At 42.3% G+C, this 144,179-nt stretch overlaps 2 protein-coding genes and 1 long non-coding RNA gene across 5 annotated transcripts; 2 read left to right on the forward strand and 1 right to left on the reverse strand.

Annotated features, from left to right (window-relative positions):
* Window positions 1–17,926: 17,926 nt before the first annotated feature.
* LOC140128944 (uncharacterized) lies at window positions 17,927–23,144 on the reverse strand. The gene is made up of 3 exons (XR_011855202.1): window positions 23,113–23,144; window positions 20,145–20,256; window positions 17,927–18,123 (listed from the first exon to the last, which is right to left on the reverse strand). It is a non-coding gene; the product is annotated as an uncharacterized lncRNA (long non-coding RNA).
* A 5,469-nt stretch (window positions 23,145–28,613) lies between these two features.
* On the forward strand, window positions 28,614–81,527 carry FBXW11 (F-box and WD repeat domain containing 11). 2 transcript variants are annotated; one of them, XM_072145770.1, is made up of 14 exons: window positions 28,616–28,770; window positions 40,435–40,536; window positions 43,943–44,005; window positions 52,421–52,646; window positions 53,801–53,987; window positions 54,074–54,164; window positions 54,699–54,836; window positions 65,598–65,716; window positions 66,152–66,401; window positions 68,071–68,189; window positions 68,552–68,662; window positions 71,175–71,253; window positions 75,413–75,602; window positions 78,858–81,527. In XM_072145770.1, the coding sequence occupies exons 1-13, from the start codon at window positions 28,726–28,728 to the stop codon at window positions 75,572–75,574; spliced, it is 1,692 nt and encodes a 563-aa protein (XP_072001871.1). In that variant the 5' UTR covers window positions 28,616–28,725; the 3' UTR covers window positions 75,575–75,602; window positions 78,858–81,527. The 2 variants fall into 2 exon arrangements, with proteins under 2 accessions (XP_072001872.1, XP_072001871.1); XM_072145771.1 differs by lacking the exon at window positions 40,435–40,536 and having other exon boundaries at window positions 28,614–28,770.
* Window positions 81,528–107,003: 25,476 nt separating this feature from the next.
* On the forward strand, window positions 107,004–114,928 carry NPM1 (nucleophosmin 1). 2 transcript variants are annotated; one of them, XM_072145774.1, is made up of 11 exons: window positions 107,004–107,177; window positions 108,789–108,871; window positions 109,429–109,548; window positions 109,975–110,068; window positions 110,473–110,591; window positions 110,670–110,741; window positions 111,964–111,996; window positions 112,228–112,317; window positions 113,458–113,562; window positions 114,458–114,532; window positions 114,721–114,928. In XM_072145774.1, exons 1-11 carry the CDS (start codon window positions 107,117–107,119, stop codon window positions 114,769–114,771), a joined length of 903 nt encoding a protein of 300 aa, XP_072001875.1. In that variant the 5' UTR covers window positions 107,004–107,116; the 3' UTR covers window positions 114,772–114,928. The 2 variants fall into 2 exon arrangements, with proteins under 2 accessions (XP_072001875.1, XP_072001874.1); XM_072145773.1 differs by having other exon boundaries at window positions 110,670–110,740; window positions 111,960–111,996.
* Window positions 114,929–144,179: the final 29,251 nt, after the last annotated feature.

Below are 144,179 nucleotides of genomic sequence, written 5' to 3' on the forward strand. Positions count from 1 at the left end.
TCCTATGCCAAAGTGATATATTGAGATAAATACAGGACAAAACAAACCAATATGGTCGAAAATGAAGTGGACAAAAGCCACAAAAAGAACAGAGGCATGAAAAATAGATCAAGCAAGTAATATCTTTATTAATAGAAAAATACACCACAAAACATTGACCCCTGAGGAAGCTACCACGAGGTAGCGATACGCGTGGGGCATCTATCCCCAGCACCCCGCTCTCATGGCCTGAGCATTTAGGTATACAACTTTCTTATTTGTACATGGTTCTGTGCTGATCCTTGAATTGTGTGTCCATCCATCATTGTGTTTCACCCCTCTTTTTGTTGTTATCCTGCATTTGTATGGACTTCTCTAAAGATTTGATTAGCTCACCATTGATAATATTTATTTCTGTAAATTGTTGTATACTATATTGTGGCCAGTAGGGGGAGCTGGAGTTCCGGGAACAGTGCACATTATCATGTGTTGAGCACTTTCCCGAGGATGTCATTCATTTTTGACTTCGTTCACAATTTTTAAAGGTTTTTAAGCATGTTTTGTGGTGTATTTTTCTAGTAATAAAGATATTATTTGCTTGATCTATTTTTCATGCCTCTGTTCTTTTTGTGGCTTTTGATGATATATTTTGGCATGTTTTGATCAGTGGTTACTGTTGTGCAGTGCTGGTCCACCTCTTGTATATAGAAAATGAAGTGGACCTCTCAGAACTGGCAAGAAATCAAACAGACTGTAAAGAGGTGAGCAAAGATCCGAAAAAAACAATATGCACCAGCTTTTGATAACCCTTCTATCTCATAGTCTTACAATCACATTTTCCAACTTTACATCCCTATTTTAAAGTTCTCAGCAAAACCCTACACACACCACTTTTTCCTTATCTTTAACTTATGAATTAACTTTTTAAACAGAGAACATTCTGTATCTAAATGTAACCATATTCAAGTCCACAAATATCGCTTTTCCGGATTTTCAGAATTAACTATTTTAGGGATAAATACAGTTTTGAATGATATTTTACATATTTAACAAAAAACCCCTATATAATCAACCCATTTTCAAATCTGCACCCCACAAACAGCTTTTTAGGAAGATTGTTAACCCCTTGAGATCTTCATAGTAATTAAATCAAAATTGAGGTGAAATTTGGAATCTAAAATTTAAATCAAATTTTGACGGTTATACGTTCATTTAGCCCTAAAATTTACACATTTCCAAAAGTTAAAAAGAGAAAACCCATCTTACAATATGTTCTGCAATTTCTCCTGAGTACAGAGACCCCCCTTATGTGGCTGTTACTTTTTCTATGGGCGCACAGAGAGGCGCAGAAGGGAACGAGCGCCCTGCAGTTGCCAGGATTTTAGTTTTCTCATTGGCCCCTTTTGTAGGTTATAAAATTTTTGCTTTTTCGTTATTGGAGCCATGTGATGGCATTTTTTTTTTTGCGGGATTAGATGCTTTTTCCAATGTTACCATTTTGGGGTTGGTATCCCTTATTGTCTGTCACGGGTGCTCCCGCGATCCATGTCGCGGATCGCGGGTACACCCGTGCTCCACTGCCTGCCGGTCCCCGTCTCCCTGCCCTCACTTACCTCTCCTGGCTCCTGTCTGTGCTCCGGCTCCCAGCGTGTAGGCCGCACGCCTCCTTGCCTGCAGTCGCACGCTCTCACCACTAGAGGGCGCGCAAGCGGACTTCTCAAGCCTTAAAGGGCCAGCATCCTCCTGATTGGCTCCTGCTAATCCGGCTCGCCCTTATAATCCAGCACCTCCCTTCAATCCCTGCCGGATCTTCTCCTAGGATCTCCTATGGTTTCCATACCAGGCTTCCCTAAGCCGTTCCTGTAGAAGAGAAAGCCCATTAGCGTTTCCAGACGCTTTCCTGTGTTTCTGTGTGTCTCCAGCGTTCCCATTCGCTCCTGGTGTGTCCTGTCTTCCAGCGTTTCCAGACGCCTCCGTGTTTCCCGTCTCCAGCGTTCCCATACGCTTCCTGCTGTGCCTTCCAGGGTTCCAGTCCAGCTGTGTCTGCAGTCCGTGCCAGCATTACCAGTGTTCCTCTGTGTTGCTGCTGTCATCCCAGGCTTGGACTGTTTCCTGCACTTCCCTGTACCTTGGCTGCCACCGCATGCCTCATACCATCTCCTGCGGTGGTCCAGAGGGTCCACTGGTCCACAGACTCTTCCCTCCGGACTCTTCCCATAGAGACTTTTTCCGTTGTCTGTGTGACCCGTTACAGCAAGATCCGGCCATGGACCCCGCCAAGGCCATGTATCCCGTCAAGGAGATGGACTGTTCTAATGACTCAGACCAATTGCTGGCAGAGGTCCTCACCCAGCAGTCTCAACTGATTTTTTCTTGGAGAAAGGATCTGAGCGGGGTTACCACCCTGCTCCGACAGCTGCTAAACTCCCGGCTACCGCAGACTCTACTTCCGCAGCTTCCCAGTGCTGCTCCGGCTTTCCAAGAGCCACTCCAGCCTGCCTCCATGCCTCTGCAGCTGTTTGATTGCCAGCAACCTCAAGTCCGGCTTCCATGTCGGCCTCGCTTGGCTCCGGTGTTCCAAAAGCCGGCCGAAGTGCTTCCTTAGCTTCCAAGCTCTAATCCGGTTTTCCAAGAACCACTCCAGCCGGCCACCATGCTTCCACCGCTTCCAAGTTCTCCTCCGGCCTTCCCAGAGGTCGCTCCAGTATCTCCACCGGCCTTCCCAGAGGTCGCTCCAGTGTCTCCACCGGCCTTCCCAGAGGTCGCTCCAGTGTCTCCACCGGCCTTCCCAGAGGTCGCTCCAGTATCTCCACCGGCCTTCCCAGAGGTCGCTCCAGTGTCTCCACCGGCCTTCCCAGAGGTCGCTCCAGTGTCTCCACCGGCCTTCCCAGAGGTCGCTCCAGTGTCTCCACCGGCCTTCCCAGAGGTCGCTCCAGTGTCTCCACCGGCCTTCCCAGATGTCGCTCCAGTGTCTCCACCGGCCTTCCCAGAGGTCGCTCCAGTGTCTCCACCGGCCTTCCCAGAGGTCGCTCCAGTGTCTCCACCGGCCTTCCCAGAGGTCTCTCCAGTGTCTCCACCGGTCTTCCCAGTGACCTCTCCAGATTCTCCGGCTTTCCTAGAAGCCACTCCGGCCTCTGGCTTCCAAGAGCCGCTCCAGCCCCCGCAGCTTCCTAAAGCTGTTCCAGCTTTCCAAGAGCCGCTCCTGCCTCCACAGCTTCCCAGTGCTGCTCCGGCCTCCCAAGAGCCACTTCAGCCTCTGGTTGTACTGCTTGCAGAGGAGTCTATGTAAGTTTGTCCTGTCTCTGCTTTTCTCCTTAGGTGTTCCGTCACCAAGATGAATTGGAGAAGGCGAAAAAAGAGGCTGAAGAAGAAGAGAAGAGGGGCCCTAAAGGGGGGGGTACTGTCACGGGTGCTCCCGCGATCCATGTCGCGGATCGCGGGTACACCCGTGCTCCGCTGCCTGCCGGTCCCCGACTCCCTGCCCTCACTTACCTCTCCTGGCTCCAGTCTGTGCTCCGGCTCCCGGCGTGTAGGCCGCACGCCTCCTTGCCTGCAGTCACACGCTCTCACCACTAGAGGGCACGCGCGCGCGCGCGGACTTCTCAAGCCTTAAAAGGCCAGCGTCCTCCTGATTGGCTCCTGCTAATCCGGCTCGCCCTTATAATCCAGCACCTCCCTTCAATCCCTGCCGGATCTTCTCCTAGGATCTCCTATGGTTTCCATACCAGGCTTCCCTAAGCCGTTCCTGTAGAAGAGAAAGCCCATTAGCGTTTCCAGACGCTTTCCTGTGTTTCTGTGTGTCTCCAGCGTTCCCATTCGCTCCTGGTGTGTCCTGTCTTCCAGCGTTTCCAGGCGCCTCCGTGTTTCCCGTCTCCAGCGTTCCCATACGCTTCCTGCTGTGCCTTCCAGGGTTCCAGTCCAGCTGTGTCTGCAGTCCGTGCCAGCGTTACCAGTGTTCCTCTGTGTTGCTGCTGTCATCCCAGGCTTGGACTGTTTCCTGCACTTCCCTGTACCTTGGCTGCCACCGCAGGCCTCATACCATCTCCTGCGGTGGTCCAGAGGGTCCACTGGTCCACAGACTCCTCCCTCCGGACTCTTCCCATAGAGACTTTTTCCGTTGTCTGTGTGACCCGTTACATTGTCGAAAATTTAGGAACTTTTTTTTGAGGGCAGGAGTAGAAAAGCACAAATTCTGTACTGGATTTTTTACTATTTTTTTGGGGGGTGTTCACCGTATAGTCCAATAATCATGTTATCTTTATTCTATAATACGATTACGGGGATACCATACATGAATATTTTTTGTTACCTTTTATTAAATTTGCCAAATAAAACCCAAAATGTGGGAAAAATCTATCATTTTTGCATTGCCGTCTTCCAAGTGGCATAACAGTGTTACTTTTTTTATTACGGAGATGGTTGATGGCTTGTTTTTTGCGGGACATATTGGGGCAGATTTATCAAGCAGTCTGAAAGTCAGAATATTTCCAGTTGCCCATGGCAACCAATCACAGCTCAGCTTTCATTTCACCAGTGCTCATGAATATTTTAAAGGGGAGCTGTGATTGGTTGCTATGGGCAATTGGAAATATTCTGACTTTCAGACTGCTTGATAAATCTGCCCCATTGAATTTTACAAAAGTATCATTCTGGAGTACATTTGTTTTGTTGATCACTTTTTATTGCATTTTTAGTGGGATATAATAGGTAAAAATCATAATTTTTGGAGGGTTTATAACAGTTTTTTTTAACTGCGTTTATTGTGCGGGTTAATTATTTACTGTTATTCTACGGGTTGTTACAGATGCAGTGATACTATATATGTGGGTTTTGTGTTATGATTTGACTTTGATATGACTTTTTTTGCATAAATTTGTCTCTTTATATGTTTTATGGGGCTTATGAATATTGTTATTGATTTCTTACTTTATTTTTTTATTGATTTCTTACTTTATTTTTTATTGAATAACTTTTTTTTTAAACTTTTTTTACTGTTTCCACCGTGGGACATGAACAAGCAATCATCTGTTTGCTTGGTCATGATAATACTCTGTAATACTGATGTATTGCAGGGTATTAGCAGTGTTAGCCTATGCACATGCATAGGCTGACACTGTGCCTTTAACCCCTTAACGCTGAAGCCACTTTTCACCTTCCTGACACGGCCCATTTTTTCAAATCTGCCCTGTGTCACTATAAGTGGTTATAACTTCGGAACGCTTTAACATATCCAAGTGATTTTAAAATTGTTTTCTCGTGACACATCGTACTTCAGGTTATTTGAAAAATTTTGGTGGTATGTTTTGCATTTATTTATGAGAAAATCAGATATTTGGTGAAAATTTGGAAAAATTTTTGATTTTTTAACTTCAAAATGTTCTACTTTTTCCATACATAGTCATAACCGCAAAAAAACGTAATAACTAACATTCACTAAATGTCTTCTTTATGTGGACATGGTTTTTTATATATACTCTTATTTTTGTAGGATGTTATGGGGCTTTGAACATTAGGTGCGATTTTTCACATTTTCATAAAAAACGCAAAATCCTGCTATTGAGGGACCTGCTCAGGTTTCAAATCACTTTGAGAGACCTACATAAAAGTAAACCCCATAAATTACCCCATTATAGAAACTACGCCCCTCAACGTACGTGAAACAACTTTTATGAAGTTTATTAACCCTTTAATTGTTTTACAGGGGTTAAAACAAAATCGGATGCAATTTTGAAAGTAAAATTTTTTTGGCTAAATTAATATGTTTTTCAAAAAATGTACAAATTCTCAGTGGATAAAATACCAAAACGCTCCACAAAATTTGATACCCAATCTCTTCCGTGTATAATAATACCCCATATGTGGTGGTCACCTGCTGTATGGGCACACGCCAGGGCATCGAAGGGAGCTGCGCCATTCAGAGTAGATTATGCATTGTCAATTTTTATTGGCTATACAATCTTAATTTTTTTGGCAATTTGGACATATAAGGGCTTATTTTCTGCGACATGAGATGCACTTTACAAATACTTCATTTTAGTGGGTCATTAGCTTATTGATGAGATTTTATTAACTCTTGAATGTATGGGTGAAAAGAAAATTGTCAATTTTGGTTCACTTTCTTTTCGTATTTTTTGGGGGTCGTACACCGTACACTAAAAATATTATATTATCTTCATTCTATAGGTCACTACGATTACGGTGATACCTCATTTATATAGTTTTTCATTTATTTTACAATTTTACTGGATAAAAACTAATATAGAGGAAATCTCATTTGTTTTTGCATCGCCATCTTTTCGGAGACGTAACTTTAATATTTTTTGGTTGACAGAGCTAGTTTAGGGCTTATTTTTTACGTGTTGAGTTGTTCTTTTCAGTGGTACCATTTTTGCGCACATAACTTTTTTTGATCACTTTTTAGAACATTTTTGTGTAGAGATTTTATGAAAAATGTACATTTTTGGCGTGTTTTTCGGGTTTTGTTTTTACGGTGTTCACCGAGCGGGTCCAATAATGTTTCTGAGTTATTGTACGGATTGTTACGGACGCGGCGATACCAAATATGTGGGGTTTTTGGCGATTTTGTGTTTTTTTCACTTTATTGCATGTGTATAGGGAATATTTGTGTTTAGGGGACTCTAACTTTATTTAATTAATTATTTTTATTAAAAAATTATTTTATGTAGTGTTTTTAACATTTTTATTAACTTTTACAGGTTAGCTTGAACAAGTGATCCACTGATCACTTGTTCAAGCTCTTCTTCACATTACACAGTGTGCGCATGCTCAGTGTGTTACAGCCTGTCAGAAGGCAGGACCCGGCTCCCGGCAGGAGGATCGCGCAGCCCCGGGCACCGGCAGTCCCGGGGCTGCGATCGGAGCAGCGGACCCCCCCGGTAAGCGCCGCGGGGGGGTCCGATTCTTATGAAATGCCCCTTGCACGCCGCGGTCAGCGCGACCGCGGCGTGTCAGGGGTTAACACCCGCGATCGGAGAAATCTCCGATCGCGGGTGTTAGAGGCAGGTGTCGGCTATAATATATAGCTGACACCTGCAGCTTCTGGCGCCGGCTCCATTCAGGAGCCAGTGCCAGAAGCATGACGTAATAGTACTGCATTTTGCGGGAACGCACCTCCCGCGATGCAGTACTATTACGTCAAATGTCGGGAAGGGGTTAAAGGGAAACTACCACCATGATTCTACCTATAAAGGTAGAACGGGTGGTAGGTGGATGAATGGGACGTGAGGATAGCCCTTTTTAGAGCTAATCCTCACGTCCTGGCTATCTTTTAGAAAACTTTGTAGCGTGGGTATGTAAATTTTCTTAAGCGGCTACTGGGGTATGGAGTAGCTGGACATGAGGCTAGGTAAGTGAGGCTGCTGGCGAGAGGGCCCCCCTTCGGCTTCCCCCTCTTCTTGGTCTGAAGAAACCTCTGCAGTAGGGTCCAGGATGTTGTCCTCGGGGCCCCAAGATCTCTCCTCCGGCCCGAACCCCTTCCAGTCAATGAGAAAGTAGGGTTTCCCTCTAATCAACTTCATGTGCAGGACTTCTTTGACTTCATAGATATTAGTGGAATCAGCCACAGGAGCAGGAGGAGCTATTTGCTGGGAGAAACGATTCAAGATGACCGCTGTCAGGAGGAAGACATGGGAGGAGTTTGGGATGCGCATAGTGGGAGTTTGTATGCCATGAGATTGATGCACTTTAGTACCTTGAATGGGACTGGAAAACGAGGACTGAGATTGTAGCCGGGGATCTTCTCTTCGGTAGAGAAGGCTGGAGAATGGCGAGTTTACTCCCAGATGGATCTTAAGATCTTATACCAGTTCTTCTACAGCAGGAACATCAAAAGGAACGGCAAGAGGAAGAGGTAGGCGTGGAAGTCGTCCATAGACAATGAAGAAGGTAGCAGCACCGGCGGATTCAGTCTGGTTGACCCTCTCCACCTGCCCGTTAGACTGAGGATGCACGGGAAACTGGGTACCGGCAACGGCAGGAGCTAATCTGCTGGCTTGAGACGTGACATCTGGTTTGGCACAGGAAGAGCAAGAACTCACAAAATCTTGAACGGTGGTGCCCAGCCACACAAGAGCAATGTCCCTAAGTTAGTATCCTCTTCCAAAGAGCAGGTCGGATATAAGTCTTGCCAGGAGGAAGCTGCCACAGATCCACAGGTTGCGGCAAACAGTTATTCTGGAGGAACAATATGACGAGGAGCCGGTTCTTCCTCAATGACATCAGAGACACGAGAGAGAGAGCATCGGCCTTAACATTCTTCTCTGCTAGATGAAAGTGTATCATACCATTGAAACAAAAGAAGAGGGACCAACGAACCTGTTGAGGATTGAGACGCTGGGCAATATGGAGGTATAGGAGGTTCTTGTGATCCGTGTAGATACAGACCGGATGCAGAGCTCCTTCCATCAGATAACGTCACTCTTCCAAGAAAAATTTTATGGCCAGAAGCTCCTGATCACCTATGGAGTAGTTCCTCTCTGCAGCAGAAAAAGTCTTTGAGAAGAAACCACAGGTGAGCGTTCGGCCATTGGGCACCTCGCTGGGTGAGGACGGCTCCAGCCCCTACAGAGGAAGTGTCAACGTCAAGCTGGAACTATTTCTCCATATCAGGTCGCAGGAAAACAGGAGCTGAGGCAAAAGCAGACTTCAATTTAGAAACAGCTTCTTCAGCCACTGGAGGCCAGAGCTTAAGGTCAGCGTTTTTCTTTGTTAACGCCACAATAGGCAATACAAAGGAGTAGAAATGTGGTATGAACTGCCGGTAGTAGTTATCGAAACCTAGGAATCTCTGTATAGCTGTTAGTCCAAGGCCAGTGGAGAACGGCAGGCAACTTGGTGCGATCCATCTGCAGTCCCTTGTCAGAAATTATATACCCGAGGGATGGAAGCCTCTTCTAGTGGAACTGGCACTTCTTGAGTTTTGTATATAGGAGATTGGGATTATATGCCCCCCAAAGATCGAACTCAGTGAAGACCTTAGCTCCACGGAGGAGGTCAAAGAGTTCCGTGATCTAGCGTAGTGGGTAGTGGTTCTTCACGGTAACCATAATAGCCTATGCAGGGGCAGAGAGAACCATCTTTCTTGCAAACAAAAAGAATACAGCACCGGAAGGAGACGAAGACTTGCGGATGAACCCTTTCTGCAGATTCTCTTTGATATAGGCTGACATAGCCAAGGTCTCGGGTATGGACAATGGATATACCTGACCTCGTGGCGGAGATGTGCCTAGCAGCACATCCGCTTGTTTCTCTGAGAAGACGTCAGCAAAGTCCGGTTAAGCAGTGGGAAGATTCACCAGAGAGTACCGAAATAGACATGGTGGGCACCGCCCGAAAACCGAGAGACATCGAGACTGGCACCCAGGACCCCAGCAAAGTATCTCCTCAGTCTGCCAGTCGAGCACTGGAGCGTGTTGCTGCAACCACAGAAGACCCAAAAGAATGGCATGCATAGATCAAGGAAGAGACAGAAGCTTGGTAAAGTAATGTACTGGATTGCTGAGGACCTGTCCACTGACGAAGGAGATCACCAGCAGCTTCTCTAGGCGGATCACAGGAAGGCAATACTGGGAGACCAGGGCAGCATCCACGAAATCACGGAACAAGAATCCAGAGTCGTGGTGAAACTTTGCTCTCACTTAGGGAAGCTCCTCCCAAAAGCCCTAAGTGCATGCGTTCCTGGACACTTGAGGACAGATTGGACAAGACTCAAGAAAGTGCTCTCGACTGGTACAATAGAGGCAAAGGTTCTTCTGTCTTTATCGGTAGCGCTCTTGGGGTGTCAGACAAGCACCTCCATGTGTTCCTCAGCAGCAGATTCGGAAGGCGGCAGAGGTGGACTTTGGAAGACAGGAGCCTGGCGGGGCAGACGGTGGATCATGAGTTGCACTTGTTCAAGATGCTACTCCTCAAAGCGACTCAGTAAACTGGATGTCGATCTGAGTGGCCAGAGAGATGAGATCAATCGGAGTGATGGATTCTCTGTACCACTGCAGACAATGACATATGCTGACACTTGGGACCAGTGCGAACAGGTGATGTCGTGGATTGCGGACAATGCTTCTAGCCATTTGTCCACCAGTCAGTCTTCCACGCAGTCCACCCATGTTACCCAAGTGAGCACTCCTCCAGCTCCTCCACCTCAACTTCCTTCCCTCCAGTCTGCCCCCTCCCAGGAAAATTTGACATTTGAACCAGCATACTCTGTGGAACTGTTTTCTGGACCCTTCCCAGAGCCACAAACCACTTGTCCGGTTGCTGCTGAGCTCTTTCCCGATGCCCAGGTTTTCCACCGGTCTCAGTTGGTGGGTCATGATGACGTAGTGGAAGAAGTATGTAAAGAGGTGTCGGACGATGAGGAGACACGGTTGTCAGACAGTGGTGCAGTTGATGTCAGGGCAGGAAGTCCGGGGGGGGGGGGAGCAGACTGAGGGATCAGAGGATGATGAGGTGACAGACCCAAGCTGGGTTGATAGGCTGGGTGAAGACAGTGCTTCTGAGACGGAGGCGAGTCCTATACCAGAACAGGTTGGAAGAGGCAGTGGTGGGGCCAGACGGAGAGGCAGGGCCATAGCTGGTGCATCAGCGCCAAATGTTTCACGTAGTGAAGCTCCCGTGGCGAGGGCCAGATTTTCTGAAGTCTGGAGGTTCTTTAAAGAAACAGCGGATGACCAACGGACTGTGGTGTGCAACCTGTGCTACACCAGTATCAGCAGGGGTTCCACCACTACTAGCTTAACCAACACCAGTATGCGCACGCATATGAATGCTAAACAATGGAACCAAGGCCGTTCACCTCCGGCCAGGCACACCACTGCTCCTTCCCCTGTGTCATTTGCTGCCTCTGCTAGTCAGCCCCCTGCCCAGGACCCCGGCACAAACACCTCCAGCGTGAAAACCACACCTTCGCCTCCACGATCCTCCACAGCGTCCACCAATGTCTCCATGCACAGCGTTCAGCTGTCTATACCCCAGACGATGGAGCACAAGAGGAAATACAGTTCCACCCACCCGCCCCAAACCCTCAACGTCCACATTTCCACATTACTGAGCCTGTAGATGCTGCCCTATAGGCTGGTAGAGACCAAGGCCTTTCGCAACCTCATGGCGACGGCCACCCCTCGGTATTCGGTCCCCAGTCGCCACTACTTTTCCCGATGTGCCAGCACGTGTCAGACAACATCATCCGTGTCCTGACCTACGCTGTTTCTGACAAGGTCCACCTAACCACGAACACGTGGACAAGTGCTGCCGGGCAGGGCCACTATATGTCGCTGACGGCACATTGGGTTAACTTGGTGGAGGCTGGGACCGAGTCTGACACTGGGGCCGCTCACATACTGCCGACAACGAGGATTGCGGGGCCTACCTCGGTCACGGTCTCTCAGGCCTACTATGCCTCCTCCTCCTCCCACCCCTCCTCCTCCTCCGAATTACCATCTGTGGGCATGGTCGGTAGCTCTAAGCACAGCAGCAGTGCCGTCGCTAAGCGACAGCAGGTGGTGCTCAAACTGCTGAGCCTAGGCAATAAAAGGCACACAGCCCAAGAGCTATTACAGGGCATCACGGCGCAGACCGATCTGTGGCTGGCATGGTTGTGTGTGACAACATCCGTAACCTGGTGGCGGCTCTGCAATCGGCAGACTGACACATGTGCCATGCCTAGCCCATGTGTTAAATCTCATAGTTCATTCTCCTCCTCTTTGTACACTAAAGCAGAGGCAACGGGCTATTTTTTGCCAGGGCCAACTAGCCCTAGTACTGTATGTATTACATTTTTTTGGAGGGCCACATTCGCGGTCGTCAGCATTGGAAATGTTTTGGGAGTGCCACATACAGGTACTCTATGTATTTAATTTTTCTGGAGGGCCACCTTCCCGGTCCTCTGTTTGAAAATTTTTTTGGGAGTGCCACATACAGGTACTCTTTATATTTATTTTTTTAGATTCTATCTCGCCTCACTCGGTCACTCTGTCATCGCCATGCTGTTGCCCATAATTTTGGCATAATGGTGCGATTAGGCAGTCTCAGAGGCATCCATGCATGCTGCCCCTGCTGTTTCCTGTCCATTTCCGTGGTGTTTCCATCATTTTCTGAGCTTTCCAGGTTTTTGGCCAAGCTTCCCTGTACAGAACCTTGGTCCCCTTGAAAAATGCTTGAGTCTACTATTGACTTCAATGGGGTTCGTTATTCGAAACGAGCACTCGAGCATTGGAAAAAGTTTGACTCGAGTAACGAGCACTCGAGCATTTTAGTGCTCGGTCATCTCTAGTTTTAAAGTTACTTGGGTGCTATGACTGCCTGAAAAGCAGAAAAATTTTAACTTTAAAAATGAATAATTTTCTGAAATGTTTGCCAATTTTTTTCATAACTAAACACAAAAGATATAAAAAAATTTTTATCACTTTGAAGTACAATATGTGACGAGAAAACAATCTCAAAATCCCCCGGATATGCTAAAGCATTACAAACATATAACCTCATATAATGACAAAGGGCAAATTTGAAAAATCAGGCCTGGTTCTAAGGCCCCAAAATGGCTTAGACCTGAAGGGGTAATAAAGTATAAAAAACCACAAATACACAACCCCAGCCCCCCACATATTTCGTATTGACGAGTCCATAACAATCTGTATAATAAAGCAGAATCATTAGTGGAGCTGCACAGCAAACAAATGCCGGAACCCCACACACACGCACACGCACACACACGCACACAAAAAAAAGTTCAGAAAAAGATAATTTTTAATTAGCATTCTTACAAAAAGGGTTTAAAAAGTATGCACTCTAAAATAAGACCATGAAAAAAGAACAACTCTGCAAAAAATAAGCCCTTAAGCAGATTTGTCAGCCGAAAAATAAAAAAGTTATGCATCTGAAAAGATGGTGATGCTAAAATGAACAAGATTTTCTCCAAATTTGTTTTTATTCAGTGAAGTTGGGGAAAAAATACTAAATCTATATAAATGAGTGCGCTCCGTAATTGTGGTGACCCAAAGAATAAAAATAATCAATTATGGTATGGTAAGTGGCCAAAATAACAAAACAAAAAAAATCTTACAAAAAAATTAATGATTTTAATTTTCTCTACCTACAAAGAGTTAATAAAATCTTAACAATTAGCTATAGATGCCCCAAAATTATGTACCAGAAAAGTGCATCTCATGTGGCAAACGAATAAGCCCCTATATGTCCACAAATCATAGCCTCTACAATTTGACAATGCAAATCTGTTGTGGGTGGTGCTCCTTATATTCTATTCTCATACAGCAAGTTACCACCACATATGGGGTATCAGTGTACTCAGGAAAAATTGGGTATCAAACTTTGTGGAGCCTTTTTTCATTTAATCCATTAGGAATTGATTTATTTTTCTGCCCAAAATGAATGTATAGTTCAAAAATATTACAATTTGTAGACCACACCTCCATTTTGCTTTAACCCATATAAAAAACCTACAAGGTTAACAAACCTCTTAAAAGTGCTTTTTCATACAATGAGGGGTGTAGTTACATAATTGGGTAATTTACTAGTCTAGCTATTATTTAGGCCTCTCAATGTCAATTGAAAGATGAACAGTTCCCTCTAAATACATTCTTTGGAGATTTTCCAAAAAGTGAAAAAAAAATGGAACCCAAATTCTAAGCTTTATAACTTTCTAGTCAAATATGGGGAATCTAAAAGGAAATCTACCACCAGGATAAAGAATTGTAAACCAAGCACACTAACATACTGGTGTGTGCCCCCTCTGGTAGGTTCTACTTTTCTTTTAGCTTCTAAGGACCTTGTTTTCACAATAAAAAGGTTTCACAAATTATGCAAATGAGCCCCAGGGGCTCCAGGCTCTGTTGATGCCAATGGAGCTTGAAGCCCTGGAGGCTCATCTGCATATTTTTTAAAACATCTTTTTCTTAAAAACAAAGGCATACAAAACTACAAGAGAAACAGCTTCTGCCAGAGGGGGCACACAACAGTATGTCAGTGTGCTTGGTTTACAATCCTTCAGGATGATTTACCAGGATGGTGGTAGATGTCCTTTAAAAAACCATGCCAACATAAAGCATACTTTTTGAAAATGTAAGTTCAATCAATTTGGGTGCTATGACTATCTGCTTCAAAAGTAGAGAATTTAGAACTAGAAATGAAGAATTTTTCAAAATGTTTGCCAAATTTCAGTTTATTTCATAACTAAACACAAAAGATATCAACCATTTTTTTAAATAATTTTAAGTACAATGTGTCACAAGAAAACAATCTCAAAATCCCCTGGATAACTTATAGCAGTGATGGCGAACCTTTTAGAGGCCGAGTGCCCAAAATGCAACCCAAACCCTTCTGACTTGAAGCGAAGTGCCAACACAAAAATTTAACTAGAATAACAAGGTTTTAATTGAGAAAACATAGCTCAAACGTTACAATCTTTTGTATTACAATAAAAACACTATCAACAGAGCTCAAAGGTTTGCATTTTCTGTGCTTTTGAACAATTAAAATGGAATCTGTCATAAGTTTTGATCACGTATCACACAGCCAGTGTTAGATATTGTTCCCGCAAAGATGTGTGATCACTATGAGAAATTCCATTTCTATTCCAGAATTGTGGCTGGATTTGGAGCACTCTGTTGCAGTGTTACACAGTTCCCCCACCCTTAAGTAACTGTTGGTCATTGTATTACAACAGCAACCAGCTACAGAAGTGACTCAGAGGTAAGAAAAGGGGTTGAGCGCTGATGTGAGCTCTCTCATAGCAGTGCACTACAATCCAAGTCCAGGTACAATCCAGGAATATAAATCAACAACATTTTTACTTCTAACAAGGGTAAAACCAAAACTCCATCTAACGCTGGCTGCAGTACTGTATAGTAAATACTTATGTAAAGCACCCTTTAATGAGATTTTTGCTGTTGCATGCACGCTGACAATTTGTCTATCCTGGGTTCATACTTTGTAAGCTTCAGAGCAACACATGCAGCACTCAGGTCATCCGTTAATCTGTTTCTGTTGTCAGATTTGATATACCGTATATACCGGCGTATAAGACGACTTTTGAAGACAGAAAAATCTTCTGTCTTCTCTGGGGTCGTCTTATACGCCGGTAATGACGGCGTATAAGACGATCGCGGTCGGATCGCGCTGCATGGAGAGGGCTCACGGGCTGAGCCCTCTCCATAGCCGGTAAGTCTTTGCTGCATATTGCAGCAAAGGCTTACCGGTAACACCGCGGTAACACCGCCTCAAAAAGATGCGCATGGCACATACTCACCGCGCCGTCTTCTTTCTTCTGCTAGGCGCCGCCATGTTTTTCCCCGGGTCGGCGCCTAGTATGACGTCAGCAGCGGCGCGTCATACTAGGCGCCTGCCGGGGAAGATCAATGGCGGCGCCCGGCAGAAGAAAGAAGATGGCGCGGACATCGGGGGAGCATCGGGGTGAGTATATGATTATTTTTTTTTAAATGCTGGGCTGTATACTACTGGGGGCTGTGCTGTGTACTACTGGGGGCAGTGCTGTGTACTACTGGGGGCAGTGCTGTGTACTACTGGGGGCAGTGCTGTATACTACTGGGGGCAGTGCTGTATACTACTGGGGGCAGTGCTGTATACTACTGGGGGCAGTGATGTATACTACTGGGGGCTGTGCTGTATACTACTGGGGGCTGTGCTGTATACTACTGGGGGCTGTGCTGTATACTACTGGGGGCTGTGCTGTATACTACTGGGGGCTGTGCTGTATACTACTGGGGGCTAGGCTGTATACTACTGGGGGCTAGGCTGTATACTACTGGGGGCTAGGCTGTATACTACTGGGGGCTAGGCTGTATACTACTGGGGGCAGTGCTGTATACTACTGGGGGCAGTGCTGTATACTACTGGGGGCAGTGCTGTATACTACTGGGGGCTGTGCTGTATACTACTGGGGACAGTGCTGTATACTACTGGGGGCTGTGCTGTATACTACTGTATGCGTTGGAAAAGGGGTAGTCTTATACGGCGAATATATCTTAAACTCTATATTTTAAACAGGAAAGTAGGGGGGTCGTCTTATACACCAGGTCGTCTTATACGCCGGCATATACGGTAATTCAAAGCTGAAAAGAGTTGCTTACAAGCATAAGATGATCCAAACAAAGTGAGCAAAGCAATACCATGGACTTAAAATTATCTGGCAGAAAATTCCACATTTTAAGGATTTCATTTTCTGAAGTGTTGTTGCTGCTTCCATCTGCGCTGTCATTTGTCATCCTTTCTATTTTCTTGAGTGTTTCACGCAAGTCAGAGAATTTATTTTTCCACATCGAGTTTTCTTGAAATTCCAACAGCTCCATTTCCAGGTTTCCTAAATCTAACCAGTGTAAGTAAGAGAGAGAGGATATTTGCAAATTTGTCGCTGCTTTCACTTGCACATAGAGCTTCCTGGTGTATTATACAATGAAACTGAATGACTTCATGTTTGGTTTCTTTAACAAACAACTGTATGAAACCAGAAGTTGTCCCAACCATAGAAGGTGCCCCATCACTAGTAATGGAAACCACTTTTCCTGGCATTATGCCTTGTGACGTAAAAACCTCCATCACTGCGTTGTAAATATCTACTCCTTGCGTTCTTTTAGGCAAAGACGCTAGTTTCACCAGCTCTTCTCTCATGTTGTCACCAACAGCATAACGTAAAATGATGGCTAGCCTTGCGTGATTATTAACCCCTTAAGGACGGAGGGTTTTTCGGCTCATTTCTCGCTCTCCAACTTCAAAAATCCATAACTTTTTCATTTTTCCGTGTACAGACCTGTGTGAGGGCTTATTTTGTGCGTGACAAATTTTACTTTCCCGTAATGTTATTTATTTTAACATGTGGAAATGTGGAAAAATTGAAAAAAAACGCACGTGCGTCACGTTCTTGTGGGCTCAGTTTTTACGACTGCAGTAGAGCTACGACTGCAGTAGAGCTACGGCGCAGAGCGTTAAGGGGTTAATATCCGTGCTCTCATCCAGGCACATTGAGTAGCAGGCTGTAGGTCAGTGGTGAGCTGCTGACTAACATCACTTGCCATGCGCTGGACTCGATCTTTCACAGTATTTCTAAGTGGCATCTCAGAGATACGCTGATCAATTTTATCGTTGTTTGGAAAATCATGAAAAAGGGAATTACTCCCAGACAACAAGGCTGCTTTGTCCCTGAGAGCGGCTTACTATGTTTAGCTATACACAGCGACATTTTAAAACTGGCTGCAGTCAGATAGTTTGTTTTTGAAAGATAGTTAGTAAAACTAAGATGCTGGGAGTGATGTTTCCTTAATTGCCCTTCAAGAAACGTTTTTCTTTCTGTTTACTCAAGTTCTGCAACATTTTTATGGTTGGTGTCAAAGTGCCGTCTGACACTTTCATTACACAGTACACATAATCAGGGCCAGATTAAGGGTCCCAGCGTTATGGAGCACCTCATTTAGGATGGGGCCCCCCCAGCTCAGCAGCCAATGCGGTGCCCCCTCCCATAACAATATATGTAAAAGATATCACATAGTTACACAGTTTCAAAGCTCTAGAGATATTAAAAACAAAGATATCTTTAGTTTTAGATAAATTCCTACTTTTACTAAATGATTTCCAATTTTGGTCCAGGACAAACTAAAAAATACTACCAACATATTATTACTGAATAATGATACCACAATACTGTTACCAAAAGAACTAACATAATTCCAATATTCCAAACAATAGCGCTACAATTTGCAAGTGATCCCTTGAAACTGACCCACAGGATTACCACAACATGACCAGTATTACCAATAATTTACCAACTATAAACTCCACTTACTGATGATCTTTACAGCCATATTGTTATTATACAAACACCACCGAGCAAAGGGCAATATCACTAATGACACCTCTGTACAGGGACCAAATAATAGCATTACATCATGATTATCACCACTACAAAATGACTACAATACTAAATGATAACCTACACACAGACCAGTATGTACCACCATATAGTGACCATATAGTAGTATATACCAGTCCTGCACAGAGGCTGCAGTGTCATCCAATGACTTACAGGTGACGTCCCTCATGTTGTCTCTTCCCTTCTCTCTGATCTTCCAGGAGACTTCTTCCAGCCATCACTCATCTGCGCTGGTTTATAAAACAGACATGGTTGACATCATCCTTTATTCTCCTCACACCTGACCCTCACATACACAACAACCACACTGTGCCCCCACATATATACCCCTCACACCACAACTGACCACACTGTAGCCCACATGTATCATATATACCCCTCACACCACAACTGACCACACTGTGCCCTCACATATATAATCTATACCCCTCACACCCTAACTGACCACACTGTGCCCCCACATATATCATACATACCCCTCACACCACAACTGACCACACTGTAGCGCACATGTATCATATATACCCCTCACACCACAACTGACCACACTGTACCCCCACATATATCATGTATACCCCTCACACCACAACTGACCACACTGTACCCCACATATATCATATATACCCCTCACACCACAACTGACCACACTGTGATCCCACATATATCATATATACCCCTCACACTACAACTGACCACACTGTGCCTCCAAATATATTATATATAACCCTTATACCACAACTGACCACACTGTGCCCCCACATATATCATATATACCCCTCACACCACAACTGACCACACTGTGCCCACATATATCATATATACCCCTCACACCACAACTGACCACACTGTGCCCACATATATCATATATACCCCTCACACCACAACTGACCACACTGTACCCCCACATATATCATATATACCCCTCACACCACAACTGACCACACTGTACCCCACATATATCATATATACCCCTCACACCACAACTGACCACACTGTGCCCCCACATATATCATATATACCCCTCACACCACAACTGACCACACTGTGCCCCTACATATATCATATATACCCCTCACACTACAACTGACCACACTGTGCTCCCACATATATCATATATACCCCTCACACCACAACTGACCACACTGTGCTCCCACATATATCATATATATCCCTCACACCATAACTGACCACACTGTGCCCCCACATATATCATATATACCCCTCACACTACAACTGACCACAATGTACCGCCACATATATCATATACACCCCTCACACCACAACTGTCCACACTGTGCCCCCACATATATCATATCTACCCCTCACACCACAACTGACCATACTGTACCCCCACATATGTCATATATACCCCTCATACCACAACTGACCACACTGTACCCCCACATATATCATATATACCCCTCATACCACAACTGACCACACTGTGCCCCCACATATATCATATATACCCCCCACACCACAACTGACCACACTGTACCCCACATATATCATATATACCCCTCACACCACAACTGACCACACTGTGCCCTCACATATATCATATATACCCCTCACACCACAACTGACCACACTGTACACCCACATATATCATACATACCCCTCACACCACTACTGACCACACTGTGCCCCCACATATATCATATATACCCCTCACACCACAACTGACCACACTGTGCCCCAACATATATCATATATACCCCTCACACCACAACTGACCACACTGTCCCTCCTATATATATATATATATATATATATATATATATACTCATACCACAACTGTTCACACTGTACCCCAATATATATCATATATACTCCTAACACCACAACTGTTCACACTGTACTCCCCACATATATTCTGCTCACCCACATATATCATATATACCCCTCACACCACAACTGTTCACACTGTACCCACACATATACCCCCCACACTGTACCCCTGACCAGTGTTACTACACACACAGTGATGTCACAGGACAGAGGGTTAATACACACACACAGATGTCACAGAACAGGGGGTATTACAGTGAAGTCACAGCACCAACATTATCAATAAGATAAAACCATAACAATAACTGATGACAATAACCCCACACCCCAATGCTGCCTCACTATAGACACTATGAATATAACAGTACATGTACAGTACAGGCTGAGAGCTGTCTCACCCTAGAAGGTTAGTCAGTGAGTACAATACTGATCTGACACAGGCAGAAGTGCGCTCTAGTACCTCACAGGTGACATGTCTTCTCCTTCAGGGCCAGAATCGGCGTAACTTATGGCTGAAGAATCTTCCACCAGATGTCTCCAGCTCCCGACAGCACATGCCCCACACTGTGCACCTAAAAATACCACAGTTACTCACAGTACAATGCCACCTGGATAACAGAAATATGCCCCCCCCCAAATATAGCCCATAATAAAACCTGTGTTCCCTGCATATATTACTATACTACAGACCTGGAGTAATACTGCACCCCTAATTATATGTCACCTCCCAATTACACAATAAATGGTTCCCCCATGACTTAATTTATACATTGATCCCTTTAATGAATTAATTTCCCTATTTATGGCCCTTTTTAATATACTGGGGTGCCACATGAATTTTAGAGGCCCCTCAAGTAATTATTTAATATACTGCGCCCCCCCCCTCCCCCCATTTAGTTTTTTAATATACTGCCTCCCCCACCCTTTGAACTATTTTACATACTGGGCCTCACCCCCAATACATTTCATACACTGGGCTCCTCTGTAAATTATTTTATATTCTGCTCCCTCCATTAATTATGTAATATACTGGGCCCCCAAATGAATTTTGTACACTTCACTCTTTGGGTCAGTAAGATCAGAGGGATACTAAATTTATGCAGGTTTTATTGAGTTAAATTAAAACCTCATCACGAAAAAAGGGTGTTTTGTCATCTTCTGACGCTAATAACTTTTTCATCCATATGTACTTGAGTATAAGCCAAGCTTTTCGTCTTATACTCGGGTCAAGAAAAAAAAAAAGAAAGTCAAAACTCACCTTTCCGACCTGAGCAGGTCTTCTTTTGTTCCGTCGGCAGCTTATACAGACCTGCCGCTGCTGATGGAAAGGTGGCGTCGGAACGGTGAGTTTTGACTTTCTTTTTTTAAGTGCTGGCTATATATGGGGTCAGGTGCAGGCTATATACAGGGGCAGGAGCTTGGCTATATACAGGGGCAGGAGCAAGCTTTATACCAGGGCAGGAGCTGGCTATATACAGGGGCAGGAGCTTGGCTATATCGGGGGCAGGTGCAAGCTTTATACCAGGGCAGGAGCTGGCTATATACAGGGGCAGGAGCTGGCTATATCAGGGGCAGGAGCTGGCTATATCAGGGGCAGGAGCTGGCTATATCAGGGGCAGGTGAAAGCTATATACCAGGACAGGAGCTGGCTATATACGGGGGCAGGAGCTGGCTATATCAGGGGCAGGTGCAAGCTATATACCAGGGCAGGAGCTGGCTGTATACGGGGGCAGGGGCAGACTATATCAGGAGCAGGTGCTGTGTATATATGGGGCAGGAGAAGAGCTATATCAGGGGCAGGTGCAAGCTTTATAGCACAGCAGGAGCTGGCTATATAGGGGGGCAGGCTACATCAGGGGCAGGACCTGGGTGTATATGGGGACTGGCTGGCTATATAGGGGCTGGAGGGAGGCTATATACAGGTGCAGGAGGAGAGCTATATCAGGGGCAGGTGTTGGCTATATAAGGGTTGGCTTATACTTGAGTATATAAGGTACTGAGATGTGTGAGGAGTCATTTTTTTGCCGGGATGAGCTGAAGTTTTCTTTGCTACCATTTTGAGGACTGCGAGACCTTTCTATCAGTTTTTGTTACATTATTTAGGTTATGTAAAATGGTGTAAAAGTCACATCTCGGACATTTGGGCGCTATTTTCAGCAATGTGGTTCAACATCAGCAATAACCGTTTTTATATTTTGAAAGACCAGACATTTTGAGACACGGCGATACCTAACGTGTTTGTGATTTTTACTGTTAAATAAATTTAATATCAGTTCTAGGGAAAGGGGGTTGATTTATTTTTTTACACTTTTTTTTTTTACTATTTTTTAGACCCGTTTCTACCATATACTGCAATACTACTGCTATACAACTGTATTGCAGTATATGCCACTGGCACATTGTAACGAATCTGCAGAAACCATGCAGCCTTGGGTCTGACAAAGACCCAAGGCTGTCATGGCAACCGATCGCTGCCCCGATGACGTCGTACGGTGACGTTGTAAGATGATTGCACCAACGTGCCACCATCCTTTAAATGTTGGCGGCGGCATCAGACCGGTTAATACCCGCGGTTGGTGCTAGCACCAATCACGGTTATTAGCAGTGGGTCTTTGCTGCAATATGCAGAAAACCATACCTCTGTTTGAAGAGGGCTCAGCCCGTGAGCCCTCTTCATAGAGCCCCCGTACCGCTACGCCGTACACGTATGCTGAAGAGGGTGAAGGAGTTAATAGTTAATATTCTAAACCCCCACACACAATTAATTATTTAATATGCTGTCCCTCCCAGAATTATTTATTTAATATGCGGCTGCCCCTCAAATAAATAGTTAATATGCTGCTGCCCCCCCAAATAAATAGTTAATATTCTGCTGCCCCCCCAAATAAATAGTTAATATGCTGCTGCCCCCCCAAATAAATAGTTAATATGCTGCTGCCCCCCCAAATAAATAGTTAATATGCGGCTGCCCCTCAAATAAATAGTTAATATGCTGCTGCCCCCCCCCCAAATAAATAGTTAATATGCTGCTGCCCCCCCAAGTAAATAGTTAATATGCTGCTGCCCCCCCAAATAAATAGTTAATATGCTGCTGCCCCCCCAAATAAATAGTTAATATGCTGCTGCCCCCCCAAATAAATAATTAATATGCTGCTGCCCCTTTAATTCATTAATTAATATGCTGCTGCCCCCTTAATTCATTAATTAATATGCTGCTGCCCCCTTAATTCATTAATTAATATGCTGATGCCCCCCCCCAATTGATTTGTTAATATGCTGATGCCCCCCTTAATTAGTTGATATGCTGCTGCCCGCCCCACAATTAACTATTTAATATTCAGCCCTACCCCAATTAATTATTTTATATATTTAGGGCCCCCACCATCTTTTACTGCTGTTCTATTAAAAAAATAAAACCTTATACTCACCTCAGGTCCCGCGTCTTCTTTCTTCTTGCCGTGTCTGGGCAGAAAAGGGTGCGCGGCTGCGTGATGACGTCATCACGCGGCCGCGCATCCTAGTGCATGGAGCGATGTGCGCCGGGGTTGTCTTCCGGCCACATCGCTCCAGTTATAGTGCTCGAGCGGCCGGAAACGGCCGCATCGAGCACTATACAGTGACGGGCAGGAGCTTCCGGTCCGGACGGACGGAGGCTCCTGCCCGACTGCCGATATGCCCGCCGGGGGCCCCAGCAGGAGCTTAATCATTGGCGCTATTGGAGTGCCAGACCGGGGGCCCCTAAGTAATAAATCTGGATCCGGGGGCCCGGCGCTGGCGCTCCAAGAGCGCCAATGAGGATCCGGCTCTGCACATAATGCTTTGCCATCTCGTTCAATCATTCCATATGACTCTGTCCAGGTCTCTTGGAATGATCTGCCACTATCCATTTTGCCTTTTTTGTTGCACTCATTTTTGATGTCTAGAAAAACATTAAAAAAATATTTGAAGCAAAACAATACAAATCTAAGTAGCTAACACTATGGTGTTATACTTATAGATGGCAAGGAAGATCCAATGGACCACATTTAACAAAAATAGTGCAGTGTCTTGAGTAATGTACAGGGTGCGCCAGATTCATGATTTGTAGTGCACGGTCTTCATGAATCTGGTGCACTCTGCACTGCCCGGGAAGTGTGCACAAAATTAATGGTGCACTTTGTTCATGCTGCAGAATTGTGACACAACTGTGGTGCAAGCCAGACAGAAATGTGTCGAACAGTCCGACTAAGCAGTAACAGCCCCTTTAGGTGCACATTTTTCTGTCCTGTCAGCACAGAGCAGCCGCGACACAACACTGGTGCAGACACTTTATAAATACATGTACAAGCAGTTTGCATGTTACTTCTACTGCAAAGTCAGACACAAAACTGGTGCAAACATTTTAATAAATGTGGGCCATTGTGTATAATACAGTGGGTGCACAGATGACCGCTGCCACAACACTTTAAAAAAAAAAATGCAACAGGGGGTCTTATGCGATCACAGATGCTTTTACACCAAAACGCATGTTATCAGTATTAAGCTCCGTGAGGAAGATTAGAAGTGGTTGAGATCTGAACTTGCAATTGCAATTGGTTCTGCTCAGACATTTCTGATAAATCTCCCCCAAGTGTTTTTTTACACGTAACTCCACAACATACTGGTAGGATGATTAGATTGTGAGCCCCATTGGGACCAATTTGACAAGTTTTGTGCAGCGCTGCGTAATCTGTGTGCGCCATATAAATAAAGAATTATTATTATTATATTACACATGTAGCTTGTTCCAAATCGCATCCGTTTCAGGCAAAATGCAAATGTGAACAGGCCAAGCTCAACGCAAGTCAACCACATTATGTAAACTAACACCTACATGTGGAGACTGCTAGTTTAGTGGTTTAAATGATCTCCCCAGAAATATTACTTACATATGTGTAACTTTGTGGGGAACTTTGTAGTTAACACTGACAGTACACTGCTGCTGTCACCTGCTCGTGTAAAGTTGTGCACTGTTCAGGGGAAAGAATGGGGGCAGGGGGGCAGAGCTCATAGTAAACCTGCATCTGATCGGCTGAAGCTGTGCTGTCAGCCAACCAGCAATTATACATCGTGCCAACTAAACTAATATATATAAAATATTTATTAATATGCCCTGTCACTAATAGGGGTCCGCTGACCCCCATCCTATGTTGTGGGAGCAGCTTTAAAATTGCCTTCTCCCAACCGCATGTATCTACCATGCATGGGTTCTATGGGAGCGGCAATTCAGTCAGGGCTCCCTGTCAGTCAGCGAGAATTACTGCGCATGCACGGTTTCTATGGGATCGACTGAAACTTTCAGCGCTTCCCAAGTTACCGCGCATGAGCGAAAACTCAGCGGTTCTGTCTATGGAGTGGCGCGCAGTTCTGCCACTTGCATAGACAAATTTCCACGGGCAGTGGGCAGAGGCTTACTGGCGACGGTACGGGTGCCAACAGAAATGGCTTTGCGTGCCGTCTGTGGCACGAGTGCCATAGGTTCGCCATCGCTGACTTATAGCATTCCATAACTATAACCACACAGGGCAGATTTGAAAAATGGGGCTTTGCCCTCGAGGCCAAAATAGGTCCAGAAGGGATTAAAAAGCGTTACGTATATAAAGCCAAATACAGCACTGAAAACATGACTGAAAAAAGCATACTTTTGTGTGAAAGGGGCTTTTGCAGAATTTCTAAATTACCATATTTTTCGGACTATAAAGCGCACTGGATTATAAGGAGCACCATCAATAAATGCCTGCTAAAATGTCTAGGTTCATATATAAGGCGCACTGGACTATAAGGCGCACCTGATTATAAGGATGAATGACCAGCAGGTAACAGACCTGTGCACAGTTCAAGGCAGCTGTTGTCTGTAAACACGCCTTTTATATAAGGTGCACTGGACTATAAGGCGCACCTTTGATTTCTGAGAAAAAAAAATTTCTGAGGATTTTTGGTGCGCCTTATAGTCCGAAATCCGAAATTATGGTTACACTTTAAGTTTCTTCTGAACTTCCCATAACTCTACAACTCCCCTGTTTTTGAAAGCTAAGAGCTTTTTCTTCAATAAATTATACAACTAAGGAGTCCCCCACAGCTTATTATCTGGGAACGTTATCTTTTTACCCAGGAGTATAATATTTTGCCACTTTGTTGTTGATCCAGGAAGTCATATTGGGGTAGGAATTTTTTGTATTTGTGTCCATGTATGTAATTTTCAATTGGCATCAGCGCAAATGACTCACAGGATGCCAACATAGCTCCTCTCCTCTCCTGCCCTGCCCCCTTCTCTAAGTAATCTCGCAGCCCCGGGAGAAGAGGAGGAAGGACTGCAGGTGAAGAATGAAAAGGTAAGCCAGAAGAGGGACCATAATATGGGGGGATGGAGAACAGCAGGTCACAATAGGATGGAGGACAGGAGGCCACAATATGAGGGAGGATGGAGGCAGGAGACCACAATATGACAGGATGGAGGACATGATGCCACCATATGAGGGAGAATGGAGGACAGGAGGCCACAATATAAGGGAGGGTGGAGGACAGGAGGCCCCAATATGAGAGAGGATGGAGGACAGGGTGCCACCATATCAGGCAGGATGGAGGACAGGATGCCACCATATGAGGGAGAATGGAGGAAAGGTGGCCACAATATGACGGAGAATGGAGGACAGGATGCCACCATGAGGGAGGATGGAAGACAGGAGGCCACCATATGAGGGAGAATGGGGCACACAAGGCCACAATATGAGGTAGAATGGAGGACAGGAGGCCACAATATGAGGGAGAATGGAGGACAGGAGGCCACCGTGAGGGAGGATGGAGGACATGATGCCACCATATGAGGGATAATGGAAAACAGGAGGCCACAATATGAGGGAGAATGGAGGACAGGAGGCCACAATATGGTGGAGGATGGAGGACAGAAGGCCACCATATGAGGGAGGATGGAGGACAGGATGCCACCATATGAGGGAGAATGGAGGACAGGAGGCCACAATATAAGGGAGGGTGGAGGACAGGAGGCCACAATATGAGAGAGGATGGAGGACAGAAGGCCACCATATGAGGGAGGATGGAGGACAGGATGCCACCATATGAGGGAGGATGGAGGACAGGATGCCACCATATGAGGGAGAATTGAGGACAGGAGGCCACAATATAAGGGAGGGTGGAGGACAGGAGGCCACAATATGAGAGAGGATGGAGGACAGAAGGCCACCATATGAGGGAGGATGGAGGACAGGATGCAACCATATGAGGGAGGATGGAGGACAGGAGGACACAATATGAGGGAGAATGGAGGACAGGAGGCCACAATATGAGGGAGAATGGAGGACAGGAGGCCACAATATGAGGGAGAATGGAGGACAGGAGGCCGCCTTATGAGGGAGGATGGAGGACAGGAGGCCACAATATGAGGGAGAATGGAGGACAGGAGGCCACAATGAGGGAGGATGGAGGACAGGAGGCCACAATATGAGGGAGAATGGAGGACAGGAGGCCACCGTGAGGGAGGATAGAGGACATGATGCCACCATATGAGGGAGAATGGAGGACAGGAGGCCACAATATGAGGGAGAATGGAGGACAGGAGGCCACAATATGACAGAGGATGGAGGACAGGATGCCACCATATGAGGGAGGATGGAGGACAGGAGGCCACAATATGAGGGAGAATGGAGGACAGGAGCCCACAATATGAGGGAGAATGGAGGACAGGATGCCACTGATAGATCAAATCCTGTAATTTCTACTTTTCTTATTTTCCTAAAATGTACTGTAATAGAAACAATGAACTGAAGATGGCGCCGAGACAGAAAAGTTTTAAAGCTAAGGAATGTCAATAAGACTTCAATGTGGGACAGCAGGGAAGTTCTTCAATAAAGAGACTACATGAGCTGGGAATTCTCTGCCCCCTTCTCCTTCTTTCTAATTTCTATATAGTTTTGTGAGACCAAATAACGTTCACGCAGCGCAGATTTGCCACAGGCAATGATAGCATGAGTTAGATTTAAATCAGCAATTTGTCTGAATTATTCCTTATGATGTGCACGCATGCTGATTGATTACAAACACGCAGCTAACGCATACTAAAAGAGGATATCCTAAATCCTACCCCAACACCACCATATGAGGGAGGATGGAGGACAGGAGGCCGCAATATGAGGGAGAATGGAGGACAGGAGACCACAATATGAGGGAGGATGGAGGACAGGAGGCCACAATATGAGGGAGGATGGAGGACAGGACGCCACAATATGAGGGAGAATGGAGGACAGGAGGCCACAATATGAGGGAGAATGAAGGACAGGAGGCCACAATATGAGGGAGGATGGAGGACAGGAGGCCACAATATGAGGGAGAATGGAGGACAGGACGCCACAATATGAGGGAGAATGGAGGACAGGAGGCCACAATATGAGGGAGAATGGAGGACAAGACGCCACAATATGATGGAGGATGGAGGACAGAAGGCCACAATACGAGGGAGGATGGAGGACAGGAGGCCACAATATGAGGGAGGATGTTGTACAGGTGCAACAGATATTGATATTATACTATGCTTGTGAGTGAGGCGATGGGCTGGACAGTGGGCGTTATCTAGGCAAAAAATGGGAGGGACTTTTTCTCTAGTCCAAAAGTTGGTTGAAAAGTTGTCTTCACCCTTATCTCCTGCGATCGTATAATGATACTGTGATTAGCTCTAGTGTCCTGGGTTATTAACAAGTCCCTCTGCTATTACTATACATTCCTCTGCTTTACGGCTCTATGATTCTCTTATGTGTGTAGTTCCTGCTCCACAGTCATCTACCACACTTTCCCTCAGCAGTGATATAACCAGTTCAGCGGGGACATAAGCTTCCCGTATCCATTGCACTCTGCCACAACCCCCTAGCAACCAGACCCGCTCCGTCCCGCTTTGCTATTTACGATCACGTGACGCTCACGTCATTACGTCTGTGCGTCGTGCTTCCGCCTGCTTTTGCTGCGTTTCTCGGGGTGGGGGGAAGGGGAGACTATCAGCTTCGGTGTTTGAGATCATGGAGCCTGACTCAGTGATAGAGGATAAAACCATTGAGTTGATGGTAAGTAGAGGCCGCGATGCCGCCGCACACACACCGGGGTACCGGGCCCGCTCTGTGCCGCTGTGTACTACCATCCCAGCGGTTCGCCCTGTGCTCCGGCTCCTCTCCCTCCTAGGAAGCAGACAGTTTCCGCCTCTCTCCCTGTCTAATGACCGTCATGTCTCCGGCGCCTGGTGCGGTGCCCCGGAGCAGCCTGTGGGGGTGAGGACGGGCTGGCTCCATCCTCCAGGCCCAGGCTGAGGAGCCATACTCCTAGAGGAGGGGCCGCTCTCCTCTGCCGAGACTGCCGCATAGCATCCACAATGGATGGCGGCTAGTGACGACACTTGCGTTTGTAGCCGGCGATTTGCTATGTTTTCTTCCGTGGATGCAGAAGCCGCCATAGTGTGTTTAGAGTCCGATTCGTTTTCCTGCTTTTAGGAACCAGCTACGTTTTATCCATAACAATAAAAACACGACTGATATTTCTAGTGTTGATAGGAAACGCATCAGCCTGAGGAGGGGGGGGGGGGGGGTAGTTACCCTGAAGATGCTTCCTGCCCCCATTCACAGTGTAAGGAATTGTTTTACTATAATGAAAATATTCCTGTATGCTGCCAATGGTGTAAATACGTAAAATCTGAGCGCCCGCCTGTGCCATCAATGGCCGCCAGTGCTTTAGCCACTCCTTGTCTGTGTAGGTCACTGGCCTTGGCGGTGACCTGTATACAATCATCTGTACCCACGTAAAAATGTTATTTGTGTCCATTTCCCTTTTACTAACCTGCCCATCAGGGTCATAAAATCCTCTGCATAATACAGTATTATTCAGACGTAAACCTGAAAGCGGCCGCAGAGATGATGGGTGGTTAAACACCCTGGCAGTGCCCACGGCTCGCCCACATTACTATACATCACATTGGATTTGATTTATACAAATACATTTCCACCGAAAACTGGTTTTAATTATTACTTCAGGATTAGTACGAGGGGAATTAATCCTTGAGGTGCAAATAATCTTCTGTGGATAGTTTGCATCAATTCCAACTCTTGTATCCCTAACCATACGTGGTCTGTAAATTGAGGTGCGGTAACGTTTTCTAATGTCCGCAGCAGTGATCAGGGTTTTCATTCGGTCAATTACCGAATAATTATTGAAACATTTTTAGAATTCTATAGTTAAAATGAGTATGTGAATTAAGAAAGTGCATGTAACTTGGTATAGATACTGTCCTAGGTCAGTAACCACTAGGTAGTCATGTGCAGGCACACTGCGAAGATTATTGTACGTGTTGTATAAGGTAAGCTGCACCTTGTGGTCCGGCGCACATTTAATGATACAAATTTTTCTCTAAATCAAAGTGTGAAGGTCTGTGACGTCATTCACTGAGCTATACGTCAGTGAATATGGTCCAGTTTTACAAAACTGCCAAAAAAAAAAAAATGAGACTGGCAAATTGTCACTCGCTTGTCCTGAACCCTTGAAAGGTCACATGACCTAGGAATATATGTGCAAATCCAGCGCCCTGATGACAGCTGTGTCACCATTGTAACCGCCATGTGAAAGAGCTCTTAGAAATAAATGTGTACGTGCTATCTCTTGAATTAACAGATAGTACTCAAATTTTAGTTTGAGGGCTTATTCATAGGTTGCTATAATCTGTCTAAGATGTGTACTATTAGAGCTGGCAGACCTCATCTTAAAGCTGGAGCCCTTCTCTATGTGCATTGGCAGTGACCAAGAAGGGGGCAGGCTTTGTGAATGCAATGATGGAAGCTAGTAGTGACAACTCTTCTGAGCCCGGGCCAGATGCTGTTATGCCTTGTCCAACCATGATGTGCCCATCTACACATATGACGGCTGTCAGTCCCCGGTGTCAAAAGATTTTTCCCTAAAGGGTTTTCCAGGAATAACTACTTATGGCCTTTATGCAGGATATAGGCTGACGACTATTAATAAATGGCGGTGGGTGGCCTGCGTTAGCATCTTGCACTAATCCAGGTGTTCAGCATTCAGGGCGAGTTCACACGTTCCGCTAGCGTTGTGTTCCTAACGTGATGCTAGATCACATATGTGTTTCCAGGGAACCGCATGTCATCGGGTTATCAATTGCATGCGTTTCCCGGGAAATGCATATGCGATCGCCCCAATGCGCTAGTGGCACGTTATGAACGCGACGCAAGCGCATGTTTTCAAAGCCAAAAATGTGTAGATAATGGCAGAGAACATTTTATCTCTTTCTTCATTCCACTCCTGGTTTGGGAACTTAAAACTGCATATGAAAAACTTACGGAGTGCGCAGAGGTTTTGTGTAGCCTTCAGAAGCTGTAAATGTAATTGCAATCCTATCCACTACACTGCGATGCTGCTGAGTTTGTACAGCAAATACACGGCATGTGCCGGGATTGTGAATGGGCTCTAGAACTGTCATGTGGGATTGAATGTTAGAAGGGTAATAGCACTTGAGGGTGTTGTCCAACTCTAGAAGAACTGTGAATAGAAGATGAAACTGTACATGTACTGTCCTTTTCACTCTACCATTAACACAAAGCTAACATTTTGTTAGTTCCCTGCTGGGCTTTGTCTTCCAGCTGTCAGCAGTGATCTGACCTTTTGGCATGTGACTCTGATATTGGCTTGTGGCAGTGATACCAGTGGTTTTGAAGCCATTATTTGACCACAGTGTTCATGTACCAAATCCCCTTTATGATGTAGACTTATGCCATTATGTTATGCTTAAAGGGGTATTCCAGGAATGGGAATAATTCATATATAAGTGAGTCCTTAAAATATAAGCTAATTTGTAATTCATTATTTAAAATGTTGCTCCCTTTAGCAGAAAAATGCTGGTGACATACCCTGTAATGGAGAATTAAAATGTTACTGGCCCTTTAATCAGTCCGGTAATTTCCTCCGCGTGGAGCAGACACTGGACAGAAGATGCCGCTGGTCACATGTCCACATCACATGTCCTCCATCTGCCTGGGCAGGTCATGTGATCATAACTACATTTGGCTGTAGTCTGTTGGTTGCAGTGCATGCAGTATGGCCGGAAATGTGCAGTGATGGCAGTTACACATCATTACTATGGTAACTGAGCAAGAAAGTCTGTTACATCATCACTGGAGCAGAGGAAATGAGGGAGGAGAAATTACTGAGAACTAAAGGATCATGGGACTTGTATTTTCCAGTGGCGGACATTTTGGCCACCTTCTTTCTAGACACATAAATTGTTGTGAATTATAAAATCAAACCATTTAAACCCCATTCTGTGACAAATGACATTGAGTTTTGTTCTATTCATTTATATATAATGGGTTTTTGTATCAGATGTTCATATTCTGGGAATACCTCTTTAAAGGAAATCTAGCTTGATAAACCATGGACATTTTAGGCCTCATGCACACAATCGTTGTTTCCTCAGGTGTTACGGCTGAGGTTTGTGTGGCTAGCTCACGGCTCCATGTATTTCTATGGGCTCATACACAGCTGCGGATACCTCGGCACATTGTCCTAGTTATCCTGAGGAAAAGAAACTCCGAGAAGGTCCTATTCTTTGGTTTGCAACTCTGCACTCTCATAGAGGTCTATGGGGTTGTGAAAAATATGGCTAACATGATTCTGTCGAATTTGCAGCAAAAAACTGTAAACTGTTGTGTGCCACATTTATCAAGGTTTTAGACCTTTTGTCACTCTTCTGACTGAGGGGCGTAGCGTCTTGTGACCAAGAGAAATTCACCTGTGCACCAAAAAATTCTGTTACACGGTGTAGACCAACTGAAACCAACAGTCTTATACTACACCAAAATTTATCATCGTGTTGATAAATGTGGAGGAGCAAAAGAGTAGTGTTTTCTAGTTGGAAATTAGTGGAATTTGAGACATGGGTGTTAAAGCTGTTTGCAGAATGAGCATGAGGCCTACTGATAAAGGGGCCGTGACTGTGCTAATCTTTGTTATCCATAGCCTTGTTCCTTCTTTTAAAAAAATTAAAACATTTATGCAAATGAGCCTTGAGGGCTCAGAGGGCATTAACCAAGTGATGCAGATTCACAAAACTTTGCTTCTTTGAAGTAAGAGTTTTTAAAAGTCATGTTGGTGCATTGGAGACGTCAGAAACATTGTCATACTTCAGCAGCCATATATGAAAATGTCACAAACCCCACTACAATTATAGCCCTCCCCCTGCTCTCCCGACCTTCTCTGATCGTTATAACAGCCTATGAAGCTACAGCATTGAGGGACTCTGAAAATGCAACCAGAGCCCTTCAGGCTTATTATAATTTAAAATTTTTAAATTGATTTTAGAAGAAATGAGGCCTTAAATAACAAATAGAAGATTCTCACAGTCATGGTGCCTGGATCTGTGGGTAAGTGTCCCTGGTTTATCATAATGGATTTTGATTGTAGTTTTCCTTTAGGTATTTATTTGGTGTTTATTTTAGTTTTTTAATATATGTTTCAGTGCCAACTATGTAACTGTGTGGGCATTTTTTTGTACATCCACATAGGCCAGAAATATTGCAGTTTAGCCACAGAAAATCTGCTTCAGTTGTCCCATACCGGACATGAATCGGGAATTATTAAGAAATCCCATCTGCATTCAACTAAATCGTCCTCTTTACGTCGCTGCCGACTATATACTTTGTAGAGCAAAATCTGCTTACAAACTAGTTGATTACAATTTTACTTCAAAATATGTTGCTATGATGTAGGAGTTTGTATTGTCATGTGACATATATGCAGCTTTAAACCTTCTCTGTCCCTCTTCATTGTAGAGTTGCAGGCAATTTTGGAAATCGACCATCAAATTCAAGCTTTATAAACCAGAGCACTTACTCATAGATCCAGATCTGCGACACTGGTAATCTTATTTGTTATTCATGGCCACCTACCTTCTATGCTGCAAATCCACAGACTGGCTGTAACACGGTACACCTACAAATACTCACCTCCACTGCTCTTCGTCGCTGTTCAAAACAAATTTATAATTGGCCAACCGGAGCACATCTCCAGCTTGAGAGAGGGAGGGTGTGCATAATTAGCAGCCCAGAGCGCCGGACAACTCGCACTTTGTAAGTTTTGGTTGTAAGTGGTTGATTTCCGTTGAAAGTTGATTTTTAGAAGGAAGGTGACCAGGAATAACAAATAGAAGAAAAAAGAGTTTTTCCGTTTCAGCTCACCCCATAGGGGGAATGATGGTGCGTTGATGCGTGGACACCTGGGCTGGGGCACCACTAATCACGGAGAAAAAAACTGCAAAGTTTGTTCAGCTCCCAACAGCATGCCCAAAAGATTTTATATTTAAAAATTCACTTTATTAGAAAAAAATAGTAATATAAAAACATCAATAGACCACAGTCCATAGTACAAAAAAAAAAAAAAAAACTGACGCGTTTCAAACCCTTAGGTTCTTAGTCGTAGCCTGGCCTGCAGGACATAGGGCAGAATATTTAAGCATGAGCAAGATAGTCACGTGATGCAGCAAAACAGTCTTCCGGCATGGTAAGTAATAAGTATTATATTAAAGGAATTACAAATAACAGGCACAGTGCATGGATCTATGAGTAAGTGTCCATGGATTACCTTGCTTGATTTTGCTTTTAGATTTCCTTTAAAGCCAATTTTTCTTTAGATGCTGAAAAAATTAAAGCAAATCCATAATGTGAACGTACTACAAAGATGTCCTTATTACAAGTAACTTCAGAAGGCCATAATGGACTTTTTTTTTGTATAAATCTGGCACATAACATGGGCATCACATGGCAGATATCTATGGTAAAATCGTTTTGTCAGGTCATCTTTAAGTTGTTCCCTAGTAATAGTGTTACTAATTCACACCCTTCATCTGTGGGAATTCAGACTTGCTTACAGATCACAGTGAATTATTAATGCTTTATTTATTTTTAATTGTATCAAGCACAGACCAATTAGATAACTGCCTTCAAAATTCTTCTTGGTTACTTAATTATGAATAGAGGAAAAAAAAAATTAACCTTTTAATGACTTTCTATCTAAACTGTAGAAAATGCCAGCAAATGTGATGCGCTCTGCCGGTCCCTTCAGTTGTTACGAGGCAAGCAATCGCTGCAGCCAGTCAATGGCTATGTGCTATGCTATTGTCACCAGCCGCAAGAGCCCTGGTACCAATAATAATCTGCTGTAGGCATGTCTAGCCATTTCTAAACTACAGTATGTTTCCTCTGAGCTTCTGTAATGTGTATGTGTGTGTGTATAATAATTCAAGCTGCACAATGAGAAGACTCCAATAGCAAATTGAAAAAAAAATTGCAAGTGCCTGCTATTCACGGCCAATCAAGAGGTCCTCCAAAAATAATAACCAAGAGATAACAGCACTCCAAAAAAAAAGGAAAAAGTGGATAGAAATAACGCCGTTCAAAGTCTGCATGTAAACAAGCGACCCAGACAAGCTCGGAACGCAAAATAAATCCTCCAATTTTTTTTTGGAGTGCACTTATCATTTCTTGGTTTACATATAGCATGCTTGAAAAAGATGGATTGTTCACTAAAATGTTGCATCATGGAATAAAGAAAACTAATAAATTAAAAACTATGCACCCCTGTTTATAGTTTATAGAACCCCATAGCAATTGACAGACATTGCTACCACACAGACCGTCCTCTTATGTAGTAACTGGTACACTGGTAGATACACACTGGTTCTTTATGATGCTGCTTGGAATCGCAGCACAAGGGCAGCATGTAACCGCACCCTTGTGTCAGAACATTTAGCAGTACCTTCATGTTACAAGCAAAGCCAATGGGAACACAACAGGCATTTGCTGTTCACAGACGGGATGAACCCCTTTCATACTTACATGGGGTTTGCTGCATACTGCAACAAACTCTTAACACTCGTGGTCGGCTCCTTGATTGTCGCTGGTAAAGACGCTGGTGGCATTTAAAAGAAGGCGGGACATAGGCACTGATGGTTGAGATTGCCGCTCCCCGAAGCTGCATGGTTTCTAAGGATTTGTTAAATGGGGCCAGTGGCTCAGTGTACTGAATCCTGTGTAGCATTGCAGTATATGGTAGGAATGATCAGACCATCTAGGGGTAAAGTACCCCAGAAAATGTCAAAAATTCAAATCTCCCCCTTTCCCTAGAACTGATATAAAACTAGATAAACAGTAAAAAAAACAATCAAAATATAAAAATGGTTATTGCCGGCGGCCAAATATTCGAAACACAACTTTTACACCATTTTACATAACATAAAATAACCGTGATTGTACTGTACCATATAAGAAAGTAGATGTACCATTTGGAGCACACGGTGAAAGTTGTTAAAACTGAGCCCCCAAGAAAGTGACGCTAATGTGTTTTTTTCACCGATTTCACCACATTTAGAATTTTTATTCAGCTTCCCTGTACATGGCATGGAATAATAAATAACATCACTGAGAAGTAAAATTTGTTACTCAGAAAATGGTCCCTCGCATAACTCTGCTCTGGAAAAATTTAAAAGTTTTTGAAGGTGAGGAGCTAAAAAAGGCTGCGTCCTTAAGGGGTCCTTAATGTAACATGTCTGAGATATCTTCTATTGTGGTTGTTAAGTGCGTATGTGTTGTGGCTAAGCATGTCTGTGCGATGAAAGGGGCTTTCCTCTAATGCAGTGCTCCTACAGTCTAATGAAAGATGCAAATGCCCATTAGATCCCCCTGGAGCCAACTAGTGTGTTTGAAGGCAGTTTGCAAAACTGCTGTTGGATAAGAAAATACAAACAAAAGTTTTCCACATATTAACTTTATACTATTGTATTTATATCACTAATACCCTCAAATATTTGGTATCACTGTGTCTGTAATGATCTGTACAATAAAACTTAAAGGGGTATTCCCATCTGGGCATTTACATTTAATTAAATTCATTTACCTTATGTAAACATTTCTTCAATTGGATGTTAATAAAAAAAATGTTCCTGTGTGAAGATAATTTCTCATAAATGTAGTCATGTTGTCCCTTAGAAACGAGATGTAAAACAGTATATTGTTTGTGCAGTCAGAACCCTTAGGTCAGTGGTACCTATAGTACGTGGTACTCAATGCCATCTTTGTGCACACCCATCACGGTGTTTGCCAAACGGGTTAAATGACTCAAAGCCACCTCTTGCTCACCCAGGATGTGCTGCGTTTATCGCTGTTGTAAAGTAACACTTCCTGGATTACTGGAGTAGGAGCAAGAGGTGTGGACAGGGCTGGATTTTCATTGGAGTGATTCTTCCTTTTCAAGGGGATTCTGGAAGGAAGGTTCAATGATAATCCAAATTACTGGGGAAACCCTAAGAGCATACACTTGGTGGAGGCTTTAGGTGGTTGCCATACATTTGCATCTGTTCTTCTGTAGGCTATTATGGCCTCCTCTGAATGTATACTACTCTCAAAGCAGGAAGCGGTTTGTAAAAAAGGTGTATACTGAGGAGGTAAATAGGATGCCTCTACCTGCCAGTATAAGGCTCCATTCTCACTGACATGATAAACAACAATAAACAGGAGCCGTGAGCCACAAGCTCTATGGAGGGAGGAGGGGTGAGTGCTCCTAAATCACCCCCCTTTCATAGGGAGCATTGCGATACACTGGAAATCTGGGAAGGCATGGCCATGCATCTCGGACAAGATGCAGAGTGTGCTTACCAAACAGTGTCCGTGCATAATGCACATCTACAACAGCTGTGAGCTAGCTGCCCTTATTTCTTTTTGGCTAGCTCATGGCCCCTATATATGGATGTGTGAATGAAACCTTAGTCCATGGATACATTCATTGTACATTTGTTTTAGTATTTTTATGCTGATCGTTGATGACTATAAAACTACACAATTGTAAGTAAAAAACCCCCCAAAACAGTTTTATGGTCTTCTGTATCCCTCCTGGACACACAAAGTTAAATCAAAGTTCCCATATATCACAAATTGGTAGGAATGAAAACGTAATTTCTACGTTGAAATTGGATTTGCTGGAATATTACTTTGCCTGACTGGTTTAGTAAGGTTCTGGCTGTTCAAGAAATGACTGCATCGTAACTCACTGTTTTACATGTTTGGCTGAAACTGGCTTAAGATCATTAGTAAGGAACAGAGTGGTGATGTAAGAGTGGTTGGGGTTTGAACAGGCAATGTTTTGGTATCACATTTCCATAACTGATTTTTTAAAAATTTTTTAGAACCTGTATAACCCATTTTAAGGGGGGTTCTTATTTTGTAGTTAGTTTCGGAGTTTTTCAAAATTCTTTGGGAAAAAAAGCCAGGAAAAGCATTTTCTACAGCGAAAAATGACAGTGACTTCCACAAAAATTATGACTATGTAAATACTGTAAACAGTCTCATATTTGCCTGTAGACTCTAACTTTTATTCAAATATCAGTTCTGCAGCCTCATTGCCCAATTGTAGCATAGAATCGCTCATTACGGATGTAAAAACTGTTATAAAAGCCTTTGCAAAAAAGACCTGAGACAAATTATGTGTATGCCACGTTCATAGGACGCACAAGTTGTCAAAAGCTGGAAAGGAGGTATGATTTTTTTTTATAGTATCCCAATAACAAAGGTTAGAAAGTCGGTCCATTATACATACTGCGTTTACCATTACAGGCAGTTCTTAAGTTGAATTTGTATGTAAGTCGGAACTGTATATTTTATAATAGTAGATCCAGACAAAAATTTTTTTGCCCCAGTGACAATTGGAGTTTAAACATTTTTTGCTGTAAAGGGACCAATGATTATCAATAAAGCTTCATTACAGACACCTTACAGCTGATTATTGCAATCTGGGACTATAGTAAAGCATTCAGAAAGCTTCACCAGAGGTCAGAGAGGTCTGTCTGTAACTATGGGTTGTCTGTAAGTCGGGTGTCTTTAAGTAGGGGACTGCCTGTAAAAGTTTTCTTTTTATTCTGATTAAGGCTGCATTTACACGAACGTGTGTCCGCCCGGAGCACTGGAGAGGAGGTGGAGACCTTTCCCCCCCCATTTCATAGAGATGCACAGTATACAGACGTCCTATCTCTTCCCTGTGTACAGAGTGGTCAGTGCCACGTGTGTGCACTGTATCTCTTCATGAGCCCATTGCGGTCTATGGGGAACGTAAGTACGGCCGCAAGCTTGCGGCCTTACATGCATTTGTGTAAATACAGCCTTAGGCCTGCGGCACACATGGCATATTGAACAGTTAAAAAGCTGTGTGCATTTTAAAAACATCAGTTTTTGACAGTTTTCCAATTATCTTAATGAGGAATTGGAAAACGGTCAGAAAGCGGATGCGTTTTCAGAAAGGCATCTATCAAACGGGTGCATGTTCAGAAAAAGGACTGCTTAAAAACGGTCCAAAAACGGGTTCAAAACGCCACGTGTGCCGCCGGCCTTAGAATTTTTGGCTTGCTGACCGGAACATTGATGTGTGTAAATAGCCTCATGCCACCTTTCAGTGTTATCCGATTGTCCAGATTTAGAAAAACATGGCTGCCTTCTTCCCAAAACGGCACCAGCTCTTTAACAAATATAACACAAAATACAGAGCGGAATATTGCCATGTGAAAATGGCAAAAATGTTAGTATATTGTTAGGTTTTACTTTGCAGGTTTTTGCACACAGTATTTAAATGGAACCTGTCACATTTTTCACAAATACAATTAGTGGCAGGTTTCTATAGCGCCCTTGTAATGTTCTAACACCCTTCTTTTAGCTAAAAACAGTGCCCCCCCCCCCCCAGATCCCTACAAAATCAGAGTTTTATAATCTTGTTTGGAATCTATTCATCTTTGGAGCGAGTTAAGGGCCGAGTCCTAATGTCATGTGACCAGGGTATCATCATTACAGTTTCTTAAGCTACTTAAAATTACCAAACTGTACCCCATGTACATATCTGACCACATTCAAAACAATCGCAGCAGCCTCCATGGACTTCTGCGCTCCATGCAGGCTGCTGTGATTTCATGTGATACAATATTCTGTGATTTCATGTGATATGTGCTTGTTGTACAGTTTTCTAATGCTAAAACTCTAAAGGACCTGTGAGCATGTCATCCTGGTCACATGAAATTGCAGCTGCACAGAGATACGATGGAGGATGGGAGCTGCTGTATTCAGCCTGAGGCCTTGCCCACCTCAACTCGCTGTAGACATGCTTAGATACCAGGTAAAACTATAAAGTTGAATAGATGGGAATCTCGGGGGAATAATTATCAGCTAGGGCTCTATAGGAACCTGCCACTAGCTGTATTAGTGAAAAATGTGATGACAGGTTCCCTTTAAAGTCAGATCCAATTGTGGAACATAGTGTGAGAGAGAGGGTCATAAAGAATTATCTTTAAAAAAAAAATTTTTTTTATAAAATACATGCTGCTCTCCTCCACTGCGCCTCCTCTGTAGATGGGGTGCAGCGGTGACTTCACAGCACAAACACTGCTGTTGACTGGAGACATCGCACTTGGGCAGAGTAGAGAGGTAAGTTTTTTAGGTTTTTAAAACTGTGTGCAAAAACCTGATCTTGTAAATGCAGTTTTATTCTATCTATATGGATATGAAGAATGATATTTGTGTCATAGGCCTCTACAAGCATGCATTGCTCGTCCATTCTTGCATACATTTAATATACTCATAAGTTGCCTGCCTGAAAATTTTTGTGGCATCTAACGGCTTCTTTTCTCCTTCCTTTTTGTCACCCTGCAGTGTTCTGTGCCAAGGTCTTTGTGGCTAGGCTGCTCCAACCTGGTAGAGAGCATGTGCGCACTGAGATGCCTGCAGAGCATGCCCAGTGTCAGATGTCTCCAGGTGCCTTTCTTCTTTCTTGTACTGTTATCTGTATGCTTTGTCTTGTGCACTACTACCCATCACTTTGTTTCAGTTTTGGTGGCCTGAACTATAATTTTGCATGATTTTTATTTGATATGTAACTTGGTGTGTTAATGTGACATGTGTAGAGCATGTTCGTCTTTTTAGTTACTTGTGGCATGTTTTGAAGAATTGCTTTTGCATGAGAATAGTTTGAACACTAATTCTAAGACTTCCCAATGGTTTATTTATTCTCTATTCTAGTCTCCTGAGATCTGATGCTTAATATCTTCCTAATAGTTTCTCTGTAGCTTGTGCTACTAATGATAAATCCTAATCCTAACTACTTACAGTGGCCCAATGGGGTTGTCTAATAGACTGCCTTTTGCTTTTGCTTTGTAATTGTTTAGGAGTAGTTGATCGTGCGTTTAGACATTTTGGCATCTGATATGGAATTGTGTGTGTATGCGTTTATCAGGAATTTCAACTCGGTTCCATTGAGGTTTACAGGACTGAGCAGCAGTACTGAACACAACCTGTAGATATGTGTAGTGCTGTTCTGGTTAGCAGGCAGGTTTTTATACCTGTATACTTGAAACTATGTAAATGTTCCCTATGCAAATAGGGTTATTCAAATTACTTAAAAAAAAAAACTTGTAAAAAAAAATCATCTGACTTAATGTAGTAGCAGTAATTTTTGGGGTGTCTTGCAGCAAAAAGCTGTACTTGAAATCTTGTGTCTTGTTCTTTATGTTCTTATGCCAACTAAATGATTTAGGAAGGGAAAATGTTCCCGCTCTCAAGTTCCTCTGAAAGCCATGCAGCAGCTTACTTTCTTATGGCCAAGGCTACACAGTTACATCTGCAGCCCACAAGATAACATACAATACTCTGCATTAGTAGTAAACTTGCAGTATTGCCCTGAATCAACCCTGCGTCTTACGTGAAAATGCTAAATAAAGAGGTTGACATCATTAGGTGGTACATCTAATTAAGGTGTACGGGGGAGGGACTATGCCGAGATTTGTGTCCTCGCCACAGAAAATCGCATTAAACTTGCATGTAACTTAGTTGGGGGCCTCTTGATTCCTTGAGGGAGATAAAGATCGGGAATGTGGACTGTAACCGTTTGATTTCTCTCACAACAAGAATCCGTGGTCATTGTGAATAATGGTAACCCAATTACCTAGGTGCCAGCGCAAACTTCGCAGTTTTGCTTTTATATTTCTTTCTGCTCTGTGTTGGCTATAAAAATCCTATTTTTCATGGACATTATGAAAAGAAATTAAAGGACACCTGTCATCAGGTCTCTGTTACTATTTCTGTCACTACTACCTGTTGGAGCAGCTCACAAGGATCCCACCCCATACATTCATTATTATAAAATCATAATTTCTTTATTATGTAAATGAGGATTGTCACATGGTCAGAGGCAGTGATGACACCCCTGTTACCCCTCCCCTCTCCTCCCCCTGCTCATGTTTGTGAGTAATGTATAGTAAAGCATTGCTAGTGTGTGTTGCATCTGCTGACATGCTGCATCCTCCTAATACACAGAGACACAGACATCAGCTACACAAGTACCTGACATGTTCTGCTATAACATGGCTGCCTGGAGCTGTTGTATCTTTCACATACACACACAGGCTGCAGGGGGCTCCAGCACCAGGAAGCACATCATTACACAGCCTCACACCATTATACAGGCTGTCAGTCATGCATTGGAGGCTGTGCCTCCCACTCATGAATAAGCTGGACAGCTTTTGAATATGCTAATGACTCATTGGACATCTCCCAGGTCATTTGCATACAGCTTTAGGACCTCATTGCTTAGGTTTACAGGCATGTAGAGGGACATTGAAGGGATAGAGGCAATGCTCTCTAATGGCAGTGTATGAAAATAGATTTAGTTTAGGGGGGTAATTTTGCCTGACGTGTTCTCTTTAATATTTTAAGTTCTTGTTTAACATCAAGCACTTATGATGAACTGTCGGCTAAGCTAGCGTTACATTTTGCTACATTATGTCTTGTGCATGCTCCTGGGGTTGAAGTACCATCTGGTAATACCCCACCTCCCTGTCACACTCGCCAGTGGCATCTTGGGGTAAACCGGGGAATAACCTTCAAAATTTGTTGATGATTTGTTAGGTGAGAGGACTCATCCACGTGCGGCTACTGTATTATATTTTCTTACATGTGTGGTAGGGAACTGCCTAGATCACATTCTGATTTATATGGTGCTTCACAATAGATGGGTAATGTGGTCATTGTATGCTGGTGAAATGTTTTCTGTGTATGGCTGCCACAGAAACGGATCACAACCTAAGGGGGTCATTAGTCAAACTATATAAGGTTGGAAAACGGTCGCAGGCTAATCAAATCCAACCTATAAGATTCAACAAATGTTTTTCCCCATAACGCGTGATATTCTTGCTCTCCAGAAAGTCATCCAGGCCTCTCTTAAACATGTACATAGAGTCTGCCATAACAACCTCCTGCGGCCCACCGTCTCACTGCTCTTACAGTAAAGAACCTTTGTCTTTGTTGATGGTAAAATCGTAGAGGATGCCCCCTTGTCCTGGTCACAGGCCTAGGTATAAAAAGATATTTGGAGAGATCCTTGTACTGTCCGTTCACTGATTTGTACATTGTAATGAGGTTTTCCCTTAGCTGTCTTTTTTTTTTTTATTATTATTATTATTCTAAACTGAATGATGAAAAATTTAGTAATGTCATTCTACCCCCCCACCCCCACACAAATTACTTATAATCTTGGTTGCTCTCCTCTGCACCTGTTTCAGTTCTACTATGTCCTTTATATACTGTGTTCTTATTACCCAAGTCTTTTTGAGCTCGGTGTGACAAAGTAATTGACTGTTTTGAACATAATTGCACTTTTTGTTTCCATGGCCCAAGAGCATAAACTTACATTTATCTACATTAAACCTCGTCAATGATTTCCATGACCATACCTTCAGCTTGCACAAATCCCTCTAAAATATCATTCTTTCTGCCTCTGTATTAATTTACAGAGCTTAGTGTATATATATCACATTACTTTTGGTTGTAGCTATTAGCATTATGCTTTTGCTGAAAGATATGATGGTACATTGGGGAGATTTATTAAGCTGTCTGCTCCAGAAGAAAATACTGTCTAAAATGCCTTGTGCCACATTTAATACTGGTCTAGTGTGTGACTCATTGATAAATCTTCCCCATAGTTCTCTTCCCTCCTATTGTTAATTTATGGTTCATTTTTTAGCAATGGCTTCCTGCTAGAAGTGTTAGGTTGTATGTGAAAAATGTGTAGTAAAATTGAATTCATTCTGTTTATTTTGCATGCAGTTTTCCATGTTGTTTGCATATTGTAATGTGAAATTTGAACATATGTATTTTTCTTCTACAGACAACTTCTGTTATGGATGATCAGAATGAAGATGAATCTCCTAAGAAGAACACCTTATGGCAGGTAAGGACAGGATTTGTTTTCTATTGTATTTTTTGGGGTATTAATTTTCCATGTTTACATAGAATTGACGAGACTAAGACAGGTGTCAGAAAGCGATATATACTATTTGGCTATGACATTAGTAGGTCTATGATGAACCCTAGTTGAATTGACATTATGGCCGTGAACTAGCTGTACAAACAGTGGAAGTATAGCCTTCGTTGGGGTACAGTGCATGCACTGTGATTCACCATACCGGTAACAATGTACCAACAAACAGGATTTGATTCTTTTCCTGCCCCTCTTTGTGTCAGCTGCTTCCTACAGACATTGGCCAACGTCAGATGGGCCACAATCAATGGCACATACCTCCTTAATTTCAGCCTGCAATGCATACACAGCAGTGTGCATGGTGTCTTAGACTGACATGGGGCCTTTCATACTGCAAGTGCTAACATTGTGAGCTATTCAGTTTTTGTATTTTACAAATGTTTAACTGTTCTAATAATTCTGTGTGGGGTGGTAGGTTGTTTGCATCATACATTTTATTACTCTTCTTATTTATTTATTCATCCCAGCTTGAAACCTAGTTTGCATTGCAGAAAATTTGAGGTTAATGGAGTACTTGTTCGCTTCTTTGAGCAAACTTCGTTCTGTCAATATTTGTGTTTGTGGCCCAGTCCCCTGAACCATTATGTTGGTGGAATAGAAACACTAATGAATGTACAGCAGGGGTGCACAACCTTTTTCGGGCCGAGTGTCATGTTGTCATACCGTTACCCTTCAGGGGTCTGCGCTATTATCCTAAACCCTAGATGTGCTAAACACAAACAACCACTGCAGCATACTGCATTTCTGCAATAAGTAACAGACCCCAGAGCAGACCAGACTACAATACAGCACACAAAGAAGACGATAATAATGAAGATGAAAATTCCTGAATCCATTCAACATGCAATAATTGTGAATACCGTATTTTTCGGACTATAAGGCGCTCAAAAAATCCTTTGATTTTCTCAGAAATCAAAGTTGCGCCTTATAGTCCAGTGAGTCTTATATATGAACCGTACTTATGGACAACAGCTGCCTTGAACTGTGCACAGGTCTGCCACCTGCTGGTCATTCATCCTTATAATCAGGTGCGCCTTATAATCCGGTGCACCTTATATATGAACCTAGACGTTTTAGCAGGCACTTATTGATGGGGCGCCTTATAGTCCGAAACATACGGAAACTGGCTGCACACAGGGGCTCCCATAGACCCCAGGTCTGTGCCCTGCCTGCAGCCAGCCAGTTATTGAGCACAGGGCCAATTCTAGCCTTTTTGCTGAATCGGTGAGAACTGAAATGCCACTATACTGCCCCTACAAAGAATATAACTACTATAATACTGTCCCTACAAAGAATATAACTACTATAATACTGCCCCCTATGTACAGGAATATAACTACTATAATACTGACCCCTATGTACAGGAATATAACTACTATAATACTGCCCCCTATGTACAGGAATATAACTACTATAATACTGACCCCTATGTACAGGAATATAACTACTTTAATACTGTCCCCTATGTACGGGAATATAACTGCTGTAATACTGTCCCCTATGTACGAGATTATAACTACTATAATACTGCCCCCATCTCTCCTCACTCTGGTAGCCCTGCTCTGTCTGCTACTCCCTTCTTACACAATACACCAAAAAAACTTAAACTAATAAGACCACACAATATACTAGTAGAAGACCATACATTTTATTTATTACAAAATTAATATAGCAACAAAGCAATGGGAACACATATTAAAAACCGTGAATGTGCTACCAATACAAAAGTTATATTACCACCAAAGAGCATACTGAATGATATGGAACAGAGTAACCTAGGCCAAAATGCAGTCAGCAGGTAAAAACATTAAAAACATGCAAAAACTCTTATCAGTGACATAGAGCATAGTTGCCATACCAGATGAGTAGGCACGCAATGTGCAACCCTGACACGTGTTTCGCTAGTAGCTTTCTCAAGGGGAGTGTCTGGTGTTGGGAAATATATATGTAGGCCCACCAATAACGGGAAAGACAAAATTAGAAGTAAATTAAATACAAATGTGCTCATACCAGGATCTAGGATGTCACGCCATGTGCCCAAGGATAGAGGTGGAATAATGAATAAATTGCAAGATCTCGGGCTGTCAGACATGGGCCCTAGATAAAGTGATAGTACGAGCGTGTCCTTGAGTAGAAGCCGCACATGCGCAGAGAGTAATGAGATTGCGGCCATCGCAGGGACCTGGCAAGGCCGCGGCCCATAGAAGAGACGGAAGCCTTTGCGAGGTGGCAGATTGCAAGGATTGCAATAAAGGTAGATCGGGTGGTAGGTGGACCTATAGGACGTGAGGATAAGCCCTTTTAAGGGCTAATCCTCACGCCCCTGCAATCTTTAGCAAACTTTTATTCAATATTTATGTAAATTTCCGTACGCGGCTACTGGGGCGTGGAGTAGGCGGAGCTGAGGCCACATGTCAGCACGGGAAGAAGACAAGTATATGCTCAAGGATTTTATCTTGTGGCCTACATATAAAACCTATATACACAGGACCATAGTGAATGATAAGGTGCAAAAAAGCATATGAACAGTGAAATGTAATAATACTTGTATATACTGAGATATAAAGAAACGACATGATAGGCAGCATAACTTCTGATAGTGACAAGTGCTGGACATTTATGATACCAATGAAATACCAGTTCATGTAATAAAAACATGGCATTAAGTAAAGTGGCACAGTGCATACAGTACATCTTAAATACATATATTCACAAAATGTATCATGTATAAATAAATGAATAAATAACGTACACAAAGCAAGACCCCCCCTCCCTCAGGTCTAGTCCTCCATCCTCCTCCCACTGATGTCCTTGAATTGGCCGACTGAAACCGAAGCTTCCAGTAACTCATGCAGTGGGACTTTGCAGATTGATGCACATGTGATGTTTAATTTTTGCTGCAAAACGTGGCAAATATACAATGAAATTGCCGCCTTGCTGCTGCACTGGGACCTGCAGGCAGCGCTCCGGGGGCCATAACCTAAGGATTTGTGTCCTGCATGCAGCCTCCAGGCCGCAGGTTGTCCACCCATGACGTATAGTAACCCTGCATCACTCCCATGTGTGAGCTCACATCAACTGTACCAAAGTAGCACCACTGCCTTAAGCATAGGTTGAAGCTGCCACTCAGTGTACTGGCATCCATTTCAGTGGTTGTGTATCAGGTAGAGGGAAAATGGATTGTCATAAGTCTTATTAGCAGCACTCAAGGGTGATTTAACTGTCCAGCCCAAAGGATAATAGGTGAAGGGGTATGTTCTTATATTTGCAAAAAAACCTCTATTGATTTCTTTGTTATGTACTTGCATGTATGGGATTTGGGTCCCCAAGTATGACTGTTCTAAATGGGTTGTATGCATCTCCACCAGCTAAGGTTTGCCTATAGTGCTGTCAGTCAGAGGGTATTGCAGAATATAAATGGTTTGATGAGGGATTCTACTGTATATGAGACTTTTGGGTGGGGGATAGCCTGCGGTCCTTAAATTACTTCTGTGATTCACCAACTCTTCTTTTGAGGAACTCCATTATAGTCATCTTAGGGGTTTCTGCTAGCTTGGCAACCCAAACTTTATTATTTTTAAGTAGAAGATTTTGGAATATGTGTTGCTTTTCAGTGGTTGCAGATTAAATATCCACACTATATGCATGTCTCACTAACCCTTACAAATTAACTATATGTTGTGCATGGAGGAGGGCATGGCACTGGAACCTGAGTTATCCCCAATGGAAGTATTTGGCCTCCTCTATGACTAAGTTACTGATTAGTTCTTCCCTTGCTACCTGAAAGGTGCTCATTCACTGGTATGGTCATAAGCAGACTTCCAAATTGGCTGTTCCAATGACAAATTCTGTTTTGGTAACTGTGTTCAGAAAGGGACCTGCCCAACAGTAGAAGCGTTTTGTTTTGAGGTCTGGTGATATTATACACAACTTGACAAGAGTTATTCCACTATGGAAACCCTTGATACCAATGTTTAATAATTTCAAATCTCAACTTGGGCTCATACAGAATATCTTAAAGGAAACCTACCACCACGGATCTACCTATTAAGGTTGATCGGGTGGTTGGTGCCTCTATTGTACATGAGGGCTAATCCTCATATCCCCGCAATCTTTTTATAACTTTTATTTCCCTAATATGCTAATTTTCTAAAGAGGCTACTTGGGTGTGTAGTAGCCGGAGCTGAGGCTACACGACACGTCTACTCCATGCTCCAGTAAACTCTTTGATCCTCTTACCAGATATCTTCGGTGCGTAGCTATGAGGATTGTACTGGGAAGCGGGGAAAAACATTCCAAATGCGCTGAAATTGGAGGGGAAAAAACTTACCGTATTTGTGCCATTTTCTTGTGGGCTCAGTTTTTACAGATTTCGCTGTGCACTCCAAATAATACGTCTCCTGTATTATTTGACTAGGTTTTATAAACTTTTTTTATACTTTGGTGTACGGAGCAGTGTAATGTGTCCCTTTTCTTTGCGGGATGTCGTGTTTTCATTGCTACCATTTTGAGGACTGTACAACCTTTTTGAATCACATTTTATTACATTTTTTGTTATGCAAAATGACGAAAAAGTGGCGTTATGGACATTTGGGCACTATATTCCATTACAAGGTTCACCTCCTTGAAAAATCAGTTCAATAATTATATTTTGATGGACCATGCGTTTTGGGATGTTGCGATACCAAATGATTTTTTTCATTTTTATAGCAGTTCTAAAGGAAAGTGGGAGATTTGAACTTTTTACTATTTTTATTTATTGTTTAATAAAGTGCAGCAAGGATTTACAGTAAATATTCTTTGGTTTTTACCTATGGATTTTCAGTAGATATGTAGGCACCAGCAGAAAGGTAAGGGAATAAATCTGCAGAATTTACTATTTTTCTGTGGATTTTCACATCTGAATTTTCACTCTGCAGTGCATAGGTTGAAATCTGTGGGATATCGGGTGAACTGAAATGCTTTTTGGCATAATGATATGATGGCTGCGGTGGGGTTTTTTATCTTATGGTTTGGTATCTTTATATCTGAACAATCCTAAAAAGTCTCTGTAGCTCCTCTACAGTGTTAAAAAGAGGTAGCTTTCCTATAAAACTGGGATTTTTTGTCAATGTTGTTTAACCCCTTCACGCTCCGTGGCGGATATATCCGCCACGGAGCGCAGTGACTTAGCGCTCAGTGGCGGATATATCCGCCACGGCGCCTATGCCGGCTCGGGATCAGAGCCGAACCGGCATCGGGAAACACGGGGTGCCGGCTGTAACTAATAGCCGGCACCCCAGTGTAACACCCGCAGTCGGAGTGGGCTCCGATCGCGGGTGTGTAACCCGTTAAATGCCGCGGTCAGCACGACCGCGGCATCTAACATGCCTCTGGGGGTCTTTCCCCCACGATCAGCCCCCCTGAACCGTTTTCGGGGGACGCCGATCGTTGCTTTGGAAGTGCTGGGGTCCGATCTGGTCCCCAGCACTGCCTGCAGGCACTGCCAGTAAGATGGCGTCTGTGACGTCATCTTACTGGCATAGTGCCAGCCTATGCAAGTGCATAGGCTAACACTGATAATACCCTGCAATACATGATTATTGCAGAGTATTATCATGAACAAGCAATCAGATGATTGTAAAAAAAAGTAAAAAAAAAAATGTTGTTCAATAAAAAATAAAGTAATAAATCAATAAAAATGCCCATAAGCCCCATAACATATAAAGAGACATATAACCCCAAAAAAGTCTAAATCATAACAAAAACCCCACATATATAGTATCACCGCGTCCGTAACAACCCGTAGAATACAAGTAAATCATTATTGAACCCGTACAATGAACGCCGTTAAAAAAAACTATTGAAAACCCACCAAAAATTAACATTTTTACCTATTCAATCTTACAAAAAATGCCATCAAAAGTGATCAAAAAAACATATGTACTCGATAATGATACTGCTGCAAAGTACAGCATGTCCCGCAAAAAACAAGCCATCAACCAGCTCCCAAGTCAAAAAAGTAACAATGTTATGCCACTTGGAAGACGGCAATGCAAAAATGATACATTTTACTAACTTTGTCAAATAAAACCGTAATGTGGGAAAAAATCTAAGAAAATATATTCAAGTCTGGTATCCCCGTAATCGTATCGTCCCATATAATAAAGATAACATGATTATTAGGCTAAACGGTGAACACGAAAAAAAAAAAAAGTCAAAAATCCAGTACACAATTGATGCTTTTCTACTCATACCCTCAAAAACGAGTTCCTAAATTTTCAACAATAGGTGATACCAACCCCAAAATGGTAACACTGGAAAAAGCATCTCCTCCCGCAAAAAAAAAAATGCCGTCACATGGCCCCAATAAGGAAAAAGCGAAAATTTATAGCCTACAAAAGGGACCAAAGAGGAAACAAAAATCCTGGCAGCTGCAGGTCCCTCCTTCCATTCTGCGCCTCGCTGTGTACCCATAAAACAATTAACGTCCACATGTGGGGGGTCTCTGCACTCGGGAGAAATTGTAGAACAAATTGTATGGTGGGTTTTCTATTTTTATCTTTTGGAAATGTGTAAATTTTAGGGCTAAATGAGCATATAACCGGAACAATTTGACCAATCTAAATTTCACCTCCATTTTGATTCAATTACTATGAAGATCTCAAGGGGTTAACAATCTTCCTAAAAGCTGTTTCTGATAGTTTGAGGGGTGCAGATTTGAAAATGGGTTTATTATATACAGGGGTTTTGATACTAAATATGTAACATTTCATTCAAAACTGTATTTATCCGCAAAAGAGTAAATTCTGAAAATACGGAAAATCGATATTCGATTTGTAAGCCGAGCGACATCAAAATATATTATCCAGACATTTCAAAAATTATGAAAATTTAAAGTAGACACATGGGAAATGTTATTCAGCAACTTATTTAGGTGGGAAATCTATCTACCTGAAAATGTAATGATTTTGAATTTCAAAAAATTCATCATTTTTTCTTTTTTTGGAAAATAAACGCAAAACTTATCAGCCAACATTTACCACTAAAATGAAGTACAACATGTGGGGAAAAAACATTCTCAGAATCACTTTGATAAGTAACAGTGTTCAAAAGTTATAACCATATAAAGAGACGCAGGTCAGAATCCAAAAAATGGGGCTGAGCCTTAAGCTGTAAAATGGCTGCGTCCTTAAGGGGTTAAAGCTGCAAGGAGAGGAATCGCAGGCACCCACTACTACGGTAAAACTGGCAATAAGTGCAGGCATGCTGCCATATTGGATGGGATCAGAGGTCGCACTAACATATTTCTAGAAGGGTAATATTACTCCTCTTGTTATTTTTGAGGAGTATTTTTAGCCGGGAAGGAGTATGAAATTTTCAGTAATACAAGTATATAACTCATGGTGGTATAGAATGTTGATAGATGCTATTCATATAATCATGTGTCAGTATCTTCTGTGTTTAAATAGAAAATTGAGGCCGTTATAGTGATGTTACATCGTGCATTGCCCAGACTGGAGCCAACGTGTGGGAGGTCTCGGTGGGAGGTCTCGGCGGGCCGCAGTGTGGTGGTGGGAGGTCTCGGCGGCCCGCCGAGACCTCCCACCACCACACTGCGGCCCGCCGAGACCTCCCACCACCACACTGCGGCCCGCCGAGACCTCCCACCACCACACTGCGGCCCGCCGAGACCTCCCACCACCACACTGCGGCCCGCCGGGACCTCCCACCACCACACTGCGGCCCGCCGGCACCTCCCACCACCACACTGCGGGCCCGCGGAGACCTCCCACCTGTCCCCATGTGGACAGGGACCAATTTGACATACTTTGTGCTGGGCTATATAAATAATAATAATAATTATTATTAGCTCCGATGATGTTCTGGCGCTGTTCGAACCTTCTCACTTTTCCTGCAGTTCCAGGCAGCTCAGGATGTATTGCTTTAAAATAGCGATGAGTGTGGTGCATAACTGGACCATCCAAGTGTCACAATCTCCACACATAAGCCGGCTCGCTCAGCAAAACCATAACATAACCTAGATCCATACACAAAAGTATGAAAAACTTACGGACTTCTGGGATTTATTTAACACCTATCCTACATAAGCACCAGTTGAAAGCCACATCCATTCGTCCTATGGCCTGTTTGTTGCTTGGTGCTGTTCAAGGGAATAAGGCCATGCTGTGTGCACCCTCTAACAGCTGTTGGGTGGAGGGGACAAATGTTTGATCCAACCAGGTATATAATGGTTATAGTAAATGGCAATATTTTATATTTAACATCATTTACATCCTAATCATTAACATCACTTATTTATAGAATTTTTTTTTCTGCCTACAGATAACTAATGGGACTTCATCGGTGATTGTATCCAGAAAGCGCACTTCTGATGGAAATTATGAGAAAGAGAAGGACGTGTGTATAAAATATTTTGATCAGTGGTCTGAATCAGATCAGGTTGAATTTGTTGAACATCTTATTTCACGAATGTGTCACTACCAGCATGGACATATTAACTCTTACTTGAAGCCTATGTTACAACGAGACTTCATTACGGCATTACCAGGTACTTGGAAAAATATCAAACAAAAGCTTCATAATGTCAGTATTTGAAAGGGCCTCCCAGGATCGTAGTAATGTTTTTTCGCTCTAACTGCTCTTTTGAAAGATGGTGTGTGGCGTGCAGTAAATTACAGATAAGACTCCTGCAATCTAGTGACTGATTTTGGTTTTCTATATGTTATGTTGAACTGCAGTATGTAAACTCGTACATGAAAGGATGTAAAATCACATGCTTCTATCACGTGTTTTTATTAGTTTTTAGGTGTTCTGAATAAAGGTATACAATTTATATTTCATATTCTTGTTTGGGCCTAGCTCATACACGCCAGTCTATTTCAATACGCTATGGTGTGTGCCCACTAGTGCATTGTTGGAAATAGCCCGCACAGTTTATGCTACAAAAGGTGGGTTTATCGCTGAACTATTAAACATGGGAAAACATAGAATTTTAAAGGAAATCTACCATTAATATCAAGCATTATAAACCAGGGACACCAGGGAAGGGATTTATGACTTCCATCTGTAGTGTGTTTAAGATTGATTATAGAATGTTAGGGGCCATCCTGCAAAGGTAACTGAAAATTTTACAAAATCCTATATGAGGTATATTTTGTTTTGAATGTAAAGTGTGTAGCATGCTGTATTTTGCTTTAAAGGAAACATAACATCAAAATGAAGCCTGATAAGCCAGGGACACTTGCTCATAGATCCAGGCACCGTGACTGTGGGAACCATCTTACATTTGTTTCCAAGATTTTGGCCCTATATTTTGTTTATGTGCAATACTTTATGATTAGATCAGTGAGTCTTGGTACTTAATAATCATTTTACAGAGCTGGAACTAGCCAAGAATGTCACATAAAGCCTAGAAGTTTTAAAGGTTTCATTTTGGGGTTCATTGACATGGCCGTCTGCGGGGACGTACATGCTGCTGCAAATTAGATAGAGCATGCTCTATCTTTCTGTGAGTGTCCAGCCGTGCGCCCCTTTTTTCTATGGCGGGAGGAGGGGCCACCTCCTCTCCAGCACAAGACGGGCGGGCATAACGCTTGTGAATGCACCCTTTAGTAGTTTTACAAGCTTGTAGCTTTTCTTGTGTGTAAAATGTAATGTAATCACAATGATGATTTTTTTTTTTTTTTTTTTTGTATATTGTAGAACAGGGCTTGGAACATATTGCAGAAAATATACTGTCCTATTTGGATGCGCGATCCCTGTGTGCAGCAGAACTTGTATGTAAAGAATGGCAAAGAGTGATTTCAGAAGGCATGCTGTGGAAAAAACTTATCGAGAGGATGGTCCGTACCGATCCATTGTGGAAAGGTTTATCGGAAAGAAGAGGATGGTGCGTGTTGACTCCTAAATCCTTAGATATGGGGATTTTTATATTACTTTGGTATTTGTTGTAACTCTTTTCTGATTCTTTTACAGGGATCAATATCTATTTAAAAACAGACCTACAGATGGCCCACCGAATTCCTTTTACCGATCACTTTATCCCAAAATTATTGAAGATATTGAGGTACCTTATGTTTGTACTGTGTGTGTGTGTATGTGTACGTGTGTGTATATGTGTATGAGAAAGAAAGGTCATACTTTCAAAAATGATAGTATACAATCGTGAGCATTTCCTGATGTTTTTGTGTTGTTTTTCCTTTTAAAAGGTTTTTTTCTTTCAATTTTTTTTTACTTTGTTATTCTTTATGGCAGCTACTAAACAAAAAAAAAAACGAAATACATTATATTTAAAGGGGAACCTGTCATCAGCAGGTAACAATAACGGGCCCATAAACCTCATCCCATGCACTATGCCTTTTTTAACATGTGTAGTGCAGACACCCCAGCTTAAATCCGCCACCTTCCACCAGTCAATGAATCAGCTGGGTGCATGAAATAGTAACAAGATCTGCAGTTCCCCACACAGTGCTCACTATCTAAAATACCGTGCAGTAAAAGGCACCATTGATGTTTGAGATGTGCCATTCAGTTAAGAGATCAGTTGTCTTTACCAACCTCGGAGTCTACTACAGTTTATCTATTATTTTTCTCACTTTAGACAATAGAAGCAAACTGGAGGTGTGGAAGGCATAATTTGCAAAGAATTCAGTGCCGTTCAGAAAACAGTAAGGGAGTTTATTGTCTTCAGTATGATGATGAGAAGATAATCAGTGGTCTGCGGGATAACTCCATCAAGGTAAGAGATTTGCTTTTTGGTTACATGAGGCAGTTTTCTGTATACTATCTGCAGTCATGACCCCTGCTTGTAGCCCTAAGTGCTTATAAGGCCTATACATATAAGATGTAAATCTCTAGAAATATAAGAAATTTATATTTTATATATCATATAGGATTTTTACAGGCACCAGGGGGTGGTTGGATTGAAATAGCATTCCAACTACAATAAATGGGTTTGTAATTATTATTATTTATTATATTTATTATTATTTATTTATTTTTAATTTAGGACACTTCAGATCTAAAAAAAAAATCAGATTATAAAATCTGTTTGTTTTGTGTACATGAATAGTTTGCAAAAATGTAAAAAAAAAAATTGTTTTCCTCTTCGTCCCCCATGAAGGCCCCACCTGGAGGATGCCCCTCAACCTCTGCAGGGACAGATAGATAAATCATCGGGGCCAGGTGGCATACACCCCCGGGTTCTGCATGAACTAGATGGACCGTTATTTTTAATATTTGAAGATTCATTGAGGACTGGTTATGTTCCACAGGACTGGCGCATAGCAAATGTGGTACCAATATACAAAAAAGGATCAAATAGCGATCCTGGAAACTACAGACCTGTGAGTCTAACTTCTGTGGTGGGGAAAATATTTGAGGGATTTGTTAGAGATGCTATCCTGGAGTATCTCACTGTGCACAACCTTATAACCCAGCGTCGGCATGGGTTTATGAGAGATCGGTCCTGTCAGACTAATCTGATTGATTTCTACGAGGAGGTAAGTTCAAGACTGGATCTGGGGGACGCTGTGGATGTTGTATATCTGGACTTTTCAAAGGCATTTGACACTGTGCCACATAAAAGGTTGGTATATAAAATGAGACTGCTGGGAATAGGAGAAAATCTGTGTATTTGGGTAAGTAATTGGCTTAGTGATAGAAAACAGAGGGTCGTCATTAATGGCACATTCTCAGATTGGGTTGACGTTACCAGTGGAGTGCCACAGGGGTCAGTATTGGGGCCACTTCTTTTTAATATTTTTCAATATTTGCAGATGATACTAAGCTGTGTAAAGTAATAAATACTGAGGTCTATAGTTTAGCATTACAGAGGGATTTGTGGAAGCTTGAGGAGTGGGCAGATAAATGGTTGATGAGGTTTAATGTTGATAAATGTAAAGTTATGCACTTGGGCCATGGAAACAAAAAGTATAATTATGTTGTAAACGGTCAATTACTTAGTAAAACTGGAGCTGAAAAGGACTTGGGGGTATTGGTGGATGGTAAACTTAATTTTAGTGACTAGAGCCAGGCGGCTGCTGCTAAAGCAAATAAAATTATGGGATGTATCAAGAGAGGAATAGATTCTCATGATAAAGACATAGTTTTGCCCTTATACAAATCGCTGGTCAGACCACATATGGAATATTGTGTACAGTTTTGGGCACCAGTGTATAAAAAGGATATAGCAGAGCTGGAATGGGTGCAGAGGAGAGCAACCAGGATTATTAGGGGAATGGGGGGATTAGAATACACTAACAGATTACAAAATTTGGGATTATTCATTTTAGAAAAAAGACGACTGAGGGGAGACCTCATTACAATGTAAAAATACCTGAACGGACAGTACAAGGATCTCTCCAAAGATCTTTTTATACCTAGGCCTGTGACCAGGACAAGGGGGCATCCTCTGCGCCTAGAGGAGAGGCGATTTTACCATCACCATAGACAAAGGTTCTTTACTGTAAGAGCAGTGAGACTATGGAACTCTCTGCCGCAGGAGGTTGTTATGGTGGACTCTATTTACATGTTCAAGAGAGGCCTGGATACCTTTCTGGAGAGCAAAAATATCACAGATTATGGGGATAAAACATTTAAGAATTAAATAAAGGTTGGACTTGATGGACTTGCATCTTTTTCCAGCCTTATATACTATGATACTATGACAGGAAGAAGATGGGTTAAAAGGACCCCTCCCGCATCCTCCCGCCAGTGTTATCCTTGTCCCTACTAGGTCAGGTCAAGAAGGGTTCCATCTCTCTCCTCCAGGTAGGGGGGGCCAAGTACAGAATATTCACGGGTCATGCCGTCCTCCTGGGTGAAATCCCCGGTGGGCTGGGCTCTCAGCCGGCCACGGTCCTCATTGTGGCCTCATTAATGTCCTTTTTTTGCCTCTGCGCGGCAATTCGCATGACCGAACGCTCCGGCGACTTACACTACATTTCCCGGCTCGCACTAGTACTTACCATGACAACTCCGTCAGTGACCGGAAAAGCTGCTCTGGGACCGTGGAGCATCATTTGGAGAGGAGACGCCAGCGGTGCGCTTTGCTACTAGGGGGATCGGCTCCCCATAAAAGTATTTAAGCGTGCTAGTCACTCTGATCTGAGGTCTCTGTATACAGTCATGGCCATAAGTTTTGAGAATGACACAAATATTATATTTTCACATGATCTGTTGCCCTCTGGTTTTTATGTGTGCTTGTCAGATGTTTTTATCACATACAGAAATACAAGTGCAATCATATTATGAGTAACAAAAGCTTTTATTGACAGTAAGAGTATGTTGAGAAAATTGTTGACGTACCGTGTTAGCCAGGAAAAAAAAAAAAACTGATGTAAATACTTTTGTGTAAAAACTACAAAAGTGCTTAAGGAATGATACCTTTATTAGCTAACCAGAAAAATTATATATGGTTCAAGCACACAGGCCCCTTCTTCAGGCATGGATACAAATGAAGAACTGAGAGAAAAACACAATATTTGAGGGATGTTACAACAAGATAATTAGTACATATGGTGAGACTCAATGAAGATAAGCTGGGGCAATAAAACTAGAGGTTATGTTAAACAGAGGGTGATGGGCAGGGGGGGGGCTAGGATGGCAGGGGCCTGGAGTTAGTCTCTTGTGGGGATTGAAGTGAGCCATTTAGTTATCACCTTTTACTTCATGGCAAGGTGCTCCATCATGATGGAAAAGGCATTGTTGATCACCAAACTGCTCTTTGACGGTTGGGAGAAGTTCCTCTTGGAGGACGTTCTGGTACCATTCTTTATTCATGGATGTGTTTTTAGGCAAGACTGTGAGAGAGCCAATTCCCTTGGCTGAGAAGCAACCCCACACATGAATGGTAGCAGGATGCTTTACAGTTGGGATGAGACAAGGCTGGTGGTATTGCTCACCTTGTCTTCTCCAAACAAGCTGTTTTCCAGATGTTCTAATTGGAAAGGGGATTCATCAGAGAAAATGACTTTACCCCAGTCCTCAGCAGTCCACTACCTTTTGCAGAATATCAGTCTGTCCCTGATGTTTTTTCTGGAGAGAAGTGGCTTCTTTGCTGCCCTCCTCGACACCAGACCTTGCTCCAAGAGTCTCCACCTCACAGTGCATGCAGATGCACTCACACCTACCTGCTGCCATTCCTGAGCAAGCTCTGCATTGATGGTAGCCCGATCCTGAAGCTGAAACACTTTTAACCCCTTCCTGCCGCAGCCTTTTTTTTTTTTTTTTTCGTTTTTCACTCCCCACATTCAAAAATCTGTAAAAATCTTATTTAATTTTTCCATCTACAGAGCTGTGTGACGGCTTATTTTCTGCATAACAAATTACACTTCAAAATGGTGGTATTTTAATATTCCATGCTGTGTACTGGGAAGTGGGAAAAAAATTCCCGCCAAAATGAAATTGGTGAAAAAACTAATTTGTGCCGTATTCTTGTGGGCTTGGTTTTTATGGATTTCACTGGGCACCCCAAATGACATGTGTACTTTATTCTTTGGGTCGGTATGATTACGGGGAACCAAATTTGTATAGGTTTTACAATGTTTTCATAAATTTAAAAAAAATTTAAAACCTCCTGTACAAAATTTTTTTAAGGGATTTTGCCATCTTCTGGCGCTAATAATGTTTTCATACTTTGGTGTATGGAGCTGTGGGTGGTGCCGTTTTTTGCGGATTTTGATGACGTTTACAATGTTATCATTTTTAGGACTGTACGACCTCTTGATCACTTTTTATAGAATTTTTTATTTTTTTTTAAAATGGCAAAAAAGTACCATTTTCGACTTTGGGTGCGATTTTCCATTACAAGGTTAAACGCAGTGAAAAACGTTATCCTATTTTGATAGATCGGGCATTTTCAGACGTGGCGATACCTAATGTGTTTATGATTTTTACTGTTTATTTATATTTATATCAGTTCTAGGGAAAGGGGGTGATTTGGATTTTTAGGTTTTTTTATTTAAATTTTTTTTTTTTTAACTTTTTATTTTTACTATTTTTCAGACTCCCTAGGGTACTTTAACCCTAGGGTGTCTGTACGATCCTATCATGTATATGGGGATTTTACTACTCATACATTACAATGTGCTGATAGCACATTGTAATGCATGGGTTAACCCGAAGTAGCTTCGGGTCTTCGTGAGACTCAAAGCTACCATGGCGACGGATCGCCGCTCCCCGATGACGTTACAGGGAGTGACGATCCTCAGAAAGGTGCCGCCATCTTTTTGAAGCTGCCGGCACCTTTGCCGGCAGCGATCAGCAATAAAACACACTGCAATATGCAGCAAAGACTTGCCGGCTATGGAGAAGGCTCGGCCCGCAAGCCCTCTCCGTGTACCGGGACCCAAACCGGGAAGGGGTTAAGAGACGGTCCTGGCGCTTGCTGGTCCTTCTTGGGTGCCCTGGAGCCTTTTTGGCAACAATGGAACCTCTCTCCTTGAATTCCTTGATGATGCGATAGATTGTTGACTGAGGTGAAATCTTTCTAGCTGTGATACTCTGCCCTGTTAGGCCAGTTTTGTGCAGTGCAATGATAACTGGAAGACTGTGTTTCTTTAGAGATAACCATGGTCCAGTGTCCATTGGTGTGATTCTTACTTAATCATGACAGATTGATCTCCAGCCCTGTCCTCAACAACACCCACACCTGTGTTAATGGAGCAATCACTGAAACGATGTTAGCTGCTCCTTTTAAGGCAGGCCTGCAATGAAGTTCAAATGTGTTTTGGGGGAAAAAATTCGTTTTCTAGGCAAATATTGACTTTGCAATTAATTGCTGTAAAGCTGATCACTCTTAATAACATTCTGGAGTATATGCAAATTGCCATTATAAGACCTGATGCAGTACTTTGTAAAAATTAACATTTGTATTATTTTCAAACTTCGGCCATGACTGTATATACTATATATGGCATCTCTCCACTCCAAGCTGATCCAGGCAAATTATGGCTGATTGAGGCAGATCTGGTCCACCTCTTTTAAGTGGGTGTCGTTGGGTAGTTCAATGCACTATTTCTTGTTGTAAACACCAGGTTTAGCATCCTATTTGCATTCCTAGGACAAGGTCCAGGGGTCTAAGGGGAAATGCAAAGAGGATAAAGGGGAAAGCAAACATGAAAAACCTGAAAAGGCTGAGAAAACAAAACTAGTAAATGTATTGTATTTTCACTCAATGTCCAACTCTTATAAGAAGCAATATGTAAGGCCTGCATTTATAACTTTGAGGGAAGAGATATCATCTTTTATTCATGAACTGATAGTTTTTCGTAGAAGAGAAAGTAGTTTCTTCCATTACAGCGGCTACCTCCTAAGGTCCTTCCCTGTAAGAAACCGAGATTTGACTTGGAATAATCTGTCTCAGAAGAGGAGGATAATGACTCTGAGACCCCATGTTAAGTTATGGATGGGGAGCACTGCAGATTCCAGGCCTCTCTTCCAGTCAGAAGACCTGGACAATTTGCTTAAAGCCATAAGACAAACCTTAGATAATGAGGACATTATACCACCAAAATCCAGGGAAGATGAATTGTTTGGGGGATAAAGCGTTAAGGTATATTTCCAATACCCTGGAAGAGCTGATTTGAGAAGAATGGAAGGATCTGGAGAAAACAATCCTAGTCCCCAATACTGCTAAACTTGGGAAACAATGGCTAGGAATAATATTCAACCCCTGGGTCTTGGGTATCATAAATTATGGCTACAAAATGGAATTTACCTGTCTTCCCCCTACAAAATAGAAGGCACCTTCTTCTTCTCTCTCCCCTGCTTCACATCTTCTAATTTGGCAAAATGTATCTTCACTATTGAGCTTGAGGGACTGGAATGATCACCCCGGACCGCAAGAAAAGTTGGGTATCTTTTTGGTATCTCCTCCCTTTTCTTGGTAAAGAAACCAAATGGGTCAAACAGTCTCATAATCAACCTAAAACTAGTTTATCACCTACAGACTTATTTTGAATGGAATCGGTAACATCCACTATAAACTGATTCACTAAGATTCCTTCATGTGCACCATAGACTTAAAGGATGTGTACTATCCCGTCTCTATCCATTTATCCTCCCAAATTTTCCTAAGATTCTCTGTCCTGTTTACATGGGGGGGTGGGGGGGTCTCACACTACACTTTCAGTTCTGTGCTCTCCCCTTCGGTATCTCCTCAGATTCAAGAACCTTTTACCAAGGTATTGGTGGAGTTGGTGACTTTTCTCAGGTCCACATCAGAACCCAGATATCACTGTCAGAAGGAAGTCCTCTATCACGGTTATAGACGCCATGAAGACTCTAGGGCTGCTAACAGTGCTTGTATTGTTTCAGTGGCCTGGAGCAAAATCCATTCTCGAGTCGTCCAAGGGAGGGTTCTAAGTTTTTAAGGAACAAAAAACAAGATGAGAAGATTATTTTTCCTACAGCAGTAAAAAAGGATCTTCAATGATAGCTGAAAGTAGTACACCTAAGGAGGGGAGTATTCTGGAAACACCATCCATGCATCATAATCCAGACAGATGCAAGCAAGTCTAGATGGTGAGCAGTCTTCCCTAAGCACCTCGACCAGTGTTTGTGGTCAGAAAGCGTATCCAGGAAAACTTTCTAACCGGGACCTCAGGGCAGTTTGGGAGGCACTACATCCCAACACCATCCATCTAGCTCATCACAACCTTTTAATCTTATCTGACAACACTACAACAATGTCTTAACTAAAAAGAGAGGGGGTCGCGAGATCTCCTTATCTATCGTCTCTGGCTCAGAAAATATTCTTTTGGGCTTATAGGAAAATGTCCTATAAGTATAAGCTTCCCACTGAAGTTTACTTTCCCGACTTAAGTTGGGATACTTTCCATTACCTAACATCACTGTGGGGTCACTTTTCGGAAAAAAGAGAACATCCGGACGCCTTCTCTAATTCCTGGAATATCCCGCTTGCAAACGCTCCCCTTTCCTCTCCCCCCCCCCCCCTCCCTATTCCCCTTGTCGCAAGAGCTCTAAAAAAAAAAATATCCGGACAAGACAAAAGTAATACTGATTTGCCCCAACTGACCAAAAAAGAGCTGGTATCCGCTACTGGAAGCAATGTCCCTTCAGGTTCTGATATTCCTGCCAGTATCAAAAAACCTTTTGTTTTGGGGCCCAATCCAGATCCAGAAAGACTGCAGCTGTCAGTATGGATCCTGAGTCCAAATTCTTAAGATCTCAGGGACTTTCCTCCAGTGTCATTAAAACACTGAAAGCAAGTAGAAAGCCGGTTACGTTCAGAATATATCATGATATATGTAAGCCGTTTACTGCTTTCTTTCAGGAAAACCTGCATCTGAGGCTAACCCAAAAATTTTGCATGTCCTTTAATTTCTGCAGGCAGGACTAGAGTTGGGACTGTCCACCAGTACTTTGAAAAGTACTTCAACCAGCCCCTTATTTATCACAGGTGGGTCAACTGGTTCATTTCTGTGGCCTCCAAAATTAAGCCTCAGGTTCTCAAGAAGGTCTCCTTGTGGGATCTTACGCTGGTGCTTAAAGCTCTGGTCAAAGAACCATTTGAACCAATTCAAAAATCCAACATCAAAGCTTAAAAACTACCACTCTGATAGCTTGTAGCCTGTCCAATCTTCTAGCTATCTCAATAAAAGAACTATTTATGTGTATTTTTGATGACCGAGTTATCCTAATTTTGTTCCTAAGGTGGTCTCCAGCTTCCACTGGGATAAGGATAACATTTTGCTATCATTTTGCGAGAACCCACCCTCCGACAAAGAACGGGAATGGCACTTGCTGGATGTTATGCCTAAAATATCTACAAGCGACTGAAACTTGGCGTATCAATCATGACCACCTTATTCAATTTCAGGGAACGAACGAGGGGAGGAAGGTGTCTAAGCCACTATTGCTAGTGTCCCAAACAGCCCCTTACATGGCTGTATAAATGGGGGAAAAAAAAATATATATACACTCACCGGCCACTTTATTAGGTACACCTGTCCAACTGCTCATTAACACTTAATATCTAATCAGCCAATCAAATGGCGGCAACTCAGTGCATTTAGGCATGTAGACATGGTCAAGACAATCTCCTGCAGTTCAAACCAAGCATCAGTATGGGGAAGAAGGGTTATTTGAGTGCCTTTGTACGTGGCATGGTTGGTGCCTGAAGGACTGGTCTGAGTATTTCAGAAACTGCTGATCTACTGGGATTTTCACGCACAACCATCTCTAGGGTTTACAGAGAATGGTCCGAAAAAGAAAAAACATCCAGTGAGCGGCAGTTCTGTGGGCGGAAATGCCTTGTTGATGCCAGAGGTCAGAGGAGAATGGGAAGACTGGTTCGAGCTGATAGAAAGGCAACAGTGACTCAAATCGCCACCCGTTACAACCAAGGTAGGCAGAAGAGCATCTCTGAACGCACAGTACATCGAACTTTGAGGCAGATGGGCTACAGCAGCAGAAGACCACACCGGGTGCCACTCCTTTCAGCTAAGAACAGGAAACTGAGGCTACAATTTGCACAAGCTCATCGAAATTGGACAGTAGAAGATTGGAAAAACGTTGCCTGGTCTGATGAGTCTCGATTTCTGCTGCGACATTCGGATGGTAGGGTTAGAATTTGGCGTCAACAACATGAAAGCATGGATCCATCCTGCCTTGTATCAACGGTTCAGGCTGGTGGTGGTGGTGTCATGTTGTGGGGAATATTTTCTTGGCACTCTTTGAGCCCCTTGGTACCAATTGAGCATCGTTGCAACGCCACAGCCTACCTGAGTATTGTTGCTGACCATGTCCATCCCTTTATGACCACAATGTACCCAACATCTGATGGCTACTTTCAGCAGGATAATGTGCCATGTCATAAAGCTGGAATCATCTCAGACTGGTTTCTTGAACATGACAATTAGTTCACTGTACTCAAATGGCCTCCACAGTCACTAGATCTCAATCCAATAGAGCATCTTTGGGATGTGGTGGAATGGGAGATTCGCATCATGGATGTGCAGCCGACAAATCTGCAGCAATTGTGTGATGCCATCATGTCAATATGGACCAAAATCTCTGAGGAATGCTTCCAGCACTTTGTTGAATCTATGCCACGAAGAATTGAGGCAGTTCTGAAGGCAAAAGGGGGGTCCTACCCGTTACTAGCATGCTGTACCTAATAAAGTGGCCGGTGAGTGTATATCACTCTAAGCCCCACCCCGCATGTGCAGTGCAACAGGGGATACTGTCCCGTCAGTCACTTCTCGCAACATAAGAGGAACTGTCGCTGTTGGATATACCGAGTCCAATGTGCCGCATCGGACTCCCATCCAGGTAAGAATAAATGTTTTTTGTTAATTTTGCATCCACACAATTTTTAAACAGATAAATTTAGGACCCTAAATCACAGGTCCATACGGACGTCTAAGTGGTTTAGGGTCCCAAATTGACCTGACGGATTCTTTAAGTTACAGGTATGGGGCCTCTTGCAGGTAATCATGGCAACTAATTTGTGGCACTGATTAGGTGCTGCAGTCCCTTGCTGCAGTTAATGGTAGTTGTCTGCTATGTAGTACAGCATCATCTGTCCTGTATAAGGGTGCAGTCACACGTTGTCTTGAATTGTTTAAATGCAAGGCACCAGGTGCTGGTAACCAATCGCATGCATTTCCATGCATGCAAGCGCTGCATGTGACCGTAGCCTAAACGGTCAGAGCCAGAATTCTTGCTGGTTGGTAGGAGGTCAAATAATTATTTCATGCCATAAAATGTTAATTATTTAAAACCAGTACAATGTGATTTTCTGTATTCTTTTTTTCTTACAGTTTATGTGATACCATGATGAAATTGCACATTTCTCCATTCTTTGTAGACGGGAAAACTTAATTTAGGGCACATGAAAGTTGTAAAAAAACACAAAACCCTACTAGAAAATTGAGCAACTGCGTTTTGACAATTCCACCACAAATGGAATATTTTTCCAGCTTTCCAGTAGAATATTAATTGGTGCCACAGGAAGTACCATATGCCCCACAGATGACTGGCCCTACACAGCAATATTTTTTGTCTGTGTGTGTACACAAGGATTAAATCCCATTTTCTCAAACACACACTTGTCTAGCTGCTTATTATTACTAAAAGGAACTACACAAATTAGTTCTGGGGCCCAAGACCATTTGCGCACACACAATTTTTTTTTTATTTTTTTAAATGTGCAAGCTTGTGCAAGCCGGGCAGCTAAACCATAAAAGATAGGACATATCCTAACTTAGGACAGATTTATGGCACAGCAGTTTTGGCTTCCTATGGGAAGGGTGTGGAGCACACACTCCCCTTCGCTTGCCTTGAGCTGCCCCAGGGGACCACACGGCTATGTGCAAGGGTTCTTAGACGGTACAAAATTGTTTTATATGGATTGAAAAAGTCAAGAGAGGTGACCAATCATGTAATTTACTGTTTAAAATGTATGACTTTTCTTAACATCCAAAGGTAAACCATAATAATTTTAACAATTGAACTAAATTAATTTCTACAGATTTGGGATAAAACAAGCTTGGAATGTTTAAAAATCTTAACAGGACATACTGGCTCAGTGCTTTGCTTACAGTACGATGAACGAGTCATAGTTACTGGATCTTCAGACTCCACTGTCAGGTATGTTCTCATTTCGTCTGAAATTTGTATTTCCTGAAATTTTGAATATTGTCCTGGATTCGCTCCTGAGTTGCTGAAATGTATTTCGTAATCTACAGTAAAGACGAATGGCTGCAAAATTTTACAGCTTTACCTATAGCAACATTACAATTCTATTCATTATAGTGGCATCTTGTAGTTGGAGAAGAGTTTTGCAGATTGAGGCATTAAGGGGGTTTGTGAGCCATGGATACTCCACCAACCATCTCTTAGTAATAAGCCATAAATATGTCATCAGTATTACATAGCCTAAAAAAACACTGATGCTTTATCCTAAAGCCTTCAAATATCAGATTTGCATAGAAGATGGTCAGAGCTCGAGTGAGGAAACGTGTACTTAATAACGCTGATGAGATTTCCTTCTGATTTACAAGATATTTTGTTTTTATATTGTAGAGTTTGGGATGTTAATAGTGGAGAAGTGCTAAACACACTAATTCATCACAATGAAGCAGTCCTTCATCTTCGATTTTGCAATGGTTTAATGGTTACCTGCTCAAAGGACCGATCTATTGCTGTCTGGGATATGGCATCGCCCACAGATATCACTCTGAGGCGTGTTCTGGTTGGTCACCGTGCAGCGGTAAACGTTGTTGACTTTGATGACAAATATATTGTCTCTGCATCTGGAGATAGGACCATTAAGGTGAGTTAAAATTGGTGGGTTTGAAAGTTTTGGAAACTTTTGCATATCTTTTGTTGTGGCTCATTTCTTGGTAAGCTGTACACCACGAGAGTTGAGCAAATCGCCCATTATTTTGTCATGCCATAGATCCAGTAAGAATTAGCATATTCTCAGAAATGGTCTAAAATCATTAATTGTACATATTAGTTGACTCTCTTTAATTCATACTTATAGAAAGGAATCTGTGAGAACTGCCTATACACAAAAGGCATTCCGAGGAGCTTGACTATTGCACCAAAAAAAATTATATCCTGTAGAACAGTGGTGGTGATCCTATGGCATTGGTGCCAGAGGCGGCACTTGGAGACATCTCTGCGGGCACACAGGCTGACACAACAACATAAGGAAGTGATGGCAAACCTTTTAGACACTGAGTGCCCAAACTACAACTAAAACACACATATTTTTCATAAAGTGCCGATGTGACAATTTAAGCAGTAACTTCTTACTCCCTGCTCTGTCACATGTTTAAATTGTATAGGCACCTGAGCACACCAATACAGTAGAATGGAGAAGAAGTTTCTGATTATCATTGTAGCTTTCTTCCAGGGTCCTTGCTTTCCTGGAATTGCAAGAGGCCTTGAGTCCTGTTTGGCGAACTCTGCGCTGGGTTGATGGCGCAGGTGCCCATGTAGAGGGCTCTGAGTGCAACCTCTGGCACCCGGGCCATAGGTTCGCCACCACTGACATAAGGCATCCTCCCGTAGTACTGAGTAGCCCAGTATATGCAGCGTTCAACGCTACAGGCGGTCCCCTACTTAAGAACACTAAACTTACAGACGGACCTCTGGATGTTGGTAATTTACAGTACTTTAGCCCGAGGCTACAATAAACAGCTATAACAGTTATAAAAGGTGTCTGTAATTAAGCTTTATTGTTAATCCTAGTTTTTATGACAACCCAACATTTTTGAAATCCAATTTGTCACAGAGACTAAAAAAAAAATAGTCGAGAGTTAAAATGATAAAATATACAGTTCTGGCTTAGAAATTAAACTTAAAGGAAACCTACCACTTGTAGTGGCAGGTTTCCGATGGAAATACCGGGCACCAGCTCAGGGTGAGCTGGTGCCGGAGCTTATTTTAGCCGGCACAGGCAGGTACGCGCTCGGCGCTTACCATGCGCGCGGCTCTCATTCACTTCCTATGTAGCCGCGTGCACGGTAAGCGCCGAGCGCGTACCTGCCTGCGCCGGCTATAACGTTTAAAAAGTGTTTTATACCGCGGTTTAAAACACTAACTAAAATAAGCTCCGGCACCAGCTCACCCTGAGCTGGTGCCCGGTATTTCCATCGGAAACCTGCCACTACAAGTGGTAGGTTTCCTTTAAGAACAGCCTGTTTTTTGACGCAATAGTTCCTGGGCTGCAGTAAGAGTAAGTGTGGACAGGGCTGTATTATCATTGAAGCTCCTTATCATGAGATGCAGAAAAAAAAAATTACAATAATGCACAGTTGAAATACCTGTTAACAGTCTTTTTATTATTTCGGATGCCATCATTATTTCCAGCCATCACTTTATGTACACTATGCTTTAGTGCTGCTCTTAGCTGGTCCTGGTTTGAAGCAATGTGTTTTAAAATATTAATGGGTTTTTGGGGAATTTTAACTCCTATTTTTCTTCTGTTTTAGGTTTGGAGCACTAGTACTTGTGAGTTTGTTCGCACTCTAAATGGGCACAAACGTGGAATTGCTTGTTTACAGTATCGGGACCGTTTAGTCGTAAGTGGATCTTCTGATAATACCATCAGGTAAGCCTACTATTAAGTCTAATAGTATGTATTTGACACTTTCTGTGGGTATGTCAAATAATCCCTGATATAGGCTGTCCTACCTTTAGAGGATCTGGGCCCTGTTTCCCTTTCTCGTTACACCGGTGAATAGAGAGCAAGTCAACCAATTGTGGCAATCTTTTTTTTCAGTTCTGTGGGAGTTTTTTGAGCTCCCATAGAATTGAATGGAAAGCATACAGCACGTTCCGATATAGTATGAATAGGTTAGGTTCTGTGTTGGGAAATGTTTAAATATTGCAGGTTTGGCTGGGGTTGAGAAAGTAAAAAAAAAAATTAAAACATATATTAAATGCTGGTTTTTCTTTTGTCCCTTGTAATAGGTTATGGGATATAGAATGTGGAGCATGTTTACGGGTCTTAGAAGGCCATGAAGAGCTTGTCCGTTGTATAAGATTTGATAACAAGAGGATTGTCAGTGGAGCATATGATGGGTAAATTATAACAATTTATAGATGTTTTGTATGTATACAATGACCAAAGGTACTTGCAGTCCCTCCACCTCTCTCAAATTTAGCTTTTTATCAGATTACATGGAAAAGCACCGCACGGTCCATGATTCACAGACTGACCACACTCCTCTGTTACTGTCCTTATAGCGAAAACCAGTTCTAAAGATCACCGATCGTTTTTTGTGAAGATTATGAAAACTGCTTATTAATGTCACATACACATGCTGCATTTGAATTGAGAAAGGTAGTGCTAGTTCCCAGTCACAAGTGTTTTTATGTTGAAGCGCATCTGCGATTTAGAGAAAATTCTATCTGTTGCGCTTAAAGAAAACCTACCATCTTAAGTAGATCTGATGGTAGATTCCCCCTGCCTGCCAATGCCCTAATCTGTAATTTAATTATCCTAGAACCTAAACTAGTTACAGTAACGGTGACAGTGTGCTGGAGCACGGATGTATGCAACACCTGCCATCGCAATAGTCACGATCCCTTCTGCAGGCAACATGATCACAGAGTCTATAGTGCTTTCACCCCCAGTTCTGGGATGGTGATAGTATCCATGGCAAACTCAGGGTCCAATGAAGGTCTTCAGCTGTTGAGAATATAATCCTGTTTCCAACTGGGTCTGTCACTTTGCATGTCAGCCTATGCATCTGCTTAGGTTACCTACTCCTAATACACTGCCATATTTCAGTATAGCTGTGTATTAGTTTGAACAAGTGATTAGATGATTGCTTTTTAAGTCCCCGAGTGGGACTTTATATATCCGTTTTTTTTTTATTATTATTTGTTTACATTTTTTAAACTTTTACAAATAAAAGAATAAAATAAAAAAAAATAAGTTAAACATATAATAAAAGTGAAAATTGCCGAACAGTCTGCACATATGGTATCGTGTCTGTAAAAATCCGTACAATAAAATAAAATCATTATTGGACCCATACAGAAATTTTGGATTTTTGAGCATCCAACCAAACCAAAAAAAAGTTATTACGATAAAAACTCATTCAGCAAAAAACAACCCCTTATAGATTAATCAACCAAAAAAATAATCTAAATTTTACGCGACTTAGTGATTTTTTTTTCTCTAAATGCCTTTTTATTAAGCAAAATTATCCAAAATATTCATTACAAAAAAGCCATATAAAAGGGATAGCACCATAATTGTACTGACCCATAGAACATAAATAACATGATAAAAGTAAATCTGTAATAGAATATTAATAATAATATATTAATAATATTCTGTAATAGAATAGAATATCTTATTTTTCATTACTGCCAAAATAGTTAATGCAATCAATGAGGTATAACCACCACAAAATAGTTTTACTATACTCCCTTGAGGGTCACTTTTTAGGGTTTTCTCTTGTTCTTCTATATTATAGGCTCAGCAAATGCCATATGGCGCCTGAAATATGTTTCTGCAAAATTTGCCCTCCAAATGCGTGATGGCGCTCCTTCCCTCCTGCGCTCTGTTATGGGCCAGTAAAGTTGTTTACATCCTTATGTGGGATATTACCAGACTCGAGTGAAACTTAAAAAAGAAATCTGTGATTTGTTTTTGCATGATGAACATGTACGTTTTAGGGCTAAAACATTTTGTTAAAATTTTAACATTTTCATCCATTTTGTTTTATTTTGTCCAAGTTGCTTAACAAGGGCTGTTTTTCAATAGTTTGAGAGGTGCAATTTGAAAATGTGGTACTGTGAGGAGTTTCTAATAGATTGTTAACATAAAGCAGATATATGGTTAATGTTGGTTAGCAACCAGTTTGGGAGGTTGAACTAACTGTATGATCAGCATAACATTTTAGAAATCAGAAAATCGCAAAATTTTCCAAATTAATTTAATTTAATTTTAAAAATTTAAAAAAAAAATTTTCATAAATGCAATTCGTTTCAACCAAAATATATCACTAAGGTGAAGTACAGAATGTCACGAAAAAAAAAGTTTAAGCGTTCTAAAGTTATAATCTCCTAAAGTAACACATGGTAAAAAAAAAAAAGAGCTTGGTCCTTAGGGAGTTAACAATTTAGGTTCCAGGATTATTAAATTACAGATTAGCGTAATTACAGATTGTAGGTTTCCTTAAAGGTTTTCCCATGAACAAAAGTTGGGCCCTATCCACAGGATGGGGTCTAACTTGCTGTTCAGTGGGGAGTCTCAGTGCTGAAACCCCCACAGATCACAAAAAAGGAGTGGTCCGATGGGGTTCCACGTACCTCTGACAGAACGACGAGGGGTACGACAGAGTAATGGAGCAGTCGGCGGTGCATGACCGTTCTGCTCCATTAATCTCTATTGAGGTTAATGGAGCAGAAAATTGTTCACGGCCTTCTGATCCATGAGTCTGGCGGAGCGATGAGGGGTCAGACTGAGGTATGTGTGACCCCTCCTTTTCGTGATCTGTGGGGGTCACAGCGAATCCGCTCCTTCCCATAACTCCCTTCTTAGTTTCTGAATTTAATTTAATTTCTGATTTCATTCTAGAAAAATAAAGGTTTGGGATCTGCAAGCTGCCCTGGATCCACGAGCACCTGCCAGCACCTTATGTTTGCGAACTTTAGTGGTATGTATAACTTTCTTTAAACTATTTAGCGGTTTATTCTTTGAAACATGACATGCGGCAGGAGCAAAAACTTCAAAATGGTGCTCTAAACATATCGGGTGTCACTGGTTCCTCTGATGTATTTCCCTAGTAACAATAGGGGAAATTGACTAATCAAACTCAATTTACACTGCTTTAAATGCATAGTCTACACTTGTATGTGAACTTGTACCTTAGAAACTTCATTGGACAGCACCAAATGGGCTTTGCTAAAAATACAGCATAGATATGGATCTAAACGGGCTAAGGTTACTGTTTTGTGTCCTTAACCCCTTAAGGACGCAGGGTTTTTCGGCCGATTTCTCGCTCTCCAACTTCAAAAATCCATAACTTTTTCATTTTTACGTGTACAGACCTGTGTGAGGGCTTATTTTGTGCGTAACAAATTTTACTTTCCCGTGATGTTATTTATTTTAACATGCCGTGTACTGCGTAGCTGAAAAAAAATTCCAAATGTGGAAAAATTGAAAAAAAACGTCACGTGCGTCACGTTCTTGTGGGCTCACTTTTTACGACTTTCACTCTTCGCTCCAAATAACACCTCTACTTTATTCTTTGGTTCTGTGCGATCGCGGTGATACCAAATTTATACAGGTTTTATTGTGTTTTAATACATTTCCAAAAATTAAACGAATGTGTACAAAAAAGAAAAAAAAATTTTCCCATCTTCTGACGCTAATAACTTTTTCATACTTTGGCGCACGGACATGTGTGAGGTGTCATTTTTTGCGAAATGAGGCGACGTTTTCATTGCTTTCATTTTGAGGTCTGTGCGATATTTTGATCATTTTTTATTTCATTTTTTATGTTATGTAAAAAGGTGTAAAAGTCGCATTTCGGACATTTGGGCGCCATTTCCCGCCTCGGAGGTCACCGCCGGCCGTAACCGTTTTTATATTTTGATAGATCGGGCATTTTGGGACGCGGCGATACCTAATATGTTTGTGATTTTTACTGTTTATTATGTTTTATATCCGTTCTAGGGAAAGGGGGGTGATTTGAACTTTTAATATTTTATTAATTTTTTTTATTTTTTAAACTTTTTTTTTCTTTTTTTTTTCCACTATCTTTTAGACCATCTAGGGTACATTAACCCTAAATGGTCAGATCGCTGCTACCATATACTGCAATACTTCTGTATTGCAATATATGGCATTTTTGCAGGTCATTCATTACAATGAGCCACTGGCTCATTGTAACGAATCTGCAGCTGCCAGATAGCCTTGTGTCAAAAGAAGACACGAGGCTACCATGGCAACCGATCGCCGCCCCCCGATGACGTTCGGGGGCGTGGCGACCGAAAAAAAGATGGCGGCGCCCGCGCGCCGCCGTCTTTTAAATGCCGCCGGCGACTTTGCCGGCGGCAACGGGGGGGTTAATAGCCGCAGTTATTAGCGGTGGGGGTTTTATGCATTTTGCAAAAACCCCCATCTTTGTATGAGGAGGACTCAGCCCGTGAGCCCTCTTCATACATCCCTTATACCTCTGCGCCGTAGAGCTACGGCGCAGAGCGTTAAGGGGTTAAGACTCTCTTGGCAAATCTTCCTTATGTGGGTAAATAATGAGTAACCATATCCCAAACCATTATATGGTTAGTGTTTCAAAAGCATCTAGTGCCTAGCAGTTTCACCCAAAAGCCCTAAATGCTGGGTGAACATTCCTGGTGACATCTAGTTAGCCTGGTTTATGGATATATAGTTTTTTTACCATTGTGTAAGGCAGAGCACATACATACGTGTCTATATGCAGCTCAGTGCAGTGAAAAAGCCCCTAATTTTACCACAATAAACCTGGGAAAACGTATTGTCTTGAGTATGAGCGTAGGGTGGGAAATGCAGCTGCTACTCTCCTAATAAAATGTCCAGTAGTCTCTCCTCATCAATAACAATGTGATAGAGTATGGCAAGAGTGGACAGGGAAAAAGTGCTAATAGTGTCACACCTTTAGAAATAGATTTGGAGTTAGGGTGAATATAAGGCTCACCGTGTGGGGTTGTGCTAAGATAGGCACAACACTACGGAGTATTAGAAGTCGAGTAACAGATGGTCTGGTGCTGCCTCCCGGTGGAAAATCTCCTGTGTGGTGTGGCTGCACTACTCAGGATTTTTAGGAAGTGGTATTATATTTGTGATCCAGTCAAGTGGCGCACTCGGAGTGGAATTAACAAATAGATTTATTACAGGTCTAAACACAACGCGACCTGTAATAAATCTATTTAATTCCACTCTGAGTGCGCCACTTGATTGGACCACAAATATAATGCCTCTTCATCAATAACAATGCCCCCCCCCCCCCTTAGTGTAATGCTCGCAGCAGAGTCCCCCCCCCCTTCCCCCCCATAGTGTAATGTCCGCAGCAGAATGTAATGTCACTATTTGATATGGGTGTGATATGTGCACCGTTGTATTGGAAGCAATAACGGAACCTTGCGCAGTGCATAAGAACAATATAACATGGGTGTAAATAATGGAGGGTGGTGTGAAATAAAAACTTTATTCAGGAATGTGTGCTTTTTCGTGTTACATATAACTTTTTGCACAAGTTCTGGGTTGCAGTGTTCATATGTAGCCACTGGTAGCGAAGAGAAGGTGATGTCCATTGTTTGGCTCAATTCACATAAAAAATGATTACTCAGTATATCACAGATAGCAAGTGTGCTTTTGATTGTTCTGTGTAGCAGAGGGTTAATGACATGAACATTAGTTTACAGGTATCTCCAGTTCTCTGGCACTTAGAAAAAAAGACGTGATTCTAGATGCCATGGATCCGATGCTATTAGCCCTCTGAAGACCAGAGGTTTCACATGCCTCCTTGGCCATAGAGGTGCCACCCTGTGAGGACACAGGATACGTCCTTGGCAGCGAAAGTGTTTTAGTGTCCTTATACATTTTAATGTTTAATGGTATATTTAGCAGGCTGTGACTATGGTAAAATTTTGAGCTTAAAAGCAGATTTTTGGTTATAGTATATACTCGAGTATAAGCTAATTAGCAAAAAATGTGCTGAAAACCCCTAACTCTTATACTCGAGTTTATGGGGGAAAAAAACACAGGTCTTCTATACCTTCTTCAGCTCAGTCTTCGGGTTCCTGCGCGTTTGTACGCTGCCATCGACACACACTATGATGTTGGCAAATGACTGATGTCATGGTATAAGCGATGGCATGTGGGGAGTCTGAGCCGAAGACAGAACTACTGTGGAGGGCACCAGTTTTTTGGGGGTTTTTTTTAGGCTGGGCAGGGGGATGCTAGCCATGTACTGGGGGCAGGCACTAGCTATCCATAGGATAGGGCCTAACTTGCTGTTTGGGGGTTACCAATCAGCAAGTTACCAACTTGTTTCATGGAAAAACCCATTTAATGCAGTTTTGAAACTAAGGCAAGTGTTTGCTTTCTGAAAATGATTTGTTGAGGTTTAGCATAATTCTTTTAATTTTTTTATTTGATACATGTCAAAATTGTAATTGCCCTGACCAATAACAAAAAACTATTCCAGGAACGCCTAGCAGGGAGACGGTTAGAGTGTATTGGAAGGAGCTGTTTCATTTGCTGTAGCTCCTTCAGTGGGGGGTGTAAATGATGTATATGTATGTCATATTGGAGTTACCAGAAATATGTTATGTATTTTTTTTATACCTGTCACCCCATTTATCGTTACTAGGAGCCATTTACTCGTTACTTTAGTAAGCAGCTCCTAGTGCTTGTTCAAACGCCGGAGGTTTCCGGTAACGCTATCAAACACTGCGGCGGGGTATATTGTAATCATTGGACAGGTTGCAAAGCTGTCCAATGTATTCATCAGGGGGCGGTCCGAGGTGCTGCCTCTACCCCGGACTGCCGCGCGCTAGGCGGCAGTCACCGCCCCTAGCCACGCCTCAACCCCGCTCCCTCATGAATACGTCGGACAGCTTTGTGAGCTTTCCGACAATTACACTATACCCTGCAGCAGTGTTAGATAGCGTTACCGGAGGTGTCCGGTAACGCTATCACTCTTAACACTGCGGCATTTGTTCAAGCACTAGGAGCTGCTTACTTTAGTAAGCAGCTCCTAGTGCCGATAAATGGGGTGGCAGGTCCTCTTTAAAACAAACCATTTCTAACCAAATCTTAAATCGTTTTAGGAACACTCAGGACGTGTATTCCGTCTTCAGTTTGATGAATTCCAAATCATTAGCAGCTCCCACGATGATACCATTTTGATCTGGGATTTTCTAAATGTTCCATCAAATGCTCCTAATGAAACCCGCTCTCCATCTAGGACATATACCTACATCTCCAGATAGCATCATGCACTTTTTGTTTCCTTACCAGGTAAGTTTGGATTTCATTCATCGTATTGTGGTCAGAAATTAAGAGACTAGACCTGATGTTGTTTCATTACTTGGAGTGTCAAGTATGTGGATAACATGACCATGTTCCCATTTGCAATGTTTGCCTCAGAACAAATGGCAATCATTGTCCCATGCAGGAATGATCACTCAATAGACACCGGTACTTCCCAAATAGACCATATTGACTTTGGGGGTTTGTTGGGTTTTTATTATTTTGATGGGAAGAATTGATCTGCTAAGCTCTTTCTCTACTTTGGTTTGATCAAAGCCTTACAACCATCCTCTTTATCCTTAGGTGGTGCAAATGTAGTAAAACAGATGGTTTTTTTAAATGTAGTTAACAAATTTGTGTATTTTATCTTTTAATTTCTGTAATTCTATTGGCCAAGATAATAAACTTGGCATATTTATGAAATTTATTACTAACTTTGTCTTTTAAAGTTTAGTTTTTGCAATGACACATCTGTCACTGCTCTTAAAGGGGGACTCTACCAGATTTTACCCCCTTAAAGGGGTATTCCCACAATCAAAGACAAGTTTCTTAAATGCACTCAGGATAACAAAATAACACATTCTCAAATTCATTGTTAACAAATAAACAGCATTTCACAGATATAAGTCCACAATTTCAGATTCCTCTAGACACAACACTGTAACTTCTGACTTGGGGTTTCTGTGTGATGGCAGTGGAGCTTAGATTCTCTTTCTGCTCCCTGGACTCCAGGAGGTGCGAACAGACACGGATTTCCTACCGGCAGCAGCTTGAGGAGTGTGGCACAGCAGATCTAGTGTGTTGTGGAGAGATGTAGGTTGTGGAGAGATGTAGGAGTGTTATTGTGTGCAATAGGCATCTCATGGATCTCATCATCTCTGTTCTCAATGCAATTGAAGGGCCTGTATACAAACTGACAGTGACTGACAGTACAAATTATGTTTTGGTCATATAAACTTTGCAGCCACTCCCATGGTTCACCTTAATAGCAATTTTCATTTGTCTACATTCAGGCCACTGAAATTTTAAGAAAGGACACTTCACTTACAGGGCTATATGTTGAGTTTATATGGCTTATTCCCTTTAAATAAGAATACAGACATGGCATAAAATTGTAAAACTCTATTACCATGTGCTCAAAACCAAAACATATAAATACATATTTTTAAGCAGGTCCCCTCAGCTACGTGGAGTCGGTAAGCCAAAACTCCGACATACATGGGACATGTTTAAGTGATAGAAAGCCTTATTACTCTAAATCTATCACCATCGATACAATAGGTACAACATAAGATATTTATTAAAACACAATCAGACTCTGACCGCAGTGACTTAGCGTTCAGTGTCCGATATATCAGACGCAAAGCTGATGCTGGTTCGGCACAGATCTAACTAATAATGATAACTAATATGGCCATAATTAATACCCGACACCCCAGTGTAACGCCCGCGGTCAGAGGTGGGCTCCGATCACGGGTGTTTAACCCTTTAAATGCCGCCGTCGCGACCGCTGCATTTAACATGCCTTTGGGGGCGTCTTTCCCCCACGATTGCCCGCCCCTGCACCGTTCCTAAATTTTTAACAATAGGTAATACCAACCCCAAAACGGTAGCACTGGATAAAGCATCTTATCCTGCAAAAATAATGCTGTCACATGGCCTCAGTAATGAAAAAGCGAAGATTTTATAGCCCATGAGGAAACTAAAATCCTGGCAACGGCCACATGTGGGGGGGGTCTCTGTACTCGGAAGAAATTGCATAACAAACTGTGTAAGGAGGTTTTTCTCTTTTTATCTTTTGGTAATGTGTAAATTTTAGGGTTAAATGAACTTGTAACTGACACAATTTGACCTTTCTAAATTTTACCTTCATTTTGATGCAATTACTATGAAGATCTCAAGGGGTTAACAATCTTCCTAAAGTGCAGTGAGGGGTGCAGATTTGAAAATGGTTTGATTATATAGGGGTTTTAATGTTAAATATGTAAACTTTCATTCAAAACAGCATTCATCCCAAAAATAGTCAATTCTGAAAATAATCTATCGATATTAGATTTGTAACCTCAAAATAAATTATCCAGACATTTCAAAAATTATGAAAATGTAAAGTAAATATATGGGAAATGTTATTCAGCAACTTATTTAGGTGGTAAATCTATCTGCCTGAAAATGCAATGATTTCGAATTTCAAAAAATTCTTTTTTTTTTTTTTTTTTTTTTTTTTTTTGTAAAAAGCGCAAAACTCATCAGCCAGTTGAGAGAAGAATAATTTTGATAAGTAACAGTGTTCTAGAGTTATAACCATACAGAGCAACGCATGTCAAAATCCAAAAATTGGGGCTGAGCCTAAATCTATAAACTGCGTCCTTAAGGAGTTACTTGTAATTATGCAAAACACTGTGGTGGTGATGGGAGGGGAGGGGGGGGTTTCAAAGAAAATGTACAGAATAATTGTTAATGGAGTCTAATTATAAGATTAAAGAACATCCTCTCTACACTGACTTAATTGGGTGGCAATTCAGTAACCACACGGGCAACATCTCCAACATGTAGAGGAAGCGTTTAGCAACATAATGCTGTGGTCTAGCAGTGCAAGATAACACGAAGGCTTGGCTTCTATACCTATAGTACTTTTTCATGTGTGTGTTTTCTGTATTTCTGAATTTGAGATGTTAGAAAACCATTTTCAACTCCTATTCTATGTGTAGTGTATAGAATCCATCAGAGCAGCTAACCTCTACAACATGAAGCAGTTTACATAGAGAACATATACTGGACAGTCCTGCCTTAATCCAGTTTTCCCGATCACTGTAGCAATTCTCAGATGAGTGCTGACATTCCTTCCCTTCTGATCTGTAGAGGAGGAACTACTGAGCATGAGCAAAAAGTGCATCCACTTTCCTCTTACATAAAATCCTACATCCTTAGATCAGCAATAGGACATTCCATAATTTCAGCATATTCCGAATAAAAAAAATATTCAGCACATAATGCAGTGAACTAATTGTAACCATTTATTATATATATTATATTATATTTTTGGAGTTTTATTCCAACTCCACCAAAATGGTCTCTGACTCCACAGCCCTGGGTCTCCTGCAGTATATTTCAATTATAAATAAAATTTAAATGTTTTATCAATTCTAAAAGCTCTGCATCTGGAGGAAGTAACTGAACGTTTTGCATGTGATTTGAATACAAATTGTTTTTAGTAATTCTCATTTGTTGCATTTTGTTCTCTAGGGATTAGCTATACTGAACTACTGTACTGGATATGTGGATACTGCGAGAAGCTCATGTACTAGTAATTATTGGAAATTATTACTGGTGCCACTTACAAGTAAAGTTTAAATTATAATGTCTCTCGTTGTTCTTACTATGAAGTTACAAGCCACTTCAGGAGATGCACATCGAAGTTCTGTTTCATTATTTGCATCTAGAATCCAAAGCTGAAAATGTACATTTTATATAAGAACTGAACATTTGCTGAGTGGAATAAGTACAAAAAGATGCAACCTCATTTGTTTTGCACTTAGTGACTCTGAAGGAGAATGTTTCCCAATAATTTTTTGGGTGCCAAACATATCCAAATGTTCTTTGTGCTTAATTTTTTTTTTTCAACCTTGAACACCGCAGATACTTTGTTTAGCATGTATGTAGTAGGAAATGTAACTGTAAATGCCAATCGTTGCTCTTTTGGAATACTTTTTCATTTATGTACACCAATTCTTGTGTTTTAATGATGATGGCTACATATTTTTGTAGCATCTCTTATTATTTTTTCCTTACATTTTTTTTTCATGAGATTGCCACAACCAAGCTTAAAAGGTTAGTCGTGCAACGCCGTAAGAAAAGAAGCTGCGCACTGTATTGAAACCTAGAGCACTAGCATTACACGTATTGTATTCTGAAAGATGAACCTGTTACGTAAACTGGAAAATAGTAGACAACTTTTTTTTTTTTTTTTACATTTCTGGACTGTTACTTTACCATGTTTTCTCTCCACCATTGTGATGCTGGATATTCAGTTCCCCATATTGGATATTTCTAATTCATTGCTCCGATAAATGCATTCATATCACAAGCAGCTCTTACTGCTTGTCCCTCCTTTTTTCTATGGTACAAAAGGGATATATTGTTGAAGCAAGTTCATCATAAAGGTGACTACACAAAATTGATTAGATAATCATTCCAAGTAAAATTTCTTAATTTCCAGTCCTTTTTAACCATTTGTAGTATATAATAATTCATTGATATAGTTGGTTGACAGGTGCACTTTAAAGAAAATATTTGCAGTCAGTATTCAGATTTAATAAAAACACCGTTTGACAGGGAGCTCCCCACCATTTTTAAATTGTAAAATGTATGTTCCTGTTTTGTGCCAAAGTAATTCTTGTGATTTTCTTTTCCTTTTCAAAGTTGCATTACGTTGTAATTTTTAAATGCATTTGGGCTTCAGATTAGTTCTGGTCACTTTGGACACAATGACTTTCACCTATACCTTGGTTTTTTTTTTCCTGGTTATTCTGTTTATATTTGATTAAAATGTAAAAAAATAAGTTTACGTGCAAATGTGAATAGAATATGAATATGCCATTAATGTGTAAATCTCCAACTTATTAAACAATGTGACTTCTGCAGTCTTCAATCACACTAGAGATGTACTGTAGTTGTCCTGAAGAACTCTGTACAGTATGATTCCCGTGGGTCTCACAGTGTATATAAGCACAAATATTTAAGATGCTTTTGTTCGGTGTTTGAAGGTTCAGTCAGTACTCATGTTAGCCTCACATTAAAGTCTACAATACTGTCTGCTCTTTGGAATAGTGGGCTCTCAACTGTTAAGTGAAAATTATTTCAGGTCTTATATTTTACATTGAATGCATCGGAAATGTCTAGTGAATTGTAGAAGTCATTATAGGAAATCTTAAGTATTTTCAGATGAAACGGTCCTCTGCTGTGGAGCCATACCCAAAAACTGGTGAAAAGGAATAGATTCTGTTACCAAAAAATCTGCAAAACTGGAGCTATGGTAAGTCACGGCTATCTCTGCTGTATGGATCTGCCCTCACCAGCCTTTTGTTTTTGAGCAGCCAGGTATCCGCTATTAGTCTACGGATTCAACAGACCAAAAGAAAACTAGTGTGAAGCACTGGGAACAAAAAAACACAGCTCTATTTTTTTGAGATACATCTGTCACTAACGATATTGTATTTGGGGGAAAGTCTCTGATAGTGGAAGGTGGACAAAATTTTTGGGTGAAAACATAATTGTATTTCTCTCGTACTGGCTGAGAACCAAATTGCTTATTTTATCAAAACCTTTCCAAAATATTGAAGCAACCTATTTGCTCAAAATTTAGCTATTTATAGTTAACTGCTTTTTGTGTGTTTTCCCGCTTTGCCATTTTAATAAAAATCTAATTGTTAATTAACATTTGAAACAGGTAGTAACAGCCTTGCTTACAGTGATGGCGATGTTGTCCTGTCAATCCTATATTTGTGTAAAATTCTTAGTAGTGAGCACTTTCTTCTATTTACCCAGAATTATTGCTCCATTTAAAAAGTGTATAAAGCTTGTACGAAACATACATGTGTCCCCTAAAATATGTTGTTTAAAAATATATATTTTGTAATTCTATCTAGTGTAACTTGCAGGTGAAATTTTGTCCCCATAGAAAACTCTAAAACACACTAACTTTCTGGCTGCGCTCTTGACATTATTTTGCTAACAATTACTGGACATATGTACATGAATACTATTTAATTAGAAGCACTGGGAAACTTTTTAGTTCTGTGTTATCCTTTATTTTGAGCATATGTGTATGAATAGCTTATTGAAACTGTAAATATATTGTTTATCAAAAGCTTTGTACTGTGGAATGTGCTTAATAAAAAAAACTGCTGACTAGTAGTATTCAGTTATAAATGTGCAGTACAATAGAAACGAATGAGGACCTGACATTGTCATTGTTACATTTCTTAGAAGGGGAGTAGGGCAGTTGGACAGTATCTGACTGCATAAAGTGTGTTTAGTAGTCTGTTACCATGAAAACAGTCTCAACAAAAAATGAATCCTTTTAAGTGAAGCTAATTGCAAAGTTGCTAAACTTTTTTTTTTTCAATGCATTGAAGCAATGTAAATTTGACCATGGACCGGTGTGAATCTGCAGGAAGTTAACAATGAAGCTTCGTATTGCATGACGGTAAGCAGAGATCTGTGAAGAATTGATACAGAAAGTAAATTGGAAAAATGTATAACTTTTCATCACACAAACAGTAGTGTACAACCCCTTACAAGAAAATAAACCATCAAAATAGAGCAGTATTAACCCGGGACACTTGGTCATATACCTGTCTGTGACTGAGATGATCTTATATTTGTTGTTTACGGCCTCTAGCCTTCTAAAATAAACTTTTCAACTTTTTATTCTAGTGAGTCTGTGGGGCTCTAGTGGGTTTCCAGAGCCTCTCATCTTCACTCAATGTTAAAATGAACAGAACAGGCTTCCCCAGGGTGAGAGATGTTCTGCTCATTATAACAGCCTGTGATGCTGCAGCACTGAGGGGCTCTGGAAACACCCACCTAAGCCCTTCAGGCTCATTAGTAAGATTTTAAAAGTTTTTATTTTAGAAGGAAGGAAGTTATGAATAACAAATATAAGATCACCACAGTTACACAGTACCTGTGTACGTATAAGCAAGGACAGTTTTACATGAGGCGGTGCCGATCCACGGACTGATCACTATGCTGGGGACTGAACTCCATGCATTAAATTTGTTTCCCTGATATATGCATAAGCTTACACTGTACTGTTGGCGCTGCTGAATATTGGGTAAACAAGAACTCGGTGCATCATGTTCGTATGATGGCATGGAGTTTCAGCATGTGGCTCAGCACATCTCACGTCCGTGATCGGGAGCGGATCACAATTTAATGTAAAACCAGCCTAGGTGTAATACAGGCATGTGGAGGCCACACACAATACTGAGCCTCATTTTGTCTTGTTTTCGATTATCTTACATCAAATCAAAGTTGGATCAGCCTGTAGTTTTTTCACTTTAATTTTGTGGGCGACTCCAAATCCAGGCCTCCATTTGGTTATTGAATTTGATTTTCATTGATTTTTTTTTTAATTATTTTTTTTTTGAGCATTGTATATCAACATTTAGCAAAAAAGTGGTTATCCTAATTAGAATACAGCAATACAGAATACAGTAGCACAGAGAGATTATGAATACATTTTTTGCAGGTTACTTCTCATTAGGAAGGGAACAGGCCTTTGCTTTGAATGACTTTCGCATAACTGTGGCCACAGGACCTCACTAGTCTCTCACACTGCTCTGGAGTGATTGTGGTCCACTCTTCTAGTCTCCCACAATTCTGTGACTGTTGTGGGTATCATAGCTTTGTCACCAGGGATTTTCCAGAGATTTTCTATGGGGTTGATCCGGACTCTGCACTGGTCATTTCATTGTTAAAAATGTTTTTAGTTTCAAGGAACTGCTTTGACTGTTTTGATGTATGACAAAGGGCATTGTCATGAATGAAAATTGCTGGATGATTTAAGTGAAGAACACAAGGAAGGAACCACATGTTGAAGAAGGTTCTGATACACACTTTCATTTATTTTGCCACATAAATGTAGGAGGTCCATCTCCTGCTGCAGCAAACATTTTTTCCATGATATATCCTACACCACATTTCACAGACTTCTTTAAACACTTTGAGTAGAGTCTTTACCCATTTTGTCATTTTAAAATATTTCCCATCAGATCCAAATAAATTAAATTGGCTTTCGTCAAAAATTAACTGTGGCCCACTTCTCCTTTGTTCGCACAACAGTCTAGCCTTTTGACTCTTTCTGCTAATGAGAGGTTTGGTCGTTGTAGGGTGTGGTTTTGGTCCAAAAGCAATTAAATGTCAAGACAATGTATGATGAATCAGATCCTTACCCTGTTACCCTACTCCTTGTCTTAGAAATATAAGGCCTATATAGACATTGCTACAGTCCCTTCGTTCCCCCCTCCACCTCCTCCTTCAACACCATACATTAATAGATCATTTTGATATTGCAAGAAGTTGTGACATGGGTGAAGAATTCATTGGGTACTTACTGTGTTGAAATTGTGCTACAGGCAGCTACCTTTGCAAGAATTGCTCATTTATGGAAAGAGTTATCACTTCTAATCAGAGATTGGGGCCATTGATTTTAAAAGAAATGGAGTTGCAAGAAATTCAGTATGAAATTCATGGTTTGGAGATTAATGATTTGGTTACAGGAGATGATATAACGTAAAATACCAGGATCAGGAATTGTACCCAACATTGTTGTACATGGAAATTGAATTCCATCAAGGATTTCTTGTTACTCTGAGTTTGGCTGATTATGCTGATGTTTGTAGTGACATGTCTACAGTTATTTTAAAAAATTCAAGTTTTTGTTCATCAAGAAATAAGACAATGTATGTCTTTAGGAGCAAATATTAATACAAGACACTGTCTTATTTTTGGGTATGTTATAGAAATACAGCGGCTATGTTGAAGGCAGCCGGGAAACAGCAGAGCTGCAATATTAGAGCTCCACCATTTCTACCAAGGAAAAAATGGAGGGGAGTATGGAGAAAAAAATGTTTATTGTATCTAAATAAAAATAGATTAACAAGCATACAAAAAAATCTAGGTTAAGATAAGGAATGCAAATAACCTTGAATGAATGTGCAATGTCCCTGATTCTGAGTGAGTACTGTATTGTACAGGTGAGGGCATAGTACCGTAATTTTCGGCTGATTAGGCGCACCGGACTATAAGGCGCATTAAGAATAAAGAGCAGCAAAGATGTCTTGGTCCATACATAAGGAGCACCGGATTATAAGGCGCAGGTGGCTACTTGGGTTAGAAGGGGGGCGTGGTTTGGATCCCGAGAGGTCGCACAGAGAGCCAGCTGCGCCACCAGCACTGGTAAACAGACCCTCCACGGCAGCACCCAGAGTGCATACCTGCGACGGGGGGCTTGATGACATTGCCCGCACACACGAGGACGGGGGAGAACGTAGGCCACTGATCGGCACCATCCTCCGCAAGCAGCAGCAAGGACTAAGGGAGCAGAGGTGAGTGGTCGGACAGGGAGATAGGCTGTGATTTGTGCTATGGCTATTCCCATTTCATATATTAGGCGCATCGGACTATAAGGCGCACTTTTGATTTCTAAGAAAATCATAGGCTTCTTTGTGCGCCTTATAGTCTAAAAAATACTTTAACCAATGGACTTGTGTTGTACCCACTACTGAGATGTTCTGACCTTTTCTAAACTGATTATCTGTAAATATATTAGCAGTTTATTATTAAATAATAAACTGCTAATATGTTAAGGTTATTTGCATTCCTCATCTTGCCCTAGTTGAGAATTGTTATATGCATGTTAGTCTGATTTTATATAGCTGCAATAAATGTTTTAATCTACAACTCCCCTCCCCCCCCCCCCCATGCCCCCTTCCCCCTTTTTCTTTAGTGAAAATTTTAACTATATATAGGTGGTGTATACCTTGGCAGTGTTAATTTTTAACCATTTAGAATACTCCACCCTAGCTAAGAAGCTACAAGAGGCACCTAAAATATTATTGTGCTTGTTCCAGCAGACCTGGACAAAGTATTGAACTGCCCCAACATCTCACTCCATCTCCAGTCGTGGTTACCTTCCCAGGATGGCATCATTATGCCACAGTTTCAGTCCTTTAATCCATGGCAGATAGACAATTCCTAGAAGGACGCAAAGAAGAAAAAAAACAGAAATCTACTTAGAACAAAACTAAAGGTCCCTACAGCAATACATTTCCTGTAGAAGTTGACTGTTGAACAGGTTTTTTTTTTTCCTTAGTGGACTCTTTGGACAATATCTTCTAATTCTGATTGTTTACAGCTGGGAAAAGCAAGTATTTAGTCAACCAAGAATTGTGCAAGCTCTCCCACTTAAAAAGATGATACCTGTAATTGACATCATTGGAAGACCTCAACTAGACAAAAAGTGAAAACAAAGCTAGAAAATCACATTGATTTTAAGATCATTTATTTGCAAAATATGGTGGAAAATTAGTATTTGGTCAGTGACAAACAAGCAAGATTTCTGTCTTGCACAGACCTGTTACTACTTCTTTAAGAGGCTCCACTCTCCTCCACTCATTGACTTTAATAATGGCACCTGTTTGAACTTGTTGACAGATTTCTTTTATAAACCTCAAACAGTCATACTTCAAGCTCCACTATGGTGAAGACCAAAGAGCTGTCTAAGGACACCAGAAATAAAATTGTAGACCTGCACCAGGCTGGGAAGAGTGCTCTCCCCGCCTCCTCCAATGTCACAGCTGACATCATCGCCCTTCACCCGCCCCTTGATCCCGAAGGCTAAGTATTTGTTAACTGGCAGAAGGGAAGATGTCTACCTCCTGGTAAATAGTGGCTTACATGATCATTTCGCGATCACAAGCTATTTTTCATGTCAAATATATATGATGTGATTATTTATCCCCATCATTGTGATACAAGGTTTAAATATGGTTTTTTTGGCTTGGTTGGTAATCGGTGAACCAAATTACAGTTCTTGATCATAAAAGAAAGTGTGTGAGATACATTTCATGTTAACATAGAGGTAAAGTAAAAAGAGGCTTTCCTGAACGAGTAGAGATAATATAGAATAGAATAGCAATAAACAGATACTTAACCCCTTAGCGCTCTGCGCCATAGCTGTACTGCGGTGAGTCCCGCGAATAGCGCTCAGCGCAGTACAGCTACTGCGCAGAGACGATGCCGGTTCAGCGCTATATAGCAGCCGAACCGGCATCGTTAGCCGCGGGATTTCAACGGTAATCTACCGTTGACATCCCCGGCTAACACCCGCGGTCGGAGTGGGCTCCGATCGCGGGTGTTTAACCCGTTAAATGCCGCGGTCAACGCGACCGCGGCATTTAACATGCCTTCTGGGGGTCTTTACCCCACGATCGGCCCCCCCGCATCATTTTCGGGGGGGCGATCGCTGTTTTGGCACCTCTGGGGTCCGATCGGGACCCCAGAGAAGCCTGGAGGGTTTACCTTTAAGATTGGCATAGGCTGGCACTGATAATACCCTGCAATACATTAGTATTTCAGAGTATTATCAAGAACAAGCAATCAGATGATTGCTTGTTCATATCCCATGGTGGATCATGTAAAAAAATGTAAAAAAAAATGTTTTTCAATAAAAAATTGCTTTATAAATCACTAAAAATGCCCATAAGCCCCAAAACATATAAAGAGACATATAACACTCAAAGTCTAAATCATAACACAAACCCCACATATATAGTATCACAGCGTCCGTAACAATGCATAGAATAAAACTAAATAACTATTGAACCCATATGATGAACGCCGTAAAAAAAACGTTAAAAACCCGCCAAAAATTATGATTTTTACCTATTATATCCCACTAAAAATGCAATAAAAAGTGATCAACAAAACATATGTACTCCAGAATGATATTGTTGCAAAGAACAACATGTCCCGCAAAAAACAAGCCATCGACCAGCTCTGTAGCCAAAAACGTAACAATGTTATGCCACTTGGAAGACAGCGATGCAAAAATGATAGATTTTTCCCCACATTAGGGTTTTATTTGGCAAATTTAGCAATTTGCTAAAAACATAAGAAAAAATATTAATGTCTGGTATCCCCGTAATCGTATCGACCCATAGAATAAAGATAACAGGATTATTAGGCTATACGGTGAACACGAAAAAAAAAAAAAGTAAAAAATCCAGTACAAAATTGATGCTTTTCTACTCATGACCTCAAAAAAAGTTCCAAAATTTTCAACAATAGGTGATACCAACCCCAAAATGGTAACACTGGAAAAAGCATCTCGTCCCGCAAAAAAAATGCCGTCACATGGCCCAAATAACGGAAAAGCGAAAATTTTATAGCCTTCAAAAGGGGCCCATGAGGAAACTAAAATCCTGGCAGCTGCAGGGTGCTCCTTCCCTTCTGCGCCTCGCTGTGCCCCCATAACACAAGTAATGTCCACATGTGGGGGGTCGCTGCACTCAGGAGAAATTGTAGAACAAATTTTATGGTGAGTTTTCTCTTTTTATCTTTTGGAAATGTGTAAATTTTAGGGCTAAATGAACGTATAACCGACAAAATTTGACCATTCTAAATTTCACCGCCATTATGATTCAATTACTATGAAGATCTCAAGGGGTTAACAATCTTTGTAAATGCTGTTTCTGATAGTTTGAGGGGTGCAGATTTGAAAATGGGTTGGTTATATAGGGGGTTTTGTAGCTAAATATGTAAAATTTGATTTCAAACAGTATTTATCCTCAAAATAGTCAATTCCGAAAATACGGAAAATCGCTATTCGATTTGTAGGCCGCGTGACGTCAAAATAAATTATCCAAACATTTCAAAAATTATAAAAATGTAAAGTAGACAAATGGGAAATGTTATTCTGCAAGTTATTTAGGTGGTAAATCGATCTGCCTGAAAACGCGGTGATTTTGAATTTCGAAAATGGCAAATTTTTCTAAAAATTCATCATTTTTTTCTTTTTTTTGTAAATAAACGCAAAACTTATCAGCCAAAATTTACCACTAAAATGAAGTACAACATGTGGGGAAAAAACAATCTCAGAATCGCTTTGATAAGTAACAGTGTTCAAAAGTTATTACCACAGGAAGAGACACTGGTCAAATTTCAAAAAAAAGTTGCGAGCCTTAACCTGCAAACAGGCTGCGTCCTTAAGGGGTTAAATACTGTCATTACTTGGATGGTTTTAGAAAAACCCGAATGGAGGCAGGAGTGTTGGCGCTTAGAAAATCCTTGATAGGTAAGTATAAATGGCTCAAAAAGAGTACTTTTTTATTTTACAAAATAAAAGATATTTCTTTTAAAAGATAGTTAAAACAATAAAATACTACGCGTTTCTGCTCTGTACACTCCAACACTCCTGCCTCCATTCAGGTTTTTCTACAATGATCCTCTTCAGCCTCAGAGCCTGGTCCGAGTGCTGCTGATCTACAGGAGACCACCGGCTGCTGGTATTACACTTTACATATGCATTATGCCTATGTAAATAGGTGAGTGACCAATTTACCCATCCATCCTTCCCCTTGTGCATTACTGTCTTCACAAGGTTGCGCTTTCTCTTTTTCTTCTCTCCTCTATTGGATATTTTCTGGCGAGTTCTATATAGAAATCCCAGTCTCAAGCAATTACTTGGATGGAAAATCTCAGATGTAAGAGGTTCTCCACAAAGTGCAGGCTAGGTTGAAGGCCTTCTAAAAGACTCAAGCAAACACATTGACCTCTCATACCTGAAAATCAAAATTAAAGGGGTTGGTCAGAGAAAACGGGCATAGTTGAGGGTTTCATTCGGACATTTGGGGGCACCGTGTCTAGTACAAAAATGCATCTCGGCTCCCTCTGCAAAATGGTTCTATCCCAATTACCACCCCTCGGGAGTCTGGGGACTGACTCAATACCATAAAAACGGATTTTTGTTAGATCACCATTATGGATCAAATTAACATGGTGGGCCAGCAGAGTATCTCTCTTGTGGGTAATATCAGCCAAATGGGCACCTACCCTCCTCCTCCTTAGTTCCCAGATAGTCTTAACGACCCCCTCCGTCCTGCAGTTAATAAACTGTTTAATCTTGTATGTATTCCCTGTCACTGATAAAGTGAAGGATTTGCATCTTTTTAAATGGGGACAGGCAACGCAACCACTGCATTCAAAACTACCTGCAAGTACAGATTTTTCTAACCAGGTAGGATTTTGCTCCTGGACAAATGGCTGTGGACCAGTCTGTCCTTTATTGAGCGACCCTACCTGTATGTTACTTTGGGTCTAGTGCTTATCACATCTTCTAAATCAGGGTCCATCATCAGGATATCCCTGTGTTTTTCCAAAATGTTTCCTTTCTATACTGGATGTGTGTGTATGTTGTGTATATGCTGTGTGTGTATATACTGTGTATGTTATGTAATGTGTATATACTGTATGTGTGTATATGATGTGCATATACTTATGTGTGTATAAATTTATGTGTAGACACGTTTGTAAAAATGATTGCACTCGTGTAAATGTGTGTGTATAAATATGTATTGGGAAGAGAAGGGGGCCCTGTTATGGAGCCCTGCTATGGTCTGCTATGGCGCCCAGTCTCTGCTGGTTACGCCCCTGACTCCACTTATGTTCACAAGCCAAAATGAGCAAACAAGCTACCTTCTGTGAACTTAGTTCAAAGTTTAGTTACATTGGGGCTGATTTATCAAGTCTGAATATTTCTAGTTGCCCATGGCAACCAATCACAGCTCAGCTTTCATTTTACCAGTGCTCATGAATATTTTAAAGGGAAGCTGTGATTGGTTGCCGTGGGCAACTACAAATCTTCTGACTTTCAGCTTGATAAATCTGCCCTAGTATGTTGTTGCAATTATATTGCCAAACCTACCTACATGCACCTTCCCAATTCCACTCAGCCTCTTCTTCCCCATCCCTCCTTTCCCCAGAACTTCCTAATCCCTCTACCCCCATTACCATCTACCCACCCTCTATACCACCACCTTCCATCCCAAAAAAACAGTTTATACATGATTATTGATACTGTCATTGTAATGGACTCAATGATGCATGTCGTAGGCATCCTGTAAATCATTACTGAGTAAGAAGTGTCTCGAGTGCTCAAAATGGCTTCATGTAAATATGATTGTAATTTTTAGTACTTTGTTAAAAATTTCTTGAAAACCAATAATTACTAATTAAACAAAAAATAATCACATAAAAGTTCTCTTTACTACACTATCTTGCAATAATGACCTAGTGGATAACAATATCAGCAGGTATGCCCCAATGCATAATCTAATTGATATAAAATATCATATTAATGATTTCATAACTTGCAAAAACCACCAAAATCGCCTCTGGTGACAAATACAAACAGTCAGCAAGTGGAGTAGCATATATGGAATAGATGCCATACCCTGTGATATGAGCAGTTACCTCTAAGGACATATGTTAATCACATAAGGTGTTATCTAGGAAGTGTATGGCATTGAGGAGCGGCATACAAGTATAATAAGGGCTCCTTTCATCCACACATATACTGCAATAAAGAATGCTTTACGGTGAGTGGACCACATGTCAGGGCGCTCGGCTGGCATTGTAAGCTTCCAAGGTCGGGCTCATCACCTCTGTATTCAAAGCCTTACTGGGATGTGAAGGGTACAGGAAAATGGCACCATCGTACGGATGCGCAGTGTACGCTGAGAACACAATTCCAGAAGTGTGTGACAGGGAAAGTGCAAGAACACTGCCCTATCGCCACAAGGACCTGAGTTTGCAACCGGGACTAGCACAGAGCAAAGGGCAAGGAGAGAGGAGGCCCCTATGAGGATGGGAAGAGTTAATACTGCAATACAGTCACAATTAACCCATTATGTGCCGCAATAAAATAAAGTGGAGGATGGCTATGTATCAACTGTATCGATGATAAGGTTAGCCGGGTTGAGCCCCCAAATAAATAAAGACAGTAATGAGTAGACCAAAGGAACAGATAAAAGTGGCTATACAAAAATAATAGCCATGAAAGGGCTCAGGGGTAGGTTATACAAGCCATGATAGGAGAAAATATGGCACAGAGGGGAGATAAGGGTAAGGAGACAAAACTCACACAGCCAAGGTTATAGCCTAAGTTGGATTGTTAGTATACCATACCACAGAATAGGAGCACACGCCACAGACCCCGACACGTGTTTTGCCACTAGGCTTTATCAAGGGGAGTCTTGAGTGTACAGTTAGACATAACACTTATATACTATACATATATTAGAAAGAAAGGGTAAAAGTAAACAGTAAGTCAAAGAGGCCAGTGGAATGGCTTACATATGGCTCAATGGAGTGACAAAGGTGTCAGGGGGTAAAGCCATTTCACAAGAAACAGCCATGCATGAACACATTGCCTTTAACCTCTGGTTGTTCTTACTCTTCTTCTGTTTGTGACAGATCTTGAACAATCAGATCTCAGGACGAATCCTCTCAATTGCACCCCAGACGAGATCACTGCATTGAAAACACTTGAAACTGATTTGAATATTACCATCAATCTGTATGATAAAGGCGGGAATATTGTAGTTTTTTGTAGTCTACACAGTTGATACTATGTGCAAAAAGTTATTGATGGATAAGAGCAGTTACACTACCCTTTTAAATGACCCGACAGAATCCTATCACAATGTCCCATTCATGTCCCACTGCACTCCCACATTGCATCCATGTCACTCTGTACCTCACATTACATTCATGTCACCCTGCACCCCACTTACATCCATGTCACACTGCACCCCATATTCTCCCCCCTGCACCACCACATAATATCCATTTCACACTGCACCACAAATTCTACCCCCTGCACCCCCACATTCTCCCCCTTTGATCGCCACACCCCCTTGTCTGCACCCCACATTCTCATTTCATCCAGACATTTTCCCCCCTTGCTAAGGCTGCTTTTTCTTCACTTCCCTACCTTGTTCCAGCGGCACATGCAACAGACTGGTCACTAAAATTACGGTAAGTTTACAATCCGCCAATCCCGCTAAGTCTTTTTCCACTAAAGTTTTACAAAGTAGTTGACTATTTATAACATAATTGTACTTTATCTACATTACAGCTTATCAGCCATTTTTCCACCCATTGCTCAAGTTTACACAAATCTCTGTAATGTTATTCTAATTGGTTTTAATTACTTTACAGAGCTTAATATCCTCTGCAAATAATGAAACTCTACTATGTGAACCCTCTATGATGTCAATAATAAAAATATTAAAAAGAACGGGGCCCAATACTGACCCCTGGGGCACTCCATGGATAACTTCAACCCAATCTCAGAACGTGCCAATAATGACGACTGTGAGGGGGTACATTCAAGGTTCTTAATACAGTAGCCAGATGATCAAAATGCGTCTCAGTTTCATTATTTGTATTCCAAATATACAAGGAAAGTATGGGAGATGGCTTCAACTCAGCCTCTTTTTATAGCTGCTTCTCATCCTCACCTCAGGATCAGGCCGCGGTCTCAGATCCAAGCTCCTTCCAAGACACAATACTCAGGACAACAACTCCTGATCATGAGCTTTACATCTTACTCTCAACCCAGCGTCTGGGTGGGTAGAGGAATTCACAATGAGCAGCCATGCTCTAACAAACTCCCCCAAAGGGTAAACAATGTCCTGTCCTCCTCCAGACACCACAGAGGATCTACAATGTCTACAAATGTATTTATCTAGCTGGGCCAAATGCAAGGCTCCAGGATACTGTATCCTTTTTTTAAAAGTGTTTATTTATTGTTTTTTTTTTTTTTTTGGAACATCTATAAGAACAATAACAGTCCAACATAAATACAGAAACACAATATCAAACATACATTGCGGCAACAATATTTTGACAAGAATGGCGTGTCTTGGCCTTTTAAACATAATTAGACACAAGTATTGCTGCTAGATATGATACAATATAAATGTAATGCAACCGCGTCCCATGCTACCTACACACTCATACAACACACATACTACAACAACAACACCATACATTCACTTCCTCCCCCACCCCCCTCAACACAACAAGTGGGATTAAAAGTATTAGAAATAAGAGTCAATACCCTTACACAGCAGTAAGCGGGGTGTTACACCACCTTGCCCAAATCAGATCAAATTTTTGTGGACAACCTCTGTGTTGATATACTGTACGGTAGTGGGGTACAAACTTATTTATTAGCAGGATCCACCGCTTCAAGGCGGGGGTGTCCTGATCTTTCCATGACATTACAACTACCTTACGTGCATAATAAAGGGCAAATCTACAGAAGATCTTATCATAATGTCCATAAACTAACTCATTAATTATACCCAGGAGGCAAACCTTGGGTGACAGGACTCGGGGCATGTCAAAGTTTGAATGCAGAAATTCCATAACTGCGGCCCAGAACGGCTGGACCCTGCTGCAGGACCACACACAGTGGAGAAAGGACCCACTTGCAGCCTGACATCGGAAGCATGTGTCCTCCTCTATAACGCCTATACGATGTAGTTTTTCAGGGGTATAGTATATGCGATGAAGGAACTTTGTTTGGACCAGAGAGTCCCTAGCGCTTACAATGTTTTCAAAGAAGGATGATTCAACCTCTTCCCATTCCTCATCTAAAAGGTCTGGGATATCCTCCCTCCAGCGCAGAAGGGCCTTATCGAAGGGTCTTCTGCGCGTGGATTGAAGAAGAGTGTAAGATTGGGTGAGTGGTCTAGACAGCTCCGGGGCACTCAGTAGTTTTTCTAGAGAAGTAAACTCTGCAGACAAGTTAAGGGAGCCGAACTGTGTTTGGAATGCATGACGCAGCTGAAGGTAGTGAAAAGAAGCTATGGCCGGTAGGTTAAATTGCTCACTCAACTCGGTATAGGAAAGAAATTCAGAGGTTGTAGACAGGAGCTGACCAAGGAATTTGAGTCCTACACAGCCCCACATGGTCCAGCCAGGGAGGGAGACAAAGTGGACCAACCACGGGTTTCGCCAAAGAGGAGTTCTAGGGGACCGAGGAGCAGGGGTAGCAGTCTGAACCAACCCCTGAGCCCGTTGCCAATTCACTGCAACTGCTCTCAACGGAGTTAGAACAGATGTAGATGATTTGCACCTGTATAATAAGCTAGTGAGGGCTTCGTACGATCCCAGGAGAGCCCCAGCCAGCGCTGTGGCCGCGTTTGATCTATCTATATCAATCCACCATCTAGCGTACACTAATTGAGAGGCTAAGTAGTAAAGGTACATGTCTGGGGCTGCCATACCCCCCCTCTCTTTCGGGGCCTGCAACAGTTCCAAACTAAAACGAGGGGAACCCCCCTGCCAGTAGAACGCACGCAACATGCTTTCAATGCGTCTAAATAACCTCCTTGGGAGCAGAACCGGGCATACATGAAAAAGATATAAGAATTTGGGGAGGTATATCATTTTAAAAAGATTGATACGACCCAGCAAGGAGAGTGGTAGAGAAGACCAACTACGCAGGCGGGATTCTGTATCTGCCATTAAAGGCTCAAGGTTAAGTTCTGGGTAGGCACGAACATTCCTAGAGACCCACACACCCAAGTACTTAAAACGAGAGACGACCTGCAGGGAAACTGGGAGAGACATGGATGAGACATTTATTTCTGATAGTGGGAACAACACAGACTTGCTCCAGTTGACCCTAAGACCCGAAAATGAGCCAAATCTATCAATTAGGGATAAAAGGGATAGTAGGGAGGGTCCTACATCTTGCAAATAAACAATAGCATCATCTGCGTACAATGACACCTTTTCCACTATTGAACCACGGACGATGCCACATATGTCAGCAGACTCACGTATTGCCAAGGCGAGGGGCTCTATAGCAAGGGCAAACAGGAGAGGAGACAATGGACATCCCTGCCTTGTGCCTCTCCCCATAGAGAATGCCCCAGAGACGTCCAAGTTTGTTCTGATCCTGGCTTTGGGCTCATGGTATAATAACTTCACAAATGCAAGAAATCTAGGGCCGACCCCAATTTTTGATAGCAGGAGCCATAAGTAAGGCCACTCTACCGAATCGAATGCCTTACAGGTGTCTAATGATAACACAAAGCCAGGATCAGAAACTTCCCCAGCAGCCGCTATGTTCAAAAACAACCTCTGAATATTAATGTCCGTGCTCTTTCCAGGCATAAAACCCGTTTGGTCTGGGTGTATCAGGGAGGTGATCACTTTATTTAGCCGTGTAGCCAATATTTTTGCAAGGATTTTAATGTCCGAATTTAGGAGAGAGATGGGACGATAGGAATCAGGGAGTAGAGAATCCTTTCCTGGCTTAAGCAGGACCACAATTAGGGCCTCCCGCATAGAGTCCGGAAGAGAGCCCCTCTCTAGAGCTGTGGAGAAGAGGGTGACCAAATGGGGGATCAAGACGTCACTGTTATCTTTATACCATTCCCCCCCCAACCCATCCAACCCGGGAGTCTTACCCAGAGGGAGAGAATTAATCGCCAGCTCCACCTCCTCGGCCGAGATCGGAGCGTCCAGTTCAGAGGACTGCGAGGGGGACAAATTCCATAGGGGAAGGTTTTCCAAAAAGAGCTCCATATCCCCGGCAGAGGAAGGGGACCTGGAGGAATACAGGGAAGAGTAAAATTCCTTAAATACAGCATTAACTTCCTTAGGAAGAGATACCAGAATATTGTCAGTATTAATGATGGACGGAACTGATGCACACGGTCGCTCAGCTCGGGATAAATAGGCCAGCAGCTTCCCATTCTTGTCCCCGAATTCAAATACTGAAGCCTCCGTAGCAATCATACGTTTCCTAGTCTGTTCCTTGACCAAACCCAGGTGCTCCCTTTGAGCGTGTGCCCATTTGCGTTTGTTTTCCTGACTAGGGTTTTCCAAAAATTCCCTCTCCGTCTCCCCCAAAACCCTTGTTAGATCTGTCTCCCTCTGCCTGTGAACTCTCCTCTGTCCAGCCACCCCCGAGATGAAGGCCCCCCGGACACTGGATTTGTACGAGTCCCATGCGGCCAGCGGGTCAGGGTGATCAGAATTAGTATTCCAGTATTCTAGGTGCGTGGCTTGCACCACCTCTTTGACTACCGGGGAGGTCAGCCAGGCCGGATGTAATCGCCATATACGAGAATCTGTTGGAGGGCCGATTAATAGGGTTAAAAGCAGAGCAGAATGGTCAGAGGCACTACGAGGGCAGTAGGAAATCATATCAACTGCTGGGAGTAGGTCAGGTGAAACAAAAGCTAGGTCAATGCGTGAAAAACTCTTGTGAACTAAAGAATAAAAGGAGTACACCCGTTCCATGGGGAATTTCTTCCGCCAGACATCCACCAAACTAAGAGCAGTGCCCCAATCATTCAAGTGTGCCGAGGCAGGATCCATACCACTAGTACGGTCTATAGATGGGTCCGGCACAGCATTAAAGTCTCCCACACACACCAAAGGACCGGGAGGCATACCAGCCAATTTATTGGAAATAAGGGTTAACAGTGACGGGTCCATTGGCGGGGGGACATATATAGAAGCAATGTTGAAGGCGGTACCCCACAAAACACAATGCAGTATGACAAATCTTCCAAAGTGGTCACATGCTACTTGAGATACCTCTATAGGGAGGGCCTTAGTGACTAGTATGGAGACTCCCCTAGCATATACTGAGTAAGAGGAGTGGTATCCCCTTGCTATCCAAGCCCGCTTCAACGCTAGTACCTTCTGCCCAGTCAAGTGAGTCTCTTGAATACAAATTATATGCGGTGACTGTTTTTTAATAGAGTCTAGTATTAGGGCCCGCTTAAATTTAGAATTAAGACCCCGCACATTCCAGCTTAATATCTTTAGCGGAGCCATATTATCGGAAGGGGTAAGGAAAAAGAAAGGATATTGATACCCATATACCAACAGAGCTTGAGGGGGGAGGAGTCACGGTCAGCCATCCATTCACTCTCACAAGCCACACACTAGCCATACTAGGTGCCAACAGCACAACGTAGACACAAAACTAAAATAACCTATTCCCAAACTAAGTAACCCCCTGTCTAACCCACAACAGTGGAGACCTATACCCTAGAACAATTAACTAACACAGGACAGTGGTCCCTAGCTAAGACAGAACAACCTTAGTCTGTCCCAGGACCCTGATCAATTAAACAATGTAGTTATACATATAGCTTTTAAGACAGCATTTGGAGCAGTACATAAGTAACGGAGTGGAGCAGTAGAAAAAGGTGTGGAAAGAGAAAGGTAGGTAAGGGAAAGGGTGAGGAAGATGGGGAGGGCCAGGGCAGAATAGGGACAGTGGCATAGGGAAGGCGAGAGGGAGAAGGGGAAGAGAGAAAAAAAAAAAAAAAAAAAAAAAAAGGGGGGGGGGGGGAAGGAGAAGACCTTTGGAGTACAAGATGAATACAAGACTAATGCGAATTAAGCGGGCATTAACATCTGTTGAGGCATGTGATGACAATTTGATTTAGTCCGGAGGACGAGGAGCCGCAGCAGCTCTGGGAGCCGCGTCCGCCCAGTGCAGGGCCTCAGCAGGAGAAGTGAAGAATCTAGAAACCTGACCATCAACGACTCTCAGCCTGGCTGGATACAACATTGAATATTTATATCCTTTTTCACGAAGACGTTGGCGGACCACTGTGAAATGGGTGCGTTGCTTCCGTACAGCGGCTGAAAAGTCCGGATAAAAGGAGACTCTATTGCCACTGTGCAAGATTTCACCTTTGATGCGGACCGCCCGCAGGATGGCATCTCTGTCTCTGAAATGTAAGAGGCGAGCAAGAAAGGGACGGGGCGAGCCCCCCGGAGGACCAGGCCGAGCCGGAACTCGGTGGGCCCTTTCAATAGTGAAAAATGGGGAGAAAGTGTCGGCCGGCAGGAGGTCCCGAAGCCACCTCTCCATAAAAGAAACAGGATCAGCACCTTCCACTTTCTCAGGCAGTCCCACAACTCTGATATTATTGCGCCTTAGGCGATTCTCAAAGTCGTCCGCTCTTTCTATGGATGCTTTCATTTGTTGCTGCAAATCGCGTATTTGGGCCGGCATGGGTCCCTGCACATCCTCCACCTCTGAGATCCTACGCTCAGTCTCCGTTATTCTTTCCTTGGCCTTGTGAACATCATGGCGGAGCAGGACAAAGTCTTGCCGAAGTTCATCCACTTTTGAAACCATCAGGGATTGGCAGGAGTTTATGGCAGCCAGGACCTCAGCGAATTTCAAATCCAACACCGCAGAGGGGTCCAGAGGATCATCAGGGTTAGCAGGAGAGCCCGGTTGCGGGGGGCTCTGAGAGCCCTCAAACATAGAAGGACAAGAGTCCAGAGATCTTGTAGGTGACTGGGGTTGCGCCCTCGAGAACCTCTCCAGCTTTTGAGCGGCATGTGTTTGTATCTGGGCCAGCACCGCTTGCGATGTGGTAGTTGGTTGAGAGTCCAATGGCCCCAGTGAATGAAAGGGAGGGTCCCCAGGGACAGATTCATCATCAGATGGCGGATTCGAAGGACCATGCGCCAGTTTCTGTTTAGCAGTCCTACGTCTATTACCCATAGTAAGAGGGTAATCCACAGCAGAGGTAATAGCACGACAGAGACAGTAGACAGGTCAAACGATTAGGCAGATATATTCAGTGAGATAGATTAGGAGATGGCCCACTTTTTAGAGCAGGTGCGCTTTACCAGGCTTGATGTATGTACAGGCCTGAGGACCCAGAGGTCACCTGATGCAGTCCTCCAACAGAGAGAATGAACTATACAAAAATATTGGCCCACGTTAACAGAACCCACAGCTGGGTGTGATAGTGAGCAATAATGCCAGCCAGACAGGGGTCACAAACACTATTACCGGGCCAATCTTGCAGAGAAGGTCAGGCGACACAGCTGGCATGCACTTGCCCATTCATTGGCGTCCAGGGTCTGGAGGACATCCACAACTCCACAGGCCAGAGAGAATGGTAGGGAGCAGGCACTGATAATGCTGCCGAATTGTCCCAGGGTCCGCTGGAAAAGCCCGCGATGTAGCAGCGGAGACCCGGAAGTGGCCGCGGCCCTCACTTCCGGTCGGCGGCAGCCCCACCTGACAGGAGGCCGAAGGCTCCACCGAAAGCCGCCGGCCCCGTAGAGCACCACACTCGGCAGGCGGGGTGGAAGGTACCGTGCAGCAGGCGGGGTGGAAGGTACCGTGCAGCAGGCGGGTTAGCAGGAGCCGGGTAGCCGGAGGGCACAAGGTGCAGTGTCCGCGTGGTAGCTGGCAGAGTCCACCGCCGCTCTCCGCTCCCCAAAATCTGGCCAGATGGGGTCCGGGGACTCCACAAGGAGAGGGGGATAGCAGGGGGGCAGCAATGCAGCAGGATGGCTGCCTTTTAATCAGGATGGTGATCAGGGTCCCGGGAGCTCACCGCCGTGCGTCCTCTCAGCCCGACATCCGGCCACGCCCCCCCAGGATACTGTATCCTGCATATAACATTATATATATATATAACATATATTGTATTGCATGCATATAACATTTCAAGAGTCCAAAGAGCTCACAGTAATAAAATAGGTTGTGTCCTGTCACAACGGCCATCAGTTATTTTTTTCACTAAGCCAATTGCTTAACCAAATATACAGATTTTACCCCAGTCCCAGCAGTCTCATTTTATGTTCAAACCTTTTATACAACAATATATCTGATGCATTGGAAATACAGATACACAACATCCACAGCGTCCCCAGGTCTAATCTAGAACTTACATAGAAGTTCATCAGATTAGTCTGACATGATTGATCCCACAACTGAATTTAAACTTACAGGTCTGTAGTTTCCAGTATCACTTTTTGATCTTTCTTGTATGTTGGCACCACATTTAACAGAACTTGTCCTTAATGAATCTTTAAAGGGAACCTATCACCATGATTCTATCTATAAAGGTAGAACGGGTGGTAGGTGCATGTATCGGACGCGAGGATAGCCGTTTTTAGAGCTAATCCTCACGTCCTTCTTTTAGAAAACTTTATTGTGTATGTAAATTTTGTAAGCGGCTACTGGGGCGTGGAGTAGCTGGACAAGAGGCTACACCTCATGGCTACTCCACGCCCCAGTAGCCTCTTTACTCCTCCCACCCTGAGATCTTCGGCACACAGCTCCTTGTAGCTATGTGCAGAACTTCGGCTTCTTGGACAAGGGCGCGCAGCTCCTCGTGAAAGATCTCATGGTAGGAGGAGTAAAAAGGCTACTGGGGCATGGAGTAGCCGCAACGTGTAGCCTCATGTCCGGCTACTCCACACCCCAGTAGCCACTTTTTAAAAATTTACATATTAGGGCAATTCGTTTTTCTAAAAGATAGCGGGGATGTGAGGATTAGCTCTTAAAAGGGCCATGGTTTGGACATCTGCCCCATAAGACTAGAGGTCAATCCTGGATTGTATAAGAAAGTGGAAATGAATGAGTTTTTAGCCTGCAAAGGGTAGTGAGAGACACAATACTTCCATATTGTTCTGGTGTGAAGCATTGGAACCAATAATTGGCAGGGGAGGGGGAGTAGGAGTCGTGGCCCATAGAAAGGCGTTAGGGTGGATTGGGGCACTACACAACTTTTCTATTGCCATCCACTTTGTGTATGAATATTGAATGGGACACGTCGGGATTCTCTGCAGGTGGGTCACCCAGTAATACTTCAATAAGTTTGGCATTGCTATCCTATATCCTGAGGCAATGTCAGGAGCTGTCTAGACAAATTATGAAGTTTGTGCATCCAAATAAACTGCAGTAAAGAACCCTGAAATGCTCACGATGTTCGCCGAGGGATTAGGACTGGGAGGGTTTCAAAATAATAAAGAAGCTTTGGTAAAATTGACATCTTAATCACTGTAATCCTACCAAAACAGGAAATCGGGAGTTTGTTTCATCTATGTCAGAGACATGATGAGTGCAAGGAAGTTCTAAGATATGTCAGGGCCCTTGCCTGCCACTTATGATTGTAATTGGAAAGGAATAAGGCAATGGTACCTGGTAATGCTTCAGTTTTATTCAGATTGATCTTGTAACCAGAGAGACTGCCATAATAGTTCAACAATCCATGCAAATCAGGTAGGGTGGTATGGGGTTGAGTTAAAGTTCGTAGGACTTCATCCGCAAATAGGGAGAGTTTAAAATCCTTGTCCCTTACCTGCACCCCCTGCATGTCTGCAGACAGCTTAATAGCCGCCGCTGAGGTTCAATGCACAAACAGTAATGAGGAGCTTCAGGGACCTTGGAACCCAAATATCTCATCTCCAAAGTGCAGAATAAGGATGACCACCCTCAAACGCCTCAAAGGGCTTTTCTGGTTCACCATAAAGCATATGGTGTTATCGCTTCCCTGTCTGCCAGGAACAAAACCCACCTGAGCTTTATTGATCAGCTGAAGGAGCCATTGCTTCAATTTGTTAGCCAGTATTTTAGTGAAAAGTTTGTAATCTGCAATCGACAATGCAATGGGTCTGTAATCTGATCAAGCGAGTCCTTTTTTGGCTCGGGAATAAGGGTTATCATGGAGTTGGACATATTGTGTGGAATAGGCTTCCCTTCTTAAAAGGTATTGTATAACGCAGTCAAGCGGGGTCTGGTATATTGAGTTTGGTCAGGCCGTCTGGTCCTGGGGCCTTCAATGGAGGAAGTTCTTTCAAAGTGTCCCAAACCTCCTCTGTACTAATAGGGGCTTTAACCCCTTCCCGCCGCAGCCCTTTTTCGTTTTTGCGTTTTCATTTTTCACTCCCCACATTCAAAAATCTGTAACTTTTTTATTTTTCCATGTACAGAGCTGTGTGATGGTTTATTTTCTGCGTAACAAATTACACTTCAAAATGGTGGTATTTAATATTCCATGCCGTGTACTGGGAAGCGGGAAAAAAAAATGCATTTGTGCCGTATTCTTGTGGGCTCAGTTTTTACGGATTTCACTGTACGCCCCAAATGACATGTCTACTTTATTCTTTGGGTCGGTATGATTACGGGGATACCAAATTTATATAGGTTTTATAATATTTTAATACATTTAAAAAAATTAAAACCTCCTGTACAAAAAATTTGGGGGGGATTTTGCCATCTTCTGGCGCTAATAACTTTTTTATACTTTGGTGTATGGAGCTATGTATTGACGATCTCTTCTTTTTATGGTCAGGCCCCATCGAGGAAGCTGTACACTTCCAAGAACATCTCAATAACAACTCATATGGTATCTCATTTACCCTAGAAAAAACGCTTCCAACATTGTTTTCTTGGATCTCGAAATCTATCAAACAAATGATCAATTCAGTACGAAAACGCACTTCAAAACAGTAAATTCTAATCATTATTTAAACTACTCCAGTGCCCATCATAAAAAGTGGATCAAGAACATTCCCTTCTCTCAATACAAGAGGATAAGGAAAAATTGTACGAATATAACTGACTATAACAAACAAGCGAAAAAATATTAAGAGACAGGTTCCATGAAAAGGGCTACCCAAGCATTACAAATGAGGTTAATTTTATTACTTGGTACAACTGTAAATACAATATTATTAGAGAGACATTACAAAAACACTGGTCAATCCTCAAGAAGGATATCCATCTAAAAGATTACCTTCCTAACCGTCCCAAAATCACTTATAGGAGAGGAGCCACAATTAAAAACATTCTGGCACCCAGCACCCTCAGACAGCATAAGAAGAATAAAACCAACAGGCCCAGCGGTGTCACTAAGTGTAATAAACCAAGATGCCTCTGCTGCAACACCATAAAAAAAGGTAAAACATTCAAGTCCAACAATACAGGAGAAACATTTCAAATTAAAAATAAAATGTCCTGTAAAACCAATTACCTTATTTATCTAATTGAATGTCAAATATGTCATCTACAATATGTAGGACGAACAGTTCAAGCACTCCAGTGTCGACTAAATAAACATAGAGAAAACATCAAGAAAAAATTCCTGTTACATGGGGTCTCCAAGCATTGTACACTCTGCCATCCTAATAATAAATGCCCCATTTCAATCACACCAATTGACCATATACCTAATACAGTCTCAAATAGATTTCCAACCTTGTGCCGACATGAAGTGTATTGGATCTATAAGCTAGATACTCTGGCACCACAGGGTCTAAACGAGATCCAAGAAACCATCTTAAAAAAAAGAAAAAAAAAAAAAAAGAGTCATTTTTCCGGTTCCATATACTATACACTTCAACACCTTAAACCATCAGGGATTCCTCACCATAGCTTGTTTTTCAACCCTCGATAATCCTCAATAAGTTTCTCAAATGTACCTGAAACAAATTTGTCCCCTCTCGGCTCCCGTACTCTGAGATTGTACATAGCACTATATTATTCCCAGGTCAATTCCCCTTTTTTTCACCACTAGATGTCCTCGTAGTACACAATCATCTCCAAGCTGAGACCTCAGAGACACCGTAGTTGTAGTTCTATGAACAGCGCCATTAGTGTAGTTTCCATCAGCTCCAGTATAAAAACATAAGAACATCTCCCTCATCAAGATTTTACATTGTTTTTATTATATAATTCACGAATATGCTTTGTAAATGCCTAAATTACTTATCTATTGGATTTGTCATAATATATCAATTCTTCTTGCCTTATAAAGTTTTTATGTTTCAAAAAAAACACAGGGAAAACAAGGCTTTTAGATCTCTATATATACTAAGACTGTATATACAATCACATGAATCTGATGAAGCGCTCAGCACGAGCGAAATGCGTCATTCCTTTTATTGTTTTAATTCTTTTATATTTTATTGCCATAATTGGCTTAAATAAAAGAAACTTTTTGAGCAAGCCAGCGCCGATTCCTTTTCAAACGTTCCAAATAGGAGAGCAACGCACCCTTCCTGGATGCTATCCATTTATTCTCCTGCTTGGGATCATTGTCATACTAAAAGACCCAGCCAGGTTAGCACTTAAAAGCTCACGATACATGGTCCCATCATTCTTTCATGTACATGGATCAGTCTTCCTGGTCCCTTGGCAGAGAAACCACCCCACAAAGCATGATGTGACCACCCCCATGCTTCATAGTAAGTATGGTTTTCTTTGAGAGCAACTCAGCATTTCTACAACAGTTCTACTTTGGTTTAATCTGACCATATAGAATTCTCCCAATACTGGAATTCTGAAACATCCAAATGCTCTCTAGCAATTTCCAGACGGGCCCAGATATGTACTGGCTTCAGCAGGGAGACACGTCTGGCTCTGCAGTATCTGAGTCCCTGGCGGCGTAGAGTGTAAATGATGGTAGCCTTTGTTATGTTGCTCCCAGCTTTCTGCAGGTTGTTCGCTGTCGCTGGCAGTCTCATTTCAGCGACTGTCTCTGGAAGTCTCATTTCAGTGACAGTCTGTCGCTCGCAGTCTCTCTCAGCAACTGTCTGTCGCTGGCAGTCTATCTCAGCGACTGTCTGTCGCTGGCAGTCTCTCTCAATGACTTTCTGTCACTGGCAGTCTCTTTCATCGACTGTCTGTCACTGGCAGTCTCATTCCTTCGACTATCTGTCGCTGGTAGCCTCATTCCATCGACTGTTTATCTCTGGCACTCTCATTCCAGCTACTGTCTGTCTCTGGCACTCTCATTCCAGTAATATTTTGTCTCTGACACTCTCATTCCAGTGACTTTCTCTGTCCCTAGCTGTGACTTTGTCTATGGGGAGATTTCAGCGACTGTTTGTCGCTGGCAGTTTCATTCCAGCTACTGTCTGTCTATGGCACTCTCATTCCAGTAATTTTTAGTCTCTGACACTCTCATTCCAGTGACTGTCTCTGTCCCTAGCTGTGACTCTTTCTATGGGGAGATTTCAGCGACTGTTTGTCGCTGGCAGTCTCATTTCAGCGACTGTTTGTCGCTGGCAGTCTCATTTCAGCGACTGTCTGTCGCTGGCAGTCTCATTTCAGCGACTGTCACTCACAGTCTCTCTCAGCGACTGTCTGTCGCTGGCAGTCTCTCTCAGCGACTGTCTGTCGCTGGCAGTCTCTCTCAGCGACTGTCTGTCGCTGGCAGTCTCTCTCAGCGACTGTCTGTCGCTGGCAGTCTCTCTCAGCGACTGTCTGTCGCTGGCAGTCTCTCTCAGCGACTGTCTGTCGCTGGCAGTCTCTCTCGGCGACTGTCTGTCGCTGGCAGTCTCTCTCGGCGACTGTCTGTCGCTGGCAGTCTCTCTCGGCGACTGTCTGTCGCTGGCAGTCTCTCTCGGCGACTGTCTGTCGCTGGCAGTCTCTCTCGGCGACTGTCTGTCGCTGGCAGTCTCTCTCAATGACTTTCTGTCGCTGGCAGTCTCTTTCAACGACTGTCTGTCGCTGGCAGTCTCATTTCATCGACTATCTGTCGCTGGTAGTCTCATTCCAGCTACTGTTTATCTGTGGCACTCTCATTCCAGCTACTGTCTGTCTATGGCACTCTCATTCCAGTAATTTTTAGTCTCTGACACTCTCATTCCAGTGACTGTCTCTGTCCCTAGCTGTGACTTTGTCTATGGGGAGATTTCAGCGACTGTTTGTCGCTGGCAGTCTCATTCCAGTGACTGTCTCTGTCCCTAGCTGTGACTTTGTCTATGGGGAGATTTATCAGAAGTGTCTGAGAGCAGTACTGTTTTAGTTCCCATGACAACCAATTAGAGTTCAAGTTTCATTTTCCCCAGCTGTTTTTAAAATTACTGCTGATCTCTGATTGGTTTCCAGGGCAACTGGAACAGTTGTACCTCAGACATTTCTGATAAATCTTCCCCTATCTCTATATACCTATCCATCTTGCCTCACATGTAAGCATCTTATACGCATTGCCTATAGTAACTAATCACAGCTCAGAGCTCATATTAATGACCTGTGGTAGAACAGCAGCCAATCACGGCTCAGCTTCCAACTGCCACAGCAGCAGCAATGGCTCCTGTAGATGGCGGTTAATAAGTGGATTTTGAAAAATTGTAACAATTACTTGTAAATGCGACGGCGCAGATTCCTTTAGCGGACACACACACATGAATCTGACATGTTCTGCTGTAACATGGCTGCAGCCTGGAGCTGCTGTATCTCTCCTAAACACACACACACATGCACACACAGGCTGCAGGGGGCGTGGTCGCCAGCACCAGGAAGCACATCATTATACAGCCTCACTCCATTATACAGGCTGTCAGTCATGCACTGGGGGTGTGGCTGTGCCTCCCACTCATGAATAGAGTGGACAGCTTGAATATGCTAATGCTTCATTGGACATTTCACAGGTCATTTGCATACAGCTTTAGGACCTCATTGCTTAGGTTTACAGGCATGTAGAGGGACAATAAAGGGATATAGGCAATGCTCTCTAATGGCAGTTTATGAAAGTATATTTAGTTTAGGGGGGTTATTTTGCATGACTGGTTCTCTTTAAGGTGATGGCACACTTGGTGTTTTGAACACGTTTTTGGGCCGTTTTTAAGCAATCCGTCAAAAAAACGCACTTATTTTGACCCATTTTAAATAACATAATTGGTCAAACCTGTCAAAAACGTATGCGTTTGTAAATGTCTGTAACATTAACTTGTTACCGTGAAACCCTATTTACTTTTATCAGCTGAAACTGTGATACACAGTGTAACCTTTTTGACCATTTTGTATGTAAAATGAGGCTCTTTTTTCACAGTGTTCGTCTTTCAGCCTTCAGAATAAATATATATTTCACTCCGTCGTTTGTTCTTTTTGTCCACGAGCAATCATGGCAGAAATGTAAAAAAAAAAATTACCACGTAATGTGTGGAGTAATGAACAACCAATCACGCGCCAGCTTACTGAACGCACTTGAAGCTCCTCCCCACTACTGTTCCCGTTATCGCGAGAAGCAGGACGTGAATATAAAGCTCCGCTGTCCGCGAGCCTGCCCTCAGTAGACCGTCCATTGTAGTTATCTGGCGTGCGGTGCTTGCGCAGCGGTTGAAGGATGGAGGACAGCATGGATATGGATAGCATGGCCCCCCTGCGCCCACAGAACTTCCTCTTCGGTATGTAGCGTCAAACCGATATTAGCTTTAGTTTTTTTTCTATTTGCTGTAGGACGTTCATGGTGGCTTATTGGGGTGTGCGGGCGCTCATTGTCTGCGCCGCGGCGGAGATTACTGGGGTGCGGTATGATATATTGTGGAGCAGCGGTTCTGTGCGGCATCCTTCAGCAGCGGGCGAGTCCGTTGTCTCCGCTCACGTGATCAGGCGCCATGCTGCTCCCACGTGTTAGTAGCACCGCGTCGGTTCCGTAGTGAGGCCTGGGGGAAACTGCTCGGGGGTTTCTCATTGTCCTCATAATGTAGGGAGGCGGCTGTCCTGTGCACATGTCCGTCTCCAGCCCCCGTATGGTCCGGCAGTGGAGGCCGGAAATGCGCCTTTGTTTGTGGTGCCCGCACAGGTAACACTGCAGGTGACCGCCCACCACATGGCAGACAAATTGGATTGAGAAATGAATTGTAGAAGACCCCCACAGCCACAGATAATAAGAATCCCTTCCCTACTCCCCCCCATCCTTCCTCCATCTACACAGGGCCCTGTACCATGTGCACTGGTCGCACATTCATCCACCTGAGATGCCCAGGAGCCATGTGTGCTTATACTATTTCCTGCTACCCAATCTTCTATACCAATGTGAGCTGTGCCATCATCCATGGCAGCACCCCTCGTTTTCTGCCGGCTTTAACTTAAAGGAAACCTACCACTTGTAGTGGCAGGTTTCCGATGGCAATACCGGGCACCAGCTCAGGGTGAGCTGGTGCCGGAGCTTATTTTAGTTAGTGTTTTAAACTTTATAGCCGGCGCAGGCAGGTACGCGCTCGGCGCTTACCGTGCACGCGGCTCTCATTCACTTCCTATGTAGCCGCGTGCACGGTAAATTAAATTTTTTAATTTATGCTTTTGTTTCAAGTAAGTGCCTGCGCCGGCTATAAAGTTTAAAAAGTGTTTTAAACCGCGATACCGCGGTTTAAAACACTAACTAAAATAAGCTCCGGCACCAGCTCACCCTGAGCTGGTGCCCGGTATTTCCATCGGAAACCTGCCACTACAAGTGGTAGGTTTCCTTTAAGGCAGATTTAAAATTACTCTATATTGGAGTAAGAAGTGAATGGACTCTACTAATGGCAGAATGGGATATATCTGTTCTGAGGTTTTCTTGATTATGGCTAAAGCTGTGAACAAACATCATTTAGCCAATGTTTGGATATGTGTGAAAACTGATACTAATGGGCAGTGTTATGAGATGAAACAGTGAGCAGTGAAGCAATGCCAAAGCTTATTTGTGTAATAAAGGAAAATATTGCTCTAAAGCATAGTATATGGGGGTGCTATATAAATGTTAGTGCTAAAATTGGATAGCGCAAAGGGAGCACACTGAAGAGTAACAAGCTGCTTCCTCTATGTGCAGCATCTTTGTTTCTTCTAAAGTGCAGCTACATTATGAAATTTGAGAATTGATATTGGGGGCATTAATTTACTGGAATATGTCAAGTGTGATTTTTGTCAGAAGCTGCTTTAACTAACATTTGTCTACTAGGAAAAGCTATCTCTTCTGTAGTGCTACTTGATGGTCTGTTATCTTGAAATTTTTTAATTTATGCTTTTGTTTCAAGGGTGTGAACTGAAGTCAGACAAAAAGGAGTATACATTCAAAGTAGATGATGATGAAAGTGAACACCAGTTGTCTTTGAGAACAGTAAGTAAATGCAGTCTCAGGGTTATAGAAGATGGGCTCTGTAGGTTTTTCTTAAATTGAGTTTATATGCAAGTTGGAGCTATATATTTGATAATTGTAACTCCAGCCAAATTTTTTTATCCGACAATTGGATTTCAAAAATGTTGAATTGCCATAAGAACCAGTATTAATAAAGCTTAAAGGCTATCTACCACCAGGATGAAGGTTTGTAAACCAGGCACACTTACATACTTGTGTGTACCCACTCTGGACGGATTTGCAGTTCAATAGGACTGCAGAGAAGCCTGAAGCTTGGTATCTGGTAACAGATGGGAGGAGGACGACGACACAGGATGAATTAGTAAATAGTTGAAGTTTCATGCAGTTAGCAAGTGTATTCTGCTTGCGTTGAAGAATGGCATAAAAATGGCTTGCCTGTTATGTATCCCATTCACCCAAGTATGTTTCTTGTCATGGGATATGACTTTATATCTTTTGTATGTTTAGAAAGTTATGTCTTATGGGATCATTATTGGTTTGCCTCATCTAAGCCATAAATGTTCCATTTTGTTTTCCAGGTCAGTTTAGGTGGTGGTGCTAAAGATGAACTACACATAGTTGAAGCTGAAGGAATGAACTATGAAGGAAAACAGTTAAAGATTGTTCTTGCTTCCCTAAGTCCATCTGTACAGCCAACGGTAAGCAATGGATATATAAAAAAACATCAGAAGGTTTAGCTTGTCTGTGTTGCAGAGTACCTTTGGGTTTACTGCATTGAATTTTTGTGCTGCTAGCCTGCAGTCAGTTACAGTAGGATTCCTGTCTATGGGATTGATGCAAATCCAAGACACACAATGCAGGATCGTAGTGCAGAAATCTGCCTTCAAAATGCTTGCAGTAGAATTGAAATAACTGCTTGGGTCACAGTTCTTGGAGCCGGTCAGGCCATTAGCCTGATTAGAGTTGTAGATTACATACTTGATCACAACACTGTTAAGGCTCTTCACTGCTCTGGTGGGGGTGGTGTAGAGCTCATAATATAACGGGGGGTTCAGATGGTTGGTCTGGCTGTGCATTCTAGGGGATAATGATTAAAATCTAAATCTTTTATATATCTACATTAGGTTTCACTTGGTGGATTTGAAATTACACCACCAGTGACTTTGCGACTGAAGTCTGGTTCTGGTCCTGTATATGTTAGTGGGCAGCATCTTGTTGGTAAGTAGATTGTAAGGGTCTTAAAATAAATATCAATTGGATCATCTGGAATAGCGTGGGTTGGCGCTGATGTTTTTTTGTAGATGGGTAATCCTTGCCTTTTTACTTGACTGCATTATTTTTCTGTGGTAACCTTTTTATCAGTCCCATTCATTCACTAGCGCAGACTTTACTAAATCAGCCTCTGTTTATGGAATAAGCATGTAGCATGTTTTTGTAGGGTTTCCAGAGCTTACCAGGCTTCACCTGAGCAGTGGCTGGCACTGTTAACAAACTGTAAAATGCTTTTATAATGGAAGCCACTTTGGTCATTGCTAAGTTATGAATCTTTGAGACCTAATAATTTTTATGAAAGTGTTTTTTATTGCCTACGGACAGTCTATTAATCCCAGTGTTGTTTGTAGCCTTAGAGGACTTGGGCTCATCAGATGAGGAGGAGGAAGATAGCGAAGAGGAGGAAGAGAACACAGAACCTGCAAAGAATACAAAAAGACCTGCCACTTCTACCTCTAAAGTTCCACAGGTATGGTGGCTTCCATTTTTTGTGTATACATTAGTGGATTTTTATGCAAAGTCTAACCACAATTTTTCTTATGGCTAGAAAAAAGTAAAGTTGGAAGAGGATGACGACGATGATGATGACGACGATGAAGATGACGAAGACGATGATGAGTAAGTTTCTTATTGGCTTAAATGTTTAAGGGGTAGTCCAGCCTCAGTAAGCTTTATACTACGTCTCTGGTCCAGAGTAGTGCCTCCATCAGTTGGTAAAAAGAGGCTGTGATGCCTTGTTGAGTTATTTGTCTGCTACATGTAGACACAGGCTTAAAGAGGACCTGGCGGGTAATTAGAAGACTTAAGCTACTCATACTAAAGTAAGCAGCTCCCTAGCCCTCCTCCAGTTATCGCACTGTTAAATCTCGTGCTTTATTGAAAAATACTGATAAGCAAGAAACAATCCACTACATAGCGGTCCAATCGTTGGACCTAGCTTACAGTGGTCTGGCGTATTCATGAGGGTGTCGTCTGAGGCGCCCCCCCTCCTCAGCTTCTCCCCTGGACTGCCATTCCCCACACCATATGCTGGTGGTGACTGCCAGGCTTGATGCTGCAGTGACTGCACCTGTTATTAATATGCTGGACTGCTGTAAGCTAACAGTTTCCTAGCTTATCAGTATGTTCAGATAAAGCTAGAGATTTAACAATGTTATAACTGGCGAAGGACTAGGGAGCTGCTTACTCTAATATGAGCAGCCATAACCTTACAGGTCCTCTTGAGTTAAAGCATGGTGTATTTTATAGTTGGTATACTGGCAGTGATGAGAGGTATCACAGTGAAAAAGTTAGAAAAATACATCAGGCCATAAAGTCCAACTTGTATATTGCAATGATCCATAATTCAAAAACCCTGTAAGGTTGATGTCTATTAGCCCAAAGCAGGGCAGAATAACTCTGTATAAACTATGAATAAAGTGTTATTCCTATACAATGTGGTATTGCTTTCCAGAACGACACCCAGGCCCTTACATGTTCAAATCTGGCATTAAAACCTCTTGTGGCAGAGTTCCATAGTCTTGCTGCTCTTACAGTAAAGAACCTTTGTCTATGATTGTAAAACCACCTATCCTCTAGGCATAGCGCATGCCCTCTTGTCCTGGCCACAGGCCTAGGTATAAAAAGATCCATTTACTGTCTGTTTAGGTATTTGTACTTGTAATGCGGTCTTACCTCAGTTGTATCTTTCTAAACTATACTATCCAAAATTTTGTAATTTATCATTGTATTTTAGTCCCCCCATTCCCCTAATATGGGGTTCCTCTGCAGCCCCTTTCAAAATGTGCTCTATATTTCCATCTGATTTAAGAATTTCCATTTTTTTTTTCTTTCCAAGGGATGATGATGATGAAGAAGAAACTCCAGTTAAAAAGGTAACGTAACAAAGCATTTGTTGGGTTATTTAATTTTCTTTGCTCTAAACTTGACTAATCTCTAGCAAACAAACTAGTCTGTTATAGATTTACGCTACAGGCAGAAAAGGCATTTCTGTCCCCAATTCTGTTTTGCTGAGACTGAAAGTTACACATATGGTGATGAATATTAGTTATGGATATCTAAACTTATTGTGTGATTTTATTAGTAATTTGAATTTTTTTTTTCAGCCTGTACCAGTAGCAAAAGTGAAATCGGCTCAAAAGTCTAGCCACAATGGAAAGGCCTCAGCACCGTCCACTCCTGCCAAACCCCCAAAAGTGAGTAATAGTTGACTTTATATTAAGATTAGTCACTTGCTGTACAGTATACCAGTCAGTGCTGTTTCTGTATTCACTGATCACCATCATCATGTTTAGAGGGAACCTGTCACTGCTGTTGGAAAATTAGCATTACAGTTTTCCATAGAGCCTTATGGCCTAGGGGGACCTTTTTTAACCAACTTGATTGATGATAAGTGGAGAAAAAAAACTGATTCTGCCTGGTAAGCAGGCAGAGAATCTGGCCAGTGGGACTGAGTGTATACTCTTGCTTGAGTCTAGCAGCCCTCCTCAGCACATCATCGGTTCCTCCTCATTCTACTCCCCCTTTCCGATATGTCACTTGGGCTTAAGCTGCATGTTGCTGTGATGGTTTGAGCAGTCCTCATTGCGCATGCGGAAGAGGAAAAGCTGGACGTGCAGTCTGCAGAGGATGCGGACAGCTCAGATGCTCACTGCGCATGTGCGAGATTTCAGCAGTGGCTGCTAGTCTCGTTTGAGTATACACCCAGTCCAACTCGCTGATTTCTCTCCCTGGTTATCAGGCAGAGAATCAAGGTTCATTTTCTCCACTTCTGACCATCAATGAAGTTGGTTAAGATACGGTTGCCCTTGGGTCGTAAGGCTCCGTGGGAACCTGTCTAATTCTAATTTTTTTTTTCAAACAGCAGTGACAGGTTCCCTTAAGGTCGTGTGTTGTAAGGCTTTGTTGTGATGCCTTTGATGAAGCAGTCTGTCAATGAAGAATGATCCAAGCTCCTGTGATTAGAGTTTATACATGACTCCTAGGATGCCAGCTGAACAGTGCAAGCTTTGTGGAATACAAGTTTATTTGGTGCAGCTTTTTGATTCTAAATGCAATTTCTCACAAGTGCTAGGGATAAAAATCCAATGTCAGAGGGAAACTTCCTAATAAATACACACCTATTCTGACACTGAATAATGGATCATACAATTTTTTTTTCTTGTGGAGACTGTAGCTTCTAGTCAATCAAGTGTCTGCAAAGTTTCCATCCACTAAACCTGTGCATCTTTTCCTACTGTTTTCAAACTGACAGTTTGAATATTTGTGTTTTTATAAGCCATTATACTTTATAGCTAAAAGTAATTTAGTGTAATGTTTTTTTATTTGTCTTATAGACACCTGAGCAGAAAGGGAAAGAAGGCAAGCAATCTCCAAAGACACCCAAAACGCCTCTTAATCTTGAACAGATTAAAGAGAAATTACAACTTTCACTGGAGAAGGTATGAGGGAGGGTTTTTGTACTAAATTTCTATATTTGTTGAAAACCAAATGAAGCCACACCTGTAAAGAAACTATAAACCATGCATGCCTGAGCCCTGGGAAAGACTTCTTGTAGGGCCATGACTTCAGTCTTGACTGTAGCTTTTTTAATTAAAATCTGTTCTGCTGCAGAAAAAAAGTCCACCTAATTGTTAGTGTTTTATGAAAGATTTTTTTTTAAAGATGGTGATTTAAAACAAAAAAAACTTGCACTTACTGTGTAGGTCCCTCACGCCTAAAATAACATTTAGATACCCATAACTATTTTTGCCAAATGAAAGTTTTCTTTTCATAGATTTCTGTTCTGTTCCTGTTTGGGTAAAATGTGGATTAGTGAAACTTGGGTATGTGAAATACTGAGTAGAAAGTAAACTTAGAATTGTTGTCCTCCAATAGTTTCACTTCAGATGAGTGGCAACCTGCCTCAAACCATTTTAGAGGTTACAGGCTTGGCTTCTAATGTATGGAGTAAGCTGAGATTCCAAACACAGCTTCATCCATTAATTGAGATGGTAGAGTTTGGTGGCTCCACACCACTGTTTCTGTGCCTCCATGACTGTCAAAGAATGATCTACATAAGTCAGGATACAGAGACGTATAGACACACCATAATGGAAATATACTGCATTAGTTGTAAAAAAATCCTTAATTCAAAAAGTCTTCTCTAGAATGCAAATAAAGATTATAAAGATGTTCCAAAACGATTATTATGAGTGAATTTACTGGGAATGTAAATGTATTATCAGTTTCCACTAGATCAAAAAGCACTTTAATAGTGCAGATTTTTGCAAACAATTTCTGAAAAGCACTCTGTATGCTTGGCCTGATAAGCTTGATGTACAACTTATTTTTCAGGGTGTAGTTCTTCCTAAAATTGAGGCAAAGTTTATCAACTTCGTGAAGAATTCCTTCAGAACTGACAATAAGAAGGTAAGATTTTGAAGGCTTAAGTTTTTTCAGAAAACATAATTAAGATTAAGCTTCATTCCATACCACTGTTGGAGGCCTTCTGTCCATCCTAACCAAGAATTCATGGGTGGGGTGATCTTTGCCTTACAAGATTGTTTTAATAGATAATTTTATATTGCACATGTTTAAAACCTTTTCTCTCATTACAGATGATTGATGACCTCTGGAATTGGAGAAAGAATCTTAAAGATGTCAAATAACTTTATACTGCATTTCCCCCCCAATTTTATATTTTTCCTTTTAGTCTGATTTTTTTTTTTGGGTCAGGAATGTTTTGTACACCTCAATGTTCTGTCTGATATGCCAGACTAGCCTAATGTAAATGTTAAATAAAACTATTTTACTTGATGATGACAATTTGCTTATGACAATTTTTTGCAATTTAATTTCAATTCAACACCATTAAAACAATTGTATTTGTCCATGTTGTAGTAAAGTGTGCAAATATAGTATAAAGTGTAGTATAAAATGGTTATTTTTCTTTTTATAATTTGGTAAAAATGCTAATGCAATGTGGGGAGTAACAATTTCCCTAGGATCCCCATAAAATCAGATATAATCTTGCCTGGTATCTATACATCTTTGGATTCAGTTGAGGGGGTGACGGTGAATGTCATATGACCAGGGTGACATCATCAAAGGTCCTTTACCTACTAAACATTATCAAACTATACCCCATGTACATATCTGACCACATAAAACAATCACAGCAGCCTGGTGGATGGGGAGGAGCTGCTGGAATCAGCCTGAGGCCACGCCTACCTCTACCCGCTGTAGGCATGCTTACATACCAGGTAAAATTAAAAAGTTGAAAATGTGAGAATCTAAAGGAGACAATTTCTAGCTAAAAGGTCATTTAGATTCCCATAGAGCCCTAGTAACTGTCACTACCTGTATTTGTGAAAAATGTGACTGGTTCCCTTTAAGGGGAAAAATGATAAAGCCTTGAATGAGTAAAAAGGTTGTCCGATCATACAAATGCTTATCTTTGAGTAAGTTAAAACTTGTGCATTAACTGCCTTAAGTCTTGAGAAAAAACTTGGCACTCCTGTGATACTTGATTTGCATATTTTATCATAGTGAATCGGCAATCCAAAATTAATGCAATGTTTCGGTCTTATAACATCAGACCTTCAGGCACGGATTGCTGGGCTTGCGGTGGTGTGAATACAGTTCTATGACCGTGGCGCTTGGGGAGCTGTGGGGCGTGGAAGACCCCGCTGTAGGCTGGCTGCGCTCGATTTGCATATTTTATATTGAATCGGCAATCTAAAATTAATGCAACGTTTCGGTCTTATAACATCAGACCTTAAGGCACTGCACAGAAAATGAAATATATAAACAAAATAAATACATACATCTCGGGAATAAGCAAAATACTAGGTATAATTAACAAAAATGACAAAAGGATCAGAAGTATGAGCCAAATGCGATGGTTGCCTGATGGGTATCGTGGATGCTGCAGTGGACATAAACATCCAGGGGTGAAGACACGGCCACTAATGAGGTCTAGATAGATGATAGTGATAACTATATTAGGAGATGAAAAAGGGGATCAAAGTGTACAGGCACAATGAAACGGAATATAAATGAAGCATAGAGGGGAACCAAATGTACAGGCAAGATGAGATGGAGCAATAAGGAAGTATTGAGAGGATATTGTTTGTGTCAAGCAGGTGTATAAAAAGGTAACAGTGGTGTGATATCTAGGAATGTGGTGTCCAGTAATGTAACTATGTCACAGGGTGAAACTGTCTTACCGGATTGCTGGGCTTCCAGTGGTGTGAATACGGTTCTATGAACATTGTGGCGCTTGGGGAGCTGTGGAACCTGGGAGACCCCGCTGTAGGCTGGTTGCGCTGGTGTTATGTCGCGGGTATATAAGCTGTGGGATCAGAACTGGAAGTGACATTCCCGGCTATGCGTTCCAGCGTGGAACGTGGAAGTGCATAGAAGCCGGTAAGTGATCTGGACTATAAGTGGAATAGCGGAGTGTCTTCTAATGTGCTAGCTGCCTCGGCACAAACAAATAGCCAGCCAGATGTTGTGTACTGTGTTATGTGGTGTTATGTATCATGTGGTGATGGGAATGTGAGAAAAAAAGACGTATGCGGAGTGTGTAGGGATGACATCAGTAATGTGTCCTGTGTGTATAGGGAGGAGCTTGTAATATGTATGGGGAGGAGCTCTGTATGATATAGAGGTGTAGTGCCGCTGAGTGATAATGGTGTGTGAAGTCATGGCAATGGTGCCTAGGAGAAGAACAAAAAGGGGACAGTACAGGACAGAGATAAATTATACCCTAAGTGATGCTGGTGTCAGACTATTGAATCTGTAAATAGAACAAGACATGTTAATGAGAATAGTGCTGAAACATGGATGTACAATTTACTGTCACATGAGTCCCTGTAGCTCATATTCCCTGTTCAGTCCATTGGGGGACATAGCATCAAGTCTATGTATCCACAATGCTTTGCGGAGACTGAGTTGTTTAACTCTGTCCCCTCTGCGTCTTGGAGCTGGTACATGTTCCACTACTTGGAACCTCAGCTGTGAGATCCTGTGATTAGCCTGTTCAAAATGATGGGATAAAGGTAGCAGCAGTTTCTTGCAGCGAATATCGGACTTGTGCTTCGAGATGCGGTCCCTTATATATGTGGGCGAGACCGTCCAACATGTGAGGTTGCAAGGGCATTTTATTACATAGTTGTGTTGCAGCCTACTTGTGCACCCATACCACCAACATTAAGTGACGTGTACTACTTCCACAATTAACTGCCTTAAGGACATGCGCACTAGACCGCCAGGACGCGGCCGGTGCCTTACACTCACCATTAGACGCACGCTTCTATGGTAGGTTTGTCTACTCTATTTTCCTAACGTCATTGGTCATCATCCAGGTGGCATTTATCCATCGCATTTTGCCATTGGTCCAGGGTAGCTTAAATATGACACCCCCAACACATAGCACTCCCCTTGATAAAGCCTACCGGCGAAATACGTGTCGGGTTCTGTGGCGTGTACTCTCATCCGGTGGTATGGTATACTAACAACCCAGTTTTGGCTATAGATTTGGCTGTGTGAGTTCTCTCTTTACTTCTGTCTCCTCGCTGTGCCATATCTCCTTTGAGCATGGATTGTGAGCCCTTTTATTGCTATTACAGTCACTTTTATCCCTTCTTCTGGTCTACATATTACTGTCCTCATTGTATGAATTTTTTACTGTTACCAATAAAGATTGACTTAGATTTATAAATTTGACATTATTTGGCTATTTATTGTTCAAGCATTTGGTGTTATATATTGTACTGGTGGTGTATTGGCCCTCACCACTGGCTTCCTTTCTTTTTGTGTGCACATGCATAGAAAAAGTTTTTTTTAAAGACATTACAGATTTTTAAAGATTTTGCCCTTTGGAGAATTTTATTCTCTTTATGTAACTGAAGATATTGACAGACATTTCAAACTACAAGTCAAATGCACTGTGAACATGGCCGAAGTGTGGCTGCACAGAAATTTGTTTAGCCATTGGAAACAGACCTGTGTGTTGGTGCAATCTGTGAAATATAGTGCAACAATTCTTGCATTGTATGTTTGTATAATGCAAGGACACATCTACTTCCCTGTTCAACTAGTGCTCATGTCCGTTTCATGGGCCTAACATGTATGGGTGCAGTTGGCCAAAATTTGATCCAGAAGACAAATGACTCATTCACATCTGTGCCCTGTCGAGTTCTCAAAATATTTATTCACCTTATATAGAATGAAAAATGGTTTGTCCAGAGGTTGAAAAACATGGCTTTCTTCCAAAAATTGTGCTCACACCAGACCATGGTTTGTGCCAGTATTGCAGCTCAGCTGTGTAGAGATGAATAGGACATAGTTGCAGTACCACACATTACCAATGGCCGGCAGGAGCTGTTTATTGAAGAAATTGGCCATGTTTTTCAACCTACAGATAACCACCTTTAACCCTTTAAGGACACAGCCATTTTGTAGGTTAAGGCTCAGCCCGATTTTTTTTTTTTTTTTTCCCACATGTTGTACTTCATTTTATTGGTAAATTTTGGCTGATAAGTTTTGCGTTTATGTACAAAAAAAAAAAAAAAACTGCTGAATAACATTTCCGATTTGTCTACTTTACATTTTCATAATTTTTTAAATTTTTGAATTTTCATTATTGACTATTTTGAGAATAAATAGTTTTGAATGAAATTTTACATATTTAGCATCAAAACCCCCTATATAACCAACCCCTTTTCAAATCTGCACCCCTCAAGCTATCAGAAACAGCTTTTACGAAGATTGTTAACTTCTTGCGATCTTCAAGAAGCATGTTAGATAACCATTGTCGCTCTGACTGCGGCATTTAACGGGTTAAGCACCCGCGATTAGAGCTCACTCCGATCACTGGTGTTACTCTGGGGTGCCGGCTATCAGTTTACAGCCGGCACCCCCGTGTTTCCCAATGCCGGTTCGGCTCAGATCTTGACCTGAACCGGCATCAGCTCTGCGTCGATTTATCGGACGCTGAGCACTAAGTCACTGTGCTCAGCGTCCAATATATCGGACGCAGAGCGGGAAGGGGTTAAGTGGGTTATTCCTTTGTATAGCACACTGCATGAGCGAGGAGTGGGAGAGGTCTGGAAACAGCGTGATCGTTGCACCATCAAAATCTAAGTCTCCCTTGGCTCTGGCTTTCTGCATTATCTGCTCTTTAGTTTTAAAGTGGTGAATTCTGCAGATTACGTCTCTGGGCCGCGCTGGGTCTGAGATCCTGGCGCGCAAAGACCAATGGGCCTGGTCCATTTCTATTGGTGTTTCTACTGGGTGACCCAGTAGGGTATTAACCCCTTAAGGACGCAGGGTTTTTCCGCTCATTTCTCGCTCTCCAACTTCAAATATCCATAACTTTTTCATTTTTACGTGTACAGACCTGTGTGAGGGCTTATTTTGTGCGTAACAAATTTTACTTTCCCGTAATGTTATTTATTTTAACATGCCGTGTACTGCGAAGCTGGAAAAAAATTCCAAATGTGGAAAAATTGAAAAAAAAACGCACGTGCGTCACGTTCTTGTGGGCTCAGTTTTTTCGACTTTGACTGTGCACTCAAAATAACACCTCAGCTTTATTCTTTGGTTCGGTGCGATCGCGGTGATACCAAATTTATATAGGTTTTATTGTGTTTTAATACATTTTCAAAAATTAAACGAATGTGTACAAAAAAGAAAAAAAAATTTTGCCATCTTCTGACGCTAATAACTTTTTCATACTTTGGTGCACGGAGATGTGTGAGGTGTCATTTTTTTTTCGAAATGAGGCGACGTTTTTATTACTACCATTTTGAGGTCTGTGCGACATTTTGATCATTTTTTATTTCATTTTTATGTGATGTAAAAAGGTGTAAAATTTGCATTTTGGGCGCCATTTCCCGTCTCGGAGGTCACCACCGCCCGTAACCATTTTTATATTTTGATATATCGGGCATTTTGGGACGCGGCGATACCTAATATGTTTGTGATTTTTACTGTTTATTATGTTTTATATCAGTTCTAGGGAAAGGGGGGTGATTTGAATTTTTAATATTTTATTAATTGTTTTTATTTTTTTTTACTTTTTTTTTTTCCCACTATTTCTTAGACCATCTAGGGTACATTAACCCTAGATGGTCAGATCGCTCCTACCATATACTGCAATACTTCTGTATTGCAATATATGGCATTTTTGCCACTGGCTCATTGTAACGAATCTGCTGAAGCCATGTAGCCTCGTGTCAAAAGAAGACCCGAGGCTACCATGGCAACCGATCGCCGCCCCCCGATGACGTTCGGGGCACGGCGATCGTAAAAAAGATGGCGGCGCCCACGCACCGCCGTCTTTTAATCGCCGCCGCTGGCAATGACGGGGTTAATAGCTGCGATCGGTGCAAGCACCGACCGCGGTTATTAGCGGTGGGGGTTTTCTGCAAAATGCAAAAACCCCCACCTTTGTATGAAGAGGACTCAGCCCGTGAGCCCTCTTCATACACTCTTTATACCTCTGCGCCGTAGAGCTACGGCGCAGAGCGCTAAGGGGTTAAAGATGCCAGTTAATGTGGGTAATAACTCTGGCGTCTGCGTGGCTTCAGGCAGGCCCCCAACACGTACAAAATTTTGCCTATTTCTATTTTCTAGGTCGTCAATCTGCATTGTCAATTGCTATCGCTCAGTCGCCCTCTCCTGGACAGTCTGTAAAGTAGAGGACATTTCAGATTTAAAGGCTTCAAGCTCGTCCAATCTATCTTTTAGTGTGGAGTTCTCTGACTGTACTTGCTGTAGATCTTGACGCCAAGCACCCATGAGATCTGTAGCTAGAGTGTCCATATCTGTTTTGGAGGGGAGAAGAGCCAAGAGTGCTTGGAGTTCAGGATAGGCTCGGAGGGTGTTGGCAGCTTCCCCAGGGTGTGGGAGGTCTGATCGGGGGTTAGGACCCTCACTGTGGGCTGTTTAGCATAGCAGAGTGGCCATGTTTAGCAGGCTGTGTTACCTTCTGCCCCTTGTCCTTTGGGGGAAGCCATCTCTGACTGTGCACCTTTGTGCTTATGTGGAGGTGCCATATTACCACTGTCTGCCGATGGGGTCTGAGCGCTGCCACTGGATCCTGCTGGAGCTGGGTCTGTAGTGGCTTGGTAGAGTACCAGCAGTACAGCCGCAGACGAGGTCCGTTGTTCGGGATGCTCATCTCGTGCGCGGCGCCTCCTGTTTTCTTTGTTCACCTCTCTGCTTCGGGAAGGTGTCTGGTGCGGCGTGCCCTGCAAGAGGGGGGCGCCTGCGATCCAAGACGGCGGGAAGTGCTGCCTGTGGATGGAGATCGTGCTTGCAGCGGGGAGAAAGTTTGAGATCGGGGTCACCGTGTTCAGGGTGAGTGCCTTCTTGTCTGTGGACCTCTTCTGACCCGATTTCCCCATTAAATATGATGCTGAGCTTCCCTTTCTGGTTGGCCCAGTGTGGAGCTCACATTAGGTGCGTGCAGCTTCTTGCATGGCAGGACACGCCCCCTCGTAATAACTTTTTAACACTTTAACTTATCAAACTGATTTTGAGATTGTTTCCTTGTTACACATAGTAGTTTGGGGGGTAAAAATCCAACAATTTAGGAAAAATTTTTTAAAAAATTATATTTTCTTAGTTTCAAATGTTTTTTTTTTAAACTAAAAGTCATACCACAAATCTTTTTTTGTAGAAAAATTTTGCCATTTGCCTTCGTTCTATTTCCAGAATTTTTTTTGTAGGTTTGCTTATCTTTTTACGAATAATAGAAGGTTTATAGTTTTAGTAGCAAGTTCTCAAAGTGCGAGCACTAATACATTTTCCGTACACCGCATGCACTACTCCTACTATCACAACGCATTTATAAATGAGGTTGGGTTGAAGGGAAAACGGACAATGGGGGGCATTACGCAAGAAAAAAATAGATGGTGCTTGGTATAACGCAAGGAAAAATGGACGATGATGGGGTGTAATAGTGATTGACTAACAGTACCTAGAGGACAGATGACACATATCTCTCCAAAACCACCAATTGCAGAATGGTTGTATTGGAGAGCGATCTGTCATGACATGATCCATCATGACTTATACCACTGTCAATGGCCAGTCTGTATTGACTGGTCAATGCCAGCTTTCGACATCACAGAACCAATCAAATTGGTTCTGTGATGTCAGCGGACGGGCGTCGCCTTGCTTTCCCCACCCGCCCCATACATTTGTCACCCTGTTGCGAGACAGGTGACGTCACAGGAAGTGCTAGCATTCGCTATATCGGACGCTGAGAGCTAAGTCACTCCGCTCAGCATCGGATATATATCTGATATATCGGAAGCAGAGCAGGAAAGGGTTAAAGGGGGTTCTTGTTTTGTATAAATTAATTTATTACATTATTTTTCTTTTTTTTTTTTTCAGGTTACTGATGCTTCCTCTAACTTCTCCAAGAAGCATTGAGTTTGCCTGAAAACCTGTCATCATCTTAAAAGAAAGAGGTATGTTCAAATTGTTTTCAGAAATTGGTAGCAGATGAGAAACACCAGCCTTCAAAGTGTAAAGAGTATCATACAGACCGAATTTTTTGCAGCCATTAATAAGTCAAAAAAATCAGAGCCTACAATCTCAACTCTTCTGGTATTACTCACTAAATCAAAGAAAAAAACTGAAACACTATTGGATGAGGGAGAAGTGGATTCTGATATGGAATACCTTCAGGAAAATATGTCGGCTCAACTCTTGCCTTCAATTGATGCAGTCAATGACATTTTGAAAATGGTACATGCTACTATTTGGAAGATCCTGTGGAATCAGTTCAAGGTTGCATGTTCCAAACGCTTGGATCAAAAAGCATAATTATTTTTCTGTTTCATGAAAACGTGGCAGGGCTCATCAGCGAGGAGTGGAAAGATTACAGCAGAAGAGCAGCTTTTACTAAAAACTTCAAACGTAAATATCTGTTAGCAGATAAAGACCCAGAAAAGTTGACGTTCCTTTAGCTGGGATTTCCAGGAAAGCATCCTTACCTTTTGAGGATGTGGGTTCATTTGGCAGATGCCTCAGTAGATGGTTACGTTTTCAGCCAGAGCAGCAGCTCTCTTGAACATGGCAAGGAGATGCACCTGGATAAGAACGTGGTCAAGATACACAAGTTCACAAAGGCTACTGGGGAGTGGAGTAGCAGGAGCTATGGCTACACGGCGCTGCTACTCCACGTCCCAGTAGCCTCTTAGATTCTCCTACCAGATATCTTCGGCACGCAGCTATGAGGAGCTGCACGCCCTCGTCCGCGAAGCCTGCCATCTGTGCATGCGCAGAACAGCAGGCCCGCAGCTTTGCGGTCACTGCTCCAAAGCCGCAGCTACTGCGCATGCGCAGACGGCAGGCTTCACGGACGAGGGCGTGCCGCTCCTCATAGCTGCGCGCCAAAGATATCTGGTAGGAGGATCAGAGAGGCTACTGGGGCGTGGAGTAGCTGCGCCGTGTAGGCTCAGCTCCGGCTACACCATGCCCCAGTAGCCTCTTAAGAAAATCTGCATATAAGGGAAATAAAAGTTATAAAAAGAGTGTGGGGACATGGGGATTAGCCCTTAAAAGGGCTATCCTCACATCCAATAGATGCACCTACCACCCAATCTACCTTTATAGGTAGCTCCATGGTGGTAGGTTTCCTTTGACCTAACTGCCACCAGAAGAACAGAAGTCTAGAAAAGGAAGGAATACGGGTTACCCCGCCATAAGAAGGCCAGTGGTTTTACACACCAATATTTCTAACAAGGAAACCGAATAGGTCATTCAGGTCCATCAGAAATATGGGTTATTCATATGGGAGAATGGGTTATTCAGGTCCATCAAGTTCCCCCATATGTGCTTTGTGCACCACCAAGGAATATAAAGAAAAACAATGGCAGTAAAGTCACAGGGTTTCTTTACATGAACTGAGTCCTCATTCTGCCTTACCTTGATGACTTCCTGATCTCCTGATTTAATTCTGCTAGAATTAAACTTGGCGATGGAAGCTTTATTTACCCTTGGGATGGATTATTTACAAAAACAAATTGGACTTAGTCTCGTGCCAACAGAAAGGTTTTTTTGAAGCAGCAAAAATCCTTTTTGACCAAAAAAAAAGCTGTTCTAGTGTGAAGAATCAGGGAAATCATGAAAGTTATAGGGTTTATGACTTTGTCCCTGCCAGTGGTTCAATGGCCCTAGGCCCATTTCCGACCCCTTCAGTCTTTTCTACTTTCTGTCTGGGACAAAACTCTTCTCTTTAAGGACAAACGTACTGATACCAAAAGAAGTATTGAACACTTGAATTGGTAGTTCCTGAAGAAAAATCTGAAAGAAGGGGTAGCCTAGTGTCCAACCCTTCAACTAATAATCACTACTGATGCCAGAAGCAGAGGTAGGGGTGCTCTTTTGGAATACAGGGTTGTACAGGGGTTGGGAGTTAACAACTATAAAAGAAGCTCTTTTTCTCCTACATCATTATAGGTTATCAGGTGAAGATCCTCACAGACAATGCCAAGCGGGGCCTAATTCTTTTTTTTATAAATTTTTATTACAATCTTTTTTCATACAAAATTATGAAAAAAGTTTTATCCTGGTAAATTAACCGAAGTTTGGGTGGGTATAACAAAGAGTACGGTATATCATGTTGTGCCATTCTCTTTTTCAAGCTTAAAAGACTTTTCCTCCTTTGCACTGTACCATTAGAAAAATCAGGATATGCTGAAATTTTTGAGTTATTGTATTTAATCTCCTCCCTCTTACGGAGTTCGCGGAGGATTAAATCCCTGTCCCGTGAGGATAGCATTTTCATCAAAATAGTACGGGGCTGGGAGCCTGGGACTGGTTTACAACCGAGGAGTCGATGGGCTCTCTCAATCACCAGTCCTTGTGGAAAGAGATCTTTACCCAGAGTTTCTATCAACCAAGTGTGAACAAACTGGACAGTGTTCTTCTGTTCAACACCTTCCAGGAAACCTACCAGTCTGATATCAGCACGTCTGGATCTATCCTCCAAATCTAAAATTTTCTCCTGTAGTTTTTTATTTTCCATCTCTATTTTCACTATGGCTTTCTTATTTAGGTCCGCCACTTTTTCTATTCTAGAGATTCTATCATACTGCTCTCGTATACGGCCTTGTATCTGACTGAAGTCTTCCCTAATGAGCCGGATACTATTCCTAATTGTAGTTATCTGATCCTGTATGCCTTCAATCGTTAAATTGGTCTTTTTGACCGCTGCCAAAATGTCCTCCCATATTGCTGGGTTGGGTTCTCTCTCTTCTTCATTTTCATTCTGCGAGAGAGAGGGCCTAGCACCTATTTCACCCTCCTTACCGGTCTTGCTATTTTTATTGAGAGGAGATTTTAAGTACTTACCTAACTTAGAGGAGTTTTGTCCTTGTCCCTGGGGGAGCCAGGCCCCAAGGATTTTCTCTTAGGCGGCATCTTTGTACTCTCCCTCTTACACTCGCTATTCAATAAGATGAAATTCTATCTAACACGATTGACATAAATTAATCCAGCACAGGGGGGTATAGCATTAATACACAGTCCCAGCATATAGTGTCCCGAAAGAAGGTAAATGCAGATTTTCAGGTTAGTCCAGAACAGTAACATTAGTACACCCCCTTTCGTACGTAATAGGGCATGGCGTGGTTCCATAAATCAGCAAAGATTGAAATGCCTGGAATGGATTTGAAAAGAATCCAAGAACACAAAACATTAGACAGAAACATACAGGAAAGAACACTTAGGGGAGGGGATCCTATAGGGTGTCACCACACGGGTCAGGAAGGGGGATAAAAGATTCAGATATTCTCATCCACTGTAGCAGGGCTGTTCATACCTCTTAAGGAGAGACAAGGAAGCCCATCAGGTGGTCTGGGCTTCAAAGAGAACCTTAAAATCCTGAGAGTCCCTGAAGCTCATCCATGGAGACCACAAACGCAGGAACCTCTCATGAACCTCCGGAGTTATAATAGTCAGTTCCTCCATGCGAAAGAGGTGCGTGGTACATCAGAAGAATAGTTTTATTTAAGTTGTCCCGGGCCTCATGGCCAGGAATAAATGAGGGAAATGGGTCTATAGCTGGCCGGCAGCGATGGGTCCTTACCCTGTTTGGGTAGCACGCTAATGTGGGCCTAATTAAATCAGGGAAGCCTATTTCCTGGAAGCCTTTTATGGTCAGAATTTTTTTTTTGGTTTAACAGATTTTCAAGGCGGCAACATGGATGAACCCCCTTACATTCTATCAGCTTCACAAAGTTGATGTAGGTCCTGATCCAACACTATCTTTTGGAAATTACTCTTTGAAAAACTTATTCAATTGGATTTCACACAGACCTTCCCAATTGCATGGAGTTCCCACTCAACTATATTCCAAACTATTAAAAAAAAACACCACAAAATGTAAAAAAAACACCACTTTTTTTTAAACCTTCAAATTAAGTTCACGTTGTTTCCTGTCCCTGAAGAGGTGGGGAAGCCCTCCTGTCTGTTCCATGGAGGAAGTCTACATGAAATCCATTATTCGGTATAATTTATTATTAATTTAATTATAATTTTATTTTCCCAAAAAATAAGCATTAGAACAATTTACAATTTTTAAGAGATATTGTTAAATAAGGTATATAATATGTTGGAAATTTTTATGAACCACTTTTTTCTATCTTACGTAACCTCCGTTAGACGCGTCAACTATTTTAATGTGCACATGTTTTTTGACTATATCTATATACTGTGAACTCACTATTGGCATATAAGTTTTGTGGACCTGACATAGAGCCAAGTCCTTTCCCAAAATGTGTTGCCCTATGCTTTGAAATTTTATTTAAAAAATTCAATTCATACGGTTTGCATCTTGAAATGATCCTGAATTGAACTCGAGCATCATGGCAGTTGCTTGAAATATTTGGAAGACATCTCAGATTATTCTCCTTGGTTTCCAATTCTTCGGATCATGATTTCTCTCAGTGGCCCTTTGAATAATTTAATTTTGTGCATTTCTGGCCAACTCTTGTGTCCCGTGCTCATGTTTTCTTTCCTTCGACTGCCTTTGCTCTTGTGGTTTGGCTTTTTTTTTTCTTTGCACACTGGCGGCACATGGTCCTGTACTGGAGAGTTGCAATATAATTATGTTCTAAAATAAAGTTTTGGTGTAAGGTCAGTTCAAGGAGTATTAACAGTGCAGGCTATCTGATTCTTCAGCAACAACTTAAGTTGGTGAATATCTTGCACTGTTGATATGGGATCAAGTTCTTTTGCTGAGATGATGTTTCTTGTATAGGTCACTGGTGGTAAATAATAGTCTATTGGCATGTAAAATTGTCTATTGACTCCTTTATATTTTGTGAAATTTTTGCCACTTAGAGTAAGTTTAGCCTATGCCAAAGGGTGGCAAACAACTGGCCTGCAAATGATACAAAGGGTGGCATTTTGGTACTAGCTCACTGCATTCAGTTAGTTGTAGAAATAACAGTGTTTTTCCTAGGGAATGTATCTTGGTGTTTCTGTATGTTCCTCCTCCCTCCTCCCTTGGGATGTTATATGAGTTAGTTAAATTTGCTGAGAGTAGGGATTGTAGTAATTTTTTTTGTTATGGGAGACTTAAATATGTTATTCAATTTAAAATTTTATTGTCTGAATCTCTCAAGTGAATTAAATTTAGGGGGTAAAGAGTGTCTTAAACTTTGCAACTTTTGAAAGGATGTCGGGTTAAATGATGTCTGGAGGGCCAAGTATGGTACAAAAAAGGTATATTCTTGTCATAGTAAAACACATGATACATTGGGGCACATTTACTTACCCGGTCCCTGTGCGATCGCCGAGGTGCGTTAGCCGACGAGGATGCCGCGATTCAACAAGATTGCGCGCCCGAGATCCTGCATGTGTTGCTTCCCCACTCTGGTCCGCCGGAGTTCACCTTCTTCTTCCCAGTGTATGTGAGTGCATGTCTTGCAACACAATTTCAATTTTAAATTCCGCACTTAGTCCGAATCAGTCGGGTTGTCCGACTGCCACACTAGTGGTGCATGAAAGTCGGCGCAATTACTCCAAAATTCGATCATGTGCATCAAAAAACCCCTGTTAAATGCAGCGCAAAACAGAAATAGTCGGGAAACCCGACGGACATGCGGTCCGCGGACCATTAGTAAATGTGCCCCATTGTCTCGGGTTTATCATGTTCTGGCTAGTCAAGCCATGCTAGGTTTTGTTACAATGATGCGGTATGAACTGATTGTTATTTCAGATCATGCCTCAGTATTAGTTGAGTCTGTTGAAGGTGAAAATAAGAATAGATAAAATGAATCAAAAGAGAAATATAACGATTTCCTGGTTAAGAAAGCCCAACGTAAGATATTCTTTGCAGGGCAATCTAATTTTACTGAAAAAGGGAGGCCAAGGAAATAGCTGGCCAAAATGATTCAAAATACAAGGGGTGGCAACAAAGCTGTTACAGCTATTAGGGGACATAATGGGCACTTGTATAGTGAACAAGAACAGATCCGACTACAATATAAAAGAGAAGGATCTGCTTGACATGTATAGACCCATTTATCTCATTAACACCGATGCTAAAATCCTCGCGAAATTACTCGCCCAAAGGCTCCAGAAGGTGATTACTAGCATTGTACATGAGGACAAGGAGAGAAAGACAAATTATGTCTATACGCGGATAATGTCCTGTTTTGCTTACAAAACTCCCCCAGTCAGTGCCAAGGATAGTGGAGATTTTTTTTTATTTTCAAATTCTTTATTTAAACATTTTGAAAATATACACATATGCTATTCAATCCCAAACACAATCCATATGCATAAATATTTAATCTACCCCCCACCCGCTCCCCACCCTCCCATGGGTGATACTATTGTTTACTATGAAAATTACAAAAACCTTTATTCTCCCTTTTACCAAGTTTCCCGTAAAGTCTCGGGTCTGTCTGTACCCAAGACCAATTGAATACGAAACAATACATAATAACACTTAGACAAGACAAAAATAAGACAAGTCAATACGAAACAAGACAGAACAAGAAAAGGGGAAAGAAAGAAAAAAAAAAGGGGGGGGGGAGGGAAGAAAAACGGAAACAAGGGGAAAGGAAAGGGGGGAGAAAAGGAAGATTCCCCCTTCTCCCACCCCCACCCCACGCCCCCTCCACCTCCTCAAGATCATCGTCCTACAAGTAGTCTCTCATAGTCTGCTGTGTTCTGGTACTCCAACCATTTTCCCCATATTATAAGATGTTTCACAGACTTTCCCCTCGTATATGCAGTTAGCTCCTCCATCCTCCTAATCTCTTCAACTCTTTGTATCCATTCTTTGCATGTTGGCGTATTTTTATTTTTCCAATTTGTTGTTATGCACGCCCTTGCGGCGTTAATCAAGGAGATTACAATTGAGGATCTATACTTCTCTAGTGTTATTTTAGCCAGGTGTAATAAACAGAGAGATGGATCCAGTTCTGTTTCATATTCACCCAACTGTCTGGCTACCCGTCCAACATGTTCCCAGAGAGGGCGAATACCGGGCATTCCCAGAAGATGTGTATAAGAGTACCTTTCTCCCTCTCACATCTCCAACACATTGGTGAAATTGATGGATGCATTTTATTTAATATGACTGGGACTCTATACCACCTTGATAGGATTTTAAACCCTAACTCTTGCATACTAGAGGCAATTGAGGAACGATGTATCAGGCAATAAATCTGATTCTCTTGTTGCTTAGTTATCTCAAATCCAAGATCTCTTTCCGATTTCTCTATAGAATTTAATCTACCTCTGCTCTCTTCGTCTCTTAGCTGAGTGTATATTACTGAGAGCGAGTGTGCAATATGACCTACGCCCATACATCTTTCCTCAAAGGAAGTTAATTCTCGACAAAAGATTTCAAGAAGTGATGTAATTGGGTTGCCCTCCAATATCCCAAATGCCCATGGATCTCCTGTGTGATTAGGTCCTCCAACGACCACCATTCATTCTCCTTTATATAGTCCTTAGCATTTTTCCTCCCGTGCTGTGCCCAGTCCTTGAATTTCGGATCCCCCCTTCCTGGTTCAAAACTCGGATTGCCAAGAACTGGGTACAGTGGGGAAAACATTGGTGATAGGGAACTACCCTGTAGGTATTTATTACATATCTTTAATGTGGGAGATATAGTTGGATGTTTGAAATCGGGTAGAGAGGGAAGTGGGATCCACGGGGCACATGTAAGAGAGATTGGGGAGATACTCTCTTCCATTTCTACCCATAATTTTAATTCTCTATGTCTATGCCAGTCTACTACTCTTGAAAGATGTGCAGCTATATAGTACCTTAGTATGTTGGGGACGCCCAGTCCTCCTCTGTGTTTTGGTCGGTATAAGGTCTCTCTTGAGATTCTAGCCTTTTTCCCTTTCCAAATGAAATCAAAAATGCAGGAGGTCATTTTGGAGAAGAAGGAATTTGGGATCGTAATTGGGACTGCCTGAAAAAGGTATAGGATCCTTGGTAGTAAATTCATTTTTATTATAGAGCACTTACCCAGCCAGGAAAAGGTTCCCTTGCCCCACTTCTCCAGGTCCCTCTCTACCCGGCCCAATAAGGGCAAAAAGTTTTTCCTGAATAGTCTGTTTAAATCAGCCGTTAGGGCAATTCCTAAATATCTAATCTCATCTGTTGTCCACTTAAAGGGAAATTTCTCCTTCAAGATAGCTGCCTCTCTACTGGGAATAGAGATATTTAGTATCTCAGATTTATTCAAGTTGATTTTATACATAGATAGATTAGAGTAATTTTGCAATTCTACCATTAGGTTGGGTAAAGAGATATTTGGTCTGGCGACAAAGAACAACAAATCATCCGCATAAGCGGCCACTTTATGCGTCCTCTGACCAATTTCTATACCTTTTATGTCCGCATTTGCCCTAATGGTACACAAGAGAGGTTCCATAACCAAGGCGAAAATGTGAGGGGAGAGGGGGCACCCCTGTCTAGTACCATTTGAGATAGAAAAATAGTTAGATGTTACACCATTAATTTTAACCGCAGCCATTGGATTACCATATAGTGCTCCGATCCAGGTTTGCATACCTGTTCCTAGACCCACGTAGCTCAAAGAGCTCTTAATAAAATCCCATTGTATTCTTTCAAATGCTTTCTCTGCATCAGCCGATAGAAGTACAGCAGGGGTGCCCACTCTCTGAATCTCATGGATCACATTGATTGCCCTGGTTGTCCCATCCCTTGACTCTCGAGTAGGCATGAATCCTATTTGGTCCCGATGCACCACCCTCGCCAAATGCGGCAATAACCGGGATGCCAAAATCTTAGCAAACAGCTTCAGGTCAGAATTGAGGAGCGAGATTGGTCTATAGCTCGCACAAAAATTAGGGTCTTTGCCCTCCTTATGGATCACAGAAATATGAGCTCTCAAAAGCCCAGGTGGAAGGGGTTCATTTGCCTGTATCGTATTGAATGTCTCCAAAAATCTGGCCTGAAGCTGTGCCGAAAAGACCTTATAGTATTTTATTGTGAGCCCGTCGGGGCCTGGGGCTTTCCCCGGTGTTGTTGTTAAAATAGCATCCCGGAATTCCTGTGCTGTTATGGGTCTATCTAATTCCTCCATTGCCCCTATTGGGATCCTGGGCATCCCCGACTCTTCTAAATATTTTTGTATTGCTGTTTTTGAGACCTCGATATTTTCTCTCTCCTCAATATTATACAGATCAGAGTAGTATTTATGAAAAGCCTCCAGAATTTTGGAGGGTAAAGTGACCAACTGATTATGGTTATTTACGATCTTTGAAATATATGTCCTGCTTCTCTGTTCTCTCAAAGCTCTAGCTAGAGTCTTCCCCGGCTTATTTCCAAACTCATAAAAATGTCTCTGGCACTTCTGTAATATTGCCTTTGCTTTATTGAATATCAGTGATTTATATTGTTCTCTAAGTTGACATAAATGAGCTCCCAAGTTCTGTTGAGTTGACCTCTTGTGTACTTTTTCTATCTGTTGTATTTGTTTTAATAGGCCTTCAACCTGAGCATTATGTTTTTTCTTAATACGTGTTCCCATTTCCACTAACATACCCCTGATGTGATTTTTATGTGCCTTCCATAACCACTGTTTAGAAATATCAGGGGTGTCGTTTTGTTCAAAGAAATTATTTATTTTTGTTGAGATTTCTTGAATTACTGTATTATCTTCCAATAGATTTTCATTTAGTTTCCAATTCCATGTCCTCGCATGGGGAGGGGGAAGGGCCAAAGAAATTGAAATCAAAGCGTGGTCCGAGAAGGAGATTGGGTAAATTTTTGCATCTTTAAGATGCATTAATGCACCATGAGACATGAAAATATAGTCAATTCTAGTATATACATTATGTGCATGCGAGAAAAAGGTGTAGTCTTTTTCAGTTGGATGAAAAAATCTCCACGTATCCATCAATTGAAAAGTATGCAGCGTCTTTTGTATTGATTTTATTGTTCCCTGGGAAATTGATGAACTCTCGCTGGACGTGTCTAATTTTGGGTCTAAAACCAAGTTCATATCGCCCCCCAGAATAAGTGTTCCCTCAATAAATTCCTCCATCTCTTGGAGGATCCTTTCGAGGGCTCTGGCTTGGCCTATATTTGGTAGATATATCGACCCTAGTGTATATAAGGTAGAGGCAATTTTGCCTTTTACAAAGATGAATCGCCCTTCTTCGTCTATCTTTCTATCCAACAGTTCCCACGGGGTGTTTTTAGCAAAGATAATAGAAGAACCTTTTGTCTTGGAGTCTGGGGAGGAGCTATGATACGCGAGTGGGAAATTCCTGTCAAAAAGCCTAGGGATTTTATCGGTCCGAAAATGTGTTTCCTGTATAAATGCTATGGAGGCTTTTTGTTTTTTAAGTAGGCGTAACAATGAAATTCTTTTTTCAGGTATATTTAGGCCCTTTGCATTTAAAGACACCAGGTGCAACTGATCCATGTCCATACACGATCTCCGTCAAGCACCGGAAGAAGTCCGGCAGGCAGACAGGTAGTTAAAAATAGTTTCAGTACGTAGTGGGGAGAGGTTAGGGAGGGAGGGAGGGGGGCTGAGGAGAGAGAGAAGAGGGGGAAGAGAAATAAAAGTAAAAACGAAAAAGAAAACACGACACGACAACACACCCACAACAAAGAACACGAACTCAACCCTTTTATCTCTCTTAGCTTTAGCTAATTGAAATAGGTAGGTAGCGCTGAAGAAGCGCTCTAGTAGGCACCCCTCACATAGGGACACTATCTCACCTAACCTATTAGAGAGATTTAACCGGTTCGCGACCGCCCGCCGTGTATTCACGGCGGCGGTCGCGTCGCACTGCATGGAGAGGGCTCACGGGCTGAGCCCTCTCCATAGCCGGTAAGTCTTTGCTGCATATTGCAGCAAAGGCTTACCGGTAACATCCGCGATCGGTGCTAGCACCGATCGCGGGTGTTTTTGCAGCGTGGGCTGCCGGCAAAGCTGCCGGCAGCCTCAAACAGATAGCGGCGCATGGGCGCCGCCATCTTACCTGGGATCGCCGCTCCCCGTGACGTCATCGGGGGGCGGCGATCCGTCTCCATGGTAGCCTCGGGTCTTCCGAAGACCCGAGGCTATTTCGTTTTAACCCCTTCATTACAATGTGCTGATAGCACATTGTAATGAATGAGGAAGAAAATCCCCATATACTGCCATACTGTAGTATGGCAGTATATGATAGGATCAATCAGACAACCTAGGGTTAAAGTACCCTAGGGAGTCTGAAAAATAGTATAAATAAAAATAAAAAAAAGTTTAAAAAAAAAAAATTATAATAAAAAAACCTAAAATTTCAAATCACCCCCCTTTCCCTAGAACTGACATAAATATAAATAAACAGTAAAAATCATAAACACATCAGGTATCAACGCGTCCGAAAATGCCCGATCTATCAAAATATGATAACGGTTTTTCAATGCGTTTAACCCCGTAACGGAAAATAGCGCCCAAAGTCGAAAATGGCACTTTTTTGCCATTTTGAAAAATCTAAAAAAATCTATAAAAAGTGATCAAAAGGTCGTACAGTCCTAAAAATGATATCATTGAAAATATTATCAAATTTCGCAAAAAATGACACCACCCACTGCTCCGTACACCAAAGTATAAAAAAGTTATTAGCGCCAGAAGTTGGCAAAATTAAAAAAATTATTTTTGTACAGGAGGTTTTAATTTTTGTAAATGTATGAAAACATTATAAAACCTATACAAATTTGGTATCCCCTTAATCGTACCGACCCAAAGAATAAAGTAGACATGTCATTTGGGGCGCTCAGTGAAAGACGTAATATCCAAGCCCACAAGAAAATGGCGCAAATGCGTTTTTTCACCATTTTCATTGCATTTGGAATTTTTTTCCCGCTTCCGAGTACATGGCATGGAATATTTAATACCATCACTATGAAGTGCAATTTGTTACGCAGAAAACAAGCCATCACACAGCTCTTTACGTGTAAAAATAAAAAAGTTATAGATTTTTGAAGGTGGGGAGTGAAAAATGGACATGAAAAAACAGGAAAGGGCCCGGTCCTTAACCGGTTAATCTTTTGGGCGTTTCTAGAAATGCCGCAGCCATAACGAGGCCTGGGTCCCACTATCCCCAGAAACTCATACCTCTCTTGAGTTAATTGTTAGTTTCTGTCCAATAAGCGGATTACGGTCCACAGGTTATATCAACAGAGACACATCTAATATATCTCTATTGTATTTATGTACACACTGCAGGGAAGGGTGGGGGGGGGGGGAGAGAAAGGGGGCAGGAAAGAGAAAGACAAAAAAAAAAAAAAGCCCCAGGAGGGGAGGGGGGTAGTGGTCGGGGAGTGGGGGAGGGAAAGGGCAATGTCTGCCCTGTTGGGGGGGCTCTATTCAGCTTATCCACCGATTAATAATTAATACCTCGAGAGTTTATTGTGTCCGTGCCTATTTTTTATAATATTTTGTGTAGCTGTTTAATTCCCATCCTCGGCCACTTGTGATTGGCAGATGGGGATGACCCTTCTTTACTCTATGTGTCAGTCAACCATGAACCTTTATATTTTCACTTCCTAAACAAACAACTCTGTGCCCATATTCTTTCAGTGTACCAACCGGTCCTAGGATATTGGCATGTTTCATCTGAGATATGTGAAATAAAGAATAAATAAATAGGTAAATAAGTTGACAAAAAAGAAGAAAAAATAAATAAATAAATAAATAAATTTTAGTGATAGGTGCACTGTATTTCTTTGTAATATAATATACCACAACAGTTCATATAATCTCACCCTTTGCCCTTTTAGTACACTCTTAACCTCTTGTGATATTACTCTAACGTCTCCTTAGAATAGTTGCATACCCCCAATTACTCCTCCCCTCATCCCCCCCCCAAATAGGACAACACAAATCCTGCTATCCCGCTAGTAACGAAAACTCTATATTTCTTTATGATATATAATAACAATTAATATAATCTTGCCCTTCACCCTTTTAATTCACTTCTGGCGTCCCTTTATATTAAGTTGCACCCCCTCACCCCTCCCTCCAAACAGGGCGTCTCAAATCCCCCTATTCCAAAGCACATAAGTCATACATTATTACACCTTTTATGTATCATAAAGGGAATGCATATCCTACGGTATAAATGTACAGTCTTCTAATGCTTAAACCCTTATTCTCAAGACCCTTTCCCAAGAAAAAAAGAAAAACAAAAAAAAAAGCATACAGTTGTTAGACATACATTACCCCCATATTATAGTATCCACCTATATACCAAAAAGTTTTTCCATTTTTATAGTAAGTAATTCATTAAGTATTTACTAATGTACATCTGGATTGTTCCTCAGCCTTAATACTCTTTGCCGGGTTAATCAATGGATAGAGTTTTTATCCTCATTCTTTTATTTTATTTTAGCCCCCACGTTCCCCAGCCCTGCTATTTACCCCCCATTTTGGGGCCAAGTGGCTCGAAGTTTATGTAAGTTGGACTTACATTCAAGCTAGCAGATATCCTGGAAGATGATAGGGATTCCAACCTCATAAGAGGGTGTTTCCTCCACTGTGAGAAAGAAAGGGAGAGAAACAATCCACTGCTATTTACAATCCATACGGGTAATAAAGAGTAACATAATCAGAGAAAAAGAAAAAAAAAAGAAAAGGGATCTCTTCCCACACTCCCGTCCCCCCACCCCGCAGCATATTCAAATTCTAGAATGATACGTTCTAGGCAGAGCTGGTGCTAACCACTGATTAATTTCAAACTGTGGGTTACTTGGTGTGTCCCTTCTTATTCGTAGCTGGGTTTCTGAACGCTGTGTTAGGCCCCCAGCTCTTGCTATGTTATAGCTAGGTAAGGGGTAAGCGGTCCAATCCAAGATTTCCATAGGTTCAATCCCCAAGAATCTGAAAGCTCCGTTCAAGTCTGATGGCGTATACACCGAATAACTAAAGCCGTCCCTACGTAGGGTAACAAAAAAAAGGGTATCCCCATTTATATGTCGCCCCAACATCTTTTGCCCTTTGCAGCAGAGGCCCCAGCAACTTTCTCTTTGCTAGAGAGCGTTTTGAGATGTCGGGTAATAAAAATACTTGTGAATTTTCAAACATAATATGGCCCCTCCCAGGCTTTTCTCATGATATTTTCTTTCTGCTGGAAGTAGTGGATGCGACATAATACGTCGCGGACAACGTTGTCGGGGCCTCTGTTAGATTTGTATGTCACTCGGTGTATTCTGTCGATCTTAATAGGTGTATTCTCTGGCTCTCCTAAAATTGTATTGAAAATGTATACTGCAACCTCTCTGAGCCGGTCGCCTGTTACTGATTCAGAAAGCCCCCTGATCTTAATATTTCTCCTTCTGCCTCTATTTTCCAGGTCATCTACCTGCAGGGCCAAGTCCCTCACAATATTAGAGTGTGCTTGCACCAAATTATGTATCTCAGCGCATTCTCTCCCGTGTTCAATGTGTTGGTGCTGGAGGTGACTGATAGCCTCCGAGTTTATAGCCACGGAGGCTCGTACCTCCTCCAATTCCCGCAAACATTTTTCCTCCAGCCTAGTAATCTGCAGTTCTAAGTCATTCTTAGTCGGGAGGGCCACCAACATCTCTTTAAGTTCCGCAAGGGATACTGTTTGCCCCATGTTACCTGCTGGAAGACTGTCCTGTATCTCCTGGACGTCCACAGCGTGCGGCACCGGCATAGCAGCAGCCTCTGCGTCTCGTCGCTGTTCAGGGCTCGTTATCTCCCGGACGCCCCCTGCTGACAGTCCTGGTGTCCTCTGCTGTCCTGCCCGCATCTGGCCGGCCGGCGTGGGGGGAGACTGCATACCTCCCGTTGAGGTCCGGGCAAAATGTGCAATCGAAGGCACAGGTGAGCCAGCCAATGGTCCTGCCTGTCGACGGCCTCCACGGGGCATATTGCAGACAAGGTGCGTGGAGTTATATTTACTCAGCTGGGTCCCGCAGTTTCAGCCGCGGCGTCTCCCAAGCAGTCGTTCCTCGGCGTTCGTCCCTCGTCGAGCCTCTGCACCCTTGTTAATAATCAACCGGCTTAGGTAGTCTGCTGGTAAGGGCACCGTCCGTGCCCTTGGTTTTCTGCCAACTCAGCTGGTTTCCCGGGGGGCTCCCAGGTGGGTGCGACTGCACTTCAGCGTCATCCCCTATTCGCACCGCTGGGGTCTCGGCATCGCTGCAATCAGCGATGCTATTCGTAGTGTCCGCACACTCGATGGACCACCTAAACTCGCGTCCCCAACGGCAACCCGGGTAGGTACGGCAGCCCCTCAGTGTTGACCACTAAGCGGTCATTTGGAGTCCCGGCACCGCTGCGATCAGCTGCTGGAGGTATCGCTGGGGAACTCGTGGGACGCCGAGCCTCCCCTGCTCACGTCATGTTCCGGTCCCACCTCGCTCTTCCCGATAGTGGAGATTTTAACGGAATTTGGTCAGTATACTGGATTTGAGATTAATTGGAAAAAAACTTGCTTGCTACCACTGGATGGATACAAGAGAAAGGATTTGGATTCTGGGGAAATTGAATTGTGTCAGGATTCTTTTAAATATCTAGGTGTAGAAATATCGGCGATGCTTGGGGCATTTAGTGCTTTAAATCTAAAACCTTTAATAGAATTGTTTAATGTACATTTTATCTAAGCAACAGAACGGAAATTTGAAATTAGTTTTACTGGTAATTCTGTTTCCAAGAGTCCATTATGACGGCCATATATTTCCTTCTCTTTGTTTTATTCTGTTTATTAATGTCTTTTAGTTCAACACATGAGGGACCTTTATCGTCCAAATGGGTCATCATGGTGGACTCATGGAAACAGAATTACCATGAAGACTAATTCATGTTTATAGCAAATATATGTAGTTTTTAGACTTTATAACTTTTGGATAGTAAATTCTGTAATCTGAAGGAAACGTGTTTCTTATAACTACATTCTTATGTCCAAAATATTTTTATTTTAATCTCAATGGGGCTTATTTACTAGGGGTCCGCAGAAGCACTTTCGTCGGATTTTCAGATGGATTTTCCGTTGTTTTCGCAGCTGTGCCAGGTATTTAACAGGGGATTGTGTTGCACGCGATCGGATTTTGGCCCACCTGCGCTGGCTTTCATGCAACAGAAATCAGAGGGTGGGCCGCAGGACGATCCGACTGATTCGGACTGAGTGTGGGATTTAACTTTCAAATTGTGTCACAAGATCAAGCACTTACATGCACCGGGAAGAAGAACAAGAACTCCGGTGGATCTGAGCAGGGAAGCGACACATGCAGGATATCGGGCGCACAATCTTTGTGAATCGCGGCAGAGTGCATGATGGTCGGGCGATGCACTTTCTGTGAACTCCTCCGGACAGGTACATAAATGTGCCCCAATTTATACATATATTGGTTAATTTCCTGGAGGATGAGATGGAGTTTTTCATTATCTGGTTACACAACAACATTCCATCACCTGGATGCGACATACATCTCGGTGCATGTAGTAATTAATTAACTTATTATCATCCACATCCCTAATATGACAACATGTGAATAGAACCCTCATTTGCCATTCTCCATTTTAACACAGCATTTGTGAAACTAGCATACCTGCTAGAAACTAACCATACATTTCATAAACTCCTTTGTATCATATGTTTTGTTTATGCTTTGAAGTAATATTTTCCTAGTATCATGTTTTTTATATTTCATATTATCATGTTTTTTATTTTCATGCACCACTAGTCGGGGGGTTTGGCAGTCGGACAACCCGACTGATTCGGACTAAGTGCGGAATTTAAAATTGAAATTGTGTTGCAAGACATGCACTCACATACACCGGGAAGAAGAAGGTGAACTCCGGCGGACCAGAGTGGGGAAGCAACACATGCAGGATCTCGGGCACGCAATCTTGTTGAATCGTGGCATCCTTGTCGGCCAACGCACCTCGGCGATCGCACAGGGACCGGGTAAGTAAATGTGCCCCAATGTATCATGTGTTTTACTATGACAAGAATATACCTTTCTTGTACCATACTTGGCCCTCCAGACATCATTTAACCCGACATCCTTTCAAAAGTTACAAAGTTTAAGACACTCTTTACCCCCTAAATTTAATTCACTTGAGAGATTCAGACAATAAAATTTTAAATTGAATAACATATTTAAGTCTCCCATAACAAAAAAAAATTACTACAATCCCTACTCTCAGCAAATTTAACTAACTCATATAACATCCCAAGGGAGGAGGGAGGAGGAACATACAGAAACACCAAGATACATTCCCTAGGAAAAACACTGTTATTTCTACAACTAACTGAATGCAATGAGCTACTAACCAAATTGCCACCCTTTGTATCATTTGCAGGCCAGTTGTTTGCCACCCTTTGGCATAGGCTAAACTTACTCTAAGTGGCAAAAATTTCACAAAATATAAAAGAGTCAATAGACAATTTTACATGCCAATAGACTATTATTTACCACCAGTGGCCTATACAAGAAACATCATCTCAGCAAAAGAACTTGATCCCATATCAGCAGTGCAAGATATTCACCAACTTAAGTTTTTGCTGAAGAATCAGATAGCTTGCACTGTTAATACTCCTTGAACTGACCTTACACCAAAACTTTATTTTAGAACATAATTATATTGCAACTCTCCAGTACCTCCGACATCCTTTCAAAAGTTACAAATGTTTTTTATATTCCATATGTATAATATGTGTGATAATGCTTTGGGACACTGGGTTATTCATTTTATGGTGGCCAGAGAGAGAGAGAGAGCAGTAATAGGGTGATTTGAGACACTAAACCAGAGTTCTATTAGGACCTGTAGTTAGGTTAGTGTCTACTTTAGCCGCAGCTGCCTGGCTCTGGTCAATACAATTAAGTTTACCATCCACCAATACCCCCAAGTCTTTTTCAGCTGCAGTTTTACCAAGTAATTGACTGTTTAGAACATAATTGTATTTTTTGTTTCCATGGCCCAAGTGCATAACCTTACATTTATTCATATTAAACCTCATAAACCATTTCTCCAGCTTCCACAAATCCTTCTGTACTGCTATACTAATTGCCGTAGTATTGATTACTTTACACAGCTTAGTATCATCTGCAAATATTGAAACTTGACTGTGTAAGCCCCCTACAAGGTCATTAATAAAAATATTAAAAAAGAAGTGACCCCAATACTGACCATTGTGGCACTCCACTGGTAACGTCAACCCAGTCTGAGAATGTGCCATTAATGACGACCCTCTGTTTTCTAGACCGAAATTGTGTAGGACAGGCATGACCAAGGTATACGAATGTATGTAAGTCAATGCACCCCAATAGCTATACAATCCAAACAAAACAAGAAAAAGGTGGGATGCGTACACAAGGCTAGACAGAAATAACAAAAAATGTTTATTGGATAAGTAACAATTTTAAACACAATCAAGACGGGACAACAATAAATATAAAAACACTTAAAAAGTACACCAGAGGGGTGTACAAAGCTGCCAAGGGCCAAGTTGCCCTAGAAACCCCCTACTACAGTCTGCCAATAGTAGAACTACAGTAACCATAAGGACCAGAATATGAATAACCATATAGAGCTAAAGTGCAAAAAATGATGCATGAAAAGTACCATTTGAACAATGTGACAAAGCTCTGATGCGTTGATCCCATACCATGTTGTCGTAGAATAAAGCAAGGCAGGTAGGTGTAGGCAGAGGGAGGGGGGGGGGTAGGCAGACCCCACGCGTATCGTCACCTATTCGGTGACTTCCACTGTTTTCTATCACTAAGCCAATTACTTACTTACCCAAATACACAGACTTTCCCCTAGTCCCAGCAGTCTCATTTAAGTATTAACCTTTTATGTGGCACTGTGTCAAATGCCTTGAAAAGTGCAGATATAAAACATTCACAGCCTTCCCCAGGTCCAGTCTTGAATTTACCTTCTCATAGAAGCCAATCAAATTAGTCTGTGGGACCAATCCCTCATAGACCCAAACAATTCAGTATAAATATGATACGTGTCTAGTAATTTTCAGAATCATCACCATTTCTGCAAGTATTCCTTACCAGATATGTTGCTACATCTGATCTGTTTTCTCCATGTGCGTTTTAAAAAATTCTAATTAAAATTTGGTGAAGATATAGATTCATGAATATTTTCATTGTGAATAAAGGATCACATTCTGCAAATTAAGTAGCTAAGGACCGAGAATTCAACAATGGGCACCACCACTCTGAGAGGACACTACCACTACATTTTGCTGTACCTCAGGACATTGTTAGTTTCTAAGTGCGTTTCCTTTAACATAAATACTTCTGCATTGGGGGACATGTATCAAAGTTTTTTTTTTATTTGGTGTATTATTGAAACATTTGGAAGGTCTTTTTTGCGCCTTATGTATGATCATGTCTTTTTTCTTGTGATACATGTTTAGTTTTTCCTATTCTGGCAGGTGCAACGTTTGACCTCTTTTTGACACTTTTTGTTGCAAATGTCTCATGCAGGAGTGGATTTGAGGCCGTGGCCTGCATTTTTAAGCACTCTAGTCACGCCTCATATGACGACATATGAGGCTGTGGTCACACGTTAACATATGCGTTTTTACATGCAACACTGAGCAGAGGATATTTGCCTAATTACATTGCTGTCAACATGGTGTTTACAAAATACATATGTTAACAATACACACTAACAGTGTTAACAAATGTGTTTGTTATTGTGTTGGCATCTGTGTTAACATTGCTTTAACACATGTGTTTTGTAAACTGCATGTTTACAGCAATGTAATTGGGCAAACCTCCTCTCAACTGTTGTGATACGTTTGAAAATGCATGTGTTAATGCTACATGTGACCTCACCCTTAGACACTATATTTACATAGCCGTATGCCCGCCCGGAATACCGCACGGCTGCACAAATGGGGAAAGATAGAGCATGCTCAATCTTTTCCCCATGTATGGTGCAGAACCACAGCGTGGCAGAATGACATAGTGTGGAGGTGGCAGCAGCAGCATCATGAGGTCAGAGAGTCGCACAATGACAAATTCTGGAATTGGCGGCAACATGGCAGGCCACAGTGTGGCACAATGACAGTGTATGGAGGTGGCAGCAACATCTTGAGGTCAGAGAGTAGCACAATGAAAAATTCTGGTGGTGGCAGTAACATGGTAGGCTACAGTGTGGCACAATGACAGAGTGTGGAGGTGGTGGCAGCAGCAGCAGGAGGTCAAAGAGTGGCACAATCACAGTGTGTGTATGTGGGCGGCATCAGTAGCAGAAGCATGAGGCCAGAAAGTGGAACAATGACAAATTATGGTGGTGGCAGCAACATGGTAAGCCACAGTGTGGCACAATGACAGAGTGTGGAGATGCCGACAGCAACGGCAGCAGCAGGAGTTCAGAAAGTGGCACAATGACAGTGTGGAGGTGGGTGACAATTACAGTCCCTGGTAAAGATGGTGGGAGGCAGATGGATCAACTGGCAGCAGATGTGTGGCATCAGGCGGGTGGCAGGTAGTTAGAATCCAGACTGATGGGTGATATATTGCAGGAGTACCCGTGAAAGTATCCCCCCCCCCTTTCTTTGTCCTCCCCTTCTTTTTGGACTGGAGGATAGCACGGTCCAATAGGTTATCCTCTGGCTCCCAAGATCTTTCCTCTGGCCTGAACCCCTTCCAGTCAACATCCCTCTAACTGTCTTCATATCCAGGACCTCCTTTACCTCAAAGAAATTGGTGGAATCAGCCTCTGGAGCAGGAGGAGGCACTTGCTGAGAGAAGCGGTTCAGGATGACTGGTTTCAAGAGAGAGACGTGGAAGGAATTCGGGATGCGCAATGACAGGCGCGTCAGTACCTCAAATGGACCCAGGAAACAAGGACCAAGCTTATAGCTGGGTATCTTCGAACGGACATACATTGGAAAACAGCCATACTTACAGTATTACCCGAGGAAGATGGAAGAGCGGTGATAAAGTCCATTGCCACATGAGTCCACGGGCAGCTGGGTATCGGTAATGGCAGAAAAAGACCAGCAGGTTTAAGATGAGATGGCTTGTTTCGGGTGCAGGAACTGTAGGAGCCCACAAAACCCCGTACAGCCACCAGTAGAAATGGGAAATGAGGGCGACAGAGCGTTGCACCCGAGGGTGCCAAGGCACACAAGAACAATGTCCCCAAGTCAGTATCCTTTCCCGAAGGGCGGGTCGGACATAATTCTTACCAGTAGGAAGCTGCGGAAGGTCCACTGGAGCAGCAAGAACCAGTCATTCAGGAGAAACGATATGTCTAGGAGCAGGATCCTCCCCAACAACATCCGAGGCACGAGAGAGAGCATCAGCAATAATATTCTTCTCCGCAGGACAGAAATGTATTAGGAGAAGAAGAGAGACCAACAAGCCTGTCTTGGATTGAGACGCTGGGCTGTCTGCAGGTACAGGAGGTTTTTGTGATCAGTATAGATACTGACTGGACGACAAGCTCCCTCCAGAAGATAACACCATTCCTCCAAAGCAAGCTGAATGGCCAGAAGCTCCCGATAACCAACAGAGTAATTCCTTTCCACGGCAGAAAAGATTTTGGAGAAGAACC

This window comes from Engystomops pustulosus, chromosome 4, assembly GCF_040894005.1.
Source record: "Engystomops pustulosus chromosome 4, aEngPut4.maternal, whole genome shotgun sequence".
NCBI lineage: Eukaryota > Metazoa > Chordata > Amphibia > Anura > Leptodactylidae > Engystomops > Engystomops pustulosus.

Excerpts from the sequence above, each read along its gene's own strand:
- FBXW11 (XM_072145770.1), top strand. The coding sequence starts at position 28,726 with ATGGAGCCTGACTCAGTGATAGAGGATAAAACCATTGAGTTGATG. Across the intron at positions 53,988-54,073 it reads TTATCGGAAAGAAGAGGATG|GGATCAATATCTATTTAAAA; the intron begins GTGCGTGTTGAC and ends ATTCTTTTACAG. Across the intron at positions 71,254-75,412 it reads TATGTTTGCGAACTTTAGTG|GAACACTCAGGACGTGTATT; the intron begins GTATGTATAACT and ends AAATCGTTTTAG.
- NPM1 (XM_072145773.1), top strand. The coding sequence starts at position 107,117 with ATGGAGGACAGCATGGATATGGATAGCATGGCCCCCCTGCGCCCACAG. Across the intron at positions 108,872-109,428 it reads ACCAGTTGTCTTTGAGAACA|GTCAGTTTAGGTGGTGGTGC; the intron begins GTAAGTAAATGC and ends TTTGTTTTCCAG. Across the intron at positions 112,318-113,457 it reads CTCCTGCCAAACCCCCAAAA|ACACCTGAGCAGAAAGGGAA; the intron begins GTGAGTAATAGT and ends TTTGTCTTATAG.